Here is a 144,179-nt window from a genome sequence, read left to right on the forward strand (position 1 = left end):
TAATGTACTAAGTGAACATTAAACAAATATCACCCTTATAACCTTGACATAATGCCAAGATACAATAAAAATTGGTTGATAATTTTACATTAAATATTTTGACCGTTTCGTAATTCCTTTGGCCTTGTTGCTACTAAGAATTAGTTTTATATTAGCGACTAGGTTGCTACTCGCGAGTCACAGATTTCCGCGTATTTTTCAAATACTTTAGAAGTAGTTCAAATTAATGTTTGTTTTTCTCATTTGTATCTTAACTTATAAACTATAACCAATTATTATATGTACCTATAGCTGCATTTTATTAGTTTTTTTTTGAAGTTAAGAAAAAGGGAGAAAATTCAGTGTCAGTGTAAATACATTTTGAAAAGGTATGAGATTTTTTTTTATTTATTGTTCAAAATATGCAAGAAACAAACTATATGTATTGTATCGCCTGGGGGTATCAATTACCATCAGCTGAACGTCTTGGTCGTCTCGTCTCTTATCTTCATAAAAAAATATTCTTAGTAACATAACTTAACACACCCGTAGGCCTATTTTTCCTCGTCTTCTACAAAATAATATTGTTTTTTATACCGAATCCAACCATTACCTACAGGTAGGGTAGGACTATAAAACTTAGTACATGAAGATGAACTAAGTTTTATAGGCCAACTTTATAAAACACTAATCGTATATTAAACAAGGGCATGTTTTGGTTCCTTAAGATAAAAACTATTACCATTATTATATTAATGGCTCATTTGAAATATGATAATAACGTTTTATTATATATATTATTCTGTAATAATAACGTGTCCTTCCATAACCCTATCTATAGAATTTGTCGTCAAAACAATAACGTCACTACTACTCGAAATCAGTGAAGTACCTGACAACCACTGTTAATCTGTTTGTAAATGGAAATCTAGTTTAAATAAATACCTTAATTCGTTAAAATTATTTAAAAATTCTTAATATTATTACCATAATTATTCACTTTTATTTGTCCAAATATATATTTTCTCTGTCTTTTTCTTTTATAATTTTACATTACCTAAAGCTAGTTTTAAAATCGCTTTTATTGTTGTATTTTAATAGTTTTTAATTTATGCTAAACATGCTGAGTACACACCCTCGTGGAGTTGCAGCCTGTCTTGTATTTAGCTGATAGGGTTTTTGTTTATTATGTATTTGTTGTAATTCTGTTGTGTGTACCTATTAAATAAATAAATAAATAAAATCCTTGTCTATGCCAAAGTTAATGATTTCGTCCTTTTAAACAAAATTGTTAATAGCTATGTTGACGTCCCCTCACTATTAACAGCCGTTTTCAATAACCTAACTATCCTTAGTTTAACTTACGGATACATTCCTGTCATTGTTTAATAACAAGATCTTATCTATCCAATATAGTTAGTCCAATATAGTTATAGTCCAATGCTGTAATATCTGTCAATAGGTTATTGAAATGTAAGTCAGCATAAAAGAATAGATTTGTCTACCTCTAGTAAGTTAAACTAAGGATAGATAGTTTATTAAAAACGGCCGTAAATAGGATACATTTTAGAGTGCCTCGCAGGCAACGACGCACTACATTTTTTTTTATATAACGCGTAGTGGAACTCTTTATGGTGCAAATTCTTTTATTAAGCGTACTTGTAAACTCTTTAATGATAACGAAAAACTAACTGACGCATATGTATTTTTTGATAAATTGTCAACCTTAAAAAAATGTTTCAAATAGATTTTTTCTTGATTTGTTAATTTAATACTTTAATCTATTTGCATCAATATAATATTCTCTATCTCTTTATGTATTACATTTAAGTATATTTTATTTTTAAGTCAAATACCTCATTTTGTTTTAAAGTTACCATGTAGCGCAAATATAGTTTATTATGTTTAAAAATAAAGGTTTTTAAGTAATGTTAAGTATGAATTGTTAAAAGTTTTGTAGAACCGTCTGTTTCTGAAAGAAAGAAATAAGTTAGATAGAGTAAAGGGCTCCTTCATAGGTCTTCAATTTTACAATAAAATACAATATCAGATACTAGGACTCTCTGAGCACAAATTCAAGAAATACATTAAAGCTTCTTTGACAAAGAAGGCTTACTATAGTATAGTAGATTATATAGTGGATAATGATGCATGGTTTTTGTTTGGTTCAGCGCAGGCCATCCAAAATTTTATAATATTCTCTTAGATTAAGGATGCGCTCCAACTAGATACCGCACTACCTAAGAACAATAGCTTTTTATTACGGCAACTATTCGACGCTTGTGTGCGTGGCATCTGGACACTCAATGACATTTTTCAAATTTTGTAACATACGCTTCGTGTTATTTTATATATTGAAATTAATGAAATACAAAATACTTGTGTATTGTATATTGTGATCCCAGTGTCTTTCATATTTCTTGTAGTATTATTTTTACAAAGTTTTACAACGCATTTTAGTTTCAATTATTAGCAAAGTTTAACAGAACATATGCCACGTCAACGTCACACATTGTTCGAGTCTAGCTCGAGTACGCCCCCTTGGGCGTAGTATTAGTTGCCGCACTTTGCGACTTCGCCTGCGGTATCTAATCTAAGATGATTATTGAAATGATTTAATAGATGGGCTGTCAAAGTTGTGGTTAATCATCATCATCATCATCAGCCGGAAGACGTCCACTGCTGGAGAAAGGTCTCCAGAAAGATTTCCACGACGATCGGTCCTGCGCTGCCCTCATCCAACGTATTCCGGCGATCTTGACCAGATCGTCGGTCCATCTTGTGGCCTACCAACACTGCCTCTTCCGGTACGTGGTCGCCATTCGAGTAGTTTACTGCCCCATCGGCCATCTAACCGTCGAACTATGTGCCCTGCCCACTTTCACTTCAGTTTCGCAATCGTTTGGACTATGTCGGTTAGTTTGGTTCTCCTACGGATCTCCTCAATTCTGATTCGATCTCGCAGGGAAACTCCGAGGCTTATAAGTACCTAGTAATAAATAAAACAGAAAACTTTGATGTTAATTTTTCCAGTGTTTTCTATGTTTCCCGGTTTCGTCAACAATTGAGTAAACACCTTTTATTTTCCATATTAGTTCCAGATATTTTTATGTTATACGAATAGAAGTGTGAAATCCGGTAATCGGAATTCTATAGGCCTGGTGATGTCAGCCACGCTATTTAGTTAACATTCTAAAATATTGAATATTTTATATTGTGTACTAATGATACGGTATTAAAACCATAACTCATTCATTTATTTTATTATATACTCTAGGTAACCTACGCATCAGTATAAAATGTATAAAATAGATTAGCTTATTTCGTTATATGTAAAATTCTCGTGTTTGTAACCAAACTCCTGCGAAACGGCTAAACAAATTTGTTTGAAATATTGTGTGCAAATATCGGGTAGGTCTGAAAATAAACCTAAAAAGGTTCACCCATGACCAAAAACTTTAAATTTCTATTTTTTTTGACAATTTTTTAATTTTTATTTTGTTATGATTCAGCATTAAAAAATACATACAACTACCAATTTTCACCCGTCTACGATCAACCCCAATTTTTGTATAGCGATTTTAATATTATTCTATTCCATCCACAGATACGCAATAGAATTACAAGAATCGAAAATCGTAATCGAATATATATATATATATATATATATATATATATATATATATATATATATATAAATATTGTAGTAGGTACGATAAATTTTATGTAGGTTGGTAGGTCTGAGAATCGGTCGTCATCTGTTTTTTATACCCCAAAAATTCACTATAAATTTTTATAAAAAGTCTTTTTTATATTTTGTTATCAACTATACTGCTATATAAATCTGTAGCCTTCTCTGGAAGTTACATTTTTTGTAAATTATTATGATGAAGAAACGTTTTCATGATTGACAACAATTCTATGAGTTCTGACATCGTTATGTATGCGCCAGTCTATCTTTCTGACTGTATATCATTTTGATCATGTTAGGGTTAGGTAATTCATGATAACTATATTCTAACCATGATCGCACATAGTCGGGAAATCCTAAAAAATCCGGGATAAATCGTAGTCTATGTCCTTTCCTACCGAAGTTTTGGATTATGATTGGCTGCGTAGCTAGGGCGTGAGAACATAACATACAAACAAATTCATGTAATATTAATTATGTTAAGTTCTGTTTTGCTCAGATATTATTTCTACGCGTAAAACAAATGGCCCAGGTTTAAAAAAAGATAGCAATGCCCACTACATATTTCAATCATAAGTAATAGTTTCCTTTCCAACATATTGCCAAATCAGAAAATTAGAATAAGCTGATATTAAAAATATTTTATGTTTAAAATAAATATATTGATTTGGCCATCGCTCTAAACAATCTTATTTAATATAATACATAAGTATTACTTGAGAGATACATTATATTTTACTTGAAAAATAAAACGATACATTGTGTCATGCGAGAGCCAGGTTAATCTATTTATCAAAAACGTAAAATATTTTTAATATTGATATGGTCATTGTAACATATTGCTAAGTTAGCTAATTACGTAATAACTTAAGAGGGCCCTTAAGTTGGGACTAAATACACTGACAGATTTGGTATTACACGGATCTCTCAACTTTTTAAGGTAGAAGAACTGAGTGAGACTTGTTTTTTTTTTCAAATTATGCTTTTGATGTCATTTTATCTTACAAGATATAACACTGTATTAAGACACGTTGGGCCAGTCTTTCCCAACGTGGGGCCCACGCCCCACAGGGGGGTAATTTGATAGCTCATAATAATAATAAGCATATTTATTCAAGTGATATAAGGATTAAATATTTTAATATGTAAGTAAATTAAAATATACCTGAAACTAATATTATTACTTAAATTATAATCTTGGTTCCATCCGGGGGCCTCTTCCATCTTCTTCCACAACTCTCTATTTTTTGCTTTCTCCAGCCAGTTTTTACCTGCCATTGTACGAAGGTCATCACTCCACCTCATTTTGGGTCAACCTCGGTATCTGTTACCTGAGGGACCACTCCATCTTGTCGTTTTTAAAGTCCATTTTTGGTCTGGGATCCTAGCCACATGTCCTGCCCATTGCCATTTCATTTTTAATGCATGTTCAAGGACATCTGCAAGGTTTGTTTTTTCCTGATGGTTATGTTTCGGATTTTATGTATCTTACTGAGCCTGAAAATACTTCTCTCCATGATATGTTGTGTTGTTAGTAATCAATGTTTAATTTACTTTGTGTGCACCCATGTTTGGCTTCCGTATGTGAGGCATGGTAAGATACATGTATCCATTACCACCTTTTTAACTCTAAGCCTCCATCACATAGATCAACCATAAAAAACCAAAGTTTATTAAAAATTTGATAGCTAAGCTAATTTAAAAATGGACTCGACACGACTTTAACCCTGTCACTTTGGGTTATTTAAATTTAACAAAAAATGCAAATTCCAAGAATGTGCAAGAAAGCTTTTACTACCGTTTCCATCTTCATATTTAGCTGAATGTGGATTTTAGTGCTGTAAATGATTTACTGATAAAAAAAAATACTTAATATAACGCGGAGACTTAAGATTAAAGCTAAGTAAATTGGAACCTATAAATTATCTGTGCAGCAAGCATCAAGTGCAAGGATCGCACTAAATGAATATAGAAAAATCAATATTTAAATTATTTTGATATTCTGTTTTTCGTTATATTTTTTGAAATATTACTTACGATGTTTTGACAACTATTTTATAGTGATTTCTTCCTAAAACTTCTTCATAAAACAATTTTTAAAGGTTTAAAATTATGTATGGGGGGCATAACAATTTTAGAAATGTTAAGGTGGGACGTGGCCTAAAAAAGGTTGGGAACTACGTTGGGCACTTTTGCGATGGAGAAAAATCACTGAAATTGGGTTACCGTCACGCCGAAGTATAGGATTAATTAATATGACATTGAGCATATATCACTGACCTCTAAAATATACTACTGGTCTGGCGTCTGTCAAAGTGCTTTTGTGCCTGTTTGATTTTCGCCATTTTGGCGCTGTTGGCCATGTAGCGAGAGTCTGCAGTACTAAAACTAGTAAAGACAACCTCAGCAAACATCGATAGATGGTGGGAAACTATTTACAAAAAAAAATGTTTACTTTATTACGTTGATTATTTAAGTGCAAACAACACGGAAAACGAACGAAATTAATTAAAATTGCAAAAATACTGCAGAGTATTTTACGTTCCTTCGCAGCCATTTGTATTATACGTCAAAAATGTAAATTCGCGAGTGGCGCTTCAAATAGGCACAAAAAATTTGCTGTCAAACATATAGAACAGCCTGTCCAGTGGTTTTATACAGGTCAGTGGCATATATATACTAGCATACATATAGCATAGAGTGGACAACAAGGAAAAAGAGACGGATACCCTTTCATACATTATTGAGCCAAGATGTAAAAGGATGAAATTGGTGTCAATAAATAACTTATAAATTTAAAAAGCATCACTGAGAATTTGAAGATTTTTGGCAATCTGAAAGCAATATGAATAGGAGTGATTTTTGAAATGCGATTGTTTTTTTGTTGTACGATAATGATGGTACAAGTTTAGCAATATCAGAAGTCAAATAAAAAGAAGGAAAATATCAATAAAACAACGGTAAACGCTCAAATGACAAATCGCGTACAAACGATACAACAAACGAGTGATTGACAATTGACATTCTAGACAATTCTGTAGCTGTCACTGTCAGCACAGATGAAAAATACATTACGAGACTAAATCTCGTAATGTATTTTTCATCGATTTTCGATTTTCGAATCGACTTTTTCTTCGATCGATTTCTTTGTATGTAATATTATGTTGATTTATTTTTTAACTAAAGACATTATGTTATAATTATAATTTATTTTTTAGGCACTTTTATTGAATCAATCATCTAGTGGTTTTGGGTTGAATAATGAATTGTATTAACTCATTCACATTAATCGATTAAAGTAATCGATATCCCATTTTAATCGTGAATTTTAAGATATTGAAATCTTAATTTTAAGTTTTCTCGTTTTCTAGATTGTGAATCAGGGTGATTTTCTATATTTTGAAATAGAAAAATATGACAATTTTTTTAAACCATATCTCAACTTATTACATTTTGGCCCAGGAATCCCCGTCTCCTTTAAGTTTGACAAATTTTCCAATGACTGCTCTATGTACTCTGTTGACGTCACTTAATTGACATTGGATACAAATTTAAGTTCAATTAAAATTGTTCGTTCTTCTTATTTAAAAAATCATATTGAATCAATTGATTATTTTTTGAATTTATTTTAACAATTGATGGTTTATTGTTTTGATAACGGCATACTATACACACTGGCAAAATTCCGCTGTGTTACTATTGCGGCCTATGAGATACAATACAGACAGCGCAGTTTTAATAATAGGGTTCTCCTTGATTATCCTTCATCGTCTGGTAACCAAAACTTGTAAAAAAAATTTTAACAAATAACCAACCGACTTAAAAAAAAACTAACACAACAATAGACATAAAATGCACTAAGATTTTTATACAATCTAATAATTGTAGTTACTTATTCTCATTCCACTTAGTTACAATTATCGTTATTGTTGGAATACCAATGCAATGGGGCCACGGGATGCACCAACTTTCAAATAAAAAAGAATTATCAAAATTGGTTCACCCAGTCGAAAGTTCTGAGGTAACAAACATAAAAATACCGACCAAACGACAACCTCCCCCTTTTTTGATGTCGGTTAAGAATATAGTAAATTAAAAGAAGATATATTAAATATTTTATAAGCATGTCTAGTATTTTATCTCCGTGTCAAGTACGGTCTACATAAGCAGTATAATGTGTATAGGTGCGGCTCTCAGCAGACAGCCTGGCTACACTTTATGGAGCAGTAACTTGTTATTATGGCAACCTGCTCTACGCTAGAATATCACACCAATTACTCTAATTACACGACAACTTCGAACGACTTCTTGTAGTTTCAAATTTCACCGTTATGATAATGTTTCCTGATCAATTTTTAAATGATTCACTTTTTTTATACAATTTATCAGCATATGAATAATTAATTTTTTTGCTCTAGTACCAATAATTTACATATAGGCTACTCTTCGATATTTTAAAACATATTCTAAAATGATCGTAAAGATTCGATAGTCAACTGGTATTTTTAATTCCTTAAAATAATTCCACTTTAAGCAAAAAAAATTATTTTAAATTAGATAGTGACGTCATAATAACATAAATTAAGAAACGTCAAAATATTATGTGCTGTGCAAACCTTATTGATTTTATAAATATAAAAATGATCTTTCATAGTTCGTATCGATGTTATGTTGCTAACATGGACGAGTAATAAAATAAGGACTCCGTGTCCCTTACATAACAGTGAGGCACCATAACAAGCCGCTAAACGTGTAAATACATAGCCTCACACATACACTTACACTAATACAAGCCGATCGGCTTCCATTATGAGATTTGCCATTGTCTGTGACAGATCAGTTTGCGTCGCAATAAAATATTTTAAAAATGCCGTTGTGCGTTGTGAAAAAGTGTAAAAACAATAAAATAAAAGTATTTGTGGATATATGATTATCTAAGAGAGAAAAATTGTGTAACTGGTATACCCCGTAACCTCACATGCACTAGCATAAAGGTGCTTCACTTGCTAATATCACGTTGCGAAGTCCTTCTTTTTTTACTAGTCCGTGGTTGCTAAAAACAAACTGTTTCTGCTATAGTGACGTCACAAAATGGTGGTCGGCGTTTTTGGTCACGTGACATACAGATACTAAAACTATGATTTTAATTTTGAGAATACAAATATATCTGATGTTTTTATAACAAATTAGTATTGAATTCGATTTTACTATGGTAAAAACTCCGTAAATAACAATCTATATTTCATAGATGAAACTAACCTATTCGTAATGTTAGCCTTGTGATAAACCCATTTTAAAGAAATGTTTGAAATATATTTTTTTTGCTCTAGTTCGTAATATTAGTTATGTGCTAAACCCGTGGAGAGGTATCTACTGTTAAAAATATTAAGATTTCTTTGTAGAGAACGCGTTTTATTACATTTTTATTTATAAGTGGTTGTCCAAGGACAATAAGTATTTTTACGACATCAAAATATATGTACTGATTATATACTAAGATAAGAATAGGAAGCAACCTTCATTCATCCGTTTAATGGATGAAACGTTTTTTATATCTAATGTAATATGTTAAACATGTTAGCATATGAGTTGTCTTAAAAATTTCAGTCAAGGTTACTGATAGCTAAAACACATACACACATAACAAAAGCGATACAATAGATAGTTTTTGTTATAAACAATATGTTATGTTTTTAAAGTGATAACCCTCACTTCTAGGATTAATAATTAATTAAATAATCCTGGAAGTGAGGGTTATCACTTTAAAAACATAACATATTGCTTAGATTTACAAGAGCGATATCTCAAGTCAATTTCCTAATATGCAAATATTGAGGTTGAGCTGGTTATCAACTGTAAAGTAGATCCTGTAGATGAAGCCACAACCTGAGAGTTGAGCAAAGCAAACAGAATTTTATAACGAGGCGGAAATCGAACGGTTAGCTCAGTTGGTTAGAGCACCGGCACGGAACGCCGGATGTCGTGGGTTCGAATCCCGCATCGTTCAAAAAATTTTGTTTTTCAAATTTTGTTTGTGAGTTATTGTTATTACAATTAGTAATGATGGACGTACATGTAATTCAAAGCCAATAATACTAATGAAATATCGATAATTTTGTAGTGTAGTTCACACTGATCTATTAAATAACGGAACTATGAATTTTAAATAACAAACCAAGAAACATTTTTATTACGATGACCTGTAGGAAGCCAGTGGTTAAAAAAATCTTTTAATTTAAAAGTATAACAATAATTATTTGTTATAAGCTTCGGTGTGAAGGTGACGACCAATCTAGCTTAACTCTCTAAGAAATAAGTGATTCACTCGATTCTATGAAACGTGCAGTCCATGATAGATTGACAGATGTCGACTATAAAATCTTGTAAAAAAAAAGGAGAAAGACGAAATCCATTACGTTATTTTGCAAATGTTCGCTTTCACACTTTCCGGATTATACTTTTTATCCAATGGCAATACTGTAATTAATACTATTTCAAACTTAAACAAATCGCCTTTCGCCACAAGTTAGGATATCATCCCCACCATCTGGATGTGTGGCGGTCCTCCACAGTGCGGTTTTCAAGGAGCTTTCTTCCTCGTACCACTAAGCTGTGGAATGAGCTTCCTTGTGCGGTGTTTCCGGGACGATACGACATGGGTACCTTCAAAAAAAGCGCGTACACCTTCCTTAAAGGCCGGCAACGCCTTGTGATTCCTCTGGTGTTGCAAGAGAATGTAGGCGGCGGTGATCACTTAACACCAGGTGACACGTACGCTCGTTTGTCCTCCTATTCCATAAAAATAAAAATAAAAACTTATGTAAAACGACTGCACGTTTCATACTAAACTAAATTTAAATTTTTACTTAGGCAGTCCCAGCTCTTATTACTTAGTATCCTCTTTGGTTACAACTCCTATTAATCTCAGCGGTGAAAACAATAGTCTAGAATCTAGAAAGACAAAGAGTACATCGGGATATATAATTTTGTTATTTTTGTTCCAAAATTTTAATGTGAAAACAGTTCTCACGCGTTTAAGTACTTAAAAAAGCGTTTTCATATAAATGCGTGATTCTTGTATATTTAGACAAATAAAATTATATCCAAAAGAAATTTCATAAATAAAAATCCATTAACGGAATCGTTTTATAATTGGTAAGTAAATTATTGAATAATAACTTGTAACCTTTAATATTAATCACTTAAATCAATTATAGTTTGTTGAACTAAGATACCGCTGTTAGTCCGCCCGTCTGTCTGTTAGCGGGTCGTATCACATAAACTTAAGGAGATCTATACTATACTACTATAGTAATAAAAGAGCGGCTAAGTGCGAGTCGGACTCGCACATGAAGGGTTCCGTAGCAGCAAGTAACATAATATAAAAGTTCTTGGAGTTCGTTGTAACTTTGATCGATGTTTTAATATTAGAAAATTAAAATTAAAAAAACTATTTACTAGATCTCGTTTTCAACCATTTTCGGTGGAACTTTGCATGGTAATGTATATCATATCTTTTTCTAGTTTTGTCATTCTCTTATTTTAGAAGTTAAGGGGGGGGGGGGGGGGGGAGGGCACATATTTTACCACTTTGGAAGTGTCGCTCGCTCAAATTATTCAACTTTAGAAAAAAATAAATGATATTAGAAACCTCAATCTCATTTTTGAAGACCTATCCGCAGATACGTATGGGTAAACAAAACTCAAAATTTTGAGTTTCTGTTCTAAGCATGGGGAACCCCAAAATTTATCGTTTTTTTTATTTTTGCAGAAATACAGTTCCCAGAATACATCTACTTACCAAGTTTCAACAGTACAGTACTTATAGTTTCGGAAAAAAGTGGGTGTGACATACGGACGGACAGGCAGACAGACATGACGAATCTTTAAGGGTTCCATTTTTTGCCATTTAGCTATGGAACCCGAAAAACAAAAACGAACTTTAAAATGCTGGCAAGCTAATCAAATATTGACACACTTTTTCTCAAATTATCTTATCACAAACTAGACTAGACTAAAATAGCCTGCAGTATAAGAGCAAGGCAACGCGATAGTACATATAAACGTCCAAGAGTCGGAAACAAACTTTCATATTTCTCATATAAATGGCATAATATAGCTCAGTGGGCAAGTTGACTAACCACTGGGCTATACAGGTCATCATAATAAAAAATGTTTCTTAGTTTGTTATTTAAAATTACATAGTTCCGTACATTATAGTGCCCTTAAACATTCTCCATTATCAAGGATGTGCTCGAGTCTATCAAGTCCGACGACCTTGACCTTATACCGGACGTCATCGACTCGGTCGACACGGCTCACAGTGCTATCTCTCATGTGACGTCACATATACAGAATAGGATCAAGGCCTGCTCCAGGCAGGTTCCGACGATGCAACCGCATCGCCTAAACCTGCCTCCAGAGGTCAGGAACCTACTCACACAGAAGCACAGAGCCACTAGACTTTACGATAGGTATCCGTCGGTCGAGAATAGGCGCCACCTCCGCTACCTACAGCGGGTGGTACGGGAACGTATCGCGGAACTCCGCGGCGAACGTTGGGACCGCTTGCTCGGTAACCTTAAGCCATCACATGTGGCTTTCTGGGAGCTGCCTCACGCGTTCAAACAGGAGCCGCCCGCTGTCATGCCTCCTTTGGACAGACCGGGACTGCAGCCGGCGCTCGATGACGATGAGAAGGCTGAATGCCTCGCCGATAGCCTCGAGAGTCAGTGCTCTCCAAATGCAGCAGCCGACGCGACACACGTTGACGAAGTTGATCGTGAAGTTGAACGTCGCTCCGCTCTGAGCCCTTCAGGCGATGTAATAAAACCCACCTCTTACGAAGAGGTGAAGCTAATCATTAAGGAGCTTCACTCCATGAAGGCCCCGGGGCCCGACACTATAAACAATAGGGTTCTTAAAATCCTACCCTCGACTCTTATTACTTTATTGGTTACCATTTTTAATTTTCTATTGTCTAATAGCGCGTTCCCCGAACAATGGAAGGATTCCATTGTTATCGGTATCCCAAAACCCAATAAACCTAAAGCTAATCCGAGTAGCTATATGGCCTATTAGCTTAATTAACTCGATCGGGAAACTTTACGAAAGATTAATCCTCGCGCGTCTTAATCATTACATCGCGGAGCTCAACCTGATACCCGACATACAGTTCGGATTCAGAACCGCTCAGTCGTGTCCCCAGCAGGCTCACCGACTCACCGAGTACATTCTCGTACGGCGTCAACTTCACGCTACCACGGCAGCCGTGTTTTTCGATGTCGCGAAGGCATTCGACAAGGTATGGCACAACGGCTTAGTATTCAAGCTGTATAACTGGGAGTGCCAGACAGGCTCGTGCGCATCATACGAGCCTACCTTACTGATCGCTCCTTCCGATATCGAGTAGAGGGCGCCCTATCCTCACCCAGACCCATCAGGTCTGGCGTGCCACAGGGTTCAGTCCTCTCTCCCACTCTTTTCTCGCTCTTCACGAGCGACATTCCCAAGTTTCCGAGTGTCCAGCTCGCTCAGTACGCTGACGATACGGCACTCTACTTTGGCTCCGCTCTATTGAACCGCTCAACCTTGAGCAGGAACATTAAAGTGCTTCAAGCCGCCGTCGATGAACTAGGCAACTGGTTCAGAAAATGGCGGATTGAAGTGAACCCCACCAAGAGTGCAGCGGTACTCTTCGGTAACGCGAATAGCATCCGCGCTAAAAAACGACCGACCGACGTCATTAAATGACAAATACTTAGGAGTCACGTTCAACAGCAATATGAACTTCAAGAAACATATTGATACGGTATGCAATAGAGCCCGATTTGTCCTCAGTCGCCTTTATCCACTTGTGTGTGAGCAAAGCAAACGTCCGCTCAAACACAAAGTGACGCTGTACAAAACCATCGTACGGCCCATACTGTCATACGCAAGCGTCGTTTTCGCGCACAACCGACCGAGCTACTTACGTCGTTTGCAAGTAGTTCAAAATAAATTCACGCGCATGGCAACCGGAGCCCCGTGGTTCATCCGAAACGTTGACCTTCACCGCGACCTAGAGCTTCCGACGATAGCTCAACACTTTAAAGAGATCTCGCGACGCTTCTTTGACAAGGCGCCTAACCATCCCAACATCATGGTTAGGAAGGCATGCGGGTACAACCCCCTTCACCATACCCGGTTGACGACATCACCATCGCGAACGCGACACCCACACAAACACCGACACAGACACGCACACACCGCCTTCGCAGGCGTAGGCGCGGTCAACCACCGCAAACCACTGGCACTCGTCGCTCTGACGATGGCCAGCGGCCCGCACCCTAGATACACCACACATTGTTTTGATACCCGACGAGACGTTAGTCCTCGTCCTGTAATCGCTTCACTACACTCGCTCACACACGGACTGACTGACGGACTGACATACACCACTTACACAATCACAAACACACTCCACAAACAGACACAAACACAAACATACATGCACACAAACATTTACACTACGTACATACATACAAACACACATACATACAATCATAAACACATTCATACACACTTACATACATTACACAAAACATCACCACACTCGCCGGCGAGTGTGTTCATATCACCTTTTCATCTTTCATCTTCATTTTCATTCTCTCTCCTTCCCACAAGCACACAGCCGGTCTGAGGTTCGAGTCTCCTTAGGAGACACCCCGCGACTGTTGTTGCGTAGTCTTTGCGGCCTCCACGGCCTACCTCCTACTTCGCTGTGAAAGCCAGGGCTGCTAACAGCACAGAGGAGGTTTTAGTCGGTATGGGGTGTCCGCTTACGCGGACACTCGAGTTCGACATATTACGTAACCGTATTTCCTCCTCTCAAAAAAAAAAATCAAGGATGTGTTCTGAGTACAATCGATTTTCCGCGTCCATAAAAGATTTTGATATTTTTCATGACACAGTGACAAGTCTGAAAAAAAAAACTAACCGCATATTTCTGTTTGTAAATAATAATAATATGTTAGTTGATATTCATACAAACTATTTCTTCGTTATATTATATCTAATTATTGTTAGTAATCTGCTTAAAATCCTTGTTAAATTTGTAGGTCGAACTGTATTTTGTATTTAAATTAATGTCTTGCAATGAGAGTGGTGGATGCACCAGTAACTGGCATTCATACCAGATTATAAACCTATAAGACCATAATTATTTTTAATGTTTTGTATGTAATGCTGTTGGTGTGTCAATAAATAAATAAATAAATACATTAGTATTGTCGCGTAGCAACGCTTCGACGTATATGACAAGAGTTGCAAAAACTTCATATCGTGCAGCAACGTACATGACGAGAGTTGTCAAAATTCAAGACATTGATAATTTCAACAGCTCCTGACTCGAAAGTATAAAGAAAGAAGAAGAAGAAAAAAGAAGAAGTAGTGAAAAGAGGAAAGTGCAATAGGAAGGAGAAGAAAGAAGAGACTTAGTGTTCGGTGCGGTGTGACGCATTAAAGGTACCGCCGCCGACAAGACGAACAGCGGCAGACTCTCGAATTGCATGTTCAGTAAAGTGAAGGCAAATAAAGACTCGTTCCTATACGCGGAGTATTATTTCCAATCCCTGACCCACTCTCGTGTCAGTACTTTTCCGTACGAACGCTTCGTAAGGATTCAGTTGCCTGTGTATTCTCTTGATTGAACTCGATCGACCACAGCAAATAAAGATACAACGTGTAACTTGATACCCGTTAAATCGTATCTGATATTTAATAGATCAGTGGTGCATAAAATGCTTTAGTAACCAAGTGTGTATACAAATATATTTATCTATTCGTACAAATGGAAGTTTTTCGTAACCTACTTACACAGTTGTCGATATTATCATTCATGTTATCGTTTAATAGTTATTCAACATTGTAAACAAACATGAATATAGCGGTAATCAAAGCCAAGATGTAGATAAGTAAATATGTTACTTTGTTAGCTCATTAGCAACAATTGGACAAAGACCACAACTACTTATAAGGGGCGGGACTGCCTAAGTAAAAATGGAAATTTAGTTTCGTATGAAACGTTCAGTCATTTGACATAAGTTTGAAGTAGTAGTAATTACAGTATGGCGATTGGCCACGAAGTATAATCCGGCTAAGTTTGAAAGCGAACAGTTGCTTAAGACGTAGTGGATTTCGGCTATCTCCGTTTTTTATAAGATTATAGCCGTCATCTGTCAATCTATCAATGACTCCACATTTCATACAATAGAGTGAATCGCTTGTTTCTTAGAGAGTTTCGCTAGGCTGCAATTAGCATTTATTTAGCTAAGAGGGGAACAGTAGAGCGTTGCCAGCCCTCTTAATGGTGCTCTAGCTGCTGTAAATAATTATATTCCCATAAAAATCTAGATTGTTGAACTAACAAGTCAGCTGTTGATTCAGCTTTTTAGGGTTCCGTAGCCAAATGGCAAAAAACGGAACCCTTATGGATTCGCCATGTATGTTTGTCTGTCTGTCCGTCCACTTTTTCCGAAACTATAAGAACTTTAGTGTTGAAACTTGGTACGTAGACGTATTCTGTGAACCGTATAAGGATTTTAACACAAAACTAAAAAAAAACAGTAAATTTTGGGGTTACCCCTTACTTAGGACTGAAACTTAAAAAATTTTTTTCATCAAACCCATACGTGTTTATCTGAGGATAGGTCTGCAAAAATGATATTGAGGTTTTTATTAAACTGAATAGTTTGCGCGAGAGACACTTCCAAAGTGGTAAAATGTGTAACCCCCCCTGTAACTTCTCAAATAAGAGAATGATGAAACAATTAAAAATATATGATGTACAATATACTCTGCAATCTTCGACCGAAAATTGGTTTGAACGAGAAGCCGCAATTTACCTTTCATTCAATCAACTCAAATATAAAATAATTATAATGTTTACTTATTTTAAAAAATACACCATTATTAAAACATGGATCAAAGTTACAACGAACTACAAGAACTTTTATATTCTGTTACATTCTGCTACGGAACCCTTCATTCTATCTTTAGAGTGTCTTCTTTTGTTTGTTTGGAAGGTTATTTTCCTCAGATAGACGTACAGGTAGTAATAGAAATTATTATGTGTAGATACCTATAAGTACCGTAATTTATAAAAATACGATATAATAAAAACTGCGATACATTGGAGCTAACAAAAAAATCAACCTTTTCCTACCAATTAAAATAATCATAATTTTGTGATAATATTTTACAAGTATTTCGAAGTTTATAGGTTACATAAATGTTTATGAGGTCAAAGACCTAGTCTTAAAATCTATCATCTGAATTTTAAGGAAAATAAGCGAAATTATTTGTTTTCTGTAAATATTTCTGTTCTATGTTAACAGCATGGTATTAAATAATATTGGACACAAACTCTCTGCTACGTAATATTCCCGCGACATGCATCTTCGCTGTCACTGTCAGGATGTCCAGTATATATGTCGCAGATATATTATCAAAGCCGTGATATTACAATTTCACTAGTGATATTATTATAAAACGGTCTTACAATTTAACGGCCTGATTTTAGTGAAATTGTTACGTCAGGGGTACACTATAGTGATATTGTAAGACAATTTTACTTTATGAGGTCTAATTGTCTGTTTCTTGTATTTATTGTATGGTCATTATTTTTTAGTGTATTGAACTAATTGTTATCTAAGCGAATAGGCCCTTGTTCACTTGTAGGTTTTTTACTACTGTTAGTTGTAAATTTGTTTTTGGAACTGGTTTTGGTGAAATTTGTTAATCACAACAAGGCCAGAACCGAATTGGCCTTTTTTCACTACTATTTCAAAAATAATTTCAAATGGAAAATTACATACTTGCTCCAATGGTAACTATTGTTGTTTTACAAATCGCGTATGAAAAAAAATTACCAATCAGAACACTAGAGATCTCACACTGCTAACTTCATTTGTAATATACCTAGATTTATTATAATATAACTTTAGTGTACTATTTCTGTGTATCATTTCATTCTTCGTGTTCCGTTGCATTTATTCATTATATGCAAGTTATTCACAAACATCTATCGAGTTCGCTGGTGCTTCTTACATAATATATAAGTAATCATATATTTACATAATAGTGAATAATTAAACGTCATTATAATAATAAGACTGTAAATAAAGTCTTATCTCAACTATTACCGACTTCTCGCAACTGGTAAAGATGTGTGATTAAAGAATATATTTTTTTACATTTAAATAGATAGAAAATGGAGTGACACACAACGAATCAAATAAGAATTTTAAATAACTTATTGAACGTCTAAAACTAGGTACTACCCCACTAGAAAACTGACCTCACAACTGAAAACAACGGCCGCCAGAAAATTAGTCCTTTTTTATAGACAGAAATGAGAACCTCACGAAGGCGAAATAAACAACAAAATTAAATTGTTTTCAAATAATTGTTTACAAAAAATTGTTTTCAGTTTTATTTGTGTAATAATTAATCCAAGAAGTAAGAGTTTTATCACTTGAAAAACATAACTAAATGAATAAAATTAAATACAAACACAAAATTAATAAATACATGATTGCTCTCCAAGTGAGTCTCTCTTGTTGTTAGATGAAATAGAAGGACTATCAAAGAAATTTCATTTACAAATTTTTGGTGTCGAGACACTCGACACTCGACACACGACACAGATGAAAAACAAGAAAACCATTTTGTTTATATTTTCGTCTGTTTATTTCGTGTACACTTATGAACTGCACCAGTTTGGCACATTAACTAGTAACTCAGTACTTTTCAATATAAATTAGAATTTCGTATACAATATGAAAATATTGTGACCAAATTCAAAATAAAGGTCAGATTTCCTCGAACCCGAAAATAACACGGATATAAACGCGCCATAAAGGAATATAAGAATTACTTACAAATTATTTCGTGCAGAAAAAAAGAATATTAAAAAAACTTACATGAATTAGTTTTCCCGCTTTTTTTCAACAATGGCGTCCATTCATTTACCCGGGATCGTTTACTGTAAGCACTATTGTAAGAACCACTACAACTAGCCAATACGATTTTTTCGATATAATTCATCATATTAAATATTACACTACGAATATAATACGCGTGAGTGTTAGGCACTAAAAACCAGTAATCGTTTGCCCCCGTCGAAGTTACACTATTTACTAGAGAGCATCGGGAATCAATAATTACTTAACTGATAACAAAAAGGACAATGCTATTGAGATATTGTGGTCGTGTCGTAATCGTTATCGGACGTGGAAAAGTTCCTTTTCTATTCATCATATTGTGTTTGCGATTCTATTTGACTAATGATTTTGTTAATTTGTTTATGGTATTTATGATAAACAATGGAATTTCCCGTCGAATAGTGAAAGTAGTGTAGTTCAAGCAACGGAATATTCTATTTGAATTGAATTTACCTAATTATAAAAACCTACTAGATAGCCGTTCGTACAAGATTCCAATACCAGCAATAAATACAACATTTGCAAGTAGATTTAGCCCATTGTTACATACATATATATACAACAAGGTAAAATTATAATGTTCTATTAAAAATTGCTCGGTCCTTCAGGTCATATTTAAAATACAGACATGGTTACACACACCCACTTATGTAGACTTAAATTGAGAGGTTAGCATTCATAATATAATACTTTGTAATTTGATTAAGGCGACACTAAATGCCAGTGACCTTGAGCGATATGAATTCATGGCTGCCGGCCCACCATCTATGTAACAAAGCCAATATATTCAAAATTATTGGGTGGAAAACAGTTTATATGCTTACAATCCTCGTTATTCACTACTAATCTGAATAAATGAACCTACACAAGAAAGTACAAGCTATAAGAATAACTTTTCTGAGAGAAATACCAAAAAAATGCATCACGCCATGCCAAAAAACTTGTTTAACTTTAAAGAAAAGTGGTAGTTCAAAAAGGCTCGGCAGTGTTAACTATAACCAAGAGCAAGCATTAGCAACCTACAAATAATACTTAAGGATATGTGTAACAGGATTAAGTAGTGTTCATAGCCCGAAATGCTATACTTTCACCACAAAACTTGTCAAAAACATCATGTTTGCGTGTTTTCTGCTTACTCATCGCCTTAATCCGACACACACACAAACACAGTGTGAACTTTTTGACCTTTCGACACACACACATACACAGAGTGAACTTTTTGACCTTTCGGTTCATATTGGTAACTATAGAATCTAAATTGGTTGGTTACAGCACAGAGTATGCTTCGTGTAGGGACCAAATACTATGTAATATTATGCGATAAAGTGTCTGTGTATATGTAATTAATTAATAAATTAATAATATATAAATATTTTATGGTTCGTACTCCTCCGGGAACATGCAAAATTTTTTCACGTGTAAATGTGTATGTGTATGAATAATATGTTACGAAGTGTGTAAGTTCGGCTAAAATTTGTTAGTTAAGTTAACCAAGAGTTGTTTGAAGCAAAGTTTTTCGTTGCTGATTAACCCGGTCGTTCGGTCGGGGTTCAGCGTAGGCCGATTCTTCGGTGTAGAATGCGTATAATCCCTACTCTAAGCCATGCGGGGGGGTAAATGTTAGCGTTTATTTACACTTAAGATAGCTCATTAGATTTAGAAAATTTTGACTTGTCAACGAACTGGTTGAGAAGTGTTGTGTGTCGTTTTAGCCTTAGTTTTAATTTTAGTGACTCTCTTGCAGCACCGGAGGAAATACATGAGCGTTACCAGACTTTTTAGTTGTTATACGCGCTTTTTGCCGAAATCCATGTCGTATCGTCGTGGAAATAAGGCGCAAGGAAGTACATTCCAAAGTTTGGTATGTGGACGAAAGTTTCTTGTAAACCGCACTGTAATCGATCGCCAGGAATAGAGAAGACGAGTTTTATGATCATCCGATAAAAGGTATCTCCACTTGCCGGATGAAGTTGGTGACGTGTACTGCGTAGGTTAAATGCGTCGGCAAGAATCAGGTCTGAGTGCTCTTTGGAACATACTCTGTATTAAAAGCTGTAGAAGACACACAATGAAGCGACGTCTCTACGCAACGAGTCTGGTCAAGCTCTGATTCTGGTGAGTCTAGCTCTTCGTTGCACGCGGTCAAATGGTTCGAGCTGATACAGTGGTCACCTGACCAGAGAAGATAGTAACACTCCATATGTGGCCGGGCCGGCGCTTTGTAGGGCGCTGAAATGTGTCCCGGTTTATAGTAGTGCATTGCTCTATCTATAATTCCCAGATTCTTGCCAATTGAGCTCAGCCATCCGCAGTCAGACCGCAGAATTGCATACCTAGTTTTCCAAACAAAAGCGATGAATGTCCTCGAACAGCAGTGACGCGATAAATGGGCTTTTCTATTATAAAATACAAATGCATAAATTTATACTTTTCACCAGTGTGTATTCTATTTTGTATCTTTAATTCACCATATTGATTGAAGTTCTTTCTAAATTCTTTACAAGATTAAGGCTTTTCTCCAGTATATATTCTAATGTCTTCAAAACCTCAGATCGATTGAAGCTCTTACCACATTCCTTACAAATAATATAATAACAATTTATTTTATACATATTATATGTATATTATACATTGCACCAATATCTTTACCTTTTTCATTATTATTCAGTAAACTGAATGTTATAAAAATTCGTTCATAGCAATGACTATAAATTGGTCAGTAAACAATATTATATGGAGTTCGGCCATGATAGGTTTGGCCTTAAAAATTGGCCAATTTATTTGAAAAGTCGAGTCCTCATTTTGCAATATACCATTCAGTGTGACCAAACGTGGGATTAAACCAGAATGTTTTACATTGAGACAGTTTTTAAGTTAGCTTTTCTTATATTATCACTTTTTAAGGTTGTAAGTTGCTTTCAAGATGAAGTTGTCGTAAATATGCTACCAGATCTATTAGATATAATGAAATCGACCAATGTCATTCATTTGACGTGTGAGAAAAACTGTAAGGAAATCATATTTTATTCTTTTGAGTGTTCACATACAATAGACAACGCTCAGCCTAAGTTGAACTGTATTTAATGTGGTTGACTATACCCGTATTTATTAGATGTCAATTTAACAAAACATACCTGATTTCTCTTCACTTTAAATATCAGTGAAGTATCTTCCGCAAACAAAACTACCTTATGTTTTTTTTCTATAAGATTAGAAATATCATTTATGTAGATAAGGAAGAGAAACGGTCCAAGAATAGACCCCCATACTGAGAGGAGTCCCAGGAGATCTCCTGCCATTCACTTTAACCGTCTGTATTCTAATGCTTAAAAAGGAAATCAGAAGATCGATAAATAGCGCAGTTCCTTTTATGCCATAGTGACGCCGCTTCCTGAAGCATTTGGCTTAAGAATATTTTTTCAAAAATTTTACTAAGGGTCGGAAAAACCGACACAGGGCGGAATATTTCAGAAAGTTAGAAAACAAGCCATGTTTAATACAATTATTCAAAACTATTGCAAGATACGAGGGCGGCCATGTAAATTTCGGGAAACAAGGACGTGACACAACATTACTATTTAAAAATGTATTTATTGTTTTTCGAAGTATTCTTCGCGAAATTTGACACATTTTCCATACGATGGAACCAATCATTGAAGCAACCATTCCATTCGGAAGTTGGGGTCTTCAAAATGGCCGTTTTGTAGGTGTCCACAGTTTCTTCAGGTGATAAAAATCTCTGACCACTAGGGCTTAGGTCGGGGCTGTACGGCAGATCGTCTAATAATTCTATGTTTTCTTGCTCTAAAAACTCTTTCGTTCTGTGCGCGGTGGGAGAACTCGCATTGTCGTGATGGAGGATGGTGCGGTGGTTGCAGTTCTCTTTACGGAGTTCAGAAACGACCTGTGGCAAACAAATGCTAGCATACCATTCTGCATTAACCGTTCTTTGTCCCTCAAGAGGAATAGTCACAACATGGCCGGTTTTCGAGACAAACGTGGCCACCATTTTTTTCGCAACACTCCGTGAACGAACAATTTTTATTGGCTTTAACCCATTTTCGAACACCCAAACTCGTGACTGGTTTTTTGTTTCGGGTTCGTACGCGTATATCCAGGATTCGTCACCTGATACGATGTTGTATACAGCATTTGAGGATCCTGCGTGGAATCTTTCGAGAGTTCTGACACACCGAGTAACGCGAGCCGCTTTTTGCTCTTCACAGAGCAAATGCGGTATCCATCGAAAACAACTTTTTTACACCTAATTGTTCATGCAAGATTATTTGTATTTGACTAATGCCAATGTCTAAAGTTGCCTGAATTTCGCGGTATATCACATGTCGATCTTCCTCAATCAGCTTACGCACAGCATCAACGTTTTCTTTGGTGACTGCAGTTTCTGGACGACCTTGACGGGGATCATCACTGAGCTTGACACGTCCACGTTGAAATTCAGCAATCCAACGATAAATTGTGGTTTTGGATGGGGCTTCATCACCAAATGCAGAAATCATACGGTTAACACACTGGTTTTGTATTAAACCACTTCGAAAGTCATAATAAATCATCGCTCTAGAATTTTCTCGAGTCAATTCCATTTTCTTAACGACTAAACAAGTTTGACAAGACCTTGTGACAAGACCGCAAATCTTTTTTTAAATAAATAAATGGTATTCGATTTTTAAAACCAAGGAGTTTTCAATAAAAAAGATTGTAATATGACAGGAACAGTGGAAATATTCCTTTCCCGATACTTTTAGTGCAGCCTATGTATGGTGCTTTGACTTTACCAATTATATTACGTATAATTTTAACAGAAATACCCCATATATCAGCAGTACCTTTAATGTCAAGAGATAAAATGGTTTTAATTATTTCTGCAGGGCTTACAAAACTGATATTAATTTGTCTTAGCAACGCTGGTGAAGAAAACAAGAGTCTTTGTGATAGAAACTTGAATGTCAGAAAAAAATCTCGAAATCAGAAGCAACTTCCTGCTCTGATTCAATTATTGTATTGTTTATTGATAGCTTGTATTCAATGTTGCGATCTTTCACTCTTCCAGATACCAAGTTAATAACATTCGAAGTCGTCTTTATTTTATTTGGTGCATTTTTAATTATTTGTCTGATATGCCTATGCATATGGTATGCTATACTTTGCAATAGAACAAACATTTTTTGATAAGTTACTTAGAGTTTTTTTAACATACTCATATATTTCTTCTATCTTTCAATAAAGGCATAAAGGCATTTATTTTCTCAAAATTGATTCCTTTAGAATTCTTTTTGATGTCATTTCTTATACTACTAGATACTACTACCGCTTCGGAAACAAATGGCGCTCTGAGAGAGAAGAAGCGGCGCAAGAAACTCTCCCAGCATTCTTTTTTTTGCGCTCTTTTCAATAAAAATATACAATATTGTACAGTCATTTCTATCGCTATAAAATAATCACAATCTAGTCCCAGGCTGTCCGATCATTTAGATATTCAGCAGTGGAGTAATAGGATTTACGACAGAGCCATTTTTTCATAAAACATTTAAATTTATTTATAGATAATGCCTGAACAGTGGCTGGGACTTTATTGTAGAAGTGTATACATTTACCCTTAACGCTATTATGTATCATATGAAGCCTACTAGAATTAGTCACAAGCAATCCCTTATTTCTAGTGTTATAATAATATATAGTTCATATAGCCGTTGTCGGTTTCTATGAATGCCAGCTGTTGCCCAATCATTAAATGACAAGAGACCACCTGTGTTGACTATCTTAGAAGGAAATATAGAAGCAAACTCTGTTTTAAATATTTTAAATAACATATCAAACATCTCATTGGGATAACTATTATATTTGACTAAATTCTAATTTGAGAGTTCAACTGAAACATTACCTCTATATTTCATTTTCATCATTGGAGGTATCCATTCGCCTATTATTCACAGGAACACACGTAAACTTTTCAATTGTAATACATATTTTTTTAATTTTATATATAAAAGAGGTTAAATGACCAAAGCAGTCTGAAATCTCAGCTTGATGAAGGACCTGCGATAAATCTATAAGTAGTGGGTTAAATTGTGAAGAAAAATTTTATAAACTTGTTTGCTTTGCATGTTTCATAACATATAATTTAATTTTAGACACTACAATACAGTTCTCATCGAAGTTTTTGGACAGTAATAAAATGATTCAATTCGCGAGTCACTGCGAAATTTCACGTGACAATAACCGACACAATATACTTTTTTTGGCAGATCTAAGTTGTCCTAATGTGAGGACATCTCTTAAAATGGTAAGGATATTTAAATAAAATACTTTTTAAGACGCGTGTATTTATAACTGTGACGACGACGACGACGTTTAAGGCAGGTTTAGTCCCCTTGAAAACGTGATACTGCACAGGTAACGAAACGTCAAGTTAAATAAATATTAATACTAAAAAATGCAGTTACAATAACACGCGTTAATTAATCAAAGAAAATAATATTGTAAGGAAAATAAATTAATGTTGAGTGGTAAGTGGTATTGAATAAATATACCTCCTGTAATTCCTCTGTACTTGCAAAAGAATGAGGCCGAAGTTAAAATCATAACCGATAATATAGAGACGCTGGAAATAGAAACCATTCACATATTGGTATGGTCGATCAAGCTAAGGTGGTAAACCTAAAGGATTGCTCTTATAAATCTTCATAGCTGACGTATGACACCTCATCCACTCACAGAGATATAATAGAAAGTACCTTCGGCCATTGTAATTATTATGACGGGTACTCACGATATATATTTTATTAATTTGGTGCCGATATTTCATCCAATTGCATGAATCGTGGTCGAGGCGGCGAGAAACTCTTGACACATTGACACTAATAGTACATCAATCTGTCCACGTGGTGCACGTTTTGGTCTTTGATTCCCTAATTCACGACGCATTACTGACGACGTCCAAACTTTCGGGTTTTTTTGTTGCATTTGAACTGTTTAATAAAATATATATTGTGTATACTCATCATAAGAATTACAATATGAAAGTTCCGCGATGATAAAAATTAAAAAAAATATACTTTCGGCCATGTTTCAATGTAGATACGCTATGGGTATCTTCGAAAAGCATGTGAGATTATTTTAGGACCTAGATTCCTCTGGATCCTTCTCCTTACGAGAGAGCGTGGTCGGCGGTCATTACCATCAGACTAAAGTACACTTTTATCCTCGAAGTCCATCAAAAAAGGGACTTTGTAACAGGAAATTAAATACCTTACACTAGCGGAAACTCTTTGATGCTTAGGAAAACTCCCAACTTAAAGGCATGGCCTCTGATGTTGCTCTGGACCATAGGCAGTTGCTTCATCATTTACTCAAATTCAAATATTTTTATTCAAGTGGGAGGCATCTTTGCACAGGATGCCGGCTAGGTTATGGGTACCTTTATTCTGCCGTGAAGCAGTAATGTATAAGCAATACTGTGTTTCGGCCAGAAGGGCGCCGTAGCTAGTGAAATTACTGGGCGAATGAGACTTAACATCCTATGTCTCTAGGTGACGAGCGCAGTTGTGATTCCGCTTAGAATTTTTGGGTTTTTCAAGAATTCGGATTGGCACTGTATTGTAATGGGCAAGACATTTCAATTACCATCAGCTGAACGTCCTGCTCGTCTCGCCCCTTATTCACATAAAAAAAAATCAAAATAGGTATAAAATTACTTATTGAACTCACGTTAACCTCTAGCCAACTTGCACCCTCATGTATATTTAAAAAAAAAAATGTTATACAAAGCTTAGCATTTAGTATTATATTATTATTTAATACATCAGCGAAAACCACATTGAAATCTGTGTTTCCGTTCCTCAAATAATCGTGCACACACAAGCAGACAAACCGTTGAACAGGCTAAAATAAAATAGCAATATTGACAATCGCGGGTGGCAATTTTCTACTTATCTCACATGCGTAAACGATTTTTTTTCCCACCTCGATGAAAAGCTCACTTTTAGTACGACTAAAAGAGAGCTTGCGAGCGAAACAAAAAAATTTTTCGTCTTTGGTTTCTAGTAGGTAAAATATTTCATTTAGGGACCTTCTTTAAACATTAAACATATTTTTATTATTACAACAGTTTGAAGAGAGAAAATTGTTTCAACCGCCGTTTAAATGGATTTTACTTGATGATCTCGTACACAGAAGTAATTCAAGTATTCCAAGTTGCATTGAAGATCTTGAGATTCTATTAAATTCTGAAGTTATGTATTTGGAGCCTTTAGAGAATGGATATGACATCACATTTGGTAAGTCGTAAATCGACCAAGATTCTTTAAAATATTGTCAATATGTAAAATTAAGTCTTATATTCGTTAAAAGCAGAAAAAATAAACACTTTTTACACAGATTTATCTGTCTTTAATCAGATCTTATGTCTCTTATCAGAAGAAAAGACAAACAAGACTTTGACATGTTAAAAAATACAGTAAATTTTAAAAAATAAATTTAAATAAAATTATTTTTAAAGGATTTCAACGCGTGTCATTGTAGCTGTATTTTTATATAAGGTATTTGTCTCATTTGCCCAGTAATTTCACAAGCTACGGCGTCCTTCAGACCGAAACACAATAATGCTTACACATTACTGCTTCACGGCAGAAAATAGGCGCCGTTATGGTACCCATAATCTAACAGGTATCCTGTGCAAAGAAGCCACTGGTAAAAAATCGTAAAATGATGTTAAGTATACAATCACTTTGACAAAACTCGCACTGCGCCATTCTCCGTAAAACTCTTTAAAAGAGATCTAAAAGTTTTGCAAGTCCAATTTCGATTTCAGGTATTCCTGTAAAGTAGCAGTAACTATTGTTACTGCTACTTTAATAATAGGATACTTACCGATTTTTTTTATTTTCATACCCTGGTCTAATACCAGAACCTTTTCGTTACGGACACTTGTATTTATCAACGTCTATAATATGGTTGTATCAGAAGGAATTGATGACCTATTTAATGTTAAGCTACATCATTGTCGGGGACCCTTGCTCTGTGAAAGGCTGGTTCACTTGGCGTTGCGTAGAGACACGTCGCTTCATTGTGTGTCTTCTACCGCATTTATCACGGGGAGTGTTCCGAAGAGCTGTTTAACCTGATTCCACATTCGCACGACACGCCACAAGTTAGGATATCATCCCCACCATCTGGATGTGTGGCGGCCCTCCATGGTGCGGTTTTCAAGGAGCTTTCGTCCACGTACTACAAAGCTGTGGAATGAGCTTCCTTGTGCGGTGTTTCCAGGACGATACGACATCTGCCTTAAAGGCCGGCAAGGCTCCTGTGATGTTGTCCTCTGGTGTTGCAAGAGATTGTGGGCGGAGGTGATCACTTAACACCAGGTGACCCATACGCTCGTTTGTCCTCCTATTCCATAAAAAAAACATCTCTCTTAACAGTGACAATATCACCTGAGCCGTAACGCGTCAGAAGTTCACTTAAGGCGTAAAGTATTGTGAAATGTGCTGAATTTGCCAATAATGTGAACTTTGCAAAAGCAATGTGGAAGCAAATTTGCTAACATGAAGTCCTATTTGTTTTTTATATCATTTACTATTTAGTTTGAACATTACATTTTAGACAACACTATAGTTCAAGAATAAACTAAACTAAGAAGAATCAATTGATTAACTAAATTTTTGCTGGCCAGTAGAAAGTAGTTCATTTATATTCATACTTACACTTTTAGTGTACAAAATTAGTTCCGGATCGTCATGGCGAAAAGAATTCTTTGGAACATGGACGAAGATTGACGGCTTGAAAAAGTCTAAAGAATGGATTGAAGTCACTGCCTTACGGAGACAGAATATAGAGGGTTATCAAATTAGCATATGTTATGTACTCACTGACCCGGGTTCCATCAATCATTTAGAAGACGGAGTGTAAGCAACTTTCTTATATTTTTTTATGTTCAAATTCAAATTCAAATATTTTTATTCAAAATAGGATGTGACATCACTAATTCAAAGTCAAAAACTACCACCCATTCCAAAATGAATGCCTCAGACCTGAGAAGAATGGGCGCAACAAACTCAGCGGGCTTTTTTTTTCATCGAATAAATAATTTTACAATTGTACAATTAAACCTATTATTTAATAGCCTGAGGGCGGTCACTCCATTCCGAATCTGTGGTATCATTAAGAAAGTCATTTATGTTATAGTAACCTTTACCACACAAACGTTTTTTAACAATTCTTTTGAATAACGTTATACTTTTGTTTTGAACATTTTCTGGGATCTTGTTGTAAAAGCATATACATCGCCCCACAAAAGACTTACTAACTCGACTTAGCCGAGTAGTAGGCATCATAAGTTTATGTCTGTTCCTGGTGTTAACATTATGGTTATGACAGTTTCTGGCAAATTCACTTATGTGCCTATGAACATACATTACATTATCAAGAATATATTGAGAAGCAACAGTCAAGATGTTAATTTCTTTAAATTTTGCTCTCAATGATTCTTTAGGACCTAGGTTATAAATAGCGCGAATAGCCCTCTTCTATTATGATAATAAGGGAAGAAACGAGCAAAAAGTTCAGCTGATGGTAATTGATACGCCCTGCCTGCATTACAATGCAGTGCCGGCGCCCTTCAGACCGAAACACAATAATGCTTACACATTACTGCTTCAAGGCAGAAATAGGCTCCGTTGTGGTACCCATGTGTTCTGTGCAAAGGAGCCTCCCACTGGTTATATTTATTGTATTATAGTAAAATATAATATTATTATATTATAGTAAAATGTAAAAAACTTACTAAAACGCTTCATGTGTGGAGGAGGAGGAGTGTTCTGAAGAGCTGTTTGACTTGATTCCTGCCACCGAATTCCACCTTCGCACGACACGTCACTAATTAGGATATCTGCAGTGCGGTTATTAAGGTATTTTCTACCACGATACGACATGGGTACCTTCAAAAAAAGTGAGTACACCTTCCTTTAAGGCCGGAAATGCTTCTGTAATTCCTCTGGTATTTCAAGATAATGTGAGTCAAAAACAAACAAGCGTACGGATCACTGAACATCAGGTGATCCGTACGCTTGTTTGTTTTCTTCTATTAAAAAATGAAACGGTTATAACTTGCGTAGTAATTATAAGTAGTTAAATTGTTGTATGTTTAGAAATATCTATTGACTATAATATTCAAATACAATTTGAAAAACAAAATTTTATGAGCGATGCGGGACTCGAACCCACGACCTCCGGCGTTCCGTGCCGGTGCTCTAACCAACCGAGCAAACCGTTCAAGTGACGTATCGTTATAAAATCTTGTTTACTTTGTTCCACTCTCAGGTTGTGGCTCTCCCTCGGAGGTCGTGGGTTCGAGTCCCACATCGTTCATAAAATTTTGTTATTCAAATTTTATTTGTGTATTAATCCTAGAAGTGAGGGTATTACTTATAAAAACATAGCATATTGAATATAATATTATCGGAAAAAGCTAAAGGATAAATTTCAGAAACGACCATATCGACACAATAACGAAAGTAAATTATCCTACGACGAACCAACTATTGGATTTTATGAATGCAAGTAAGAGTTATTTGTACGCCAACACTTGGGGATATAATCAGAATGGATCCTGGAATGGTATGACGGGGTATCTCGCTAGAGGTGAAGTTGAGATTGGAGGTGAGTTATATTGTTCTTTATACAAGTTCTTCTCGAAGAGTGCTTACGTAATGGTGTGGTGAATAGTTTGTTATTTTTGAGTGATATACCTCACTTCTGGGATTAATATATGGACGATGCGGGACTCGAAGTCTCGCCTCTCGGGTTCATACGTGTATTGTCACGTAGAAACACTTCGACGTACATGAGAGTTGTTAAACTTCAAGGCATTGATAATTTGACAGCTCCATCAACAATTCTAGTAGCTCAGCGGAAAAGTGTTTACTTCAGACGCTGGAGACCCGGATTCGATACCTACAAGTGAAAAGAATTTTATGGTTTTGTATAATTGAAGGAAATTTCTAGTGAGTTCAGGATCAAATCGAACTGAAAAAAGGATAGAAAATGTGTAAGCAGGATATAAATAGTTCAAAGAATTATCTAGTACAATTTAAACTCGTCCCACTCTCGTGACAATATGATAGATAATGTAGGTAAGCAATGGACGCGCCGCAAGGATTTAGCAAATTCAAATAATATTACATAACATTTCAATTACCCTCTAATAAAAGTTCTAAATAAGCTAATCTTTGAATACTGAAAGAGGTTGACGAAATGCAGCTTCTTCAACAACAATAGATATCATATTTAAATTCAAATATTTTCATTCAAATTAGGATTTAAAAAGACTTGTTGAACGTCAAAAACTACCATCCATTCGAAAATATATTCTAAAGATCGGAGCAAACTGGCGACAGAAACTTCGAGGGCAATTATTTTTATAAATTTAAAATTTCGGGAAGCCATATTTTATTGCATGATATTATATCATGCAATAAAATCTGTTATTAAATAGCCAGAGGCTGATAGCTGTCCCAATCTGGTAAAACACAAAGGGTTTTTAATAAGTCTTTTGAATTTCGTATCATATTTGTTTTGTACATTTTCTATGATCTTGCTGTAAAATCGATATTATATATGCTTCATACAATATCATCATCATGATCAGCCGGAAGACGTCAACTGCTGGACAAAGGTCTACCCCAAAGAATTCCACGTCGATCGGTCCTGCGCTGCCCTCATCCAACGTATTCCGGCGATCTTGACTAGATCGTCGGTCCATCTTGCGGGCCTACCAACACTGCGTCTTCCGGTACGTGGTCGCCATTCGAGGACTTTACTGCCCCAACAGCCATCTGTCCGTCAAAATTTGTGCCCTGACCACTGCCACTTCAGTGTCGCAATCACTTGGACTATGTCGGTGGCTTTGAGCATAGCCCTCTCAATTGCCGTCTGAGCGACCATGAGCTTTCTCATAAGGCATGTAATTTCTTTTTTTAATTAATTTAGTTAAATTAAATTTCTCTTACTCATACAATTTATTATGATTGAATTATTAAATTTAATTCTACTTACTTCTAGGATCTCCTATGTTTTTTACCTCGCAACGTTCATCAGTTGTGGAGTACATCTCCAGTCCAACTCCAACAAGATCCAAGTTCGTGTTTCTTCAACCGAAGCTATCGTATGAAAACAATTTGTTCCTATTGTCGTTTCAAAAGTATCTGTGGTACGGCGCTATGCTTTTGGTAATTCTGCTGTTTTTATTCTTATTCCTGATTACTCATTGGGAATGGAAGAAGATGGGGTCGTGTGATGAGCAGGTTCGTAATTTAAAGTCTTAAGCATTAACTATCTTATGTTTATACGTTTCTGGTACTCACGATATCGAAGCGAATGAGTAAACTGAGCAATGTACCATTATAACTGGCAGGCAAGACTTGAAATCGGAAAGAATTTCTGACCGTATCAATACCAATACAGAGATATTTTGGTTTTTAAGTAACATCGCTGTATCCGGTGGAACCACTGAGAGAAGCATTTTGCCCACTCGTCCTTCGGCGAATTTTGGAAACGCAATCATAAAACGCTTCGGCGTCCATAAAATGTTTTCTTTTATTTTCGGGGATAAATAAAAATCTTATGGTGTGATGTCGGGGTTATAGAGCAGGCGACCCAGTAATTGCTACGTTAAATCTTTCAACCATTTCACGGCATCAATCAACAATCCACCGGGCACAAAGCTGACCCCTAAAGGTCGATTCACACATTTTAATGACGCTACAGTTCCGTCAACGTGTTCGCTCAGTTCATTTCTTCCACGTACAACCAAGCTGTCGAAAGAGGTTCCTTGTGCGGTGTTTCCGGGACGATACGACATGGGTATCTTCAAAAACAGCGCGTACACATTCTTTAGAGGCTGGCAACGCTCCTCTGATCCCTCTGCAAGATAAAGTGGGTGGCGGTGATTACTACGTGAGCCGGTGACCCGTACGCTCGATTGCACTTCTTTTTCATAAAAAAAAAGGTATTTTATGGCAAAGATCGGTGGAAATATCTGCGAGTCACAGCTAGTTCACATTATTTTCGTAATCGAAATGAGCAATTGACACCAAAAGTTAAAACAATGTTATTTTTAGAGAAACAGAGATCCTACAGTCCTGAGGGCTAGCATACTGGATGTTGCTATATTAATATTTGCTGCGACTTGCCAGCAAGGCAGTAATGTGGAATTGAAAGGTATTACTTTATAATATCTATACATCTAATTATATAGGCTGTTAAAAAACTACCTGTTAAGCCGAAAAGAGGTTAAATGACGCCTTATAATGAGTCCATTCACATTACAATGGCTTACCCGTGTAAAGTGTTGAGTATTTGACGTTTGAGTATGTTTGTTGCATCTTCACCAAGTGATATACTGCAATTAATAATTCAATTCAATCCGATTTAATTGTGAAAAACCACGAAAATTATTAATTATTAAATTGAGATTTGAAATCATATTCATTTTCAATACAAAACTTACAGTTATAGATACAAAAACAATTTTAACAGATCGACCAGAAATAAAAATTACGTATTTTGTTACTACGGTATCTACGTTTAGTTACGGCTAATATAGTGTTTGTGTGTGTCAAAGTTTGGGATAAGCTTCCTTGCGCGGTGTTACAAGAACGATACGAAATAAGTTTCTTCAAAAAAAGGTCGGCAACACTCATGTAATACCTCCTACAAAGATTTATAATAAAACACGTTTGTATTCGGTCGTTAAAATAAGTTGATGATATTAATTCTTAAAAAGTTAATTTGACCACAAAAACTGTAAACTTCGATAAAACGAAACCAAATGACTCGTAATAAAAATAAAGCCATATTCTAAATTTTATCTTTATTCAGTTGATTTGACAGTGCGTTGATATTCAATAAGTTAAACTTTAAGGAGGCAATGATTTTATAAGTAGCACAATAGGTTCCTTAGCTATATGTAATTGAAATGGAATTCATTTGTTGTTGTCATTCTAATGTAAATAACACTATGAATTATAACTTAATTACATATGTTGATCAACACAATTTTAATGGATTACAATAATTTAATATTGTATAACAGGAAACGCGTCCAATGACCACTATATTACAGTTCCACAACTGGTTTCTACGCCTTGTCAAGTTGTCACCTCTAGATAAATCTGATTGCGAGCAATTTGTTTAATACAATGTTGGGAACTTTCCTCACAAAACTTTATAACATATTTTGATTTATATTCATCGCGCATATATTTACCAGTGGGAGGCCTTTGCACAGGAAGCCGGCTAGATTATGAGTACCACAACGGCGCATATTTCTACCGTGAAACAGTAATGTGTATACATTACTGTGTTTCGGTCTGAAGGGCGACGTAGCCAGTGAAATTACTGGGCAAATGAGACTTAACATCTTGTGTCTCAAGGTGACAAGCGCAATTGTAGAATTTTTGGGTTTTTCAAGAACCCTGAGTGGCACTACAGTGTAATCGCTAGGGTGTATCAATTACCATCAGCTGAATGTACTGCTCGTCTCCTCCCTTATTTTCATAAAAAAAAGAGGAATACCTTCACTTATGCGTTTTCATAATGTGTTGAGCTCAACTGTATATTATGGATTACGAGGGGCACACTGAAATGATCGGCAATAAGAAAAACCACATGTACAGTATGGCTAAATTGTATTTTATTGTTTTTCGAAGTATTCTCCCTTCAACTTAATGCACTTTTCCATTCATGCAAACCAATCATTAAAACATTAATTTCAGTCTGAAGTTGATGTTGACAAAATGGCTGATTTGTACGCTTCCACAGCTGCATCTGTGTCTTCAAACCGTTGACCGCGTAATAAATCTTTCATTCTGGGGAATGTAAAGAAATCGTTTGGGCTCAGGTCAGGACTGTACGGAAGATGGTGCATCAGCTCAACGTTTTCCTGCCTGCTTGAAAAAATCATTTGTCTTCTGAGCCGTATGGGAGCTCGCATTATCGTGATGTAAGATGATGCGACGTTTCGGGTTATTTTTTCGGAGTTCGGCTATCATTTCTGGTAAACAAACCGTGATATACACTCAGCGATAACCGTTCTGCGTCTGTAAAGGAATATTAGCAACATGCCCCTTTTTCGAGACAAACGTAGAGACCATTTTCTTTTAAACGCTGCGGAATCGTCTTCGCAGACCCAAACTGCTGACTGATGTTTTCTTTCAGGTTCGTATGAAGAAATCCATGATTGTCACCTGAGACGATATTATAAACGGCATTTGGCTTCCCTCCGTTGAAGCGTTGCGGAGTATTCCAGCACCAATCTACACGAGCCGCCTTTTGTTCTTCGGATGAATTGTGGGGAACCGAGCGGGAAACTAGCTTTCTTACATACAGGTCATTATGTAATATTGACTGAATTGCACTCATTCCGATACTGATAACACCCTGAATCTGCTCGTATGTTCGCACAGCTGTGATGTTTTCAGGCGTGACCGCTGTTCTTGGTCGACCTGCAGAAGAAACAGTGCTGAGCGACACACGACCGCGTTGAAACTCGGCATACCAGCTGTATCTTGTCGTTTGACTCGGTGCTTCAACATCATAAATCGAAACAAGTTCGTTGAGAAATGTATCTTGAGATAAGCCGGGACGAAAATTGTGATAAATTATGACACAGAAATGTTCACGTGTGTTCCGTTCCGCGTTCCGTTTCTGTTAACGACGTGTCAACTTAAAAACAACATATTTTTTGTTTTTAGCCGACTTCAAAAAAGGAGGAGGTTCTCAATTCGTCGGTATTTTTTTTGTTTTTTATGTTTGTTACCTTAAAACTTTCGACTGGGTCAAAATCGGTTCGATTTTGATAATTCTTTATTTATTTGAAAGCTGGTGCTTACCGAGTGGTCCCATTGTAATTTGGTCCAGATCAGACAGTGGAATCCATGAGAAAACCATAAAAGTCTTAAATTTTGCTATAATCGGAACTAGAATAAGATTAATTAATTAGATTGTATAAAAATACGCAATTATTTTTATACTTCTTAGGGCACATTATATCTATTATTTTGGAATAGTGTTTTTGAAGACGTTTTTTTGTTTCGTTAATTTTTTTTAAATTAATCTAATTCTATTATATTTGGATGTCATTGTCAGATCTGGACCAAACTACAATGGGACCACACGGGAAGCTTTCAAATAAAAAAAGAATTATCAAAATCGGTTCAACCAGACGAAAGTTTTGAGGTAACAAACATAAAAAAAAACATACCGACGAATTGAGAACCTCCTCCTTTTTTGAAGTCGGCTAAAAAGGAGGAGGCTTTGTGGATATGGATTTCTTCATACGAACCTGAAAGAAAACATCAGTCAGCAGTTTGGGTCTGCGAAGACGAGGTCAAATCAACGAATGTGGTTCGCTCCCGCAGCGTTTAAAAGAAAATGGTCTCTACGTTTGTCTCGAAAAAGGGGCATGTTGCTAATATTCCCTTACAGACGCAGAACGGTTATCGCTGAGTGTATATCACGGTTTGTTTACCGGAAATGATAGCCGAACTCCGAAAAAATAACCCGAAACGTCGCATCATCTTACATCACGATAATGCGAGCTCCCATACGGCTCAGAAGACAAATGATTTTTTCAAGCAGGCAGGAAAACGTTGAGCTGATGCACCATCTTCCTTACAGTCCTGACCTGAGCCCAAACGATTTCTTTACATTCCCCAGAATGAAAGATTTATTACGCGGTCAACGGTTTGAAGACACAGAAGCAGCTGTGGAAGCGTACAAATCAGCCATTTTGTCAACATCAACTTCAGACTGAAATTACTAAAAATAACCCGAAACGTCGCATCATCTTACATCACGATAATGCGAGCTACCATACGGCTCGGAAGACCGTTTTTAACCGACTTCAAAAAAGGAGGAGGTTCTCAATTCGTCGGTATGCTTTTTTTTCGGTTGATAAAGTGATAACAATAATGTTGTTTCAGGTTCTCTGGGTCGCGTTGTACTTCTCATATTGTTTATGGCCCTCACATTTCTATACACGTCGTATTCCGCGAATATCGTCGCCCTGCTTCAATCTAGCTCTTCACAAATACGAACTTTAGATGATTTGTTACATTCTAGACTGAAATTTGCAGTCCATGATACTGTTTATAATAGATATTATTTTTCGGTAAGTATCTATAACCATTATTATTTTTTATTTTATTTTATTTATTTATTGGAAAACAAACAGCTTAAGTTATATACTCATTGTTACATATAATTTATATTACTCAAGCCAACGAACGAAAGGACTCGAACGGTTAGCTCAGTTGGTAAGAGCACTGGCACGGAACGCCAGAGGTCGTGGGTTCGAGTTCTGCATCATTCTTAAAGTTTGTTTTTCAAATTTTATTTGTGTATTTATCCTAGAAGTGAGGGCTATCACTTTAAAAAACATAACAAATTGCTTAGATTTACAAGAGCGACATCTCAAGTTAATTTCCTAATATGCAAATATTGGGGTTGAGCAGGTTATCAAATGTAAAGTAGATCCTGTAGATGAAGCCACAACCTGAGAGCTACAAAGCAAACAATATTTTTTTTGTTTGTATGTGATCACTTAGCATCAGGTGACTCGTTTGTCCTACTCTTTAATAAAATATAGTATATATTTTTCGGTAAGTATCTATAACTGTCAAATCTTGTTCACCAATTTCACCAATACATACAATCACTGAAACATGCACCTAAATACATACACACACCCACATACACACACAGCACGTTGTGCTTAGATACATATAAATCAAAAAGGAGACCCCAACACCGATATTGATATTTTGTTTTTTTTTTGTAATAAAAATATTATTATTATTATTTAGCGTAAAGCATGAGCATATAATATAAAGCTATACACCATTTAACATACAACAACATTTACAATATTTGACATAGTAACCATAAAATAACCATAACTATACTACGTAGGTCACACTAAAAGTTTTGCGTAACTTAAAAAAACGACATGTTATAACAAAAATATTATGTTTACTGCTTTTCAAAATACTCTCCTTTACATTTTAAACATTTTTTCATGCGATCGAACCATTTTTTAAAACAGGAGGACCACAGATCTGAAGGCAAGTTTTCTACGTGCTGATTGAACTCTATTACTGCCTCTTCAGAATTGGTAACAGTGAAACCTCTCATAAAATTTTTGATTTTGGAGAAAGTACAGAAATCACAGTGTGCTAGGTCGGGGCTATGTACAGGATGGGTGACGAAGTGTACTTTTTCGGAAGCTAAAAATGACTTAGTTTTGTTGGCCGTGTGTGAAGAAGCGCTGTCATGATGTAGGAGAACGCGGCGTTTTGGTCGTCCTTCGCGAACTTTTTTTAATATCCTGGGTAAAGAAATGGTAGAATACTCGGCATTAATACTCTTTTGATCTTCAAGTGGAATTATGTAGATAGGACCCGTAGCTGAGAAAGAAAATGCGATTATTTTTTTTACCAATATTTCGCCTGTCTCACTTTTGTTGGCTTGTTGCTTTTTGTTTTGTTTTTCTTCAGGTTCAAAGCGCATTTCGTCTCCTGTTACAATGTCATAAACAGCATAAGAATGTCCATGGTCGCATTCCATTAGCATCTGTGAGCACCATTCCACGCGAGCCCACTTCTGCTCCGCTGTCAGTTCACGAGATATCGATAGAATTTTCTGAATTTGGCTCATACCAATCCACAACAGTCTTCGAATTGTCTCATAGGTAATCCGCGGGTTAACAGTAGCCACATTATTTTCGTTGACGGTAGTTGAAGGCCGCCCTCATTTCATGTAAAGAAACCCACCCTCATCGCCTCACGGTGTGCACTCATAGGTGCTTGCCTCCCAAAAGCATTTTGAAGGCGGGGGGCACAGTTTTGCGGAGAGAGAGAACTTTTAAAATCATAAAAAATCATCGTTCTAAAATCTTTTCGATTTAATTCCATTTTCGTTGCGTACGTAAAACTTTGATGTGTAATAAGAAACAATTGACAAATGATTTCCCGCAAATTGTTTTTTTATTACTGAGAAGGTTGCAACGTTTCAAAAAAAATAACATTCGAAATTCAAATAGTTCCGATTAGCTAGAAGTGCAAAACTTTTAGGGTGCCCCATGTATGAAAAAGAAAATATTATGGGGATAGACAATCGATTTAGTTAGATTATTTAGAGAAAAACTATATATTAGCATTAATTTTGAAGATTAACCCAAAAACAAACATTTATGTTCTCAATGCCTGAAAGTCGGGGAGTCTTATATATATTAGTATTGTGAATATGCTTAGAAAAAAACTTTACTTATTCGAACAAACACAAAAAGTAGGTTCAAGTGCCAGTTTAATTTTCACATGAAGGGGTCCGTACCATCGTACAAGATATAACACTGTTTACAGTTAGGGTTTCATAACTAAAGAGAAAGCAACGGCAAACCCTTAGCAATCTAAGATTCCACTTTGTCAATTCCTACCCGTGGAAGGCTTATTTGCACAAATTACCAGCTAGAACATTGGTACCACAACGGCGCCTATTTTTGCCGTGAAGCAGTAATGTGTAGACATTACTGTGTTTCGGTCTGAAGGGCGCCGTACCTAGTGAAATTACTGGGCAAATGAGACTTAACATCTTATGTCTCAAGGTGAAGAGCGCTATTGAAGTGCCGCTCAGAATTTTTGGGATTTTCAAGTATCCTGAGCGGCACTGCATTGCAATGGGCAGGCCGTATCAATTACCATCAGTTGAACGTCCTGCTCGTCTCGTCAATTATTATCATAAAAAAATCAATATTAATTATAATAATATTTTCTTGTTAATAGATTGAAACAGAAACTGTAAGAAAAGCTATATATGAGACAAAAATTGCACCTCCCGGTGTTGAACCTCGGTTTATGGCCATGGAGGAAGGTGTGAAAAAAATCCAGAAGGTAACCGTAAGATATTGTTTGTGACAATTAATTATTAATTAGTTACAACAGACTCTTAAAAAATGACAGAGCTGTCATTTGTCAGTTCCTAGTCAGTACTGTGACATCTGTGTGTACAGCACTTAAGACGAAAACAAAATGGAGCGTAACCGAAAATCGTGGCGATTTACTATAAAATTCCTCTCAAACGTCGATAAAAGAAGTTTCACTTCAAATATTGAAAATGAATAATAGAAAAATCATCATACATACATACATACATAAAATCATGCCTGTTTCCTGCAGGGGTAGGCAGAGACCACTTCTTTCCACTTGCTACGATCCTTACATACTTGTTTCGCTTCGTCCACTTTCATTATTCCTTTCATACATGCTCTCCGGTTTAAGGTACTCTTGACCTGGCTTTTTTTCATACAATTAAAATTAAAATCATCATAATTAAAATATTCACGATTCAGATAAATCAATTGATGGACAAGAATCATCTGAATCGGCCCACGCATTTGGTCTCTATAACATCGCAAATGATATTTAACAATAGCAATTATTTAATATACAGCTAAGCAAAATACAGCAACTTAGAAGTAAAATACAACAAAAAGTCTATAATACTAGCTAAATCTATACATATGTACTTAATTAAATAGGATTTCTTACTCTAAATTACTAAAGAACATAAATTAAGGGCATGAACATAAAATAATAATATTAATAGTCAGAATATTGGGTCGGAATTATAGTTAATTCAAACTTACAAAAAAAAAATACGGACGTCGTCGGATAAAATAATAACAAATTAACTAACTACTTTATTGAGAAATATTCAGTACTCCGTGACCGTAAACAGCTCTCCTCTTATCTCTCATCTCTCCTTTATTTCTTTCAGTTGAACTCGAGCAAACTCAGGGAAGTATTATTATTTACAGTGCGAATTCAAATGAAAGAAAGAAAGAAAAAATGTTTATTGACGTCATTATACATTCTGATAATAGTTCTTAAAGTTATACTAATCTAATTATGATCTAATGACGCCAATGGGCCCCCAATTTAGCATAGTTGTGGTTTCGAAAGAATCCACGACGCTGGTCTTCCGTGGAAACCCAGAGAGCGCTACTAACGCACAGTCCTGTCACACGAAGGTGTACAAACTATTAATTCAAATAGCGTCCATTCAAATTTAACACGGACTTTGAAGCGTCATTTCCTTCGTCTGTTATTTAATATTTATTTATTGACCGGTTTGAAGCTCGGTAGAGGGATCGGCTCGTAAAGGGTTAATGAAACAATATAATTCTTTTGACTTTCTATTTAGGGTTTGTTCGCTTTCCACATGGAAACTGGAGTAGGCTATAAATTCGTGGGAAAATATTTTGAAGAAGGCGAAAAATGTGGTCTCAAGGAAATACAATATTTGCAAGTTATTGATCCATGGCTAGCGGTGAGAAAAGGGAGTGTCTTTATTGAAATATTTAAAATTGGGTAAGTTTTTGCTTTGTGCAAGTTCTGACAATGTATCATATATTGTACTACTATTAATTCAACATATTTTAAAGGAAAAATAACTTTGTAAAATCCAGTCTTTGTCCGGTACTTACCATAGGGGTGCCCCGGTTCAAAGGGAATAATGTTATTACAGATGCAACATTTTGTACGTAACTTGCTGATTTTAATTAGGAATCATGAGGGTAGTTGTACGTGTTCCGCTAGCCGATGACACATGATTTAATTGTATGTTTTTTAAAATACTGAATCTGTTAAGGCTGAATTAAAAGATAAAAAAGTTCATTAGGGAAAAACAATAAGAAAAAAAATTATGATAGTAAGGGATGAGATGAGCAGGACGTTCAGCTGGTGGTAATTGATACGCCCTGCCCATAACAATGCAATAATAATAATAATGCCGTTCAGAATTCTTGAAAACCCCAAAAATTCTGAGCGGCACTAGAATTGCGCTCGACATCTGGAGACAAAAGATGTTGAGTCTCATTTGATCTCTCAATGAAATAAGAGAAGAAATAGAAATGTACAACTTATAATAATCACTTTTTGGCTAAATTTAAAAATTGTTGGTAAAGTTTTGTACCTGGAGGGTTATCGAACAGGACATTACTTACAGCCGGTTAGCGCGCTAAAAGCTAGACTCAAAGAGGATGTAAATGCTTCGTAATAAGAGGCAGGACTACTCAAGTAAAAATTGAAATTTCGTTAAGTATGAAACGTGCTGGATTTGACACAAGTTTGACGTATCAGTGATTACAGTATGGCGATTGGCGACGAAGTATAATCCGGCTAAGGTTAAAAGCGAACAGTTGTTTAAAACGTAGTGGATTTCGGCTATCTCCGTTTTTTTACAAGATTATTGCCTGACGGCAAGACAGACAGATGACTCTGTCAATCTATCAATGTCCGAAAGTTTCATACAATCGAGTGAATCGCTTTTTTCTTAGAGAGTTTCGCTAGGCCGGCTAGTCTAGACATAATAAGGTTGGCGAATCTATACAAACCGTTATGTAAATCTAAGAACTGAATTTCCATAATGGCCGACAAATAAATAACCATAATGGCTGTCCTGTAAACAAAAAATTGTTATATCTCTTATATTGTGGTACAGAAATTTGAATTCGCAGTTTATTTTTATTTTGATAATACCGCTCAGCATCGGAGGGGTCACCTGACCTTTCCTACACTTATTCCCATAAAAGAGAGGGAGGCTCCTTTGCACAGGATGCCGGCTAGATTATGGGCACCACAATGGCGCCTATTTCTGCCGTGAAGCAGTAATATGTAAACTTCACTGTGTTTCAGTCTGAAGGGCGCCGTAGCTAGTGAAATTACTGGGCAAATAAGACTTAACATCTTATGTCTCAAGGTTACGAGCGCAATTATAGTGCCGCGCAGAATTTGTTTTAGGGTTTTCAAGAATCCTGAGCGGCACTGAATTGTAAAGGACAGAGACATATAACTAATTAAAAATGTGATCATAAATATTTTCTCTTTGTCTTTTATAAAGCACAAAACGGCTTCAGGAGCATGGACTGCAGCAGAGGCAGAACCGTTTGCTATATATGAAGCGTCCGAAGTGTTCGGGCAAGCAGTCTAACTTCGTGTCAGTGAGCATGGTTGACTGTTACTTTGCGTTCCTTGTTCTGTTGTACGGAGCCATCGTGTCTACTGCAATCATGGCAATTGAAGTGTTGTATAAAAAAAGAAATGACTTACTCTTTAAGTGTACATAATAATATTAAGTGAAAACATATTGTGGATGACAATTCATTTGAAATTTCAATTTTGAGTTTTTAAACACTTACCCCCTTATTCATAATAGTCTGCTAACTTAAAGAATTGCTAATTCTCACTCTGTCTTCTTCAATTGACCTAAGTCAGTATGAGAAAAAACACTCCTTAGCGGCTGTTTTAAGTTAGCGGACCATTATGAATAAGGGGGTTAGTATAATAATTAACAAATATTCGATTTGTGTAGAAGGGGTTGTTAATTTAAACGCACATAATAAAATTGTTACATTTGTAACACTTAGAAGTACAATATATACTTATAATTAAAGATTAAATAACAATTAATAATTGATGCATACTCGGACTTATCACTCCGCCTTGTATAGGGCATGACCGTCTACCGTGATGATGCCACCAACTGTTAGTTGGCACTGCTGTAGTGCTAACTAACTTTACACGAATCAAGTTAACTAAAGATTAGAAATATTATATGCTATTATAGTTATTCATAATCAGTGATTATTATATAAAATAACATTACTAACACAGTAATGAGTTAGTTAAATAAATGTAATTATTATTGGGATTTCTTATGGCAGTTCATGACGTTGGTAGCGCTTGTTAACAAATCAAGCTGACATTTGTTTGATTTCAAAGTCACATATTTTTAGCTTTTGCAGCGAATAGTATGCACTACTTAGTGGAATTAAGGAAAATTGTTACACATTTGCTTTGAACGACATCAACAGAACAAAGACTCGTTCTACATGATGTTAAATTACTAAATATGATAAAAGTTGTGTATGTAATTATGTTTGTGTTTATAATAAGTTACCGAGTAGCATTAGAAATTTAAATTCTAGATTATTTATCAATAAGCTATATAGTTGGCTAAATTCTTATAATTTTTATTGTGTTAAGGAATTCATGGATAAGAAATTCTGATATTAATTGTATTAAGTTAAATATTTGCATGCTAAAAAATAATACTAGCAAAACATATAAGCTCATTATTAAAATATTTTAACACCATTGTATACTGTGTTTTTTTCGAATATATATATTATTATTATAACAAAATGACATAACTACTTAGAAAAGTTTTAAGATCTCCGCCACATCTCGCAGACAACTTCCTCTACAAGTTCCTCTAAATCTGAATTTATATACAAAGGTTGTAATTATAAAACACTAGCTCACCCCACAGACGCTGTTCTGTCAATAGATAAAAAAATTATGTAAATCTTCGGGAATAATGTAGTCTAAAGCGACCAAAAATGTACAAGTTATTGAGTAGAAAATGAAACAAAACAAGTATCTGTGTCAGCTCCGACGCACGACTGGAGTTAACTCCTCTAGAACGATTGTGTTTGTACAGGTATTACACAAAATCAAGTCCAATGGAGTCGGTTACAAACAGACATACAGCAGAAGCTAATAAAAGCGTATTAGTAAAAAAAGATCGACATCATATGAAAGGGTAAATAAACGCATTAATGAAAATTCTTACAGAATATAAGTATATATTTTTATTTTATTTACATTTTTTACGACAATTCGGCGAAATATTATCTATATATCAAATATTTTACATTTAAGTAGATCTTACATGATTACATCATTGTAATTATAGTATCGAATCATTATTTATCATAACTGAAACTACAAAAATAGTAAATAGAAAATAAATCATAATAACTTTAAAAAATAGATATTAAAAAAATAAAATAATAGGTTAGGTTAAAAATTGTCTATTTGGCGTGAAATGCGCTATATATACTCTCCGGGCGCCTCATATGAAAATCGATTCTTAAGGAGTAAACTCCAAAACCTATTTCTGAATGATTTTTTAATATGTAGGAATAAAATGATAAGGATTAATATTGTATTTGTGTGAGCAGCGTTTACAATACCGCTTTATAATTGCCAATTTGTTTAAGTATTAAAATGGATATAGTATTGTATTGCATATGCCATCGCGGACTTTTCTGCAGATCTATATAAGATACTCAATTCAACTATACATTATTTTGTTGTATCTCAAAGGCTTTAGACATCGTTTCCGGTAAAAGCTCCCAGTCGGCTTATTTTCTTCCGACACCTCCAACTAATATTGTTTATGCGTACAAATATGTATTCAAAAACTTTATAAATTATATACTTAAACATAAGCCAAGAACCACGTTATCTATTGGTGAAATCAGCATCATCGCAAAATCGGTGTAGTAGCTTATGTGTTAGTTGCGAACAGACAGACAGACAGACGCGGCAGAGAACTTTGTTTTATAATATGTAGCGATAATGAGAATCGTTGAATCAACCCCGTGATTATAAACCGTTATTGATTATGACACAGTCATTGTCATAGACTTAAAATATACTAGAGTTAATAGACAACTTGACAGCCGTAATACGTGACCTATTTTTATTTGTCAATGAGTGTATTAGCAAGTATGGCTCAGTCACTCCTTCATAGCTAAAACCCACAGAACAGAAAAAACTAGTAGAAGTGGCATCATGTCATTTTACTATGGAAACCGATGTCGCCAAACTCACACATTTATCTATTAAATATTTAATACACACACTTAATTCCTGCTTTATGATAGGCCTTAATTCACAATCTCGAAAAGACATAACTACACATTTATTTATTTTGAAAATTATTATTACCGATGACCCTATTCTTTTTAAAATTATCAGTTAAGAAATAACCAGTACGTCTCTAATAGGCTGCAATTGTAATTCGTCTTTTAAAATACGCGACATGGTTCTAGGTGCTATCTCCATCTCCCGAGATAAACTCTTTTGCACTCGGACAGGATTTCTTTGAATTATTTCCCTTACTGCTTTGACCACCTTTTGCGTACGAACACTACGTGAACGGCCACATCCTTTTCTGTCACAAATAGAGGAGGTCACATTAGCTCTCATAGCCCTCTACACAAAAATTTTATATATACACAAAGCGTATAGAGTTTTGAAAATTGCATTTGGCTCCATACCTAATTTGTGTAATGCAATCACAGCGAATCGGTCTCTATCACCCTACTCCAGTTTAATATTGCAAAATATTGTACAATGTATTGGCGCCAAAATGAGAAAACTCAATGAACAATCATATAAAAATGACAGATTCCAAATTCAAATTTAATATTTTTTTATTTTTAATTGTAACACTATTTGAGGCTAGACCAAGTATTCCGTTGGAGGTGTCTTATCTCTCGTACGCTGTATTTGTCTATACGTTAATATATTGTAAGTCTATGCTGAGAACAGTTAGATCAACCCATGTCGTTATCAACCGTTGTTGATTATTAGTTATTACACTGCAACGAAGTACAAACGTCATATTTATAATTAGTCAGCGGAGTCAGGGTTGAAACACTACAAAATTATAGTAAATAAATATATTACAAGTTCAATTCCCTACTAATATTTTAAATGTAAATGTAAGTTTGTTTGTTTCGCTTTCACGCCTATACCATTGAACCGATTTTGATGAAATTTAGTACAGAGATAGACTAGAGCTTGGAAAAGGACATAGGCGAAAAAATAAATGGAGGAAGAGATGGGGTATGGAAGTTTGTATGGAAGTTTGTCACTATCGAAGATGACACCATAAAACTTTGTATTTAGACACTTGATAAGAAATAATTTATAATTATTCGATCGAGCATTTTTGAAACTTTGCCCTATATGTGGATGAAATAGGAGATTGAAGTTCGCAGGGAAATATTATTAAAGAAACTGTCCACATTGACAAGGGATATCCGCTATATCCCAGAAGACCGCCGCCAGCAGCGGAAGGATCACTTTGTATGTGTTGCAAAGTACCCAAAAAAATCTACCCAAAGTAACTATTCCACGCCGACTAAGTCAAGTGCTAAGCCTGCACGATACAACGCAGGTAGGGAAGATGTTCTACGTTTTTGCGGCCGCGCGCTGAACCCGTGTACGATTTAACTCTAGTAAGGAAGATGTACTTACTCGTGGTGCCATGTGCTTTATGCTACGTTCGCCCTTTCTCACTCTATCTCAATCGGTCTCAATCTCGCTCTCCCTCTTCTTGGATAAAAACACTTTATTGGCACATTAAGACAATGGATTTAAAAAATGATCCCAAATTCGTTCTCTGCATCCTCGAGAACCTCGGATTCGATATCCATATCGTTGAAATCATTAATTTGCACGGCACCCATCTTGGATTTCAAAAATTATCCGAAATTCGATCTCTGCACCCTCGAGAACCTCAGATTCGATAAACATATTGTTGAAAGCATAAAATTGGGCAGCGGCCATCTGGGATTTTATATGCCATAATTCGTTCTCTGCACCCTCGAAAACCTCGGATTAGGTATCCATATTATTGAAATCATAAATTTAAAAAAAAAATATTCCAAATTTGTTCTCTGCACCATCTGCGGCCATCTTGGATTTAAATCAGACGGCGCGTAACCTAAAATCGTGACGTGCTATAAAATTACTCTCATACGTCGATAAAGAAGTTTCAATTCAAAAATTCGAGTCACTTTGTTTTTCTGTGATGAACTCCTGAACCACTGAACCGATTTTATTCAAATCTTGAGAGATAGGATGGTTTGTATTCCGATTCGTGATCCTTAACATTTTTTAATTTCATATCAATTTATTTCTGTAATCTCTGTCTGTTTAACTTATAACTCCACTTAATAATATGATTATCACAGTTTCTACAAAAAATCGCTAATATTTATATGTTCAACATGAATCAATTGATAATTGTCTAGAAATTAAGGTAAGCACGTTTATTTCTTTAAATTTTTCTCAATTATTTTTTAGGACCAGGGGCCTAAGTTATAAATAGTTCGAATAGTCCTGTAATCTGCAGCAAAAAGATGGCGTTAATATCAGCTTCATCTCACTCACACAACTTACACCAATCGCTGGACTAGTCTGAAGATTTTATCATAATCAGTGAAACAATTTTAGAGTCCTTAAGGAACAAAATCGATTATTTATATAATATATACTTAAAAATTATTTAATTACTAACGAGTGAAACCCCTATTGACTACTAAGGTAACACAAATGTTATGAAGTGGAGCATTCTTACGTCAATGTGATACGTCTCCACACTTAAGAAAGTCATCTTTTCCTAACAATGAGATTCATATTTACGATAATAGTTTTAATTCAGTCGGAGATTGAAGTTTCTATGAGTTTTAATAATGATCTTGGAATGTTATCGGATGTGATAAGTTCTTATCGCAAACCAACCGGTATTGTGGCCTATATCAACTGTTGGACTGATGGTGGGTACCTTCACTTATTTTATGAGAAATGGTGACGAGACGATATTCCCAGCTTCTCATCCGACATTATTGCTAGCTACTCATAGAAGACTCCATGTAAACCCAATTGCATTTAAGCCGCACTGGTAGGGGAGCACTTTATGTCCATTAGATAACAATATTGTCATTTATATTATAATTTCAACCGATGGTAAGTGATATGCCTTAACCATTACAGTGAAATGCCACTCAAAATGCTTGACTGAATCCAAAATTCTGATCCCAGTAATTTTACCAATTACAACGCACATCAAACTGAACAAAAACTGGAACACAATAAGACTTGGATGGAATATATTCAAATTTAAATACTTTTATTATATTTAGTAATTTTGGGAACATCATGTAGAACGAGTCTTTGTGGATCACGTCAGTTCCGCGGATTTAGATCATTAGGTGATTTAAACAATTCTAATAAATACTTGTATTCAAATAAAAATATTGGCAACCGAGCGCAGACCCTCGTTTATATTACGTCTGGTTTAAGATAATAAAAAATTATGACAATAAGGGACGAGACGAGCAGGATGTTCCGCTGACGGTAATTGTTACGCCCTGCTCATTACAATGTGGTGCTGTTCAGGATTCTTGAAAAACCAAAAAAATCTGAGCGGCATTACAATTGCGCTCGTCACCTTGAGACTAAGTCGTAATATGTGCCCAGTAATTTCACTAGCTACGGCGCCCTTCAGACCGAAACACAATAATGCTTTCACATTGCTGCTTCACGGCAGAAATAGGCGCCGTTGTGCTACCCATAATCTAGCCGGCTTCCTTTGCAAAGAAGCCTTCTCACTGGTAAATTTTTAAACTATATGTAATTTTTTTTTTAATTATTTTAAAATTAAAAGTTGTTATATATTTTTTTATAAAGGGCTCGCATAAAGCCTCTATTTATGTATGGTATTTGCGGATTGATGTATCCACTGTACTCAATAACTCTTGTGTTTTTAATTATTAATTTACTTTTTTTTACTTACTCGTTTAAGCCATTTAGTATTTGACGTATGAGTATGTTTGTTGTGATGCAACATACATACTCATTTGCATTTGCATATGTAGTAATTTATATTATTTTTAAATTGCATTAAAAATAAGAACTTGTAATACCTAATCTGTTTTGATAAGAGCAACCTTAGAGTTTCTTGCTCGTTCTTCTCTAAGGAATTCTGCCTTCCGGATGATCTGTATGAAAAAAAATACATTGTTCAAGTGTAATATAATTTATCTACACCCATGCTTTAAATCCTCTATTAAAGATTCTAAAACATTTAGCTAATTGCCAACATTAAAACACCCATTGTCCTAATTGGTGACATCATCCAAACGAGTGTTATAATGAAATTCAGTACAACATTATATCATCCGTTTTCATAATAACACTCCTTTGGGTGATATTTAGTTATTGGCTACTAGGACTGGCTTTTTTAATGTTAGCAGTAAGCTAACTGTTTCAGAATCGTTTATAGAGGATTCATATAATGGGCTACACCCATAAAGTCTTGTATGCAACTGTTGATCACACTCATGTGATACTATAATCAATTCAATCGATAAACCCACATTCGTGTTTTAATACCCCTTATTACACAACAGTTACATAAATTACTTTTACCTATGAAATAAAAAAAATGGTTTTAATGACAACTAACATGGACCACTTTTATTTTTATTAAAGCCAATAAGCTGAAGCTGGCAAATAATTTTCTGAGTATCAAGAATCCAAAGACAATAAAATATATTAGTTCAACGATCACAGAATCAACAAGGTTGCACCACTTGCTCGTCGTGTTCGACGCTAGATGCTCCAATATAGAATTATTTTTACATCAGGTAAGAGATTTGGATTTACTAATAAAGTAACACTTAAAACGCTAACCGAGCCACCAAAAAAAATTAAGGCGACTCCGTAGACGTAAATTTTTTGATAAAATTAGAAGCTAGCTCGACGTAAGAAATTAAAATTGAAACATTTCCGATGAAAACATACTGTAAATTGGACGTAGTTAAAGCAGAAAGGACACAAACCCCACAGAGGCACTTTTGAGATATCGGAATTTGAAGGTTTAGCTCTAAATTCCATTTTAAAATTAGGAATTTCACTACATGACAGATTCGATCGTCAGGAGTACAATGGCATACACTATTTTGACCAAAGTGTGGTTGGAATCCTTTCTGCTTAACTACGACCAATTTAATTAGATTAAAGTACACATTATCTAGCATCAAAAATATTTTTTGGAACGAAGTTCCTTATCGCGCTTTAAGAGAGGGGGCTAGACGGAAAAAATTAAGACCAAAGATTGTAATGACACTTTTATTTGTATAAAAATAATGGACAAGTAACAATTATTGACGTTTGATACATTTCTAAATTACATTGATTGTTTATTTTATTTATTTAGAGCATTGGAAACAAGGACAAAACAACATTGCAATAAACGAATATTTAAATCATATTTAAATAGGTTTATAACTGCAAAATTACATTGACATAAAAGCAAAACATTGTGACGTTTACAGTACCTTTTTGATGTTATTGAAGATAAACTTCTTTGACCATTACGTTGCGCGCACAAGGACATCTAGAAATAAAAGTTTCTAGAAATTTTCTGACGGTTGCGACATTAATTATTTTTTTGGTTTCTTCGTCCATTACTAGGACAGGCAAAGGTTTCAAGCCAATACAGACGTATTCGTTAATATTCAATAATTTATTTCACGATTTTTAAAATATTGTTCTTTCTACAAACGTAGAATAGCACGACGAATAAATAATTTTAAGGATTTGTTTTCTTACGCCAAAGAAGTATAACTTCTTGCGTGCATACATAAGTATACAAACACTTTTTTTTATTTCAGTCAGTGGAAACTGCCCATTTTTTTAAAGTAAATCAGTTTAATTAATATTTTTATAGTAAGGGACTACGTTCCTATCCGGTGTCCCACGACACCACACGGTTTTTTTTCATATTATGTACTTCATAGAATAAAATGTTTGTTTGAATTTTTAAAGATATCTTATAAAAAAAAGAGATCACCAATATGTACCACAATTATCTTATTGAAAACTAAAAAAATAATATATCACAGGAATAAATTAAAACTATATCAATTAAATAATCTTAACAAGTGATATGATTGAAGAAGTATAATGGAAAGTTGTTACATTGAAGTAGGCTTTATACCTTAAATACATAAATATTGTAAAAGCAAAAAGGAATACCCAAAACTTCGCCCAATGAAGCCCATGCGCTACGCCATATTATCGTTTGACGTTGGTCAAATTGACGACCCATATAGCCGAATTGGGGCAAGATAATTTGCGTAAATATGTGTCAATATTATTAAAAAAAATGGATCTATTTCTTCTGAGTAAATATTATAATATTGTAATATGTAATTACAGGCAAATGCTACTAATAAGTTCCGCAGTCCTATTCGTTGGTTTTTTATCGGAACAATGAGAATAATAACAGAAATGTTATTACCCTATAATATTTTAATTGATTCAGAAGTTCTTGTCGCCGACGAAAATGCAACTTCGTTTAATATATTTATCCGTGAGTATTATATCGAAAACGTATTATTTTAAGCCGACTTCAACAACGATGGTCCCAAAATTGATTGTATTTTTCTTAGTTTATTAATATTAATTATATTGTCTAGATTGACTATAAAGTATGTGAAAACGTCGAAGGAAATTGAGTTTAAATTTAACCTTAATTTTGAGCATTGTATGCACACGTGCAAAGTGTCATACAAATCGCGAGTGTAAGACGTAGCTTATCACGCACACTAAAGTATTAAACCGGGTCTGTTTATCGATTGTCTAACAGCTAGAGACTATAAGTGACGTATAAATGATCTAAGGTATTTTAATATGTTTTGTTATCTCAGAGGCTGGTCATTATAAATAGTTTTGGAAATTATTTTTTTATAAGAACATGTTGACACGAGAGTGGGTCAGGGATTGGAAATAATATTCCGCTTATAGGAACGAGTCTTTATTTGCGTTCACTTTTCTGAACGTGCACTTCGACGGTCTGCCGCTGTTCCTCTTGTCGGCGGCGGTACATTTAACGCGTCACACCGCACCGTACACTAAGTCTCTTCTATCTTCTTCCTCCTGGAACACTTCCACTTTTCACAACTTCTTCTTTTCTTCTTCCTTACACTTTCGAGTCAAAACTAGTACTGCCGTAGGCCACGCTTAATACGGCTTATATACCCCCGGATCTGTTCTATTTTCAAAATGATTCTCCCATAACCCATTCCATCTTTAAATTTAAATTGTACTAGAAATTTATTTTAACTATTGTTATCCTGCTTACACATTCTCCATCCTTTTTATTCTGTTCGATTTGATCTAGAACTCACTAGAAATTTCCATTAACTTTACAAAATCCAAAAAATTCCATACACTGGTAGGTGTATCGAACCCGGGTCTACAGCGCGGCGTCTAAAGTAAACGCTTTTCCGCTGAGCTACGAGTACTAACAATGTCTTGAACTTTGACAACTCTCGTCATATACGTCGAAGCGTTGCTACGCAACACTGCCCCTCCCAAGACATGATGGTCCCGATCATCGTTGCTTCCGTAGTACTTGGACACCCGATCGACAGGTACGATTTTCGGGGGACTTCGAGGGGTACGCTGGATCCTGAGAGTCACATCATTTATCCTTGTGATTACTTTGTATAGTCCCTCCCAACTTGGTTGGAGCTTCGGAGACTTACCCTTTCGCCTTACGGGATCGTGTAACCAAATCAGGGTGCCCTCTTCAAAACTAGGAATTCGATCGTAGCGGGTCATCATCCGTTCACTTGCCTTAAGCCTAGTTGTTCTAATTTCCTCGTAGATGTGAACCATCTTGTTCCGTAGCTCATCCACATATTCTGTAATACTTTATTTACTACTTTTTTTTTTTCGGAGTATCCGGTGGACAGCCTGAGAGTAAATCATCTGGCAATTTCAATTCCCTTCCAAAATTGGCGTACGCAGGAGTCACCGTAGTCGTCTCGTGTATTGCGGCTCTATACGACATGAGAAATAGTGGAATGTACTCATCCCAGTTATCCTCATGACTGTCCACTACTTTTGCCAGATACCGCTCCAATGTTTAGTTAAACCTCTCCACCATCTGACTGTGGATGATATGGCATAGTTCTGGTCTTATGGATTCCCAAGATCTTGCAAACTTCTTGAAATACTTGTGACTCGAAGTTCCGCCCTTGATCACTGTGCATCTCCAAAGGCACACCGAATCTGCAGAAAACTTCATTCACCAGCATCGTCGCAAAGGTGACTGCTTCTTGAATCGGTAGAGCCACTTCGTGAAATAATCCATCACCACCGTTATGTAACTGTTTCCAGCTTTGATGACTGGAAACGGCCCGGCTATATCCAGAACTACTCTCCCACGGAGCCCCAACATCATACAACTTCATAGCTCCTCCGCTCCGGGTCTGAGGTCCTGTGACAATGCCACCAGTAAAATCGTTCTTTAAGTTTTGTGAGAGTTCTTCTTATTCCCAAATGTCCACCTGAAGAACCATCGTGATAAGCTCTCACGATCTCGTTCACCTTCTCTTTGGGAACGACCAGTTGTAGATGGCAATCCTTTCCTTGTGGGGTTTCCCATTTTCGGCAGAGCAACCCGTCATGCATCACCGAACTGTTCCACTGTGCCCAGAGACTCTTGGTAGCCGTACTGTGTCTAGCCACTTCTAACCATTTTGGTTTAAGTGATCCACTTGCTAGCCAATGTAAAATTGGTTGAAGATCTTTATCATTTTTCTGAGCTCTCCTCATTGCATCGTTGCTTCAGTTCTCGTCGATCGAATCTGTTCTGATCAGCCGGATAAAAAAATTTCTTTCTCCTCCTGACGCATGCAATGTTTCCATTGCGTCGGACAAAGTCTTCTAGATAAAGCATTTGCGTTTCCATGACTTTTTCCTCCTCGATGCTCGATTTCAAAGTCATACTCTTGAAGTTGCTCAATCCATTTGGCCACTTGTCCTTCCGGATTCTTTAATTCTAGTAACCACTTCAAGGCAGCATGATCAGTCCTTACGAGGAATTTGCGACCCAACAAGTACTTTTTGAAATGTTACGACGACCCTACGAGTTACACAGTAGTTTCTCTCCGGCTTCGATAAAGATTTGCTAAAGTATGCAATTACAACTTCTTGATCGATAGCACTCCACCAATTCCAGTGTTGCTAGCATCAGCATCCGCTATGAATCTTCCCTCCGTGTCAGGATATCCGAGGATAGGTGATTCACATAGTCGTTTCATACATTTCAACTCTAAGAAAGCTTGTTCGCATTCTTCATCCCAGGAAAAGGTTCTTTTCTCCTCCGTCAGTCGATGTAAGGGCTTAGCAACATCGGAAAATCCTTTCACAAAGCGTCGATAATAAGAGCATAGTCCCAAAATTTAAGACACATCCAGTCAGACGCTACAACAAAATGTGTAAAAAAAATATACAACGTTTGACGTCAAGGCGAGCGATGCGTGCTGCTAGCGCCTAGCGCTGGCGTTCTGTTTGTCGATACATGTACCGCGTAGTACAACACGTCTCCGCCTCATAGCGCGGCGTCAGGTTAGCGCACTGACGTGTGCTAAGTACGCGTCCTGTTTGACAAAGGCTGAATATTTTTAGTTTACAAAATCCAAGCTGAGAATAATCACTGGAATGTGGAGACATTTGGACACTGGACATCTTCGTATGGGTTATTTATTAATAAGGAAATGTATACGCCTACATCGATGCGACGGAAAAATTTAATGGGAGCTCCTATCAAGTCATCGGTGGTTGCCACCGAAGACCGAACCAGAAATGAGATTATGAGTCTACGGTATAATATTTCCTAAAAATTACTTAGCAGCTTTTATTAAGAAGTTGGATTATAATTAGATAGTTTTGCATGGAGTAGAACGGTTATCATCTAAATAATTTTTGACGCGTTTCTTTTGTTTGAAATCTAACGTGATTTAGATCTGCGGTCTTTCTTTTAGTTAACAGCCATTTTCAATAACCTATCTCTAGTTACGGATAAATTAATGTCCAAAATCCATAGCTATGTCCAATATAGGTTAGATGTTAGACGATAGGTTATTGAAATGTAAGTAAGCGTATAAGGATAGATTTGTCTGCCTCTAGTAAGTTAAACTAAGGATAGGTAGGTTATTGAAAACGGCCATAAGTCAAAAGACTAACCGCTAGTTGCAGAAAGCATCCTTAAAGTTAATGTTTCATGAAATATAATGCCGTCACTTTATTTTTCATTTTAACAGTCAAAGATAGCATTTGATAATGAAACATGAACTGTATGGATGCTTTCTGCTACTAGCGGTGAAAGTTTACTTTTAAATTTTTGGCTTCACTTGGCGCATTACAAAAATTATCTGAGTTCTTCGACTTCGACACCCTGTATAATGATATTTAAATGAATGTTACTTAACAAAATTATACGGAGAGCATCAAAATCATTAGTTGTATTTAATACCTACAATATAATTTACAGGAATATCTTCCAAGATCCTGTATCCAGAGTAAACTATCGCCAGCTTAGTCCAATTCATGACTTCATGAATGCTACAAGGGTTACACTGTTCACAAAAACATGGGGTTATATTTTGAATGGTTCATACAACGGTATGGTCGGGGATTTGACGACTGGAAATGCTGATCTTGCCGGTGATAACATTTAAATATTTAACTATGTACCACATCCGTAACACAAAAGGACTCTGTTGCACTTAGCAGTTACTGGTGCATTTTAATTGAATGAGCCTTATTTTTACTCGAATGTCGAGCGAGACATATAAAGCTTAACATTGCAGTCAAGCCTGTAATTACTATGTTTTTATTAAGATTTGGTGATTAAAATACAATTAAATCCTAGAATATTTTGTGCGCTCTACTTGTGCTAGCACGCCTACCCACAGTTCCCATTTAAAAAATGTATGTAAGGTTGGAAACGTGTGCCCATACTGTGCCTAAGTTTAAATTATATATTCAAGACCTAATACTTTTAAGAGGCGTAGGATCTTCAGAAGGCTTAGCAGAGGATGTGCCTCTTCCTGATTCTGGCAATGGCGTCGCATTCCAGTATTTGATATGGTCTTCAGTGGGCTTCACAGCAGAATCTGTACGTGTTTGATTCACTAAGACACATTCTGTGCCAATTCAGCTTGCAAAGGCCAGAGAAGAACCCCGTGAGCGCTCTCAGTTGTTTCCTGTCCAAATTTATGCATTGTTTGGCACGCTTATGTTGATAGTTGCCTAGGAGCAGCTTAGCTTCCCGATGGTCTGGTCATATAATGACTATAGTCAACAATGTGACGTATTTTGCAGACGGTGCGCGACAAAAGACAGTGGTCCCTTTGTTATCGAATATCAATACGGTTTTACGTATTTGCAGCAATGTGCAGAATGGTATAAATCCCCCCACGAACAATCAGTAAACTATGGTTCGTAGGGTCTACTGTTACTCGACTCCTTTTAGCACAGCAATTTTTTGACGTTTTGCAACCGATTGCGTCCTGATAAGAAATGAGGTTTGAGGATACACTTACAATATGTCAGTGTAAAGCGTGCAAGAGAGAAGAACCTCTATAACAAAAATAAAGCAAGTTAGAAAAGGAAAGCTATTGTTACTGTATCTTATTTTTAATGACAAGTTGTAAGCCACGGTTGGCATTGGCTTCTTAGTATTTTGAATAGCCCCTAGCTCGTGCATACATTGACAAATCCGTAGACAAATCAAAAATGGCAATATATTATAGGGCTGAGACTGAGACTATGGAAGACTTAAGCCATATGCTCGATGGCCTCAATACAGCTTCCCAAGGAGTAGGTCTCAAAAGATAGTTCGACGGACAGATGGCCGTTAGGGCAGTAAAGTTCTCGAACGGCGACCAAGTACCGGAAGACGCAGTGTTGGTTGGCCTCCCACAAGATGGACCGACGATCTGGTCAAGATCGCCGGAATACGTTGGACGAGGGCAGTGCAGGTGCGATCGTCGTGGAAGTCTTTGGGGGGGCGTCTTTGTCCACCAGTGAGCGTCTTCCGGCTGATGAAGAAGAAGAGATGGGTCTGAGACATAAGTTTCCGAATAGGTGGTAGTTTTTCACGTTCAATAAGTGGTTCAAAATCTTATTCTAAATAAAATATGGAAATTTGAATTTATCACACTGCTATTGCGTTGCGGTTACTTGTTACTTTAGGCAAAGAATATAATATAAGGTAATTCTTAATATAAGGTAATAATTAATTACTTTAGGACAGGTAATATATTGGCACGTTGAATTTGTTACCCTCCATAAATCTCAATCCCTTACTTCCTTATGACGATTGCATAACTTTTTTTTGTAATTTTTCAGGTACCATGATATACATGAACAAGCCAAGATTAGACGTTCTCGATTTTCTGTCATATCCATCACCACCTTTAACAAAGTTTGTATTTCGCCAACCCTCCCTTTCATATCAGAATAATCTTTTCATTCTGCCCTTCAAGCCCGTAGTTTGGCTGTGCATTGCTGCTCTTACCGTATTATTATCAGTTTTAATTTACATAAATACATATTGGGAATGTGTCAAACAAGATAAGAAAAGAAAGGTTTGTATATTATTTTATTGATAAAGCATGCATTTTAAATAATTATGTAGGTATAATCATAGACATTCAATAAACTACATCATCATCATCAGCCGGAAGACGTCCACTGCTGGACAAAGGCCTTCTCCAAAGATTTCCACGACGATTGGTCCTGCGCTGCCCTCATCCAACGTGTTCCGGCGATCTCAAGATCGGCCATTGGCGAGCTCGTCGGTCCATCTTGTGGACCTACCGACACTGCGTCTTCCGCTACGTGGTCGCCATTCGTGGTCTTTACTGCCCCAACTGTCCGTCGAGCTATGTGCCCTGCCAACTGCCACTTCAGTTTCGCAATCATTTGGACTATGCTGGTAGCTTTGGTTCTCCTACTAATAAACTATATAGCTACAAACAAAGTATGCGAGAGAGAAGAATATCTCTAACGAAGATACAGTAAGATAGAAAAGAAAAGCGAATCTATTGTAACTGTAACCGATTTCGGCCGAGAGGTCGTCAAACGATCAGACAGGCTTGGATTTAGTTCCTTAGTATTTTGAATATTAAAATAGCCTTACGCAGAAATTTTGTAAATGAAAATTGTTTAGCATTATCAGGTCCAGTGGGAGGCTCCTTTGCACAGAATGCCGGCCTTGAAGCAGTAATGTGTAAATATTACTGTGTTTCGGTCTGAAAGGCGCCGTAGCTAGTGAAATTACTGAGCAAATGAGACTTAACATCTTATGTCTCAAGCGCTAGGGCCGCTCACAGTATTTTGAGTTTTTCAAGAATCCTGAGCGGCACTGCATTATAATGGGCAGGGCGTATCAATTACCATCAGTTTAACGTCGCGCACGTCTCGTCCTGTATTAGCATAAAAAGAAGAATGGTCGTCTGTATGCCTTACAACGAAACATACCATAAAGTTACACCTGAGAACAATCCAAAAATATGCAAAATGTTGACTATATCGCTGACAACACTGTTAATACAAAGGTAATACTGAAGTTTTCCGAATGTCAAGCAGCCTTGTAAATAAACGCGGGAAACGTCCGAATAAACCGATCGTAAGCAAAATGTCTATTTGTAAGCATATTGCTTTCTTGGTTTATTCTCAGGTATAAGTTATAACAGCTTTACGTCAATTTTATTTGTAAGGCCGTATGAGTATAATGATATGCTATGACATAATGAAATAGGTAATGTAAAAAAAATTATATTACACTAATCTGTAGCCAATAGTTTAAGCGGCTCGTCCCTTTCTCAATTTGCGACTATTATTCTTCTTCTTCGTCGGATTACTCTTGACAGAGCAGTCGTGTTCACGTCGAACGACGAACGATTCTACGCCAGTTATCCCTGGCTGTTGCTTCTCTGGCGCATGTGTTGAGGGGAGTATTGGTTAGGGCTTTGATCTGGTCTGTCCAGCGCATAGGGGAGCGTCCTCTTGACCTACTGCCGTTGACCATTCTCTGAACAACAAGTCTCTCTATGGCATGCTCTCCACGTCGCGTGATATGTCCGAAGTATCTGAGGATACGGGCTCTGACTATAGATGAAAGCCGTTCTTTCATCTTGAGCTCTTCAAGTATCGAGACGTTTGTGCGGCGTTGTGTCCAAGATACTCGTAGCATTCGTCTCCAACACCACATTTCTAGTGCGTCAATCCTTTGTCTCTCTCGTTCTTTGACTTCGTGCTACTATTATACTAAAACGCATAAATATAATTTCCAGTTTGATCAAACAGCTTTAAATCCTGACATTAGTGAGATCATAATTATGGTGATAAGTGCTATATCTCAACAAGGGACCATTACAGAACTGAAAGGTTAGATGACGTAGGATTTATTCATAATTTTGCTGTACTTATGTATTTGTATAATTAATTGGATTTTCAGTAAAATAATATAATTATAAATAATATAATCAACAGATATATTATAAATACTTATAATGTGCAGCTTGCTTGAAAAATAGTTCTAAGCCATTTAGTTAAAATTTAGGGTTAAGGTATATATTATGGTCGGGAGAATATTGTATTTACTCCGAGAATCGACGAATGACGTGTCATTGACCTTATTTACCAGTGGTAGGCTGCTTTGCACCGGATGCCAGCTAGATTATGGGTACCACAACGGCATCTATTTCTGCCGAGTAGCAGTAATGTGTAAGCATTACTGTGTTTCGGTCTGAAGGGCGCCGTAGCTAGTAAAATTACTGGACAAATGAGACTTGATATCTTATGTCTCAAGGTGGCGAGCGCAGTAGTAGTGCCACTTAGAATTTTTGTGTTTTTCAATAATCTTGAGCGGCGTTGCATTGTAATGGGCAGGGCGTATCAATTACCATCAGCTGAACGTCCTGCTCGTCTCGTCCCTTATTTTCAGAAAAACCTATAGTATATTCGCCAAGAGTTGATGAATATTATGAAAGGTATCGGAATAGCGACTGTTAACTATCGACTCTTAATAATAATATGTATCGCGGACTTCACTTATCGTCGGGTGAACATTGTCTTATGGTACGAGGTTGGCAGCTGTTGTCAAGCGCAAGTTCGCCGACCTCGGGTATAAACACTTAAAAATGTTTTTATTTATAGGGTCTCTGGGAAGATCCGTAATGTTCATTCTGTTCTTCTGTTTTGTGTTAATATACACCTCGTATTCTGCGAACATTGTGGCTCTATTGCAATCCAAATCTAACCAGATTAGGACATTGTCGGACTTGTTAAATTCTAGACTAGAACTGGGTGCGGAGGAAAATGTGTATAATCGTTATTTTTTCTCGGTGAGTATATAATGCTTATTATATTTTTATTTATTTTTTGATGACTCAAATAGCCCAGTGATCAGTGACTCTGCCCACTGAGCTAGACGTCCCGGGTTCGAATCCTTGTAGGAGCAATGATTTCTATTATGAGTATCGATGGTTGTTTCCGAGTCATGGACGTTTTATATGTATTTATGTATGTTTCAGTAAGTATATATTAAATATATCATTGTCTTGCACGCATAGTTATGCCTAGTCAAAACTGGGAATCCAATTTTTCGCCAAGGAAACATAATTTGTGTATTAAAAAGATTGTCAAGTGACGAAGAAACGAAGAAATGAAGAAGTGATAAGAAATAGTGAGATAAGGAAACGTTGTGGTCTGAGAGAAGTATGCTGAGATGGTTTGGCCATGTCGAGAGAATGAATGAAGAATGATTGACGAAGAAAATGTATAAGGCCAGTGTGAATGAAAGTGTTGGAAGGGGTAGAACTAGGCGGACGTTTCCAGATCAAATCAGCCCCTATAAGTGTATGCTAGGAGTATAGCAGGGCATTTATAATAGTTGTGTAGCATTGATCATTATTATTATTGTGGGAAGATATTGGTAGTAGGAGAATAGTCATTAACAGAGAGAGTTGTCACACTAAAACAGCAGAGCTTGCAGAGCAAGCGTGTCAGCCATTAAATTGGCATAGCGACATCCCATTCTGCACGGACGCATGCCAAGAATGGGAAGATATTAGTAGAATTGTTTACAAATAGACAGGCTTATGATTGGTTTATTCGTTTCATATCACGTTTACCGTGTTAATTTGCAAGGCTTCCTGACTTTCTGAAAACGTCAGAATCATTATATTGACAGTGTTGTGAGCGGTATAGTCAACCTCATGCATATTTTTCGTTTATTCTCAAGTATAACTTTATACCAAGTTTATTTGTAAGGCCGTAAGACTTTATTAAGATACCTTACCTTTGTCACGTAGATAATTACATGAAGTAATTTTAAATTGGAGTAACTTTACGTTGTGTATCTATGTTAGACTGATTGTCTCAGTAACCAGTGTTTTAGTCTTTCAATATATTTTCAGACGGCAGCAGATCCTGTTAGAAAGGCAATATACGAAAGGAAAGTAAAATCTAATTTCCTTACATTAGAAGAAGGAGTTATAAGAATGCAAACGGTTATTAATTTTCCTAATTCGTTATAACAAATATATATATGTAAATATAATTTTATTGGTGTGTCACCTGGTGTAAAGTTATCAATATCGCCCAAATTCTCCTGCACCAGAGGAATATCAGAAGTTTTGCCAGTCTTTAAGAAAATTGTACGCGCTTATTTTGATGGTACCCCTGTCATATCGTCCTTGAAACATCGCACAAGAAAACTCATTTCATAGCTAAGTCAGTTTTACCAGTGGGAGGCTCCTATGCACAGGATGCCGGCTAGATTATGGGTACCACAACGGCGTTTATATCTGCCGTGAAGTAGTAATGTGTAGACATTACAGTGTTTTGTTCTGAAGGGCGCCGTAGCTAGTGAAATTACTGGGCAATTGAGACTGAACATCTTATTTCTCAAGGTGACGAGCGCAATTGTAGTGCCGCTCAGAAGTTTTGGGTTTTTCAAGAATCCTGAGCGGCACTAGATTGTAATGGGTAGGGCGAATCAATTACCATCAACTGAACTTACTGTTCGTCTCGTTCCTTATTTTCATTAATAAACAAATAAGGGCAAGCTCTTTGAAAAGTGAACGCGCTTTTCTTGATGGTACCCATGTCGTTTCGTCCTTGAAACATCACACAAGGAAACTCATTTCATGGCTTAGTCATGTAGTACATATTTATACCTATCTACAAACATATTATGTAAGACAGTACTGTAGGTATACAGTATGGTTGGTATGATCCAAACACAACCAACATATTTTGTCGTTTGGATAATTTTAAAAGAAACAATAAACTCGTCACCAATCGACAAGTGCGCCACTGCGGTATTCAAATTTTACGAGCTTTCGTCTGTAGCAAACAGGCAGTATTAAAGTTGACTCAGGGGCGTCCATACCAAACAGGCAATTAGGCAGTGCCTAACTCGTTAAGAACCTAAATAATTATAGCACTAGTGTTAAAATTGTTTTGCTAGAAAGCCAATGCACGCCCCTGGGTTGAGTGTTATGACATTGCATATTTTTATTTCTTTATGGCTCGAACCGTTAATTTAAAATAATTTATATTTTTCAGACCCCTTTTGCATTTCATATTAATGTTGGCGTAGGATACAGAATGGTTGAAAAGCATTTTCAGGAACATGAAAAATGTGGTCTTCAAGAAATCCAATTTATTCCACAAAATAAAGCATGGCAAACGTGTCGTGTCAACACTCCGTATAAAGAAATTTTTAAGATCGGGTAAAAAGTCTTCATTTATTTTACTATGCTGTTTTAAATTTATTAGTAAAAGTCCATCACGTGACTTATAAGCAAATTAAAAACGCCGCCCACATTTCCTGGAACACCGGAGGAATCACAAAAGCTTTGCTAGCTTTTAAGGAAATATCCGGATGACCGAGCCTCGCTTGGATTTTTAAAAATGTACAAAACTTGAACAAAAAAAACTAATAGGCCATATTTTGGCATTGTTTTTAGGCGACATGATTTGCTTCTATGTACAGAATGTCATTGGTCACTACGCTTATCTTTATATTAAGCCTGACAGTAAGCCTGGATATAGCGAACGCCTTTGATCGTGTATGGCACAATCATGTATCGGTTCTCTGAAAAATTCCATCATTTGGGCTTCCCGAGAGCTTATGCAAGTGGACCTCCAGCTTCCTCACTAGGCGCAGCATATTGGTCATTATCAACGGTTATTGCTCGAATCCCAAGCCCGTAAACGCTGGAGTGCCCCAAGGCTGTGTGCTATCTCCCACACTGTTTCTTCTGCATATCAATGATATGTTGGACACCTCCTGATTCTGTCGATAATGACCTGTATGCTGCGCCTAGTAAGAAAGCTGGAGGTCCACTTGCATAAGCTCTCGGGAAGCCCAGACGACAACACGGGCGATGCCGTATCACGGGCCATGCATCTCTCTAGAGAAATCGTCGATCAATGCCGTAAGAAACTTGTATCTTCTATCGAGTCCTCTTTTGAGAAGCTCTCGGAATGGGGTTAATTAAACCTTGTCCAATTCAACTCCCAGAATACTCAAGTTTGCGCATTTACCACTAAAAACACCCTATTTGTCGTATCACCGCTCTTCGACAACACTTTTCTAACCGCCTCGCCTAGTATCGGAATTCTGGGTTTCGAAATCTCGATCGATTGCCAATTCCACGGCCATCTGTAGAGCAAAGCCAAATTGGCTTCGACGAAACTGGGCGTCATGAATAGAGCACGGCAATACTTCAAGCCAGCCCACATTATAGCGCTGTACAAAGCGCAGGTCCGGCCACATATGGAGCATTGATGTCATATCTGGTCTGGCGCACCCCAGTATCAGCTCGATTCATTAGACAGCGTGCAACGCAGAGCAGCTCGAATTGTCGGGGACCCAGTGCTCTGTGAACGGCTGGATCACTTGGCGTTGCGTAGAGACATCGCTTCATTGTGTGTCTTTTACCGCATTTATCACGGGGAGTGTTCCGAAGAGCTGTTTCACTTGATTCCTGCCGCCGAATTCCATCTTCGCACAACACGCCACAAGTTAGGAATCGAACGAAATCCATTACGTTATTCGGATTACTTTTTATCCAATGGCAATACTAATTGAAATAGTATTAATTATAATACTATTTCAAACTTAGACAAATCGCCTTTCGCCACAAATTAGGATATCATCCTCACCGTCTGGATGTGTGGCGGTCCTCCACAGTGCGGTTTTCAAGGAGCTTTCTTCCACGTACTACAAAGCTGTGGAATGAACTTCCTTGTGTGGTATTTCCGGGACGATACGACGTGGGTACCTTAAAAACGGCGCGTAAACCTTCCTTTAAGAGGCCGGCCTTTTATTCCTCTATCAATCCTCTGGTGTTGCAAGAGAATGTGGGTGGTGGTGATCACTTAACATCAGATGACCCGTGCGCTCGTATGATTCTTTTCCATAAAAAAAGAGTTTTATGTTATAAATGACAACATAATATAAATTTTCAGACTATATAGAAACCAAGAACATGGGTTCAATGACCGCGAGAATCGACTCATCTACGGCAAGAAACCTTCGTGTGCCTTCACCGGGAGTAGCTTCGACTCAGTTAACATGATTGACTTTTATCCCGTACTTCTACTCTTCACATACGGATTCATAATAGCTATCATGATATTATTTCTTGAGTTGTTATATAAGTATCGTATGACAGAAAAGGAGTTAAACTAAATGAATTACAGTGCTTCACTAGATTTATCTGTCTACTTATTTATATGTCGCATGTGTTTAAAAAATAATGCACATGAGACTTAAAAATTACATCATTTAAGATTAATGCACATGTTTTGTTGGCTGTTCTGTGGATAAACTTCAAGGAACCACTAAGTGGTAAAATTATACATTTTGTGATATTAAATTGTATTATAATTCAATTAATTCAATAAGAAGCGACCTCCTCCGATGTTTAGCGGTGCTTAGAAATGTTGATGCATCCCTCTGCGTAACTCGAGACGTATTCCAAGGAAGGCTAAGTTGGTAAAGGCGCGCGGACGGAACCCGAGAGGCACATGTTCGAGTCTCATCTCATGAGCCGGAAGACGTCCACTGCTGGACAAAGATCTCCATGATGATTGCCCATGCGCTGCCTCTATTCAATGTATTCCGTGTATATGACATCGCCATGTCTGGTTCTCCGCTGCAGTTGGATAGGCTTCGAGATATGATCTTGGAGACTGTGATGATCTATGTTGCTAAAGCCTTTTTGGAATCCGGCTTGTTTGGGAAGCTAGAAGTCGGTTAACCTGAGCACTAGACGATTCGTAATAACCATAGAAAACAGCTTACAAGCTGTATACATACATGGCTCAGAAGTTTTATGGATCTAAACTTCTTTATAAGTTTTATCGCCCTTTTTGAAGAACAGCACTACTGTACTTCTGTGCCATGCTTGCAACTTTTGCCCTCGAGGATGACGGAATTGAATAGCTTCTGGAGGATCTTAACCCGTTTTTATTTTACTAATCTGGTAAAGGTGTCAACCGTCTAGGATATCTTCGGTACCCCAGGTATCCCCAGCCCAGGTTCGGATCGAGTCTCACAGCGTCCATAAATATTAGTACAAATTCAAGTGTATTTGAAGAAAGTTTTTAGGTTTAAAAAACCAGTAGCTGAAATTTAGAAGCAGGCGTAAAATCTAAGCCTGAAATACTAACTGCAACTTTGATGTCTGGCAATGCAAGAAACTTGTTGCCTCGCACAGCCATTTTGTGAATTCAAATTCCAGCTGCAATATTCTCGAACTTACATGACTTAGAAAACTTAAAATGCCACTTGAGATCTGGTATTTCTGATGTCCACAGACATCCTCCTGATCTCTTCAGTCTCGAAGGCTTTCACGTCCCGCCAGGAGTCTCTCGTGCTCGTCTCGTCTCGTGAGGGCTCGTGCATTAATTTTGAACAATCGTCCCCAAGAACACACATTGGGTTTCGCGCGCCATTTCACAGTATGTGTAACACTGACTACTGAGCTAGGGGTCCCGGGTTTGGATCCCGATTGGTACAAACGTTTGTATTGATTAATGTCTGTTTCTGAGCCATGGCTGTTTATGTATTCATGTAAGTTTATTGCTTTCAATATATCGTTTCCTGGCACCGATCGTATAGGCTATGCATAAATTAGGCAATTTGGGGCTAGTATGTGTGAACTTTTCCTATTTCTATATAAGTAAATTATTATTATTATTAAAAAGCGGCCAAGTGCGAGTCGGACTCGCGCATGAAGGGTTCCGTAGCAGCAAGTAACAGATTATAAAAGTTCTTGTAGAGGCCGTTGTAACTTGCACGGTTAAGGTGAGTTACCGTCGATAAGTTTATTGGGACAGAAAAGTCAACGATAGTTACGATTTTAATCTTAAGTAAGAGATAGACTGAATATTGGGAACGGTCGTTAGAGATTAAGGTGGACAAAGAAAGTTTCAGAGAGGATACAACTTAACGAAAAAATAAGAAGAGGAAGACAGTTTAAAAGATGGGAGGATGATGTGTGTAGTATAGCTGGCCCCTTGTGGCTATGTATGGCTTGAGATAGAAAGGAGGGGAGGATGCTAGAGGCGGCCTATGTCCAAGGACAGGCTGTATAGTAAGCAAACTGGTTGGCAAATTATATTGTAATAATTTAAAACATTGTAATACAGCAATAAAGGCTATTATTATATTACACGGTAGAGAGGCCGGAGTATGAAACCGTATTATATATTATGGATTATAATATTTATTTAATTTCGACATTAATAATAAAAAAAAACTTTAATCGATGTTTTAATAATAGTGTATTTTTTTCAATTAAGTTTTTGATAATATGATTTATGACATATTAAAAAAACTACTTACTCTAGTAAGCTCTAGCTCGTTCAAACCAATTTTCGGTGAAAGTTTGCATCGAAATGTACATCGTATATTATTTTTAGTTTTATCATTCTTTTATTTTAGAAGTTACAGGGGGGACACCTTTTACCACTTTGGAAGTGTCTCTCGCGCAAACTATTCAGTATAAAAAAAATATTAGAAACCTCAATATCATTTTTAAAGTCCTATCCATTAATAGGGCTTTAAAATGATATTTCAACAGTATAGTTCTTATAGTTTCAGAAAAAAGTGGCTGTGAACCCTAAAAAGCTCCTCTCAAAGTATGATATGTTCGATTAAAACCAAATTAACATTAAACGTAAGTATTTATTATTATAAATTAAATAGTAAATATCCGGACAACCGAGCCTTGCTCGGATTTTTAAGAATGTACAAACTTGAATTTAAAAAAAAACTAATAGGACATCTGGATTCGAACCGGGTCTTCTGCTTTCCGGATCACCCAATGTCCGATCTGAGCTATTATAGTCTTGTATATAGTGGCCAAATTTACCTTTGTATTCTAATGTTATTGTAGCTGTTTTTCATTAAAACACGGATAAAACTACATTTTTTTTAAATTGAAACCTAGCTAGATCGCTTTATCGCCCCGAAAATCCCCTATATACTAAATTTTATGAAAATCGTTGGAGCCGATTCCGAGATTCCAATTATATGTACAAGAATTGCTCATTTAAAGATATAAGATATGAAAATCGTAGTCGTAAACAAGTACAAGCTCAGGTTGGTACGAGAGGAGTCTGACCCAGGCACCAACAAATTTTCAGTTCTGTTGTTAGGCCTTGGAGATAAGTTGCTGCCGGTAACAGATTCTATGCCATTTCCTGAAATAACGAGAACATAATAAAATAACGAGAACATAAATCTGATGTACGCCAAAAAGAGGTCTTTACATAATTGTTGTAACAAGAAATCCTCTAATAAGGCCTCAAATATGTGAGAAAGTCCACTGAACGGGTGCTGCTTGTTGTGTCAGGTCGACCTGTTATAGTTAATAAATCATTGTATTTGTAGGATGCAATTACTAATTGTGACAATAATGACGACTATCATGTTCACGAAGCATCCTTACTCAAACAACGAGTTCAAGCTCTATAGGTTGATGCATCCAATATACGATAATTTATATTTATACAGTTAATTCTTTATTAGTTTTTATGAAATAATTCATATTATTTAAACATAACTCATATGCAGCACCTTACAAAATAATTTGTTATGTATATTACAGCCATTGTAAAATACTCTATTTGAATGAAAAGAGTGGCCGTTGAGTATCTTATATGTTCTTCTCACGAGCTCAACTTTTTACGAACATATGGTAAATTCAGTCATTTAAAACAAGTATTTGTAGTGGTGATTCAAAAGCGCTTAATTTACGCCTAAATGAATAAAGTATATTTTAATTTGACGGATGTAATCGTTAAATGTGACCAGGCGATTATTCAATATCTATTACAGATATCAAAAAACTTTGAACTGATGTCGAAAGTCCGTTACTTAATCATTCAAATGACATTAATAACTTATTCAATAAATTTTCGACGATATCATCTCCGCCATCTGGATTCTATAATTATTCCTCTGGTGTTCCAAAATAATGTGGGCGGCGGTGATCACTTAACATCTGGTGACCTGTACGATCGTTTGTCTTTCTCTTCCATAAAAAAAGACTGCAAGGTCGCTGTTGCCTCCTCGATCGCTTTTCCGACCGCCATTGCTCGTACGTTGTCTATCAGACGGTAGCCCGTACGACGTCGGTCAACGCCGTCGGCTATTCGTACGAACCAGCAATGCGTTCAGTTCATGTAGACAATTGGGGTGGGCGAGGATCTTTTATCAGTGGGAGGCTCCTTTGCACAGGATACCGGCTAGATTATGGGTACCACAACGGCGCCTATTTCTGCCGTGGAGCAGTAATGTGTAAACATTATTGTGTTTCGGTCTAAAGGGCGCCGTAGCTAGTGAAATTACTGGGAAATGAAACTTAACTTCTTTTGTCTCAAGGTGACGAGCGCAATTGTAGTGCCGCTCAGAATTTATGGATTTTTCAAGAATCCTGAGCGATACTGCATTATAATGGGCAGGGCGTATCAATTACCATTAGCTGAATGTCCTGCTCGTCCCTTATTGTCATAAAAAATCTTAAAGCCGTTCTCCCCCTTACACCCATACGGCCTTACAAATAAACTTGGCATAAAGTTATACCTGAGAATAAACCAAGAATATGCAAAACGTAACAAATAGACATTTTGCTTACGATCGGTTTATTCGGACTTATAACGTTTCTTGCGTTTATTTGAAAGGCTGCTTGACATTCGGAAAACTTCAGAATTATCATTCTATTGACATTTTGCATATTCTTAGTTTATTCTCAGGTAGTAATACCAAATATATAGCCGGTAATGTATATATTTATTATAGTCAATAAGCAATACAATAATCTCACCAATATTACAAAGACTGGTGGTACACGCTCGGTAGTAAGTCCTGAACGTAGAGTCCTCGACCTCATGGTTTAGGAAGTCAGGTGAGTCCAGACAACCACGGGTAAAACTCGCTATTACTCCCCTGGGGTCCTGAGAAATATTTTCGTACATATTATCAATTAAGTCAACGAAAAATCAATGTCTACAATAAATAAAACTGAAAACAATATGAAGGATGCGCGTTCCTTGCGAGCGCTCTTTCGATGTGAGCCGTTCACCGAAATAGCTGCCAGCGATTTTATATAATAGTTGCAAACAGTCCTATTGAAGCGAGAAGATGAAGAAGTACTTCGTACATTCTCCGCGCCTCTGGGCCCTACGGGCCAAGTGTCTCGACACCAAATGGCACAAAGATGTAAGACTCTAGTAGGCCGACCTATTTGCGACGCTTGCTGTCTTCGGCAGTCAAACTGACGTAACATGGACATGAGAAGGATCCAGAGTGTCAACGCAAGTCGCGTCCCAGACCAGCTTCTTTTCCCGTGCCCAACCCACCAGAGACATTCCGTCAGGACGCTTGCCCTCGCGGTGGTTATTATTGGCTCTAAAACATCTGGTATAACTATTTATATGCTAAACATGATTAACAATATTGACAATAGCTAAGGAGGCTTTTTAGCTTCTTTTGAAACCTAGACTAACTCATAATATAAACCAACCAGAAACTCTTGGCGCATAATGGTACAGTACTGGAAGCGACAGTTGACCACTTGGGTGTTGTTTGTGATTTCTAGACACGACCGGTCTGAGTCAGACGCTGAAAACCCGCAGGCGTAACATCGTAGTTCCCCTGAAATTGAATGTAAATTAAACACCAATCACACTCACCAATACATACACTCACACACACGCAGCACATTAAGCTAAGATACTAACATATAAATAGATTTTTATTATGTTATTATTGTTAGTAGTTTTCTTTTTCTTAGTTTATAATATTTATGTTAACTTCAACTTGTTTATTATTACATCATATTACCGAAGAGCGGGAACCTCCTACTACAGGCAACTCATGCTTAAAAGGAGACCCCAATACTGATATTGTATATTTTGTATTTTGTTGTAATAAAAATATTATTATTATTATTAATGAGAAACGAAAAACGTGTGGAGTCGGGGAACACCCAATTCAAATAGAACCTGAAATTAATACTCTGATTGGTTGTATTATTTTATAATTGTATTGTGACTTTGGTAACATGTGTAATGTCTATTTTTTTGAATAATAGAAAGTAAGTAATAATTGATAAAAATAATTAGCTACTTAACATAAATACTAGGGGTATTTAAGCCAGTACCAATATGACAAAGTATATTATTATTTAAATTTAAATGTTTGCTTAAAAAACTTTATTAAATAACGTTGTTTAGAATTTTCTCGAGAATTGCTATAAAAAGTAATTGTTTCCTATAGGATTTCGTTGAATTCTGGCTTTAGCAAGCGGCCGACCATAATTTTTTGTTTTCTAGAGAGGATTTGTTAGTATATATTTAGCTTTGTCTATATATAATATTATATTTGAAAATGGCTGACGGCTTACACGCTTAATGCAAGGCAATCACTGCAGTTCTGTTTTATTTAACACCCCATACCAATCTTAATAGATATTATTCATTGTCAAATATAATGTATTCAAAATTTATTCTAAGGTTTTTTTTTGTATTATGGCCGTTGGGGCTATAAAGTTCTCGAATAGCGACCACGTACCGGAAGACGTCGTGTTAGTAGGCCTCCCACAAGATGGACCGACGTTCTGGTCAAGATCGCCGGAATACGTTGGATGAGATCAGCGCAGGACAATCGTCGTGGAGATCTTTAGGGGAGGCGGATCAAATCAGTCTTCCGCCTGATGATGATTTTAATATAAACCTCAAGAAAACATGTGAAATGGCAGGAAATGATCGAAGTTACTAGCATTATTATGCTATTGCGTTTCAAATTGAAAAGAATAGAAACAAAATTAGCTTCATTACTTGAAGATTAATAACAGCATGACATAAAAACACAAAGCAATAAATTGGCTCACCATTTGTGTACGACAAGCAGCAAACAATAAAAAATAATATCACTTTGAAATACATTATGTGCCTTGTTCCGCGTTGTAAAAATAACATTGTGACTGTTTTATCGCTTCGTTTTACTTCGTCAAAACAATATAATGTACAATCTTATCATCTACGATTAAATACTAACAATCTAGAAATCACAACTGTGATCGAATCACACCGATAATTTACGTTTCTTTGTATTTATAATTCATCGTTGTTTAGTTAATCGACTTTTGCATTCGGCCTTTTTCAACACCGAATAAGCTATTTACGGTTTAACTATTTACGGTTAAGCTATTTTGCGGTTGGGTCGAGTTAGTAAGTCTTTTCTTGGGCGATGTATATGCTTCTACAATGAGATCCCAGAGAATGTGCAATACAAATGTATTACGAAATTTAAAAGAATTGTTAAAGAACGTTTGTGTGGGACAGGTTACTATAGCGATAAACGACATTCTTAATGACACAACGGACTGGGAATAAAGCGAACACCCTCAGGCTCTTTAATTATAAATGTTTATTGTACGATATCACATTGTAATTCATATTTTTATATTAAAAAAAAGCCCGCTGAGATTTTTGCACCCATTCTTCTCAGGACTGAGGCAGTCTCTTTTGAATGGGCTATTTTGAATAAAAATATTTTAATTTGAATTTGAATTTACCTAAAATAGTTTTCTCTTCGATTCGCTTATTTCCTGCATTTTCAGACATTGATTCAGACGAACCACTGCAGTGATAGTTGTAATTAATTACTGTAACTATACTTTAGAACGGCGATAGAAATGTTCGTGGAAATTAAATGGTGAAAATCGTTTAGTATTATTTGAATAAAACATAAAAATTTCTGTTGTTTGTGAGCCGCGAAGTAAGGATTGTACGTTGCAGCTTCAAAACACTGCTATCTCGTTTCCCTTATTATTTATATTAAATATAGGTATCTAATATGTAAGTAAATCATAGAAAATGACCTCAAGACTTATTAAGAACTATTGTACTATTGATACATCAATTACACACAATGTAAAAATTAAATGTTCAACGATAGTAAAGTATTGAACAATTTAAGCATTTGACGAATTAAATGATGAAAATATAGCTTTGAAAACAAAAGCAGGATTCGTGATGACAGGATCATCCGTACAAGTAGCGCCGGTTCACGATCATATATCAATGGCCAGCCACCGCTTCCTTTAACGATATCTTAGAGCATGCCACGTGAACTGATGAGTAATTTAAAGAGTAGGTATATATTCCGGTACTTTATGGTATCAGATCTGACCACCATTGTTTTTGTGCAAGGCATGCTATTCACCTAATTAAGAAAAAAAAACTAGCAAATGACTTTTTTTTTATTAATATCTCTATGACTGTATTCTTGGTACACTTCCTCGTATTGATACTTTATACTTAATGTAATTATAATATCAAGCATTGTAAATATATTATCAGCTGGAAGACGTCCACTGCTGGACAAAGGCCTCCCCCAAAGATCTCCACGATGATCGGTCCTGCGCTGCCTTCATCCAACGTACTCCGGCGGTCTGACCAGATCGTCGGTCCATCTTGTGGGGGGCCTACCAACACTGCGTCTTCCGGTATGTGGTCGCCATTCGAGGAATTTATTGCTCAACGTGTGTAAATATATATGGACACCTAAATGGCTGGACGAATTTTGATTATATTTTTAGACAGCTTCACATTAGCCTAGCGATTGATTTGGGAGCAATCGGTTGGTACTTTTTTTTTTGGCAAGATCTCTAGAACTTTTATCTATTACTAGTAACCCGACAGACGTTATTCTGCCATGGCAACAGTTACAATAGCGATAGTTACCATGTAAGCGGTTGCTTAGCATAAGCGGATGTAGGTGGCTTACGGCAGTTCCCAATATACTATCTACAGATAGAGATAAATTACTACCTACTACTGTCAGTAATTAGTTGTCATTAATCTGAAGCTGTCGCAATATACCCGATAGGTCATTCTTATCGCCTTATATTGGGACGCGTGAATTGAAATTTCCATACAAACTTTATATCGCTGGTAAGCTATACGTCGTCCCACTGACAGACAGCGTGCACGTATAAGGTGAGTTACCGTCGATAAGTTTATTGTGACAGAAAAGTCAACGATAGTTACTCAATCTCAAGTAAGAGATAGACAGAATATTAGGAACGTGTGTAGGAAGATTGTAGTATATTATTTGTTAAGATTTTGTAAACATATTAGCATTCATTAACGAAATTTGTTGGAGATGTTGGAAAAAAATAAGCCGTCTGGGAGCTTTAAGCGAAAACGTCTTTGAGATATAACAAAATAATATTGTATGGTGGAATTGTGTATCATAGAAAACTCCGAGTTGGCATATGTCTATCTCGTACCAATATCACTTTAAAACCTTAAAAAAAGTTAGAATGCATAAAGCGGTAATGTGCCAAGTGCATTTCGGATAATATTTCAAAAATGCAACGTGGAAAATCTCGTGGGTATGACAGTCTCTGCATCTATAACTTTAAATATGCTGGTGTTTATCTTCCGCGTGTTCTCTCTCTGTTTTGCACCTTGTGTATAGGTCACTCACATTTACCGTAAGCATAGATGCGAGCTATAGTCATCCATGTTGTGAAGAATTTATTCTTGTACTTGTTTTAACAGGTGATTCTTCTGACATGAGCAACAACCGTCCCATATCCCTTGCCACAACCGCGGCTAAGATACTTGACAGCATGCTCAATAAGCAAATTATATTTAAATCCATGATGCGCAATTTGGTTTGCAAAGTGCTATATTAACGCTAAAGCAAGCTGTTGGGTACTATACCAATAGGAAAACCTCAGTGTTCTTGACTTGTCCTGGGTATTTGACCTGGTATCATATCCAGTAACTACTATGGGACAAGACGAGAAGAGCAGGAGTGCCAGAACAGTTCACTGCAATACTTCAATACCAATACTTCACAAGTATTGGTATACAAATAAAAAAATCAGCTGAGATGGATGGATGCACTGTCAGACGAATATCAGTTAGAATGTGGTGTTAGACAGGGAGGCTTAGCGTCTCCGTTACTCTTAAATCTTTTTGTGAATCATTTCATTGAGGAACTGAGTAGCACACACGTTGGATGCCAAATAGATGAAATCTGTTGTAATACTATAAGTATCGCAGATGATATGGTGCTGCTCAGTCCCTCAATCGGAGGACTTAGGAAGCTTATTTCCATTTGCGAGACATATGCAGCGGCTCACGGCTTCATCAAAGAGTGAAGTTATGATATTTAGAACCTCAACAGAAGTGACGAAATTATTCTTTCTTATTTCTCGCAAATAAAAAGCTTTTGATAAGTTATATGCATAAATAAAATTTTTGATAAGTTCAAATATTTAGGTCACAATTTCATTTCAATTACTAATTATATGTGCATGACATAGAGTGGGAGTATAGAGCGCTGTCAGTGAGGAGCAATATGTTACCAGAGGGAGGCTCCTTTGCACAGGATGCCGGCTAGATTATGGGTACCACAACGGCGCCTATTTCTGCCGTGAAGCAGTAATGTGTGAGCATTGTTGTGTTTCGGTCTGAAGGGCGCCGTAGCTAGTGAAATTACTGGGAAAATGAGACTTAACATCTTATGTCTCAAGGTGACGAGTACAATTGTATTGCCACTCAGAATTGTCTTTTTGAAGAATCCTGAGCGGAACTGCATTATAATGGGCAGGGCGTATCAATTACCATCAACTGAACGTCCTGCTCGTCTCGTCCCTTATATTCCTAAAAAAAAGGTTTGCATGAAGCACAAATAATTTTAAAGTGCTATTATTCAAAGCATCCTGCCAGTCATTTTAATGGAGCGGCTTGTGGGTGTCGTATTCACGCGGGGCTTAAAGAGTGTTACGTGTCACATATAAGAATGCGTTTAGGAGGATATTGGAGCTACCGTGGCATTGTAGTGCTTCTGGAATGTTTGCTGATGCATCTGTGGATGGTTTCAACACTGGATACAGTTAGTTCTAGGTTTATAAATATATTTGACTAATAATATTATGATATTAATAGTTAATAATAAATATTGTTTCTAATACATTTACTAATATATATGTAGATTTTTCTGAATTAAACTAAAACTAAAAATAAATAATTATTTATTAATTAAACATAAAATAAATAAATGAATTAAAAATAAATATAATGTTAAAGCTGTTTACACAAATACGATATTAATCCTTATAATTTTATTACTACATAATCTAATATATAAAATTCTCGTGTCATGGTGTTAAACTTTGAACTCTTCCGAAACGGCTTGACCGATTCTCATGAAATTTTGAGTGCATATTGGGTAGGTCTGAGAATCGGACATCTATTTTTCATCCCCCTAAACGTTAAAAAAAAATTCGTGTGGACCAACCACACAAATTATTTTTTTAATTTTTTTAAATTTTTTTTAATGTTTTTATTTTTATTTTTTTAATTTTGATTATGAGTCAGCATTAAAAACTTTCACCCAACTACGATCAACAGTTACTTTTGTATCGCGATTTTAATATCGGAAATACAACGTTTACTGGGTCAGCTAGTTAATATTATAAATTATTCAGAAACACGTTGTTTTCACGATGTTTCACTTTTAACTCAATAATTTCGATTAAACACTTAGATTGCTTTACGGCCGTTCCTAATATTCAGTCTATCTCTTACGATTTTTATCTCAAGTAAGAGAAAGTTTGAATATTGGGAACGGCCGTTAGATTATTGACAGCTAATTACTGACAGTAGAAGGTAATAATTTATCTCTATCTGTGGATAGGATATGGGGAAAGGCCGTTAGAGTACATCATTTTTCTTCTATTGACATAACAGCGTCAGTCGGGTCAGCTAGTAATGTAATGAAGATAATTTGGAAACACTACATTCGTTGCATCCTTAATGCAGGCGTTGACAGATTGCTAAATTGTTCAGCAATCTGCAACGTATTTAATTCTTGTTAAAAAAAGAACAATTTATACTTTTTGCTGAAGTACACATACATAATCAATTATATTCACGGCCCATGGCATAGCTATTTTCGTAAACGTAACGTAATATGGATGAGAGAAATCAAACAAATTAAACTAATAAATAACAATATTATGTTTTATATTCTTTATTAACCTTGATAATGATTCCGAATGTTACATAGTGTTAAGTATGTAACGTGTGCATATCATTAAAAATAACTTCTCATAAAGAAATAGATTTTCTTAATACTTACTAGTAAGAAAGTTTTTACTATTATCTTTTTATCTAAGTATTTAACTAAGTATAGTATACGTAGTTTGCTTATATTTCAAAAATTGAATCTTTATTATTGTTATGTTACAAAAGAAGCCGCTCTTAGCTTCAAAATCCCCGTGTAGACAAAAAGTTTAAAATCCATAATTGAGAGATCCTTTCCACACGTCTCGAGGTTGACGAATTCTGTGTCTCTGGATTTCAACGTAATGGCAGGTCCGATGAGAACTTTTTAGGCAAAACATGATTTATGACCTAAATTACACAACAATACCTAACTCTGCTCACAAGAATGGATCAACATAGTAAGTATCATAATCTTAAGCGACGTGTGCACTTATTGGTTTAGCTTTGATATTTGCTGTCACTCCGAAAATACCACGAGTTATATGACGGAATGGTATCTCACTGTGACGAAATGGTATCTGCCTGTGACGAATATTTATCTGTCATTAACAAAACTGTGTCTGCTTACGATGGAACAGTATATTTATGTGACGGAAATTCATATGCCAAAACGAAACTGTATCTGCCTAAACGGAACGGTATCTGCATGAACGGAACAGTATCTGTCTGTGACGAAACGTTTTGTCTGCCACCATTTTGTTCCAGTAGATTATCTACAAAATAGTTCGTTGTCCTAGAATCAAATATTAATTCTTATTACGGTTACGTTTATATAACAGTTCAAGAAACAATATAATAATGGCTAAAAATATTCCGTAGGCAAGGAGTAGAAGTACTGGATAAAAGTCGATCATGTTAACGGAGTCAAAGCTGCTTCCAGTGAAAGCACACGTAGGTTTCTTTCTATAAATCAGTCGATTTGCATGATCATTGAAGCCAAACTCTTGGTTTCTGTAAAGCCTAGAAAATAATTATGAGTATTATTTCTTACACAAAATAAATATATCTATCATGTTATCGCTATATCGCACTACCCAATCTTGAAAATTTCTTTATATGCAGAGTTCTTTCGGCAGGTTTGCCATGCGACGGCTTGCAGCAGAAATTGAATTTCCTGTAGTCCACATTTTTCGTCCTCGCGAAAATATGCCTCAACCATTCTATAGCCAATACCTAGGTTCATGTTAAAGGCAAAAGGTTTCTGAAAAAAAAAATATTTGAAGGTGGTTTCAATGATGATAGATTAAAATAATTTGTTTGCAAAAATCGTGCTACTTGTACATTCCATGATCAAAACGTAAACGTGGTACTGAATATACTGGTATTTTTAATTTTCTAGTTAGTTTTTTTAGATTGAATGAAGGGATTTTAATATTTGCGAATAAAAATATTTTAGTTATATGTTATATTGAAAGATCACTTAATTCAGCTAGCACGAGATCCCCGAACTAGCTCTTATAATAATTAGCTCAGTTAAATCAAGCATTCATAATTTATAATGGAAATATAAATTCACCGCCATCTATTCGCTTCTAAACGAATTAGATACTTTAATTTTGTGAAACTGTCTTGTCATATCGCACGTTTCTTTTGTAGTTTACAATAAATTACAAGATGGCGCGTATTTATTTAAAAATGATATAAATTAACAAAAATCATATTTTGCAAATTTAAAAATTAAATAATTTTATCAAATTAGTGTAATGTAATCGGTTCTCGATAAATCTACGAAGTTTGAACGAAATCTAGCCGTTTAAAGTGGGTCAAAATCGCGCCCAAAGAAGTCGGTTACAAACATACAAATATACAGGTGAAGCTAATAAAAAGCGTGTAAAAAGGGCTTAAAAGGGTGGACGCGAGTGAGAGAAGTTAGGGAAAGAGGAAGGAAGAAAGGGTAAAGAAGATAAGGTGAATAAACGAATTATAACATTTAAATATACAAATTAATTTGTTTCAACTGGACAATTGGCTCAGTTAGTACGAGCGCTATATTCATATATTTTATCCGAGAAGTGAGGGATGTCACTTAAAAATAACAAATTGTTAGGAAAAGTTAACGTGAGAAAGACCTTAAATCCTTACGTAATTTATACGTCTAGACAGAGTCTTTTGCTGTTTGACAAACGATAAAAACAGGCCAGGAATATAAGTTTAGTGTGCGTGACAAGCTAAGTCTTACACTCGCGATTTGTATATGACACTTTGTGTTAGTGTGCGTGAATTGCTCAAAATATAGGTTAGTTCTAAAGTCAATTTCTTTGACGTTTTCACAGCTGTCATAGACTATCTAGACGTATAAACGATATAAGTTTAAAAGAAATACCTGAACGTAGTGCTTAAATTCTCCTTTCTAATATAATTTATTCAGTTAAGTTAACATTGACACACACGAATGTTATAAATTATACATAATTTTACCTCTTAATTTACCATTTACTTCGGAGAAGTTGAGCTATGAAATGTATAGGCAAGAAACTTCTTGCTACGCTTTAAAATCATCATTTACCGTTTCAGGATCAGTTTTAGTGAGTTAAAAAAAACTAAATAAACCATTAAACATTCAATGGAGTAAAGAGTACATTGTGCGTGCATCAAAGTACACATAGCGTAGTAAACAGTGAACATTATAACATTATGTGAAATATTTTTTTAGAATAATTCTCTTGTAGTAACACAACAATGGCGACAATATGATGCAAGCTAAATCATACATACTTTCTGTGTCATCATTGCAATCACATTTGAGATAAAATATTAGTTAAATATTACCGATTGCATTTTCTTTACTCCCTCTTCTAAACTGAAGAAGTTCGGCTTTTTTCCAGGTGGTGCCACTTTTGTCTCATACATTGCTTTTCTCACAGGTTCTGTTTCTATCTGAAATTTGATATCGACGGCAGTTTAATTTGAACTTAATGCATTGTTTATACTTCTGGTATATGTTGATTCACTAAATTGTTTCATTTTATTTATTAATTATTAGATATGATTACAAACGTTGCTTCCTAATGCCTAATATTATTTCTACGATTTTTTTCTTAATTATATGAAGATTACTTTTACTATAACGGACACGTTATAAAATTATCTAATGGCAATTAAACATTTAAAAAAAAAATATCATAAAATAATGTTCCCGTTGTTTGCTAAATATAAATGGCCGCACAAAAATTTTTGTGCGTGTTTGTGGGTCTAGATGTTTATTGTAGGTACGCTATGCTGTTAAGAGATAAATAATTAAAAATTGTTTTGTAAGCTGACCCAGAAAACGTTGTATTGCCGATATTGAAATCGCGATACAAAAGTAACTGTTGATCGTAGACGGGTGAAAATCAACAAATTTAAAAAAAAAAAATAAGCGTGGACCACCCTTAACATTTAGGGGGATGAAAAATAGATATTATCCGATTCTCAGACCTACCCAATATGCACTCAAAATTTCATGAGAATCCCTCAAGCCGTTTCGAAGGAGTTTAAGTATAAACACCGCGACATAAGAATTTTATATATTAAATATACATGTATCAGTTAGACAAACGTTGTTAGTTCTATTCCTAAATGTATTCGCGGTGAACAAAAGAAAGATTGATATCTTCTTACAGATGTATATCGTCGTCTGTCTTTGTGTTGTTCAGGTGTCGTGTGCAAATAGTTGAAGTAGAATAGAGTGAATGAAAGAAGGTTGTATTTGATTTGTAGATGAAGAATGACATATGATTGACAGAATAGGTAGACGAAGTAATGTTTGAGTTATTTAATGGGTTTAGGTGTACCTATGGCTCGATATAATAATAAAATTACATTTAATACAGTCAGCGTTTGGAAATCTGGAGTCGACAGTTTATACTTACTGACAAGAAATATCGATTATATGAAGTATCCTCCACGCCCACTTCAAGTTTAGAGTTTAACAAGTCCGACAATGTTTTTATCTGGTTTGATTTGGATTGCAATAGAGCCACAATGTTCGCAGAATACGAGGTGTATATTAACACAAAAGCGAAGAACAGAATGAACATTACGGTTCTTCCCAGAGACCCTATAAATAAAAACATTTTTAAGTGTTTATACCCAGATGGCCGTTGGGGCAGTAAAGTCCTCGAATGGCGACCACGTACCGGATTTTTTTTATGAAAATAATGGACGAGACGAGCAGGACTTTCAGCTGATGGTAATTGATGCGCCCTGCCTATTACAATGCAGTGCCGCACAGGATTCTTGAAAAACCCCAAAAATTCTGAGAGGCACAACAACTGCGCTCGTCACCTTGAGACAGGAGATGTTAAGTCTCATTTGCCTAGTAATTTCACTAGCTTTGGCCCCCCTCAGACCGAAACACAGTAATGCTTACACATTACTGCTTCACGCCAGAAATAGGCGCCGTTATGGTACCCATAATCTAGCCGGCATCCTGTGCAAAGGAGCTTCCCACTGGTGCAAAGGAGCCTCCCACTGGTGCAAGGGAGCCTCCCACTGGTAAACCGGATGACGCAGTGTTGGTAGGCCCCCCACAAGATGGACCGACGATCTGGTCATTATCGCCGGAATTCGTTGGAGGAGGGCAGCGCAGGGCCGATCGTCGTGGAAATCTTTGGGGGAGGCCATTGTCCAGCAGTGGACGTCTTCCGGCTGATAATAATGATGATGATAACCAGAGTTCGGCGAACTTGCGCTTGGCAAGAGCTGTCAACCTCGTACCATAAAACTTAAATATTTAGAATACGAGAGAGAGTTCGAAATGTTAGATAAAAGAAGAAGGAATAAGTCGAGAAGTATATCAAGTATATTCCAAATAAACTTAATCTTTTCCTTCTCTCACTGAAAGAAGGGCTTCAATAATAATTCATATTTGTACTAAATTACCTTAGATCATACTCTAGATAGACTTTGACAGCTGTGAAAACGTCGAATAAAATTGAGTTATACAGTTAACCTCTATTTTGAGAAATGTGACAATGTAACATACAAATCGCGAGTGTAAGACGTTGTCGGTCACACACACGAAAGCAATAAACCTGGTCTGTTTTCATCGGCTGTCTAGCAGGAAGAGACTATACATAGAAATTATGTAAAACAATATTCCAGGTGCAATTAATTTTGAACGCTATAAAATAGTTTAAAAGGCAAGATAATTATTAAGAATGAGGTTTATTTTCTCTATAAACAATACTCCACCATACTTCTATTAACATTTTCCTTAAATTAGAGCATAGTTAAAAGTTAAATGAATAGTTATATTGTCTTTAGTAAACTATGATGATGAGGAAAAGGTAATTATAATACTTCTCGTTTATCTAACCCTTCATCTCTGTAGTGGTTCCTTGTTGAGAAATGGCACTTAAAACCATAATTATGATTTCGCTCATGTCTGGCCGCAGTACAGTTTGATCCAGCTGTAAATCAAAGTTAATTGCAATTTTGTGATTCGTGAATAATATTAAGTACACTTTCTCAGGAATTGCGATATATTTCACAAATAGGATTCTAGTGTTTAGTGTTCCTTATCCGGACCAACGGGGCTTTATTATTAAGATTAAGATGTCGGTCTGCCTGTCTGTGAGCCGGCTGTATCTCGTTAACAGCTGTCTAGTTAGACAGTTGAAATTTTGACGGATTATTTATTACTATTGCCACTATAATAAAAAAACGTAAAAATGTTATTGCAAATTCTAAAAAGGGCAGTTGTCCGAATAGCTATTTCACCTGATTCCTGCCGTCGAATTCCACCTTCGCAAGACACGCCACAAGTTAGGAAATTATCCTCACCATCTGGATGTGTGGCGGTCCTCCACAGTGCGGTTTTCAAGGAGCTTTCTTCCACGTTCTACAAAGCTGTGGAATGAGCTTCGATAAAACGCGACATGGGTGCCTTAAAAAAAAGCGCGTTCCCTTAAAGGCCGGCACCTCTCCTGTGATTCCACTGATGTTGCAAGAAAATGTGGGCGGCGGTCATCACTTAACATCAGGTGACCCGTACGCTTGTTTGTCCTCCTTTTTCATAAAAAAGAGACCAAAAGAAAATATTTTACAAAAAGTTTTAATATAGTAAAGAGCTAACTGCAAGTGTGGCTGACTGTTGACGACTTGTCAATCAAAATCGACAGTAATATTAGTTTTGATTACTGTTTCAATCTTGATATATCTCCGTGAGAGATGTTCTTCTGAGAAAGAGAAGAATTTTTCTCTTTACGCTAGTATATTGTAACTCCATTTTTGTGCCCCTATTTCTCTGGCCTAGTTAAGCGTCGATTTAGTCCATATTTGATCAAAGATCAAGTGTAAGAAGCCGAAAAGTAGAATAGGATTGTTGTGTTGTGTCACTTTTTATTACGATGAATAATAATATGAAACAATTCTCTTAAAAAATTAAGCTTGCCGGTATGCTGACGACACCATTTTTGTGGTAACATCCATGGAAGATATGACTGAGATGTTCCCACGCCTTGAGACTGAAAGGGGCATTATATCGGACAATATCGGTCTAGCATTGAACAGAACAAAAGCTAAATTGATGATAGTTGATCGAGCCGGAAAGTTAGCAAATGACATCAGTGACATTCCGGGCATTAAAAACGTTGACCACTACATATACTTGGGCTCCCAAGTCCCAAATCAACAATAACAGCAGCTGTGTCCCTGAGATAAAAAGGAGAATCGTGATGACTATGATTCAACTAAACAACATCTAGAAGAAAAGGTGAATTGGTATCAAACCTAAGACTAGACTGATATGAGCACTGGTTTTCCCTATCTTCCAATATGGAGTAGAAACGTGGACAATCTTGAGCCGGGAAAGGCAAAGGATTGATGGATTCGAGATGTGGTGTTGAAGGTGCATATTAAGAATACCTTGGACGGCGAAATGCACCAATGCATCTATCCTGAACCAGCTCCTAATAAAAACTCGCTTCTCCACCATATGCAGACAACTCTGCGCATTGTGTGGCCAAAATATAAGGAATAGACCACAACGCGGTTGCAAGATACGCGCTGGATAGAATCTGGTGGACGCATATCATCAGCTCCAGATAATACAGACCACGATCCACAGACACGAGGGACGAGACAAAGCTAGTTTGCGAACATTTGTCAAGCTTAGTAATAATTGTTAGGCTCATCCTTAAGAAGGTTTTGCTCCTATTTTGGACACAAAAATTTCAGTCCTACCGTGCCCCCGGATACTCGAAATCAGATGTTTTTCCTTTGTGTCACATTTTTATTTTTGTGATTTTAAAGAAGGACGTTTAATAATTATAATCAACTGCAAGATTTCAAAAACTTAGAACTTAGGAACTAGAACTAGAACGAGCTGATGCTGGGGTGTCTGGTGCACCCCAGTATTAACTCGAACCAATTGACAGCGTACAACGCAGAGGTAGTTGAATTCTCTGGGACCCAGTGCTCTTTGAATGGCTAGATCACTTGACGTTGCGTATAGACGTCTTTTACCACATTTATCACGAGGAGTGTTCCAAAGAGCTATTTCATCTTCGCACAACACGCCACAAATTAGGATATCATCCGCATCATCTGGATGTGAGGCGTTCCTCCACAGTACGGTTATCAAGAAACTTTCTTTCACGTACAACCAAGCTGTGTAATGAGCTTCCTTGTAGGTGTTATCGGGACCATACGACATGGGTACCTTCAAAAAAAAAGTGCGTAATCCTTCCTTAAGGGCGGGCAACGCTCCTGTGATTCCTTTGGTCGAGAGAATGTGAGAGTTGACCTCCAATAAAAAAAACTTGATAATAGTAAGATTTAAATATTTGTTTTTTTTAATACTTACACTATTTTCCAAGTCCAACTTTACACTTTCCCAATACGAATTGACAAATAGCAATATTGACAGCAATATAGTAAGAGCGGCAATACAAATCCAGACCATTGGCTTGAAGGGCAATATAAAGAGATTGTTCTGGTACGATAAAGATGGCTGCCGAAAGACAAACTTTGAAGACGGGGGTGATGGACTAGTTAAAAACTCAAGGACATCTAGTCTTGACTTAGTCATAAATATAATGGAACCTGGAAATTATAAGTAAAAGATTAACGAGGATAAAACTGAAAACAAAATTTTATGAACGATGCGGGACTTGAACCCGCGACCTCTCGCGTTCAGTGCGAGCGCGGTTTCCAACTAAGCCATCCGTTCGAGTGACGTATCATTGATAAAATCTTGTATGCTTTGTTCAACTCGACTCTTGACGACAACGGAAAAACACCGCCGACCATCCCGCGGTGTCAGAGCTCCATGCCTGAAGTACAGTTCCGAGAGAAAACTGTTAGGCGAGCTCTGTTTTCGTTGGCATTTCTCCAATCGTGCTTAGAACTTGTGCCCCTGAGTTGACGCCGGTGCTAACGCGTTTATTCCGGCACTCTTATTCAAAAGGCGTAGTCTCTGATTCATGGAAGTCAGCCCTTGTCCATTCAATCCCAAAAAAAGGAGACAGTTCAATGATATGTTAGACACCGCCAACATGCATTGCTATGCAGACGACAGCACTGGTGATGCCGTATACACGGGCCATGCAGGTCTCTCTCGGGAAAACGTCGACCAGTGCCGGGAGAAACTTGTGTCTTCTATCGAGTCCTCTCTCGAGAAGGTCGCGGAATGGGGTAAGTTGAACCTCGTCCAATTTAACCCCCAGAAGACTCAAGTTTGCGCGTTTACCACCAAAAAAAACCCATTTGCCGTATCACCGCTCTTCGAGAACACTTCTCTTAAAGCCTCGCCTAGTATCGGAATACTGGGTCTCGAAATCTCGAGCGATTGCCAATTCCGTGGCCATCTGGAGGGCAAAGCCAAATTGGCTTCGAAGAAACTGGGCGTCATAAATAGAGCACGGCAATACTTCAAGCCGGCGCACATTCTAGCGCTCTACAAAGCGCAGGTCCGGCCTCACATGGAGTATTGCTGTCATCTCTGGTCTGGCGCACCCCAGTATCAGCTCGATCCATTTGACCGCGTGCAACGCATAGCAGCTCGAATTGTCGGGGACCAAGCGCTCTGTGAACGGCTGGATCACTTGGCGTTGCGTAGAGACGTCGCTTAATTGTGTGTCTTCTACCGCATTTATCAAGGGGAGTGTTCCGAAGAGCTATTCAACCTGATTCCTGCCGCCGAATTTCACCTTCGCACGACACGCCACAATATCATCCCCACCATCTGGATGTGTGGCGGTCCTCCACAGTGCGGTTTTCAAGGAGTTTTCTTCCTCGTACTACGAAGCTGTGGAAGGAGCTTCCTTGTCCGGGACGATACGACATGGGTACCTTCAAGAAAAGCGCGTACACCTTCCTTAAAGGCAAGCAACGCTCTTGTGATTCCTCTGGTGTTGCAAGAGAGTGTGGGCGGCGGTGATCACTTAACACCAGGTGACCCGTACGCTCGTTTGTCCTCCTATTCCATAAAAAAAAACTCTCACGTTGTAGCTTTATCACCCGCATCGTTCATAAAATTTTGTTTACAGTTTTATTTGTGTAATGAATTGAGGTGAGGGAAGTGAGGGTTATTACTTTAAAAACATAACAAATTGTTTACATTAACATGTCAAATATGAACTAGCCACTAACTAATAGATCTATATCAAACTTATTTCTCCAGCAGTTGTTTTGTGACATCACTTATTGAAAGTCAAAAACTACCACCCATTCCAAAACGAATGCCTCAGACCTGAGAAGAATGGGCGCAAAATTTATATTATATATAAATTAAATAAAAATTTTATTATATAAATTAAAAAATCCTTAATACTATTAAAATTTGTATACATCGTTGACTTCTTAATATATTTGTGCAATTAAATATTCACCAGCAAGTTCAGCTTCTCCATTAATTAAATGTCCAACCATGCCATTGTACGAACCGTTCTTATAATAACCCCATGTGTCTGTAAACAGTGAAACTCTGGTCGCGTTCATAAACTCAAATACTGCACCAAGCTCCCGATAGTTTGTTTTGGATACACTGTCTACGTATGGCATTCTGAAATAATAGTTAACATGTTAAAGAAGTCTGTCCACCATGCCATACCATACCATGACCGTGCTTTCTTTTAATGAAAATAAGGGACGAGACGATTAAGACGTTCAGAAGATGATAATTTATACAACCACTATATATACCACTGGTAAAAGGAATGAAGGGCCTATGAAGGAATCGACCATGGACAGAAATGATCCTCAAAAGACTCCTTTTTTTATTGAGATAAACCTGATATGATTTCAGCCAAATTATATTAGGCAAAAATTACGAACGAATAATGATTCTCATTGATTAGAATCAATAGCCAGTCTTGTATTAAGCTTATCATTAACTACGTACTTGTTTTGGATGCTATCTATGCATGCAGAGTCGAATATATTTAAATTGATCTTTATTACTTTACCAGTAGGAGGCATGCATAGGCTGCCGGCTAGATTATGGGTTCCACAACGGCGCCTATTTCTGTCGCGAAGCAGTAATGTGTAAGCATTATAATTGTGTTTCAGTCTGAAGTGCATCGTAGCTAGTGAAATTACTGGGCAATTGAGACTTAACATCTTATGTCTCAAGGTGATGAGCGCAAATGTATTGCCATTCAGAAATTGTGTTTTTCAAGAATCCTGAGCGGCAGTGCTTTGTAATGGGCAGGGCGTATCACTTACCATCAGCTGAACGTCCTGTTCATCTCGTCTCTTATTTTCATAAAAAAATAAAAAAATGTCATAAAATTTAATATTTGGAAAGCCACAGAGTCAAAAGTATGATAAAAATGTCAAATTTCCACCAAGGTAACCGCTTTGCGAAGGCTCAAGGCGAGTTTGTTATTTTTATTGATCATTTCGTGATACCAGTCATACGTAGCAACCGCAAGTACGTAAAATGACAGCCTTTTTTTTGTGCCCGCGTCATGTGATATGTGTGATATTTTTTACCTATTCGATCGCGTAAAAGTTAACTACGATTTGTATGGCGTCGAAAGAGCGCCATCAAGTGAAAGTAGAGGAAAACATCATAGACGGAGTGTTGAGTGCCTGCTTTTTAAAAAACTTTGTGTTTCTTTTATAAAGTTGAACTATCAATTAATAAAAATATCTAAAAACATTCATAATTCTAATGGGAAGGAAGTATTAGGTAAGGACGACCTAAGCATGTGCTCAATTAGATGGGGAATATATTGGAAAAGGGTTATGCCAGGCCAGAGACAGGAATAGAAGGAGAGCGTTCATACGAGAGAAAGTGATACAGAAGGGTGGTCACAACCCTCAGTACTGAGGAATACGACGCAGGGAGGAATACTGGAAAAGGGCTATTTCACGCTGAAAGTCACAAGAGCTTTACACATGTACTGATTTATGTATATAAGAGAAAACTTACCTCAAACTCATCATTTCTTCGTGCGTAAGATTTGTACTTGTAACAATTGGAGCTGCTATAGGTATTCCATTAACATTTCTTCGACGCATCGAAATGGTTGTATGCATTTCCTTTTTTATTAATAGACCTTTCGCAGGGCTCCATTTACCGTATATCTCCATATTCCATTGCTTATTATGTACATGGCTTTTATATGCTGAAATTACTCGTGCAATAATATGTATAATCTCAACGCGAATATAAATGGATTCGACCTTTCGGAACCGTTGCGCCATAGCATCGGAAAAACAAGCTCCCATTGACGCGCGACTAATAGACTTATTGTTAATATCGAGTTTTGTTCCTTTTTGGTTACTTGGAACTTCTTTTTGCTAACCCTACCTCGCTTTAGAACCTTAAATAACCTACTTTGGCAATGTTGCATGTTATTGTGATTACACGCGAATTAAACACGTGCAAACACGAGTGGGAGGCTCCTTTGTACAGATTTCGGATACCACGCCGGCGCCTATTTCACCCGTGAAGCAGTGATGTGTAAGAATTATTGTGTTTCGGTCTGAAGGGCGCCATGGCTAGTGAAATTGCTGGGCGAATCAGACTTAACATCTTATGTCTCAAGGTGACGAGCGCAACTGTAGTGCCTTCAAAAAAAGGGCGTACACCTTAAAAGCCGGCAACGCTCCTGTGATTCCTCTGGTGTTGCACGAGAATGCGCATGTTTTCGCCTCCTTTTTCCATAAAAAAAATAGTTGCGGGCCACAAGCTTCCCAGAACACTTTAGGGGTTCGACGTAGTATTTACTTATAGAAGTTTTAACATATATTTGACGAAAAAGATGAAAAATACACGGCATAGATAAATTATACGTTCGGTTAGAGCCTCTTGGTGCTAGACAACCGATGAAAACAAGCCAGGTTTACTACTTTAGTGTGCGTGACAAGCTACGTTTTATACTCGCGATCTGTATGTCACTCGGTGCTAGTTAGATAGCATTGCTCAAAATAGAGGTCAACAGGTAACTTCAATTTTTTTGGACCTTTTCAGAGCTCTATCTGCGTTGCATAATCTACGTTAGTAATATGTCAATAATACTTACGCATAAATAACTGATAATTATTCTCTATTTCCACAGCGACAATAACTTCGGAATCAATCAAAACATTGTAATTGACTAATGCTTCCATCATAAATTGCTTTGATCCAATAATAAGCCAACGAAAAGGACTACGGAACGCATTTGTAGCATTGGCCTTTAAAAAAACATTAATACAATCAGCAAAAAATTATGATTGAATCATACAAATATAGTGGGAGGTTTTTCACAAGATTCCGGTTAGTTTTCTACCCCAGCGTCGCCATTTTCTGCCGCGAAGCAGAAGCAGGCTTAGATAATTTATACGTCTAGATAGATTATCTTGCTGTTAGACAAACAATAGAAACAGCCTGGAATATTAGTCTAGTGTGTGTGACAAGCTACGTCTTCCACTCGCGATTTGTATGACACTTTGTGTCAGTGCGTGAATTGCTCAAAATTTGAAGCGCGCGAGCGTCCAGAGTACTAATTTTGACGTATAATACAAATGGCTGCAAGAGTAACGGACAATACTCTGAGGTATGTTTGCATTTCGAATTAATTTCGGTCGATTTCCGTGTTATTTATACATCAGGAATCAACGTAATAAGGTACACAATTATTTTTTGTAAATAGTTTACCTATTGATGATTGTTTAGCTGCGGTTGTCATCACTAGTTTTAGTTCCGCAGACTCTCGCTATATGGCTAACAGCGCCAAAATGGCGAATATCCAACAGGCACAAAAGCACTTTGACAGCCGCCAGTCCAGTGGTAAATAGTAGAGCTCAGTGATAGGCCTATACTCGTAACCCTCGTAAGAAAACCAGAATAGGATCGAAGCGACCGTATGTCAAAAAGTCAAATTCGAAGTCATTCGTAGATGAAGTTACGTTCCGATTTAGCGAAATTGCACAATGCGTATTCTCGTAACAACATAAAACCTTAATTGTTGGGAGATGCTTATTTTCCAAAATTTTGTCGTTTGGTTGAGTTAACAGATCAAAACATTATTTAATATAGTATAGATATTCCTTTTAATAGTAGTAGAAATATTTTAGTTTTCATAGAACTGATTGATTGATGAACTGATGATACATAGAAATGATAGGAGAATACCAATTCAGAGCAAATTTGGATAGAATAGAAATTTAACTTCAACAATTTTGAAATTACGAGAATAAGCATCGCAGTAATGCGGAACCAGCTTGTGTTTCTTGACTTAACAATTGCTTAGAGTACCACTTACCATTTTGAACGACGTACTTATTTCGACACTTTTTCTTAAGAAAAAATCTTATATCTAATTGTCATAGGTCAAACCGCGTCAAATCTAATAAGGCACTTTAATGGTGGCACTTGTGGCGTATCGTCTGTCTTTGTTTATCTTATATCTTTAAATGAGAAATTCTTGTAGATATAGGCATATATACATGCCTTTTTAATGAAATTTAGTATTCAAGTTGTTTCGGTGGAGAGAAATCGATTTTAAAAAATGCAGTTTTATCCGTCTTTTAATGAGAAACAGCTACAATAAACTAAGAATACAATGGTGAATTTCGCTACTATTTATATACAAGACTATAATAGCTCCGATGGGACATTGGGTGTTCCGCAAAGCAGTAGACCCGGGTTCGAATCCAGATGTCCTATTCAGATCTCATTTAAATAGAATTTTTCAAATTAAAATTTTTCTTTATCTCTTACTAATTTTTATAACAGATTAATTCTTTCATCCGATGATGAGAGATCACTTAAAAATATCAAATTTCTTAGAACTAATATCATTATAATATAACAATCTTCAAACAAATGTCATAGATAAATCAATAGAAACAACTTGTTACTTACATTTTTTAAAACATACTCAAAATCAGGGCATTTTGCGTCAAAAAGCGTAAGTTCTAAATTTGGAAAACCTCTTTCGCGCGTGTTCCTAGAATCTCTGAATTGTATGAACACTGAATTCATATTCTCCTGCAAGTAATTAGCAAGCTTCAACCTTTTCACTGAAATACACAAATTGATATGTTTAATTTACTTTTTAATGTGCTTATGTCGCCATCAAACAAAATTAAATATATTAATTATATTGTACAATTAAATTACTTGGCCCATGGGGCCCAGAGGCGCGGAGAATGTACAAAGTACCTACTATCTACTCGCCTCAATAGGGCTCCTAGAAACCCATGCGCTGTTATCATTTTCAGTCAACGGATCAGCCTAGCTATATAAATGATATGTATAGATATTTTCATCTACAGCTAGTCAGCAAATATATTCGCTAAGCCATTAAAAATAAGTTTATTCTTTAGAAGATCTAAGTCTACTAGTAATATTAGTTGCATTTGCTGAAATTAAGTACATGACAACACATTACGCTTCAAGCCTAGCAGGGTTATTTTACAAATTATATAGATAAACTAGCTGAGCCGACATACGCTGTTCTTTCTATAGATAAAAATAATGTAGGTACCCACTGACTCGTAAAAAAATAAGTACTCCATGTCACCTTACTTAGCAGTGTAGCACCAAACAAGCCGATTAACGTGTAAATACATAGCCCCATGCACACACACTACTACAGGCCGATACGCGGCCATTATGAGAATTGTCATCGTCTGTGATAGATGAGTTTGCGTCTCAATAAAATATTTTAAAAATGCCGTCGTGCGTTGTGATAAAGTGTAAAAAACGATACTATATAAGTATTTGTGGCCATATATGATTATTTAAGGGAGAAAAAATCGTGTAACTAGTATCCCCCGCAACGCAAAGCATAACGGTGCTTCACTTGCTAATATCACAGCGCAAAGTCCTTCTTTATTTACTCGTCCGTAGTAGGTACCTAAGAATTCGGGAATAATGTAGTCTAAAGCCATCGGAAATTACCACTTTATAATTTCCAATCCTTAAGAGATACACATATGCCATCGCAGACTTTTCTGTAGAACTAAGTATATAAGACACAATTCCACCATACATTATTTTGTTATATATCTCAGTGTTAAAGACAGCGTTTTCGTTGAAAGCTCCCAGAAGGTTTATTTTTTTCCGACAGATGTGTCGGATTATTGGATGCAATAAATATCGCTAATGTATACAAAATGTACAACAAAAACTAAACAAATTATATACTAAAACCTTCCTCGAGATGACATGACAATCAGTGGAGTAGTTATTGAGTTTATCGCGAATAGACAGACAGACACGCGGTGTAGGACTTTGTTTTATTATATGTAGTGATATGCACGTAGGTGTCTTTTTTGTCTATGAGTTAAAAAAAAACAATCTTACGGCTGCTCCAGCACCTGGTATGAGCCACTATACCAGTTGGCCTATGATTGGAATTTACGATATCAGATATCATACGGACTTCATCGTGTATGTCCAAAGAAGATATCAAATTGTACAACAGAAAAACTGTTGTAAATTGTATTATAAATCTCATTTCTCGTGAAGCTTAATTTCGTTTCTGTACTACTTGATTGCATGGATTTAACACCAGCATATTCTTTTATACGTAGAATTTATAGGAGCCCTGTTCATAAACAGGGCTGCCACGTCACATAAATTACTTTATTAAGCTTATTGTGTAAAAAATATGTAAAATCTACGATGTAATATGATTAAATATGAATATTTACATTTAACCACAACAAAATCGATACAAAAAATGTGATTGTGATAAAGAAAACCGTAAAAAAACTGAAAAAAATTCTGACATACCTAAACAAATATTAATTCGCAAAATCAAAACTACGATCTCAGGAATCATCAACATATTTATTAATACGAGTATTATTTCAACTGATTTAAACCTACCCAGAAAATATTCGACGGAGACGAAGGTTAACAACCAAACTATGGAAAGTTTTCTTAAACGGTGTTTCCAGTACGATACGAAATGGGTACCTACCTCCAAAACAAGCTACTGTGATTCCTCTGGTATTGCAGGAGAATGTGGGTGGCAGTGATCACTAACAGGTGACCCGACGCTTGTTTGTCCTCCCCTTCCATATAAAAATTACTTCTTGGTAGATATGTATAAGGTTAATAAATATAATACTAGGATGAAGTAAGTATAAACTGGATTTGCCAGGCGCGTACACCCAAAGGGACAAGCAAATCTATAACCCCGGATAATTAAAAAGCAGTAAACTTTGGTAGTCAAGCTTACCTTTGTACCGAGGATGATAATTTGAACTTACTTTTTACTGATTTGGTTGATAAAACACTGATGATGGGATTAATATTTCACGTTAATACAGATTACTTCTATTTGACATGTCCCTTTTTCAGTACATTTTCGAAATTATAATCTTGATAGAAATGTCCACATATTAACATTTTCTTCATCTTAGATGATTTGCCGCGAGCTGCTTCACAACCCTGTTATTTAATTATCTATTGGCTTAATTATACCATAGACTAAATGTATGTTTCCACGGTAATTACAGTAAGTACTTAAGTGATGGTTTATGCTTCTTGATAACCATAGGGGTAGGACCTTCTATTTACTCAATGTGCGTTGAATAGGGTGAGAATATTTAAGTTCCTGGTTATTAATAAATAAGTATTGTGCGAATGCTTTTGTAATACGTCATTATTTAGTATGATACGCAAGTAGGTATAAATGTAAATATACAATCTTTCTTCCAAAATCAGTTTTCATGCCATGCACAAAGAAGTATTTTGGGGGCTATACATAGTAACTATCAGTGAGCGGCTCCTTTGCATAGGGTGCCGGCTAAATAATGGATACCACAAGGGCGCCTATTTCAGCCGTGAAGCAGTAATGTGTAAACATTATTGTTTCGGTCTGATGGGCGCCGTAGCTAGTGAAATTACTGAGCAAATGAGACTTAATATCTTATGTCACAAGGAGACGAGCGTAATTATAGCACCGCTCAGAACTTTTTGGTTTTTCAAGAATCCTGAGTGGCACTGCATTGTAATGGGCAGGGCGTATCAGTTACCATCTGTTGAACGTCCTGTTCGTCTCGCCCCTTATTGTCATAAAAAAAATAAATAAACAAAAGGATATTCTATAATAAGTCTGGCTATTAATATTATTATAATTAAAAAAAACAACAATACATATCTATTGCTTTTGAATTTGGAACCTGTCATTCATATTATGACTATTGACTATTGATTGTGTTGACTCATTCTCTCAGCAATCTGTTTAAATAAATATTCTTGTGATATTAAAGACAGAGTTTTGATTTGAATTTTATATTTACCTTAGATTTGCTAAATGATCTCATGAGATTATTACGAAAAACAACTGTAGTTACAATTATTGTTATTATTGGAATTGGTGTCCTCCCGCCGCAGCTCCGCTCGCCCGTCACCTCGTGCATGATTTTTTTTTCGAGAGGAGGAAAATACATTTACGTATTGAAGACCCCGAAACGGGGCCCATATGTCGGACTCGTGTGTAAACACCTAAACACCCCCTACCGACTAAAAACCTCCTCTGTGCTGATAGCCCTAAAGGCTTTTACAGCGAAGCCGGGCGGGGGCCTTGGAGGCCGAAAATGTAGCTCACAGGCGCGGGGCGTCTCGGAAGGAGACTTGAACCTCGGACCACCTGCTCACTAGGCTGGATGGAGAGAAGATCACTAACGATCTAATATATTTGTTAGCCCAGGGGACTCTAGGTTTGAAGAGACTTCGAACTCGCCGGCGAGTGTGGTGATATATGTATGTGTGTTTGTAAATATGTGTGAGTGTATGTAAGTATGTCGCTATTTGTGTGTAGTGTTATTGTAGGTGTGTGATTTGTGATGTGAGCGTGAGTGGTGTTAAACTATTACAGGACGAGGACTATCTCGTCGGGCTTCTAACAAAGTGTGTGAATCGTATTATATTAGGTTGCGGCCGCTGAAAATCGCCGAAGTGACGAGTGGTTTGATGTACATGGCCGCGCCTACGTCTACAAGGGCGGTGTGGTTGGTTTGTTGTCGGTGTCGGTGATGGTGTTGATGTCGCGTTCGCGATCGTAATATAGTCGTCCGGGTCGACTAGTACGCGTCGAGGTCGCTTCTGTTTGTGGTCTAGTGGAGTGTAAGCACATGCCTCCCTCACCAAGATGTTCGGGTGCTCGGCCGCGTGGGCAAACACGATGCTTGCGTAAGACATAATAGGATATTACTTACTTATTGAAATTTATTTAATGCTCGTGAATTGGTAGTGGTTCAATAGACATATAAGTCACAAGAGACTTATAGGGGCTGGAGTGTGATACAAATGGTCTAGTATAAAAGATTCCTCGGCTCTGCAAAAGGGTTCTGGGCCTATGAAGGAAAATGAGGCTCCATCCTTAGCTAGCTGGTCAGCTATCTCATTATCTACAATGCCCTTGTGCCCCGGGATCCAGGCCAGGGTAACCTTTTTGCTCTGGCAGAGGATATCCAGTTTTGTTCTGCATTCCCACACTAACTGTGAAGTTAGTGTGTAGGATGTCAATACTTGAAAGCTGCTTGGCTATCTGACAATATAGCAATGATCCTTGACTGGTAATTCCAGTCAAGGTTCATTTGTCAGGCACCTATCCAGTGCATATACTTCCACCTGGTATATAGTTGCTGCTTTACCTAAGGCTTCATGGTAATTGATTGCTGGGCCGAAAGTTCCAGCATCGGTACCGACTTCATTCCTGGACCCATTCGTATACCACTTAATAGTATGACTATGTAAGTTTACCGTGGTATCGCAGCAGTCCTCCTTGTTGCTAATAATGAGCCTGAATTTCCACTCAATGCAAAATTTAGGGGGAATTCTATCAAGTGGCATAAATCACAGGTGTGAGCACTTTGCTAGTAGCTTTAGATCACACTGGCTTGCATTTATCATTCTTTATTCTGATTATGGTCATTTTGGCGACCGTTGGCACTGTTATATACAGAGGTGGAACATCTAATATCACCTCCATGGCTGCAGTTGCGCAGGATTTCATAGCGCCTGTGACGCAGACGCATGCCTTTGCAGTTTTGTAAGGCATAGTTTCACCGCTACGTTAGATGCCTTATTTGACCACATCACACAACCGTATGTGATAATGGCCTAGCCACCAATAAGTACATTTGGATAAGGATTTTGGGAGAAAGCCCGCTAGTTCCTTCCAGTTAAACGTTTGCAGATCAAGAGTGCTCGGGTGGTTTTAGATTTACCGTGAAGTAAGGGGCCTATGCACGTTTTAGAAATATCCATCTTCGGGTCTAGGATCTACCGATTTACACCATCTGATTACTAGGGACAGAGCGTTTTGTAAAAGATCGCATAGAGTACTGGCAATCCTGACTTACCCTCTGACCACTATGACGACGTCGTCAACATAGCTTATGCAAGCTGTGCCTTGTGCAGTGAGGGAATGCAACAGCCCACCAACGTCAACTGTCCAGAACAGTGGGGATGTGACTCCACCTTGAGGGGACCCTCTGGTGGTTTCCTGGTTGTTTTCTGGCTGACCACCAACCTGTTATTGAGCATGTCCCTATCTTACGATGGTGGGTTTTACCTCCTTGTCATTGATGACTTGTTTGGCTTGTATGATGGCTCGGTGAGAGGTGTTGTCCCGACTGGTTCAGCCACACACCATATCACAAAAATTGAATTGAGAGGTGTTGTCAAAACATCCTTCAATGTCTATCGAAAGACAGAGTGCTGTCTCCTAGGTGTCTATAGCATCTCTGAAGAGGATGGTTAATTCATAAAGAGCCGTGTGCTTCAACCTGCTAGCGCGGTATGCATGCTGATTGGGATGTAGAGGGCTCATTCTCAAAGCAGTATTCCATATTTAGTTGTCCACTGCCTTATCCAATGTTTTAAGTACAAAGGAGATAGGACATATGGGTCTATATCATTAGGGAGACCAAGTGTCCTTCTTTCCGGCTTTGGGAAAAAAAATGACTTTATTTGGTAAACGTCAGTACGGGGTTCTACTTAGTTAAAATAAATTTAAAATATATATTCCGTTGTTTACATTTACAAAGTTTTTTTTTTAATTTAGTGATGGCTTATTTATTTACGCAACTTTTCAATATTTATTCCAAAATACCTAGCTCTGACTGAACATATTGGAGAGTTTAAAACCGGAAGAGCAGTCAGAAAGAAACAATGACGACATATTGGTTGGTAGAAGTTCAAGTGACTGCAAGTGAATATTTCGATATTTATAAATATAAATAAAAATAGCTATAGTAATGAGTTCAATGTAGAAAACCAACACTCTACCCCCAAAGAAGACAAAGACGCAGTAAGAAAAACAAAGTCCTATCAAAATTCTGGCAAAGCTTTCGAAGTGTGCAGTTCAAAAATAAAATCCTGAAAAAAACTATAAGCTCCCACATGTGGGTATAAAAAGGGTCGAAGCCGAAAATTTTATCAATTGAGACAAGCTACATTTAACAAATTTTATAGTCTGGCTGATCGTGAACGTTAATTGCTATTCCTTGAAGTTACCATTGTACTTTATCAATCTTTGTCCATTTCTGAAGCTGGGAACGAAAGTATTGCAGAAGAAGAATAAAATTAAAGTTATGTAATTCAAAGTCGATTTATGATTTTATTTATTGAATCATTATTATTAATAAATCTTCGCCTTAATTGACACAATTTTCAAATTTCATTCTATGATCTAGTTAATATTACTTAAATAATCGAATCATAATTATATTTATTCAAACAAAACAAATTTTATAACTATATTTACAATAGGTACTATGATTACAATTAAAACTATAATTACGGGGAAGCGTACCCACAGAACACTTTTACTCTAACGAGAGCGTACCAAGAATACTGGCAGCATTTCCACGTTTGATAGCTAGGCTGATCCATTGACCGAAATAGCTGCCAGTGCTTGGGTTGCCAGTAGCCCTATTGAAGCGCGAATATAGTACTTTGTACATTCTCCGTGCCTCTGGGCCCCATGGGAAAAGTGTCTCGACACCAAACGGCACAAAGATGTAAGACTCATTGAAACCGACATATTAAATTTATTAAAATCGAATTATTGTATTGTTCATTCGTTTATACCTTCAAATATTTTATTTTGAAACAAAAAGAAATCAGTACTGAGAGGTAACAATAACACAATTATTCTAAATTTCCTTGTAATGTGAATGTTATTTATCAATACCTTATTTAATATTATTTGATATAAACACAATAACTCGGTAAAAACAAGTCAAGTATCGTCCCTGCGATAGAAAATAACGCTATAGCCGATAGAAGCCCTTAATATAATGTTATGAAATGTTTTATTCGATAAATTTAAATTTAATCCCGTAAGTACATTTACTGTGATATTTTATGTATATAATTCACAAAAAATAGCTTTCATTTGATACATCAATGACTTCTTAAGCCCCACTCGCTGAAAAGATATTCGATAAAATCAGTAAATATTTTCTCCAGTTAGTTTTATATTTTCCTATTACCGGGTTTTGCTTGGGAGCGTCGGTATTTCTTATATAATAGTGAGTAAGTAATAGAGAGGTAACAAATATTATGCTAAGTAAAACCATATGTCCTTTAGGATCTATAGCTGTATGTACACATTATTTGCTATCTCTGTTCTAATCCGTTGCTATAGCGACAATTGTTGTGCAAACATTGTTCGGTTTACAGTAGTGGTAGTAGGTAGGTATGAAGGTACGTACTAAGTACTTAAAAATTACTTACAAGTGATAAGGCTGTTTTTTGGGTTCCCAGTCAGTAAGTAAGTGTTATTTAAAGTAGATATGTAGGTTCCAGAAAATCATAATAATCTGGGATATACCTAGTGTTTTTCTTATATATAAACTTTTAATGAAATAGTTATGTTTTTGTCGAAATACAGTAGGTAGGTATGCATAAATTACAATAACAGTTTTCGTCCATCGTATGTAGAACATTTTCCCGTACCGCATCTGTGGATAAGGGTGGCTTAAGCAAAACTTACGGACTATGAAGTGGACAAAGCTTACATGACGGATCAAAATTCATAACACCGCAACTCTATCAGTCAACTGTCAACAGTGTCAGAACTCAGTCCTGAGAAGTCAGAAGTCAGACGGAAAACTAAGAAAATGTCAGACTTAAGGGAAGAGGTTATGTTTTCTGATTTTAGTTAAAATGTTATTAATAACACAAGTTACTTAATTTAATGGTTTTAAACCAAACATGACGACTTCTCCTACCAAAACAAAGCAGAAACTTTCATTACGAAAAAGGTTATTTGTTAAAAAGTCTCCGAAAGTTGGATGCTATGTCGACACTGATTCAAATGAAGAACTTAATCAATCTACTTCTCGTCCAATGTCTCCTGCCGATCCATTCATGGCACAAAGTGCTTGTTATGCTGAATCAAGTATAAATAGTACACAAAACAATAATAGTCCGGCAGAACAACCACTTCGAACAAACATACAATCAAACTCACATAATCATACTTATCATGAAGAAAAAAATTCCAAATGCTGCAAAACATTCTTCAGGCGATCACGTCCAAGGAGTTTTGGTGAAGGACATACCTCTAAAGAGGAGTCGCACTCGAGACCAGAAAGTCCACAGAATAATTCCAATAATAGCTTAAGTGATCACACCTCTTTAACTAAAAGTGAGGAAATTCCAAAAGCAACTGTTGTATTTCCTGGCAATGGTGATTCCAAGAAAAATTTTGATTATTACGTTTCATTAGAGGGTATCAAACCAAAGACTAAATTATTTGTTAAAAGGCTATCAGCAGATCATTTGATATCTACCGACACAAGGCCACTGTACCATTCCTCATCACCTGAAAGTGATAGAAGCAGTTCATTGGATCGCAAGAGAAGGTAGGCAAGCATGTACAATGTTTCATAATAAATGTTAAATATTCATGTTTCTGAAATATAAATAATAGGCTTTTAAACTTCACAATAAATATCAAACAATCTAACTTGAGTGTAGTTTCTAGCTTAAACAATGAAGTTCATATTTTTTGCTCAGAGCCAAGTCAACAATCACCAGATCATCACACACCGGCAGTACTGATAGCTTGGTTCGCAATTCACTGCTCGCTGCACAAGTTCTCCGCCTTATTCCCACCCAGGAAGCTAGAAAAAGGTTGGGTATAATATCACCATTTATTTGCCTTAGCAGTTGAAATATAAAATTTGCAATAAAACTTATTTTTAGCACAGTCAAGACAATCTTTTGTTTAATATATTTATAATAATGAATTTCAATAAAAAGAAATCCAATATTTTACAGAAATTACCTTTGTGGTAGATTGGCTGCTAACTCCTTATTGGGTGCTGCAGAGTTAGAACATGTGTTTCCTGATAGAGAGGTTAAAGTTTTTGTTGGCTCTTGGAATATGAATGGACAAGCTCCCCCTAAGTAAGTGTTTTCAATATATTTCTAAATGTATAATAACAAGAACCTACTTATAAGACCTTGGTATTTAATAAATATTCAAAATGTATGAATATATAAGAGATTTCCACTGATAATTGACTCATCACGATATCTCTGGAACCATAAGGTGTAGAGACTTGAAATTTGGTAGTTATATTCCTTGCACCAAGTAGAGGCAGAAATATTGTTGGATATACACATACACATGATATGATAGATCAGCATCTTTCAGATGGCCAAGCACAGCTCTGAACCCGAGTCCTTGCACCATTTAATCTCTAAATGTAATTAAATAAAATAGGAGTACTTAATTGATGAATTACTTATTTATTATATATTTAAATATTTCAGAGAACTTGCAGATTTTATAATCCCAGAAGAAGTGAAACATGTTCCGGACATATTTGCTATAGGTACACAAGAGTCATATTCGGAACGGACAGAATGGGAGATAACAATACAGGAAGTGTTGGGACCATCTCATTTATTGTTACATTCATATTATTTAGGTGAGAAAAAAAGGGATTGTTTAGTATATTAGTGTGTGTGACAAGCTACGTCTTAAACTCGCGATTAATATGACACTCTGAGTTAGTGTGTGTGCATTGCTCATAATTACATACCACATGTGAGTTACCTAATTATGACAGCGAATGTGAGCCAGCTGGAATAGTAGCCTGAAAGTAATTTCCGGTAAAAGTGACTAATTAATTAAAGTGAAAAGTTTTATTATTTTGATTTACTTTCTTTTATACTTTTTTATGGCTTATAATTGTCTGACTTTAAATTTTCTGCATTTCAAATGAAATAAACTGATTATTATTATAAATATTACAGTTTTGTATCAGTCTTAATATAAACTCAATTAACACTGTCTTTGATACACATTGCATGGTTACATTGTGCATGGGCAATGTTCAATTCATAATAACAATTAGGTAAATACCTTTCCATTCCATAATAAATCCTTCCGTTTAGCGTTTGTTCAAACAAAATCTTATAATTCCAGGTACAATCCATTTATCAGTATTTATAAGAAGAGACCTTATATGGTTCTGTTCATTACCAGAAGATGCCAGTCTGTCTGTCCGTCCTGGCACTGCTTTTCGTACAAAGGGAGCTGTAGCGATATCCTTTGCTTTGTTTGGATCAACATTTCTATTTGTTACGGCTCATTTGACTGCACATCAAGAGAAAGTGAAGGAGAGATTGTCGGATATTAAAAGAATTATAAGATCAATAGATTTGCCAAAGAATTTGCCATGCCGGCATAGGAGTAAAGGTAAGAGTAAGTCTCTAGAGATGTAACCTAGAAACCATTACTCAAAAGCCAATGAATCTGTTGGTTTGATAATAAGATTAGCTATATTTATGTGGTAAAGACACTTCCAAAATGGTAAAATATGTCTCTGTAAATAAGAGAATAATAAAACTGAAAAAAAAGATGTACATTACTGTGCAAACTTCCAATAAAAATTGGTTTTAACGAGATCTAGTAAGTAGTTTTTTTTAATATGTCATAAATCGTATTATCAATGGCCTAATTGAAAAAAAAAACACTGTAATTAAATCATCTATCAAAGTTACAACAAACTACAAGAACTTTTTTAATCTGTTACTTGCTGCTACGGAACTCTTCATGGACGAGTCCGACTCGCACTTGGCCGCTTTTTTATTTGATGAAACCTAACGTGTTCTCTAATCTAGCTAATATATAGGTATATTTCAAAAATATATTTCTTTTATAATGACTGATCCCCTCATACATAACGCATACATCGTCCATGTATCTGACAAAAATTGTTGATGTGTCAAGCGCGCGAACCAATTACCGTAATCATGTCATGGCCAGAACCAATCAGGTTCATAACGTTGGAATAGCGCGAACGATCGGACGCTGGGGGAATAACTGGGCTGATTTACCGAATTATTATCAAAACCGCGTAACTGAAAAAGCATATCCTAATATCAACCTAGATTCAATGCTAATAACACTCATTTCTTTTTGCACTAATAATCAACGGTAGATGTATGACAAGACTGCTTCCATGTTTGCGTTGACTTGGGTAAAGGTATACTATAACGTAAATGACTCTCTTAATGATACTATAGATTGGGAATGGAGCGACTACCCTCAGGCTATTTGATAATAAATTTTATTGTTATGAAATGCCTGCTGAGTTTCTTGTGCTCTTATGTTATACTCAGGTTTGAGGCATACATTTTTGAATGGATAGTAGTTTTCTATGTTCAATAAGTGATGTCACATCCTATTTTAGATAAAAAAAAATTTGAATCCTATTTTGAATAAAAATATTTGAATTTTTTATTATATATATATATATTTTAATTTTATGCAGTAAATATATATCTAATACCAAAATTTTATAGTAAATAGAGTTCTATTTCAATCAGATTATCATGATAATTAAGAGTTGAATCAGTTGATTGTGATGTGTTTCAGATGTTACAAATAACTTTGACTATGTATTTTGGTGTGGTGACCTCAACTTCAGGCTTGGAGAACCAAGAGCTGCAGTTCTGAGATGGATTGAACAAACACAGGTTACATTGCTTATAAATTTTTTAACAAGTGTCAGTGGCTCTTGACTCACACATTGCGGCCCGGTTCTATCCTTCCCCGGCATGTAGACATGGACATAAGGTCGGCAACATTGATTCCTCTCCACAAGAGAATATGGGCGGCGATGCTTAACATACTATCAGCCAAACCGTTACCCAGATATGTGTTCATTATTCCTCTTCAATAAAAAAAGTTTTATTGGAATATGTGACATAATGACCACCAATCCATTACTTTTTGTATTTCACATAACTTAAATGATATACAATTTTCTATGCCTTCAGATCAATGTATCCTTGTATCACAATGGTCTTCTCTATTGCTTTACATTTGTCACTTAAATTGAATCTTCATTTTTTTTGTTATCTACCCTCCTTTCCCTCGATGTTGTGCTATGGGCACATTTGGTTAAATATTTTGTTCTTCTCCACTTTATTTTTCTTATTTCGTAGTAAAAATCTTCCTGTATGAATCATTTGCATATTGACAGTGTAATTAGTACAATCTATGTAAATCACATCACAATAGCATGGCATACATATACCATTAACTCATGTTACTTAGCCAAGTAGTAGGGATAATATATATTATATCAGATATGTAAAAATAAGTAAAGTTCATTTATTTCTTATAGAGCTTGAAAGCGTCTGACAAAAGTTTTATTCCATGGAAAGTATCTGATACTGTCTTAGAATAATATTCTACAAAACATATATATATACATATCAGCCATGTGAATTAGAATTTAGTTACTATTATTTTTAGTTACCTTTAGAGAATCTTAGCTTTCATCTTTGTGAAAATAAGTTATGTTAGATCACTCTATTATGATTATCACTGTTTTTAAAAAAATCGCTGATTTGCTTTACATCATCACAAATGTAGTGAGAGGCAACAGTTAAAATTTTCATTGGCAGTGCAAAGCGTTCACAGTGACTTTGCCGTATCCAAGTTTTTATCATCTATACAATCGCCATAACCATTGAGGCAAACTATGCCTACTGTTTAATTGTTATCTTAATCTAATCAAAAATTGAATGTTAATAGTTTCCCCTCCCCCCGCATCTACCTCACGGCCTGCTTCATGCGGACCAGCTGACAGTTGTTCTAGAAGACGGCGCTGCTCTAAGAGACTTTAGGGAGGCGCCTATTCGATTCCCGCCCACATACAAAGTAAGTAGCAAAATTCGCATTTTTAAAGTTATACTTCTTTAATTGAAAAATTATCAGAGTGAATTTTACACCGTCACGCAATAATTTTGTTCTACAAACGTAAAATAGGACGAGGAATAATTTTGATAACGATTTTTGCTTTATTATGCCAAAGATGAATAACTTCTTGCGTGCGTAGGGGAGCGGGGGGCACGTTGTTACAGGGGTAAGAAGTTACATGCGTTTTTTACCGGGATTTTAAACTCTTTTATGGACATAATTGGACTCATTCGTTTACTTATGACATCTTACATTAGATAAAAACAATCAGTGAAATAATTACATAAATTTTAATAATTCTTCAGTCATATTTTAATAGCTAAATAGACAAACTAACATTAGAAGTAATCAAATGTATAATTTATTTGAAATCTTTTGTCATATTAACAACTATCTAAAAATTGTAACAACGTGCCCCCCGCTCCCCTACCTACATAAGTAGACACACACTTTTTTTGTAGTACAGTAGCAGACCTCCAGTCTGTCAGTCTGTCTACGAACAAACAAGTTTTTTTTAAGTTTAATAAGGGATGAGACGAGCAGGACATTCAGCTGATGGTAATTAATACGCCCTGCCCATTACAATGCAGCGCCGCTCAAGATTCTTGTAAAACCCTAAAATTCTGCATGATGGACATTGCGACTCTGGACCCTAAGAGCCTTTAGATTTGATTATTGTTATCTGAGTATACTAACATAAATTTTAAGTTATTTTACTCAAATATCTTGTATGGATCTATGTGTCCAAACATGGTACAAGGAACTTTGTTCCACGTACTACAAAAGTATGGAAAGAGATGCCTTGTGTGGTATTTCCAAGACGATATCGAAAGTGGTCCACATAAATCCATACGGATATGGATTTATGTCACACCGGGCAGCGAGTGTTTCACATTAATTTCGTATGCTTGATGTTTCCAGTACGATCCAGGGAGTCAAAAATTTGATACATCAAGTAAGCAACGCGCCCCAGCTTACACAGACCGGATATTGTTCAAAGCGAGAAATATGGGGACCAATTCGGCTTCGAGTTTCGGAGGTATGTATAGAATAGAATCAATTAATATTCAAAAAAATGGTTTGAAAACGTTTATATAATTTCTCTATGTACTCACTCAATACACTAATTGACATCTAGTCTGAACTGAGTATGTGTTAACGATCATAAACATAAACCTTATACTTACTCGGCCAGGTTAAGTTACATTATTCAAAATAATGTTGTGTTTACTATCAGGCTAAAGATAAGATTATTACGTAAAATTAATATTTTAATTCAATCCAAGTTTATCTCAAATAAAAGTCCAGCGGAATTTTCTGCACCATTTCTTCTCAAGGCTGATATATTTTTGAACAGGTGCTAGATTCTGACATTCAATAACTGATATGATTCCATGGTGAGGATGATATCTATATACGTGTTGGGGAGTAATTTCCAGCAGAATAAAACATATGATTTAATATTTTCGTTTTATTTTCTTCCTTTTACATGTTTTCTCCTTATTTTCTATTTTTCACAAAAACCAATTTTCAATTTCGTAGATCGAGCCTTTTTCTACATTATGTCAACTGTCATCTGTGACACTTAACTTTTTAATTCCATAGACTACGCTTACTAATTTTCATTCTCTATGTTTTGGAGATAAACATTGGTACCTCAACATTCTCCCTCAATGTGTGATCTCCAAAACAGTACTACAAAACAAAATTATTTACTTACTACACTTTCTAATTTAACCTCTCATACTAATTTGACACTTACATTTTACATACAACACTTAAAACTGAAATACTCTAAGTTCAATAAACTTATAACACTTACTTATTACACATTAACACTTTCACTTAAAAATTTGACTTACACTGCAATACTAACTTTAGATAACCATATTTTTTTTTTATTTATTTATTCTAAGCACTTTATGATAGACCCATACATTTTACAAAATAGTTTTGTTGAATTTTAGGCAAAGGTTTTGTTAATATATCAGCAAGTTGATTTTTAGTTGACACATATCTTACTATAATAACACCTGACTCTACTTTCTCTTTAATAAAGTTATACTTTACATCAATATGTTTTAACCTCTTTTGATCTGGATTCTTAACAGTTTTAATACAGCTTTGAATATCCTCAAAAATAGTAACATTTTCTATCATAGTATTCAAATCTTTTAACAACTTAATAAGCCAACATGCTTCCATTGATGCTTCACAAAGTGATATTAATTCTGACTCAGTAGTGCTTAAGGCAACAGTACTTTGTTTTCTTGACTTCCAGATAACAGTATTATTAAACAATTTAAATAAATATCCAGATGTGGACTTCTTATCAACAGTGTCTCTACCAAAATCTGCATCTGCATATCCTACCAATATACCATTTGAAACATTATTATCTTTCTTAAAATATAATGAATAATTAACAGTCTGCTTAATGTATCTTAAAACTCTCTTAATAGATTTATGCAACTTTTCACTAGGTTTTGATTGAAAGCGACTCAAGGAACAAACTGAAGTTGCAATATCAGGCCTTCAACCAATCATAGCATACATTAAAGAACCAATAAGTGATCTACATTTATGTTCCAAACTAAGTCGATCTCAGAGTTATCAAATTTCTAAAATAAAATTTTGATCCATTGGTGTGTCACAACCTTTACAATCGGTCATTTCCTTTTAATTCTCCCTGTTTTTAAGCTTTCTGTCTGTTCTCCCTTTTTCTGAGATTTCTTCTCTTTTTTCCATTTTTCTTCATTTACCTCTTCAACCTCTTGTCTTACTTCTTGACTCTGTTCAGCTTCCTCATTGTCTTCATATAATTCTTCACTCCTTGAATAATCTTCATCACACTCTTCATTAGGCTGATCTTTATATGATCTATATTTTACTATATTGTTTGTATTTTCTTTATTCTCCTTATTCATTGGTTTCTCATCAAATACTACATTTCTTGCTACAATAACTTTACCTGTCTTTTCATCATACAATTTGTATCCAGCAGTTCCATATCCGATAAAAACCATTTTCTTACTTGTATTATCCAGTTTCTTCCTTAGTTCTTTAGGTACATGGTTATAAGCCGTGCAGCCAAATATCCGCATGTTAGATACATTAGGTTTTCTTCCTTCCCAAAGCTCTGATGGAGTTACGTCTTTTCCAATAGTAGGACTTCTGTTAGTAACGTATGCTGCAAACAAAACTGCGTAATCCCAAAATTCTTTACCTAATTGCGAGTCTATCAAAACAGTTTTAGCCTTTTCTATTAGTGTTCGATTCATTCGTTCTGCGACTGCATTCATTTGTGGATTATACGGTACTGTATATTGTATTTGAATACCTTTACTATTACAAAAGCTCTGAAGTTCCCTTGAAATATACTCCTTACCATTATTCGATCGGAATTTTAAAATATTTCTCTCAAAATAGTTAGATACAAAGTGATAATATGATTTAAATTTTTCAAATACCTGATCTTTTCTATGCAGCATATAAACCATTACAAAATGAGTATAATCGTCAATGAATGTCACAAAATATCTATGTCCTTCCATACTAACAGGTGTTATAGGTCCACATACATAAGTATGAACTAATTCTAATGGTTTAGTAGCTCTTCGTCCTGGTTTTTTAAAAGGTAAGTTAGTCATTTTCCCTAAAACACACGGTTCACATATTCTGTCATTATTGTCATAATACAAGTCGTCCATTCCAATCACGAGTCCCTTTTTAAAAAGTAGTGCCAAGTTTTTCATTCCTAAATGTGCAAAACGTCTATGCCATAATTGTAATACCTGTTTATTTCTGTCATCTACTAAATTGCAATCATTTTTAAAAATATTCATCTTAATGTTATACAAAGATCCTTCATTGTTACCAATCATTATAAGATATTTATAATTATAGATTCTTACTTTCCTGTTACAAAATTCAACTCTAAATCCACTATTTTCAATTTTAGAAACTGACAATAAACTCTTTCTCAAATCTGGTACAATATAATAAACATTTTTTATAGTAACTTCCTGACAATTATTACCAACATAAGTTACAGCTCGAATATTGCCTACACCAATCGCTTTTAGAGTAATGCCGTTCTTGGCCGCTGATATAATTTTAGCTACTTTTCATTTAATATAATCACTAAACACATCTTGTCTATTTGTTAAATGATCTGACGATCCAGAGTCCAAACACCAAATAATTTGTCTATTATCATTACTTTGTATTTTTCTTTCTTCATCCTCATTAGTCTCTGCCGAGAAACTTACCCCTGATCTGCTGGCGACACCACGTCCATATCCCAGCTGCTGTCCTCGTCCTTGACCATACTGCTGTCCTTGACCTCGTCCACTGCTAACTCCATGTCCTTTATATGTTCCTTGTCCTTGTCCGGTATAATTCATATTACTTCCCGTCCTGCATTGAAACTTTTTGTGTCCTCTCTTTCCACACTGATAGCACTTGATAGTAAAAAATGCGTTCTTGCTTTCTGATTAGCTATTCATGTTTGCTCTCTTCTCTTCCTCTCCGCGTAGTCTATCCTTTACAGTACTTAACGTTAGGTTTGGTAGCGACTCCAGTGCAGCTACAATCATGTCATATCCTTCTGGCATATATAACAACAGCGTGTTGATTTTTTCTTCTTCTGACAACGTACTCCCTGCATCTCGCAGTTGGTTGAATACCTTATTTAGTTTTACAAAATGTTCACTCATAGTACAAGCTCCTTCTATAAACTTTATTTCCGAAAGTTGTCTTCGTAGAAATATTTTACTTCGTATACCTTTCTTCATGAATGAGTCCTCTAGTTTCTTCATCATGTTATATAGCCGTGTTTTCATCTTGTATATAATCTAGGTGACTATCCGCCACTGCACTCACGATGATGTTCTGTGCTTTCGCCTCCGTCTTTGTATTTTCCGGTATGCTAGCAAAACTCGATTTTTCGATGGCATCCAAACATTCATGTTCTTTGAGTAGTTTGCATATTCCGAACCGCCATATAGCAAAGTCTTCGCCGGCAAACTGTTTTATTGTCGTCGTATTGTTAGAAGCCATTTCTATCATGTTTTTTTCCTCACTTTAATCTTCGATAATCACAGCGAACCACGCTCTGCTACCACTGTTGGGGAGTAAGTTTCCAGCAGAATAAAACATATGATTTAATATTTTCGTTTTATTTTCTTCCTTTTACATGTTTTCTCCTTATTTTCTATTTTTCACAAAAACCAATTTTTAATTTCGTAGATCGAGCCTTTTTCTACATTATGTCAACTGTCATCTGTGACACTTAACTTTTTAATTCCATAGACTACGCTTACTAATTTTCATTCTCTATGTTTTGGAGATAAACATTGGTACCTCAACAGTATGTGGTGGTGTAGATGAGGAAAAACTTCTTCGGAACACACCGTATTATAAAAGTGGTAGAAGACATACGATGAAGCGACGCGGACGTCTGCGTCAAGTGATTCAACAATTCACAAAAATTCGAATATACCAGAGATGATTGTGGCTGAATGGAGATGCTTGATGGAGCGCTAATACTGTATTTATTTATGACAATAAGGGACGAGACGAGCGGGACGTTCAGCTGATGGTAATTGTTACCCTGCCCATTACAATTCAGTGCCGCTCAGGATTCTTGAAAAACCCAAAAATTCTGAGCGGCACTACAATTGCGCTCGTCACCTTGAGACATAAGATGTTAAGTCTCATTTGCCCAGTAATTTCACTAGCTACAGCGTCCTTCAGATCAAAACACAATAATGTTTTCACATTAGTACTTCATGAATAAAAATGCGCCGTTGTGATTCCCATAATCTAGCCAGCATCTCGTGCAAAGGAGCCTCCCACTGGTGGTATTTAACATGAAGTCAGTTTTTTAAGTATAACAATACAGTGTAGAGGTACAATGGTGACATTAAATGAACGGGTAAAGCTGCTTAACCGCAAACATAAAAAAAATCACCTAAAAACAATTCTCCATAGTATATATAAAAATACCGTTTTGCTCTACGAAAAAAGCAACTTGCTGGGGAGAAATTGAACCACTTCCACTGGAAATTCCTTTCTCTAAAAATTTTTTTCTCTGTACGGACATTAACACACGCTCACACTCACGCACACACGCAAACGCACACACGCAAACACACACACACTTACATACATTTGCAAGGGTAATCAGAACACTTTTTTTTAATATTAAATTTTATAAAAAAAAAAAGATAGCTTAAGTAGGTAATCGGGGAGCCACAATATATCCACTCCCACTCAACTAGAGAGGAGAGGATGGCTGAAAAACAGCGCTGCATGGAAACATGAATCCATGATTCCATGTCAGGTGAAGCTGAGCCTTTTCCTTTTGCCTATTATTTCATCGCGTAGCCTAATTATTCATTTTATATTTGTAATGTTTTGTATGGCAATAAAGAATTGATTGATACAGTTTAATAGTTCTACCCGCATGTTCATTTAATGTCGCCATTGTTGTGACATGCTGTATATAATTATTATTATTCTATAACCAGCGGGAGGCTCCTTTGCACAGGATGCTGGCTAGTTCATGGGTACCAACAACGACGCCTATTTCTGCCGTGAAGCAGTAATTTGTAAGCATTATAGTGTTTCGGTCTGAAAGGCGCCGTAGCTAGTGAGATTACTGGGCAATTGAGACTAAACATATTATATCTCAAGGTGACGAGCGCAGGTATTGCATTGCCGCTCAGAATTTTTGTGTTTTTCAACAATCCTGAGCGGCACTGCATTGTAATAGGCAGGGCGTATTAGTTACCATCAACTGAACTCCTTCTCGTCTTGTCCCTTATATTCATAAAAAAAACACGAAGAAGTAAATACCTGTAAAAACTTTTAATTAGTTTTACTATTATAATTTAAAAATATTATGTTTGTCGTGTATAGGCCTCCGTCGTGTGAGCACTATGCCGACTCCGTCCGGACTGAAGTGCGTCGCGTACAACTCCGTGCAGTCCATCTGTACGAGCGACCACAAACCTGTGTGGGCACTGTTCTCGGCCGCGCTGCGACCTGGCACCGATGTGTGAGTATGGCTTTATATAAGTTTAATTCTTAGTCTAATGTAAAAATTAACTGTAATCTTTCGAATAGTATAAAATATTGTTATTTATTTTTAAAAATTAGTAGTTTATATAAATATTTGTAAAACACCGTGGTCGCTGAACGACCTTGTTGTTAAAAAGTGTCCCTATATAAACGAAATAAAAAAAAGAATTTTTATGTCCTATAACAATATATTATTTAAAATAGCAGATTTGGACATTTTCTGGAACTCTGCATCGATTTTTAAGCGCAATATTAAAAATCATTTAATTTAATAATATCATTCGTTTTTTTCGTTTTTGATAATAAGTTGATGTATTTTAAATTAAGTTTATATAAAATTTAGTTTTTTGTTTATAGTTATAAGTTTTTTATATTTTTGTATAAGTACTTTATAAAGCAAGGAAATTGTCTAATTTTAATAATGTTATCAAGTACTTGTAATTTAATTAATTCATTGCACGTCAAGTTAGCCCGTAAATGGGGTATACGATGTTAAATAATAAAAGTAATTAATGTGTAAATATACCATAAGGTAATACATTTTATGCAACGTGGGTTTCCTGCTAAATAAATAAAAAAAAATATGTTATGCTTGTAATCGAAATTAAACTTTACATATTACGTCATATACTAACGTATAGACGACTGGACTGCCCGATAATGCGTGAATTATATTTGATGATATGTGATCCCAGTGTCTTTCTTATTTCTTGTATTTTCACAAAATTTTACAACGCAGCCCGGCATTTTAGATTCAATTATTAGCAACGTTAACCGAACATGTGGCACGTCTACCAGTGGTAGGCTCCTTTGCACAGGAATCCGACTAGATTATGGACAACGGCGCCCATTTCTGCCGTGAAGTAGTCATGTGTAAAAATTTCTGTGTTTCGGTCTGAAGGGCGGCGTAGCTAGTGAAATCAGCGAACTAAGCGGCACTGCACATTGTAATGGGTAGGGCGTATCAATTACCATCAGCTGAACGTCCTGCTCGTCTCGTCCCTTATTTTCATAAAAAAAGTCAACGTCACACATTGTTCGAGACTGGTTCGAGTACCTACGTTCTTTCGGGCGTAGTATTAGTTGCCGCACTTTGCAACTACGCCTGCGGTTGTAGTTGGAGCGCAGCGGAGACCAATCCTTATTCTAAGTTTGATAATTTCAGTGTTCCGTTAGCAGCTGGACTGTTTAACCGGGAGGTGTACCTCGAGGGCATAAAGCGCAGACGAGCTCTACTAGACCACGCTCCCGGCACCTCGGCAGTATGCACCATACAATAACTAACAATATTCGTGTGGGAGGCCTACCTCCCCCGTTCCCTGTGTATCCATTAACGGCCGTTCCCAATATTCAGTCTATCTCCGGTTGTGGCCTACTTGAGATAAAAATCGTAACTATCGTTGACTTTTCTGTCCCAATAAACATATCGACGGTAACTCACCTTATCCGTACACGCTGTCTGTCAATAGGAGGACGTATAGCTTACCAGCGATAGGAGTTTGTATGGAAATTGCAATTCACGCGTCCCAATATAAGGCGATAAGAATGACTTATCGGTTTAATTGGGACAGCTTCAGATTATTGACTCAGCTAATTACTGACAGTAGAAGGTAGTAATTTATCTCTATCTGTAGATAGTATATTGGGATCGGTCGTAAGCCGTGTCCGTTGCGCCGTGATTGTTAACACAAAAACATGTTTTAACACAAAAACATGTTTTATAAACAGATTATGGGCGTGGCTTAACAGTTTTGTCAAATTCAAATAGTTTATTTCTCAAAATAGGATAACTGCATCACTTTTTGAAGTCAAGAAAATATACAAATAATAGAATAATACAGTCGTACTGCTTATAAATTAAAATATTATGCAGACCTTAAAATTATTTACATTGCTTTAATCCCATGCACTTTTATCTCTTTTATAATCTTTAATTGTATAATAAGCTTTTTTTAAAAGTTTCTATTTGACAAATATTTTAAACATTTTTAATTGTAGTTTGAAAATTCCTTCAGGGATTTTATTATAAAAACTGTACAAATGATTTAAGTTTTCTTTAGTGCTAATTCCGCCAATATTTGTTTTTACAACAATTCGACACGTGTTTCGCCTCTACACGAGGCATCCTCAGGACGTGTTGTCTCGCCAAAATCGCTCGGTTTTGGCAACAAATATTGGCGGAATTAACACTAAAGAAAACTTAAATCATTTGTATAATTATGGATTTCCGCAAAGTAACGCCTAATTCCATAATTTTTTTTTTATAAAAATTGTTACATCTTTACATGTTAAGCGCGAGAAATAGATAACATCACCCGTGTTCACCTGCGGGGAGGGTAATCAACGCATAGTTGGTTAGTGTGATTCGTAGCCAGCAGATAATTCTATTTGATTTGTTTGTGATGGAGTGGAATAAAGAAAACTTTTTTTTTTTAATGTTACATTGGTATTAGTGTTGTAGGTGGTACAAAAAGCTGGATGTACATCGTCGGAACTCATTTTTGAATTGAATCAACTCTTTTGCAAACATGTTTTGTTATGTTTTGTTTGGTGCAGCAGGCCCGGCTTCAAATGTATTAAAATTTGTATTAGTACTGTCGTAACAAAATGTGAATATCGTTAAATCATATTTTGTGATTACATGCTGGGGTTTGCTGATAATGTTATTTATAATACATATACCGTGTGCGGTATATCAAATTATTTTTTGTTGAAAATTAAGTAAAAAAAATGCATTAAGTCTAGCATTATTTTATTAATTGGTTAAATAAACTTTTGTAATAATTTCAGTCGACTCTTGCCCCAGAAATAATTCTATTATTCATGTGACGATTATGTTTTTATTTTATATAATATTATATATTTTGACTGAACTGTGTTATCGTCTGGATCTTTTATGTAACACCTAATATGTAAGATACTATTAATTTAACTTCACTATGAAAAGTCAAGGCAAATGAGTTCCTTAGTTTATTATATTATAATACGTAATTTTATCTCGAGTAAGCGTATAAATGTAAAACAATTTCATGGAATACCTGATAAAACTTCTAATCTCACTGTGGACTGTATAAAATGCTAAGTGACATGTAAAATTAAAACGAGCATAAAATACGTAAATTTTTTAATAATTTTTCGGTGGGAGTTGATAATTGGGAGTTTTATCTTTATATATATAGGTATAATTAAAAAAAAGTGTTTGTGTACTTTATGTACATTATATGCACGCAAGTAGTTATACTTCTTGGGCCTAAAGAAGGAAAAAGAAGAAGAAAGAACAATATTGTAAAATTCTTGTTACGATGCGCGCAAATCTTAAAATTTCACTCTCATCATTTTCCATAACGCGCCTAAAGAAATATAACTTCAAGAATAACGAATGTCGCAAACGTCATTAAATTTTAGGAACCAACTTCACCCTGTTACAGTGATGCGCGCGAATCTTAAAATTTCACTCTCATCATTTTCCATAACGCCCCTAAAGAAGTATAACTTCAAAAATGCCAAAATGCTTGCTTTGCGTTTGACTACAGCTGCGTCCCTTGTACCATAAAACTTGTTGCGCGCGATAAGTGACAGGATTCCGAGACTAATAAGAAGAATTTAGTGAATAATATTTATCAACACTACGGCGAACAGAACGTATGCAGAATATTGTATAGGAAATGATCTATTTTGTATATATTAGTACTAACTGTTGTGGGTTCTATAATCACCAAGAAGGGATTTGTTGTTAGGAATTGTATAGAATATAACGCAGTTTGCCAAAAAAATATTTTTGGAAGAAATATGCAAAGCAACGCTGCGAGAAATTAATCTTAAAAGTGCAAAAAAAATCGAATTCTTTTTAATTTTATTTTATTTCCTTTTTTCGTTCAAGTATTTATATTTTGGAAAATTCGTTCTTGACATGCCATTGACGGTGCAAAATGAAGTATACAAGTATGTGATATGCTTCTCATACGGCGCACCAATGACGTTTCTATTATGGTCCGACAACTTGGTGCGCGACCGTCCCATGGTGCGGGGATGGGGTACTTAAGATGTCTGCGGGTAGCGGGTGGTGTTACGGGGAAGGGAATCGCGCGAACGACTTTTTAGTACCCCCTCCCCACTACCGCCACCTTCTGTCATCCCGTGGGACGGTCGCGCACTAAGTTGTCGGGCTATAGTGGGAGGATCTATGATTGTCTTGTGCCCCTACGGCTTGATCCCCTTTGGGTAACTTTTTAGCAAACTAAAAACTTTAATTAGAATAGTAATTTTATTTGTTACGGAATTATTCAAATGTTTTAAGCTTAAGCCTTTGTTAAGCCCCTTAAACCCCTGAATCTACTACTGACGTGAATGACGTCCACGCACTGACCTCTACTATATACCACTGGACTGCGGCTGTCAAAGTGCTTTTGTGCCTGTTTGATATTCGCCATTTTGGCGCTGTTGGTCATGTAGCGAGAGTCTGCAGTACTAAACTGGGAACTATTCACAAAAAAAAATTGTGAATTTGAAGTATAAATAACACGGAAAACGAACGAAATCCATTCAAAATGTAAAAATACTTCAGAGTATTGTACGTTCCTTCGCAGCCATTTGTATTTATACGTCAAAATTAGTTCTCTGGACGCTCTCGAGTGGCGCTTCAAACAGGCACAAAAAATTTGCTTGGTAAATTAGACAGGTCAGTGCGTCCGCACGAATTTGCCAAGGTTGACTTTGCATAATATTATATTATTTAGATTGTAATATATTTATAATTTGTTGTGTTTATAAAACCAAAGAGTAATATTATAGTTATAACTATATTCGAAGAGAATAGACAAAGGTATCTCTAGTCACTTTACCAGTTTTTTATGTGCAGTATTATTTTGTCATTACATAATATAGAGTATTATTTTTAATATTTTTAACATGATATTGATTGCTTATATATTGCGTACTTAAAGTACACATAGTTGTATTCGTGAATTATTTCGTTTTAACTGTATTTAATGTATAACAAAATTAGGTGAGAAAACCATTACCTACATATCTCTAGATAGTTAACATCTTGCGTTTTTAAGTGGTGAGCGCGCGGAGAATATTGGGTTCAATCAAAACATATGACTTAGATGACAAGACTGGCAAGACTTTCACTAACGGCCGTTCTCAATATTTAGTCTATATCTTATCTGAGATAAAAATCGTAACTATCGTTGACTTTTCTATCCCAATAAACTTATCGACGGTAACTCACCTTATCCGTACACGCTGTCTGTCAATGGGATGACGTATGGCTTACCAGCGATAGATGTTTGTATTTAAATTGCAATTCACGCAATTCCAATATAAAGCGATAAAATGACTTATCGAGTATATTGGGACAGCTTCAGATTATTGACAGTTAATTACTGACAGTAGAAGGTAGTAATTTATCTATATCTGTAGATAGTATATTGGGAACGGCCGTTAATGTCTTGCCTTATTGTATTGCTTCGGTACTTAATTTATTACATTTTACCAAAATTTAACGTTAAAAGTGATATAAAACTATTATTTTATAGAATATTTTCTTATCGTGTATAATTATTTTATTTTATTAAGTTTGATGATTTCATTTGGTTGTGATTTAGTTTTTCGTGTCTCTGAATGATTAAGATTGAAAAAAGACAAATAATGAGAAAGATATATTATGTGGTGGTATGTTTGTTTAATAAGATTATGATGTGGTCTGTACTTACAGTATTTAATTAAATACCATTAATAGTCTCAAACGTTTTACTACCGAAACCGATTAAAATGAATGACAGTTGGTTCACTTGGAGATTTTAATAGGAATACATCTAGTATAACTACATCATACTAGTAGTGCTCCGCTCAGAATTTTTGAGTTTTTTAATAATCTTTAGCGGCACTGCATTGTAATGGCCAGGGCGTATCAACTACCATCAACTGGATGTCCTACTTATCTCGTTCCTTATTTTCATTATAAAAAACCACCGTTGTATTATAATAACATAACCATGCGTGTTTAATTGACCAAGTTCACAAACAAATTGATTTCCTATCAATATCACGAAATGCGAGCACTTTAAGAAATTCTCGAGCATTTTGTAATGAGGGCTGTAAAGTAGATCCTAGAGAGTTGAACAAAGCATACAAGATTTTATGACGATGCGTCACTCGAACGGTTAGCTCAGTTGGAAGAGCACTCGCATGGAACGCGAGAGGTCGTGGGTTCGAGTCCCGCATCGTTCATAAAATTTTGTTTTCAAATTTTATTTGTGTATTAATTTCAGAAGTGAGGGTTATCACTTTAAAAACATAACAAATTGTTTAGTGTGACCCATTATTAAAATACAATTTATCTGACTGCTATATGTTAACGTATCAATAAGAAATATTAATAAATTATATCAACAGACAGATATTTTATTGAATGTAGTAAATCTATTTTATTGTAGATGTTTATGTATGGAGATGTTTATGAGGGAATATATACCTCAAAAGGTTATTGAATGAAACTATAACTAATGTGCTTGTACGGAGTTAATTTGGATTCGGTTCTATTTTGTGATAGGAACCGGATTACATAGACCATTCTTTTCAATTTTGGTACACTGTATGTGTAGGTTGGAAACATTGACTTGTATAAAGCTGCTAACGCTTGCAAAATTGTTTTTTAAATTTAAATTTATTCAATGCCGTTTGTTCCTCTTGCGGTGCCTTCAGCAGACCACACACCGCACCGAGGACTCGTTCTCTTCTATCTTCTTCTCACTGAATCATTTTCCAATACTTTTCAACAACTTCTTCTTCTCTTGCTTTTTTTCCTTTTTACTTTCGAAGCTGAATAGAACTACCGTAGAACCACGCCTAGTACCGGCTTATATACCCCCGGGTCTGTTCTATTTTCAAAATGATTCTCTTCCAGCTTTAAATTGTACTAGAAATTTCTTTCAACTATTTTTATCCTGCTTTTTTTCTGTTCGATTTTATCCTGAACTCAATAGAAATTTCCTTTAATTTTACAAAACCTAATATTTCTTACACTGTTAGGTACCGAACCCGAGTCTCCAGGGTCTGAAGTAAACCCTTTTCCGCTGAGCTACGAGTATTGCTGACGGAGCTGTCGAAATTTCCAATGCCTTGAAGTTTGACACCTCTCGTCATGTACGTCGAAGCGTTGCTACGCGACATGAAGTTTGACAGCTCTCGTCATGTATGTCGAAGCATTGCTATGCGACAATATTATTATTTTGTGCCTCCTAAACTCATGAACTGGTAAACCGATTTGAATGAGGTTTTCACTGATTTGTTGTGGCTAGCTTCCCGTAATAATTAATGTTTATTTCATTCCACGTTAAGTTACTTCAAATAATCTACGCGAGCAAATAGAAAAAAAAGCCTAATTGATTTTTCGATTTTTAGCAATATAAAACGTGATCTAGTGATGCGCCGTGTTATAGTCGATATTTCTACCATTTCGTTGGAACAAACTTGATTTTTATACATAGACTAATAAAAATCTGTCAAAGTAGCGTTAGCGGCTTTTCAAATTTATTTTATAATATAATTTGTATTAAACATTCTAGTCTTTCATTCCATGTATTTTAAATATTAACCTTTATATGATTACTTAGTATGTATTATGTATGAGTATACTTTAATGGAAATTTATCTAGTTTTTAGAAACTTTTATTAAGTAATATTTTAACTAAATTGTCTGCCTTATATATTAATTATGTGAAGATGTAGAGGTTTTAGTAGCAAAAATATTCACCAACAAGGGATTTCCTGCAGATATAAAGTTATCGATGACTTTATTTTGCTTTAATAATCTAAATAAATGATCACAAATATTAACTCTACTTTATAATAAGAAACAATATTTTGGTTTTGATAAGGGTACTAAATGTATTGCAAATGAACAGATGTGAATTTATCACATTTTATTATATATTCATTTTGAAATATTAAACTTTAAAATTTTATCGATAAATCATTTGGAAGTCCCTACCTAACTTTGATTAATACTAGTGAAACTTTTATGTCTTTTAATTAGCTAATAATAACTACGCCGACAGTCATTTGCATATGACTAGTCCAGATATATTTACTTATTCAATAATAAATCCTAAATACATAGTTCTATTTGAATTGAAAGTACATAATTTAAATACAAAAGTACACATAATACATTTTAAATGGTGGTTATTTAAACAATTGATATTATTTTAAGAAACTATTAATAGTATTTTTTTTTTCATATTGAAATATTCAGTGTAATGTATGTAGCAGCTGCCAAACAGTCCAGAAATGACTTTTGTTAGTTTTGATGCAATTTTGTATCTCATCTTCAAAAAATAATGTGTTTTTGTTAATGTAACGTAATTTATACGTATATTGAAGCCATAATATTATGTGTGTTTACGTATACAAACTATTCGTGTTAATAAATTGAAATTTAATTAATAAAAATGGTGAAATGTATCTGAAAATTATAAATACCTTCTAAGCACGGACTAGTAAAATTATAAGGACTCCGTGTCACCTTACATAACAGTGTAGCACCAAAACAAGCTGATTAACGTGTGAATATATAGCCCCACGCACACACTCATACTACTACAGGCCGATAGGCGGCCATTATGAGAATTGTCATCGTTTGTGATAGATCAGTTTGCGTCGCAATAAAATATTTAAAAATGCCGTCGTGCGTTGTGAAAATGTGTAAAAACAATAACATAAAAGTATTTGTGGATATATGATTATTTAAGGGAGAAAAAATGGTGTAACTAGTATCCCCCGTAACCGCACACACTAGCATAAAGGTGCTTCACTTGCTAATATCACGGGGCGGAGTCCTTTCTGTTTTTTTAGTCCGTGCTTCTAAATTGATATTTTATTATCTGATTTGAACAGCGTTTGTCAATGAGAAATAATCTTAGTAAATGTTAAGCAGCGCTTGGTTACTGCAATGTCCATATAGCGATGTGGGCGAAACTAGTCGTGCTATTCTTAACGTGTTTTTTTTAACGGGAATTGTTATGCTGAAATATACCTCCTTTTAATGAATATAAAGTTGTTTTTATTAGAGTACCTATCTCTTTCAAAGAATTAACATCAAATACTTAGGCGCTACGTCCATGAGCGAGTGATGTTATCGTGTGTGTCACATAATATATTACTAAAGATTTGCTGAATACGAGCAACGCATCACCATATCGTCGCGTGCCTTTTAGCCAATCCTGTGTTTCCGAAGTGCCTAAACCATTAGTAATTTAAGGCAATGATCGTCATCGAAGCACGATCTCGTCGCAATACACTCGATCGTGGAGGTGGCACCTAAGTATTTTTATCCTGCCTACACAAAAGGATGGACCTTTTTCTATTTGATCCTGAACTTCTAGAAATTTTGATTAACTTTACAAAACCCAAAAAATTCCATACACTGATAAGTGTATCGAACCCGGGTCTACTGAGTCTGAAGTAAACAGTTTTTCCGCTGAGCTACGAGTATTGCTGACGGAGCTGTCGAAATTATCAATTCCTTATTTGACAACTCTCGTCATGTATTTCAGGACCTGGCATATTTTTCAGGATGAGTGATAGATTTTAGACTTTATATGTGATATACGGATCCTACATAAAATAATAAATTTTTGACCTGTTGATTAGTAAACACGTTTACCGCCTACGTTCATGGCAAGTTGTACAACTTTGACAAATTTCACAGATTAAATAGATAATTTCTTAGGTAATTTATTGTTTAATTTTTTAGCGACAAGTTCTTTGGGGCGCTTTTAAGCATTTGATACGTTTATATAAAATTCATACCAATTCTTAAAGTATATTTCAAAAACAATATTATCATTATTGGCATAAAAATAAAACAGCTATCTATTCCAACTCATTAAAAATAATGAACACAGCGTTTAATGAATAATAAAATGCAATTATTTATATTTTATTTATTTATTTAGGTACCACATTGTTGTAATGCCACTCGACACAAGCGCGTCCTTTAATGTCGTTTACTTCAATATTCGACCATCTCTCGTAAAACTTCGCCTCCCTCTCCTTACCTATGAAAAATGATACTTCGTCGTATGCCTGAACTTTCACAGCATAAGATTGGTGACCTGTGCACAAACATTAAGAATTATGATCAAACTAAGTAGGACAGTATCGGACTTTACGATGTTTGTGAAACAGTACTTTTTGTGTGTTTTAACCGTAGACTTACAATATATGCGTTAGGTCTAGGAAAAACAAACAAACGAGATACAGCAAGACCAGTGGGAGGGTCCTTTGCAAAGGCTATATTAGGTATACCACAACGGCGCCTATTTCTGCGTGAAGCAGTAATGCTGCGTAGCTAGTGAAATTACTGGGCAAATGAGACTTAACCTCTTATGTCTCATGGTGACGAGCGCAGTTGTAGTGCCGCTCACAATTTTTGCGTTTTTCAAGAATCCTGAGCGGCACTGCATTGTAATGGGCAGGGCGTATCAATTACCATCAGCTGAACGTCCTGTTCGTCGCGTCCCTATTGTCATAAAAAAAGATAAAAATTTTAAGCGAATCTATTGTTGCTGAAACCCAGCCTAGCAAAACTCAAAGAAAAAAGCGATTCACTTGATTGCATGAAACGTGCAGTCATTGATAGATTGACAGATGGCGGCTATAATCTTGTAAAAATCGGACATAGCCGAAATCTACTACGTTTTAAGCAACTGTTCGCTTTCAAACTTAGCCGGATTATACTTCGTCGCCATACTGTAAATACGACTATTTCAAACATTTCATATTAAACTAAATATTTACATCCTCTTTGCTTGACAAGTCGTAATTACAGTCAGACAAATCAAACTTGGTTACACGTATTCGAGGTGTCATGTCGTCTATACACCATAATCTAAGTCTATGGTTTTAAGTTGAAAAACTGAACAAAATTAAGTCTACAAACTACATTCCTTCAAAGACAGATAGGGTAGACCGAGGCTAATCGGAACACAATAATTAAAATTAAAACAATTAAAAATCGTACGTATATGAAAGCAATCATAGATGCACATCGCTTTCTCTTTTCCCCCCTTTCACACTGCAGTTTACGCGCCAAAATCTAAAGTACTCATGTAATTACAATGTTGGATTGTTTGGTGCTAAATTTCCGTTATTTGTTTCGATTATTGAATCATTGCAAGGGGTATTAATCTTATATTGAAAAGTAATATTAATTGCTGTTGCTATGGGGCGAGTTTGAGGCTATTTTTATAAAGTCCTAGATGGTTAGCACTTACGTAAAGGCTGGCCCAGGGCAGTATGCAAGAAGTAGCTAATATAGTACTGTACAGTAGGAACTTCTTTCGCAAATGACCGAAAATGAATGCTCCAAAAGGCCAAGCGATAACGTGGATATTATACTAGTTAAAACTTTGTAGCAAAGGCAAATTTGACGCATTTATTATGTCCCTTTCATCTTGAAGCATTTAATTATTTTTTAGTATAACAAAAAATCAACGGCATATTACATCACTTTAAAAGAAAAGAAAACTTTTGACATTCATAATTGTCACATCCTATTTAATAATATTGACACAATCTTACACAAATTATCTTGCCCCAAACTAGGCATAGCCTGTATTATGGGAGCGAGACAACGATATATATAATACAATATACTTACTTAAAAATACATAAATACAAATAAACATCCATGACTCGGAAACAAACATTCACATTCATCCTATAAATGATTGTACCTACAGGGATTTGAACCCGGGACCTCTAGCTCGGTAGGCAGGGTTACTAACCAATGGCCTATAGCGGTCAAAATTGAGTTTTTGATTTGATTTGACTTATTAGATAGTTAATATAATACAAACCATTGGCCAACAATGATTTTATATGAGACAGAACAAAGAGAAGACGTTCTTAAATAACCTTCTTTAAGCTTACCTATACTAAATATAAAACCATAGTCCTTAGGTGGATTTCCATTTTCGCCATGTTGATACAATTGAAAGTCTGAGGAATCTATTGCTTTTACTGATTGATCAATCTTGCGACAATAGTATCCGATGGTTAGACTGAAATTATAAAATAAGTAGAAATCTAAGATCATTTAAACGTCAAGATAGACTAGGACAGCTGTGAAAGCGTTGAAAAAATATGAGTTTAGAGTTAACCTCTATTTTGAGCATTGAAACTGTCATACAAATCGCGAGTGTAGCCCTTCGTTTACACCAAGGTATAATACATGTATTTTACAAGTTTCATGCAATGTTCAAATATAAGTTTTATGTAATGTTTTTGAAATACAAAAATCTAATACTTGTTGTAGTTGTACGACCGGCAGTACGGCTTTCGCCATGGTCGGTCGGCAGGCAATCTTCTGGTATACCTAACACATAGATGGGCGGCGGCTATTGAAAGCAAGGGGAAAGGTCTGGCAGTTAGCCTGGATATAGCGAAGGCCTCTGATCGTGTACAGGCACAAGGCGCTCCTCGCAAAACTTCCATCATTTGGGCTTCCCAAGAGTTTATGCAAGTGGACCTCCAGCTTCCTCACTGGGCGCAGCATACAGGTCGTTTACGACGGTTTTTGTTCGAATCCCAAGCCCGTGAACGCTGGAGTGCCCCAAGGCTGTGTGCTATCTCCCACGATGTTTCTTCTGCATATCAATGATATTATGTTGGATACCTCCAACATACATTGCTATGCAGACGACAACACTGTTGATGCCGTATATACGGGCCATGCAGGTCTCTCTCGGGTTAACGTCGACCAGTGCCGGGAGAAACTTGTGTCTTCTATCGAGTCCTCTCTTGAGAAGGTCGCGGAATGGAGTAAATTGGACCTTGTCCAATTTAACCCCCAGAAGACTCAGGTTTCTGCGTTTACTACAAAAGAAGTTTTTTTGTCGTATCACCGCTCTTCGACAACACTTCCCTTAAAGCCTCGCCTAGTATCGGAATACAGGGTCTCGAAATCTCGAGCTTGCCAATTCGTGGCCATCTGGAGGGCAAAGCCAAATTGGCTTCGAAGAAGCTGGGCGTCACACATGGAGTATTGCTGTCATCTCTGGTCTGGTGCACCCCAGTATCAGCTCGATCCATTTGACCGCGTGCAACGCAGTGCAGCTTGAATTGTCGGGGACCCAGTGCTCTGTGAACGGCTGGATCACTTGGCGTTGCGTAGAGACGTCGCTTCATTGTGTGTCTTCTACCGCATTTATCTCGGGGAGTGTTCCGAAGAGCTATTTAATCTGATTCCAGCCGCAGAATTCCACCTTCGCACGACACGCCACAAGTTAGGATATCATCCCCACCATCTGGATGTGTCCTCCACAGGTTTTCAAGGAGCTTTCTTCCTCATACTACGAAGCTGTGGAATGAGCTTCCTTGTGTGGTGTTTCCGGGACGATATGACATGGGTACCTTCAAAAAAAAGCGCGTACATCTTCCTTAAAGGCCGGCAACGCTCTTGTGATTCCTCTGATGTTTCTCCTCCTATTCCATAAAAAAATTAAAATGATATTTTTTTTTACGATTTAAATTATTGTTACCAATAGTATTGACGACTAGCCTTTAGGCACAGGCGGAGTAAGTAGTTATTATTTTATTTTATAAGTTTTATGTGAACATACTGTGATAGGACACATGGCTGCGACACGGTTCCGACAGCAATGAAATCGTCATTATCGAGAAAGATGAAGTGATAGACATAGCGATGGAAATTACGCCACTCTCGTAATGGACCTGAAAAATTGTGAGAATTATTAAATTCCATCTATTTGTACACTTTTCACATGTTAAAGTCGCTATATTAGAAAATGTAATAAATAAACATCTTATAAGATATATTATTATTCGAACAACACGTCCCTTAGTTCCCTTAATCGTCACTGGAAGTGTGTTACTTTAGTAGTCACAAAAAAAATGAATGAAAACTATTTTCGTTTGTGATCAACCTTAACATTAATAATTTCTTTACTAATTGACTAAGCGACGTTCCCAACGGCTTCATGGCTCAAGTATCATTTCTAAAGTCTATAGTGGATTCAAGATCATTTTAAAATAAATTGGGTGATAAGATAAGATAGCTGGATCAGCAATAATTCCTCGCTGCTAATTCGTTAATTAATTAAAATAATTGGGAACACTTTTAGCAATTGGGACTTATAACCGCACGTTTAAATACACTTTGAAATACCAAGCGTGATTAGGTATTGAGACTCTGTGATATCCTAAAAATCTGATAAAAATTTAATTTTTAACACATAATCTTATGAGGTATTTTCTACGGGCTAGAACAACGGCAAACGAAAGTCAGCGAAAAGTATCCCTTCTCTTTCACTCCCCTCGCCACACACACTCCTTTTCTGTCACTCGGTTCGCCATACACACCCCTCTAACACTCTTCTCACCACACACACTCTTTCTCTTTCACTCCCCTTGCCACAAACACTCCTACTCCTTCACTCGCTTCGCCACACACACTCCTAGTCCTTCACTCGCTTCGCCACACACACTTTCTCTTTCACACACTCTGTCTCTTTAGCTTGCCTCGCCACACACATATTTCTATTTAACTCACCTCTCCACATACACTCCTATGTTTCACGCGCCTCGCCACACACACTCCTTCACTTTCACTCGCCGCGCTACACACTCTTTCTCTTTCGCTCGCCTCGCTACACACACTCATTCTCTTGCCTCGCGAAACACACTGTTTCTCGTCGCCCTCCTTCGCCGTCATTCGTATACACGTAAAAACGTGTACCCGGCTTTGATGATACAAAATATTACCAAAACTTCGATCCCTAATGCACGGCATATTTATTTCATACAACTTTTTCGTGTCCACGGAAACAGTTCCTTTTAAATACCCCATCTGTTCATAATGTGTTTGATGGAACCTGAAAAGATAATGTATAATAATTAATAGTACATATTCAAGTTTGTAAACATAAAAGTCATTATCATTAAACAATCACAATTTTTAGTTTTTTGGCCAATAACCGAACGTCGCACATCAATAAGCGATCTCTCCGTACGGCTTTCAGTCAGTATCAATCAGAGGAATAGGTCCAATGCTCGTTACGCACTAGTCGACACTAAACCTTAATACATAGCGATTAGGTTGACTTTAATTAAAATACTTTTAAGACATAGCGATAATTTTGCATTGTCGAGCCTATTCTCGTAAAAATAGCATGAGTCAGTTAATATGCTTTTCTATGTATTTATCCTTCTAATAGTAGCACTAGTATACTAGTTAAATAATATGGAACTCTGATCAAGTACATAATATTATATGATTTAAGCGTATGACAAACCATTACGAAAAATCTAACGCTTGATATATGGACAGATCATGGGCTCTCTTTTGTGGGATAGTACCTTTACTATTGTCATGTGGTCATAATTTAATACCTCTACTATAGAGCTACTGTTTCTGGCTGCATATATAAGATAAATAGGTACCTAATATACTCTAAAGAACAAATAAAAAACTGCATAACGAAACTCGTGAGAAACGGTCAGACAAATTAGGTTTTTTCGACAAGATTATGCCCGGGCTTACAGGTCGTTATAGCTACTGTGGCTGCAATTCAAGATGCTGGCTTCGAAATACTTGAGCATCCTTCATAAAGGCATAAAAGGCATTTATTTTCTCAAAATTGATTCCTTTAGAATTCTTTTTGATGTCATTTCTTATACTACTAGATACTACTACCGCTTCGGAAACAAATAGCGCTCTGAGAGAGAAGAAGCGGCGCAAGAAACTCTCCCAGCATTCTTTTTTTTGCGCTCTTTTCAATAAAAATATACAATATTGTACAGTCATTTCTATCGCTATAAAATAATCACAATCTAGTCCCAGGCTGTCCGATCATTTAGATATTCAGCAGTACGTAATAGGATTTACGACAGAGCCATTTTTTTATAAAACATTTAAATTTATTTATAGATAATGCCTGAACAGTGGCTGGGACTTTATTGTAGAAGTGTATACATTTACCCTTAAAGCTATTATGTATCTTATGAAGCCTACTAGAATTAGTTACAAGCAATCCCTTATTTCTAGTGTTATAATAATGAAAATCACTATTAAGAGCAAAAAGGTGACGATTTTTGTGAACATATAGAGGGTGTTTTTTTAACCTAGATAGAACTTTAAATTGTAAAAAGTAGCACAAAAAATGAAATTTTGATAAAACATTTTTTTTTATTTGTTTCAGTATACTCTGACAAATCATCATGAATAGACTCACGCTTGAACAACGCTACGAAATAATCCAAATTTACTTTGAAAATCAGTCGTCGATTCGCGCAACTTATAGACGACTTCGTCATTTTTATGGCGTACATAATCGTCCATCTGAACAAGCCATTCGTCGAACTGTGGATAGATTTCGTACCACATACTCTCTAGAGGATGCAATAACACCAACACGTCGAAGGTATGTGCGTAGTGAAGAGAATATCGCCGCTGTAAACGAAAGTGTGGAAGAAGATCCAAATTTATCGATTCGTCGTCGGTCGCAGCAATTGGGGCTCTGTCCGTCCACTACGTGGAAAATTTTGCGCAAAAATCTCGGCCTACACCCGTATAAGATCCAGCTGGTGCAGGAATTGAAGCCACGAGACCATTATATGCGTCGTTCTTTCGCCGATTGGGCTCTAGAGCAGTTGGCAACTGACCCGTTGTTTTATCGCAAAATTGTGTTCAGCGATGAGGCGCATTTTTGGCTTAACGGGTTTGTTAATAAGCAAAATTGCCGCATATGGAGTGAGACCAATCCACAAGAGACCATACAGACTCCATTACATCCAGAAAAATGCACCGTTTGGTGCGGTTTTCACGCTGGTGGCATCATCGGACCTTATTTCTTCAAAAATGAGGCCGGAGCTCGCGTTACGGTCAATGGAGATCGTTACCGCACCATGATCAATGATTTTTTGTTTGAAAATATGGATGACATTGCTTCGGAGGAGATGTGGTTTCAACAGGATGGCGTTACGTGCCATACGGCGAACGCAACCATCGACTTATTGAAATCAAAATTTGGCGATAACTTGATTTCGAGAAATGGACCTGTCAATTGGCCTCCAAGGTCGTGCGATTTGACACCTCTCGATTATTTCCTGTGGGGCTACGTGAAGTCACTGGTTTATGCTGATAAACCAGCAACAATTGACGCCTTGGAGGCCAGCATTGTTCGTGTTATTCGTGACATACGGCCAGCAGTGCTCGAAAAAGTGGCCCAAAATTGGACGTCCAGAATGCGCTTCGTCAAGAACAGCCGCGGTGCCCATATGCCCGAAATCATTTTCAAATGTTAATGTCACGTATTGATCTTTCGAATAAAAAAAAAAATTTTGATTACAATTTAATTTTTTGTGTTATTTTTTACAATTTCAAGCTATATCGGGCTTAAAAAACACCCTGTATTACTCGACTTAGCCCTGAGTAATTTCTATCAGTACCTACAGGATATTTATGGACTGCAGGCAGATTGATGAGTTTTTAGGTAAGGAATTTTAAGTTTATATAATAACAATCTAAAAAATCGAGCCGAACAAGCGGAGCGGACGGACGTGTTTAACGATATAGTCATAGATTTATTTTTTACTTATTTCCAACTTTAAACCTAACTACTATTCACAAACAGTGCATTTTTAATTACTCGAAGTGTTAACTCAGTTTTGTGTGTTGCGCACGCGTGACTCGAAGTCGAAACCTGTTTTCTTGGTGAAGTATAAGGGTGCGTACATACCGACGATACATATTATTACAATCTGTCTTTTAAGATTACATAACAAAAATGAACATCATCCGTTCTCCTGCTAAAAAGTCAACTAAGACAAAAAATATATCAGCTGGAAGGAGCAGTAATTCCCAACCAGATCTCTCGAACGCTAGCGAATTGGAATCAGACACGGACAGCGTCTCCTCACGAAAAAGGAAAACACCAGAAAGTGATTTTACATACCAACTTGATCAATTTAAAAACGATATCATGGAACTACTATTGGAATCCAGCAGAAACCAGGCTGAAACCATAAACACTATAAGTGAGAATATATCTTCCATGAAAGAAAAACTACAAGAAGTAAACACTACAATGGACTTACTAATGGCTGAGAATAAAAATATTAAGGAACAGATTGTAGCGTTATCAGACACTGTAACAATAAATAAAGGGAGCATTAAATCTCTCCAAAATGACCTCGCCCAGCTTAAAATGAATACTAACTTATCATCAACGTCTACATTTCCATCGCAAGCTACTTATGATAACTTAATGTACGAACTTAATGAACGCATTGAAAGGAAAAAAAATGTTGTTATAGTAGGCATTCCTGAGAAAAATTTTGAAAATGTTGAAGAAAGACGTGAAAATGATAGGCGGGAGATAGAAAAAATCACAAAAACCATATACCCAGGTTGCCCAAAAGCTGTCAGAGTACAGAGGCTTGGAAAATATAATGCCACTAAAGCACGCCCTTTAAAAATATGTTTTTCCACATCAGAAACAGCAATAGCTATATTGCGTAATAAAAATAATATTAAAATAGATGGTGTTCGAATTTACTCTGACCAGACTATACAACAACAGAAAGAAATGAAAAACCTTGTATTAGAATTGAAAAATAGACAAGAAAAAGGCGAAGAAAACCTGATTATAAAGTATATTAAAGGGTCCCCGAAAATAATAGAACAGAAGGCAAAAAACTAAATTATAGAGAAAATACATTAAACAGTACTACTAAAATAACACATGAACTAACAAATAACTATAAAGATATTACATCTACAACAAAATCAATATCGATTCTTTATGCTAATATTCGAAGTATTGCGAAACCCGGCAAACTTGATGAGTTAAGATGCATTATAGAAACATTTAAAACAAATGTACATATCATAGTGTTGACAGAAACATGGATTAAAGATGAGAATGAAGCAGTAAGATTAAGTCTACCAAATTACACCCATCATTATAATTACAGGACATCGTCAAGAGGTGGTGGAGTTTCAATATATGTCCACAAAAATCTTAAACATGAATTTTTGGATAGCCAGTGTGAAGATGGCAATCATTACCTTTGGATACATCTAGAAAAACTATCAATGGACATAGGAGCTATTTATAAGCAACCAGCATCAAACGTGCAAAAATTTCTAGAGACATACGCAAGCCATTTATCCAAAAAAAAACGTATCATTGTATTCGGAGATTTTAATTTAGACTTGCTCAGCAAAGAAAAAATGATCAAAGAGTATAAGCATGTCCTAAAAGAGAATGCCCTGAGGATACTTAACAAAACAGATAAAGAGCACAGTACCCGAATTACGAAAACTTCCAAGACTATACTAGATCACGTATGTACAAGTCTTAAAGAAAACACCTTCCATATGGCTCTCATAGAAAGCTCTATGTCAGATCATAAGCAGATATATTTAGAGGTAAAAAGAATCACACCTGAGCGGCCTTCACGGACAAAGTACGAAGCAATTGATTTTACTAACTTATACAAAACTGTTAAGACCAATATCACCACCAACTTAAGTAATGAATATTCTTTATTGGAAACCATCCTGTTGCAAGCTATTACTGAAAACAAACAAATAAAGACCAAAGTCATGAATCCCCTGAGCAAAGATTGGATCAACAGAAAACTGATCGAGTCAATAAACAAAAGGAATTTCCTGTGGCATTCTCTAAAGCAAGCACCACAAGATGAGAACCTTAAGAGAGAGTTTGTGCAGCAAAAGAGTCTAGTCCATAAAAATATTCAACAAACTAAAAGTCAATATTATTTAAAAGCTTTTAAGAAGTGTGAGAAAAACTCCATGAAAATGTGGCAACTGATAAATAGTTTGGCTAATAACAAGATTCAAAAATATATTCCTTTAAAATTAAACACATCTTCAGGTCAAATCAATGAATCAAAAGAAATATGTGAATGCTTTAATTTATTTTTCTCTAATATAGGCATTGAACTTGCCAATAAAATTCTAAACTCTAAACAATGTAAAGAACCTATGATTTTCTTAAACAATGCACAAGAATATAAAATTAGACTATCTTATCTGAATCCTGCCACTACAGAAGAAGTAGTCAAAATTATTGACAACCTTGATACAAACACTAGCACTGGCATAGATGGCATGAGTACAAAAGTGATTAAATGTGTCAAAGACGTTATAGCTGAAAAACTAACTCACTGCATCAATAGATGCTTAAATGAAGGGAAATTTCCAGATTCCCTTAAAATAGCAAAAGTGATTCCTATTTACAAGTCCGGTGATAAAATGGATCCCAGTAATTACCGTCCAATATCTGTGCTTCCTATCTTATCAAAAATATTTGAGAAAATATTACATAATCGACTCAATGGATTTCTTACATCTACAAATTTTCTTTTCAAAAAACAATATGGATTTCGTTGTAATTCTAATACTCTTGCAGCAACAATTGACTTAGTAACAAAAATTAAACTTGGGATTGATCAAAAGAAAATATCATTAGGAATATTCATTGACTTAAAAAAAGCATTTGACACAGTAAGCCACGAAATCATGCTAACAAAATTAAAAAACATTGGTGTTTCTGGTTCTGCATTTAAAATGTTCAAATCATATCTGACAAACCGATATCAAATAGTTAAAATTAATAGAGTTGAGAGTTTACCCCAACTCATCACATGTGGCGTTCCTCAGGGCTCTATTCTCGGCCCATTATTATTTCTAGTCTATATAAATGACATACATAAAATCGGCCTAAATGGAGATATCACGCTGTATGCTGATGATACAAGTCTATTTTACTTTGGAAATACTATAACAACAATAATAGAACAAGCACAACATGATTTGGATCTACTACACACCTGGCTACAATGTAATTTACTTACTTTAAATACATCTAAAACAAACTACATATTATTCACAGCAAAAAACAAAAAAATTGGCAGCCATAATAACTTAACCATCAATGGTGAAATAATAAACAAAATAAATAAAGAAAAATATCTCGGTCTGATACTTGATAGCAAACTCACATGGAAACCGCATATAGAATATATCCGTAAAAAGTTAACATCACTTACAGGTGCAGTACGTAGCATTGCACGATGCTTCCCAAGGCAAGTGCACTTCACTATTTATAATTCTATGGTCAAGTCTCACTTAGATTATTTAATTGAAGTTTGGGGAACTGCGTCAAAGACTAATTTACAACCGCTACAGATTGCACAAAATAAAATTATTAAATCACTGTTCCGATATAATTTCTTAACACCATCCGCAAAAATTTACCAAGATACCGAAATCATGAATATTTCTCAACTCTATAAGTATAAAACGTGCGTTCTTATTAGGAAAATTCTATCTAAAGAGATACATTCCCAAGTGACATTTACAAAAACATTCCAAATACAAAAAAGGATAACTCGACGAGCAAATAATATTTATATAAAAACACCTAGAACTAATTACGGAAAAAAGAATATCATGTTTGAAGGGGCGAAACTTTACAACAGCCTCCCCAAAGACATTAAAGAAATCAAAAGCTTAAATACTTTTAAAAAAATATTAAAAGAAAACATTTAAAAATATAATATTTAAAAATATAAATAAAAAATTGTTACAGTTTAAAAATAAGTAGATGAATAATTGTTGCTGCAGTGTAGTCAAAGCTTTATAATATTTACAAATTGCGAATGACGGTCTGCGCATGCGCATCGCGCCGCTCGATCGCGTAATTCACTAAAGTTCTTGTATTATTGTATTCAGAATTGTGTCTTTAGTTGATATTCATTAGTGTAGTGTAGGTAACTTATTTATGAATGTTCTTTAGATTATAATTTGTATAGTTATTTCTTTTTAAGTGTTTCATCTAGTGTGTGTTTACTGTTTTTTTTTTTCCACTTTACTTACTCTGTTAATGTTTATAGTTAAAGAAGAAAAAAATAATCGATATATTTTAGATATTGTTATATTCTCACGGCTCGCATATTATATTATATTATATAGTAATTAGAATATATTTTCTCTATAAGTGAATATTGTAATATTCTTCTGAGAAATAAAGTTCTTAAATCGTAAATCGTAAAAATGTAATAACATTTAATAAATGTTACCGGCAACATATTCTCGATTTTCATTGAGCACCTAAGGTATATACTATCGGAATAGTATTAGCAATGAAAGGCACAAAAGGCATTTATTTTCTCAAAAATGATTTCTTTAGAATTCTTTTTGATGACATTGCTATTATACTAGATACTACTACCGCTTCGGAAACAAATGGCGCTCTGAGAGAGAAGAAACGGCGCAAGAAACACTCCCATCATTTCGCATTCGCCCCTGTGATACCCGATATTTGTTACTTAACTTTGTGCAGCAATATCAGAGCGAACCAGAACTTTGGCGAGAGATTCACTTACTTTTTCAGGAGTTGAAAGTATTCAGCTGACCATGTCTCCCTGGCCATGTCATTAGCTACACTTCTCGCCGACATCTGCGTATCATATTCAAACGGAGCCCAAATTGCACTCCATGTTATATTTGCTTCCACCTTAAATATTAGATCTGGTTGGCTTTTAGAACTAGACGAAGAATAAAAGATTATTTTTTACATGCACTTGCATCTTAAAAAGTCATATGACAAATACCATGTGGTAAATGGTAACAGTTATCAAGCATGTAGTCTGTGTTTGTCAAGAGTAAGTTACAGTAAACAATATAGGAGGAGATATTGCAAAAAACATCGTTAATGATAAAAAAGATTTATTGCTATTTTTATTATCATTGCGAGATTGGGTCATAGAATCACTAAAGACGTTCTGAAGTATGTCGAAGTTCTTTTTTTTTATAAGTATTGTTTCAAGGAAGTGATCAAATACTAACACTTTTTTCTTAAATAAATAGAATAATAAATTTTCTTTGTTTTTAATTAATTTTCATGCATAAAAGTACAATAGGTAAAAACTTATAACTATTTGAAATAACAGAAAACTTCAATCAGCTCCCTTGAAAAAAATATCATTTTTGAGTTGAAACTGTATTCTTCCAAGGCAGCAATATACATAAAAACTAGATACATTACAATTTCATTTTTTAATTATTAATAAAATGTTAAAAGAGGTAATATAGTAGAAATAATTACTAATAATTATAATAATAATAATTAGATTGGTGCCATTACCTAGCGCCCTGTATAATATAAATAGTTGTGTTATGATTTGAAGTTTTGTATTAAGTAAATTACGAATCGGGAATAGAAAATAGTATGACTGGTAAAATTCGTAAACTAGATATAGGAAACTTACTTCATTTCTCCGTTATACAAAAGCTTCCAAGTTCTCATTGGCATAAAATTTGTTGCTGATAAACCTTGCACGCTGTGACCTTCATGGTCGTCACTGCATTTCTTAAGATACGTATCAGGTAGGCTTGGTGTTAAGAAAATGTCCTCCCCGGATATCTGCAAGATAGAAATAATGAAACAACAGTGGGAGGCTACTTTGCACAGAATGCCGGCTAGTTTATGGGTACCAGAACGGCGCCTATTTCTGCCGTGAAGCAGTAATGTGTAAGCATTGTTGTGTTTCGGTCTGAAGGGCGCCGTAGCTAGTGAAGTTACTGGGCAAATGACACTTAACATTTTATGTTTTAAGGTGACGAGTGCAATTATTGTATTGCCGCTCAGAATTTTTGTGTTTATCAAGAATCCTAAGCGTCACTTCATTGTAATGGGCAGGGCGTATCAATTACCATCAACTGAACGTCCTGCTCGTCTCGTCCCTTATTTTCATAAAAAAACCACATTAATAAATTATTCAAACATCATTTTGAAGCTTATTTATACAGTTTTTGACGTAAAATATATGTTTTTTTATACTTACAGACTTAAAAAAATACTGTGTAGGTAGTATTTTTGAACAGGTCGTTCAGCTGATGGTAATTGATATGCCTTGCCCATTACCATGCAGTGCAGATCAGGATTCTTGAAAAACCCAAAAATTATGAGCGGCACTACAATTGCGCTCGTCTCCTTGAGATATAAGATGTTGAGTCTCATTTGCTCAGTAACTTCACTGGCTAGGGCGCCCTTCAGACCAAAACACAGTAATGTTTACACATTACTGTTTCACGGCAGAAATAGGCGCCGTTGTGGTACCTATAATCTAGCCGACATCCCATACAAAGGAGCCTTCCACTGGTAGCAGCAGCAGTAATCTGCTGACAGTACATACAGTACAGTAATACGGGTGAATAATCAGTAAGTTATAACAAGCTTATACAATTACTAGCGTGTTATTGGTGATCAAAATTACCATGTATCTAACTGGTGGACTTAAAAGTAGGTAGGTCGTATATTACTAACTGAAATTATTTTCCGGAATTATACTTAGGTGTGTTTTTCGGTCCATTTAGTGCTAACACGTACCTAACAACCTAACTACCAGTGGGAGGCTCCTTTGCACATCAATCCAGCTAGATTATGGGAACGAGTAATTGTGACACGCCTTCTAATTCTTCTCATAAGTATTACCAATTTTATTTAAATAGATGAGACTTTAATTATTTATAAGTACACACATAGACAGACTGATGGAGCAAATGTATCACAGACTGGTACTCCAGAAAACTAAAAAGGAAACGGGGGGGACAATACAGAAGATGGTCAGACGAACTTAGGACGATAGGAGAGAAGACATGTTCTTGGTAAGCTGAAGATAGAAAAGAGTGGAAGAAGTTGGAAGAGGCCTTTGTCAATAGACAAACAGATAGTGATAGATAATTAATTAAGGATAGTATGTAAGTTCTACTATTTGTTTGGTTTCTGTAATTGGCTGAGTTGGTTAGAGCACCGGCACGGAACGCCGGAAGTCGTGGGTTCGAGTCCCGCATAGTTCATAATATTTTGTTTTTCAAATTTTATTTGTGTATTAATCCTAGAAAGCGGCAAATCGCCCGTGCGAAATCGAAGCACGTATTCAAAATTGGCGAGCAGCTTTCCGGTTACCCAACCGGAACACGCAAGTTCTGGTCGTTGTCGAAAGCTGCTCTTGGTAACTTCAACCAGCCGTCCATGCCGCCTTTGCACATGAGGAATGACACCCTGGCCCATACGGCAAAAGAGAAAGCCGATCTCCTGTGCACTCTTTTTGCCTCCAACTCGACTCTTGACGACAACGGAAAAACACCGCCGACCATCCCGCGGTGTCAGAGCTCCATGCCTGAAGTACAGTTCCGACAGAAAACTGTTAGGCGAGCTCTGTTTTCGTTGGACGTCAAGAAGTCGAGCGGGCCGGATGGCATTTCTCCAATCGTGCTTAGAACGTGTGCCCCTGAGTTGACGCCGGTGCTAACGCGTTTATTCCGGCACTCTTATTCAAAAGGCGTAGTCCCTGATTCATGGAAGTCAGCCCTTGTCCATCCGATCCCAAAAAAAGGAGACAGTTCCGGATCCGGCAAACTACAGGCCTATTGCTATTACCTCCCTACTCTCCAAAATCATGGAGAGCATAATTAACCGCCAGCTCTTGGTATACCTTGAGGGTCACCAGTTGATCAACGCCCGGCAGTACGACTTTCGCCATGGTCGGTCGACTGGCGATCTTCTGGTATACCTAACACATAGATGGGCGGCGGCTATTGAAAGCAAGGGGGAAAGCCTGGCAGTTGGTCTGGATATAGCGAAGGCCTTTGATCGTGTATGGCACAAGGCGCTCCTCGCAAAACTTCCATCATTTGGGCTTCCCGAGAGCTTATGCAAGTGGACCTCCAGCTTCCTCACTGGGCGAAGCATACAGGTCGTTGTCGACGGTTATTGCTCGAATCCCAAGCCCGTGAACGCTGGAGTGCCCCAAGGCTGTGTGCTATCTCCCACGCTGTTTCTTCTGCATATCAATGATATGTTGGACACCACCAACATGCATTGCTATTCAGACGACAGCACTGGTGATGCCGTATACACGGGCCATGCAGGTCTCTCTCGGGAAAAAGTCGACCAGTGCCGGGAGAAACTTGTGTCTTCTATCGAGTCCTCTCTCGAGAAGGTCGCGGAATGGGGTAAGTTGAACCTTGTCCAATTTAACCCCCAGAAGACTCAAGTTTGCGCGTTTACCACTAAAAAACCCCATTTACCGTATCACCGCTCTTCGAGAACACTCCCCTTAAAGCCTCGCCTAGTATGGGAATACTGGGTCTCGAAATCTCGAGCAATTTCCAATTCCGTGGCCATCTGGAGGGCAAAGCCAAACTGGCTTCAAAGAAACTGGGTGTCATAAATAGAGCACGGCAATACTTCAAGCCGGCCCACATACTAGCGCTCTACAAAGCGCAGGTCCGGCCTCACATGGAGTATTGCTGTCATCTCTGGTCTGGCGCACCCCAGTATCAGCTCGATCCATTTGACCGCGTGCAACGCAGAGCTGCTCGAATTGTCGGGTACTCTGTGAACGGCTGGATCACTTGGCGTTGCGTAGAGACGTCGCTTGAATGTGTGTCTTCTACCGCATTTATCACGGGGAGTGTTCCGAAGAGCTGTTCAACCTGATTCCTGCCGCCGAATTTCACCTTCGCACGACACGCCACAAGTTACGATATCATCCCCACCATCTGGATGTGTGGCGGTCCTCCACAGTGCGGTTTTCAAGGAGCTTTCTTCCTTGTACCACGAAGCTGTGGAATGAGCTTCCTTGTGCGGTGTTTCCGGGACGATACGACATGGGTACCTTCAAGAAAAGTGCGTACACCTTCCTTAAAGGCCGGCAACGCTCTTGTGATTCCTCTGGTGTTGCAGGAGAGTGTGGGCGGCGGTGATCACTTAACACCAGGTGACCCGTACGCTCGTTTGTCCTCCTTTTTCATAAAAAATAAAAATAATAATCCCAGAAGTGAGGGCTATCACTTTAATAACATAACAAATTGTTTAGATTTACAAGAGCGACATCTCAAGTCAATTTCCTAATGTGCAAATATTGGTGTTGAGCAGGTTATCAACTGTAAAGTAGATCCTGTAGCGGAAGCCACAACCTGAGAGTTGAACAAGGCATACAAGATTTTATAACGATACGTCACTCGAACGGTTGGCTCAGTTGGTTAGAACAGCACGGAACGCCGGAGGTCGTGGGTTCGAGTCCAGCATCGTTCATAAAATTTTGTTTTTCAAATTTTATTTGTGTAAGTCCTACTAACTGAATAAAGGCTATATTATTATAATTATTAAGTACACACATTGCTGATTAGACTATTTGATTACCTTCAGATATAAAAAAGCGTCACAATGCCGTTGGGGTCGCCTTGCTATCCCGCAGATAACTGCATCACCAGATTTAGACATTCCATTAAAGTAAACTCCATCTACAGCCTAAAATATAAAAGGTGTTGGTGACAATTGAGGGTTTCTTCGGTTGTTTAGAAGCCCAATAACTTCGGCTATATGTACCTTCTCATTTCCTCCAAGATCATATAATTTCTCCAAGCAGGCGTCATGCTCTTGTACATGAATAACGCCGTCCTTACCTGAATCAGATTCTGCAGCCAAAAGTCGTTTCAAATACACCTTCAACTAAAATAAATTATAATACAATAAGTGATGTTCATATTTTTCCCAATCAGAACAAAATTAGATTGTCGTAGATACTTATCATTTTATAATAATATAACAGAAAAAAATCTATAAAGAGCGGTCTCTAGATAGATAAGGCTATCAGAAATAACTTTTATCGTGGATATTTTTACACTGATAGATTTAATCAGATTATTAGATTATCAGATGATTTTTTGCATGAAAATGAAGTTTTTTTAGAAATTTTGATTGTTTGTGTGTGCGTTTTTTGGCGCTTATTTCAGAAACAACTTCTAACATATTTGGATATGGATGTCAAGTATAATAAGTAAATAAGAACCGATGAACATATAAAAAGTATTGTCAATAAATAATTATAAAGTCGACGTTGAAGAAATTGATGGCAAAGTACCTAAACCAAAAAAAATATTAAGGCTAGATATTAGAAGCGAAGGTAAAAAATAGGTAGAGTCTGGCCAGCGAGTCGTGACAGTCGAATTTTTATGAATCATGAATTTAACAACACTATATTTTTATTTGTAGGTTAAATTTCTAACCTTGTAAAAACCCCACATTTTTGGTTGTTATCATGTGACACAAATGAACAAACCTCCTATGATAGAAAGTTTCAAATCTGATGTTCAGAAATGGTTTGCTGAAAGTAATATAGATTCTATTCGAAGAATACTCTACTAAAGCTGAACTACTATGCCTTGTTAAAGAAAATAAACCTGCAACTTTGTATGAAGTAGAAGAACTGTTAAAGGAAGTTGAGTTTAGCTGACATTTTTTTTTAATATTTAAAATAAATTTGGCATGTTTCTTGAAATATTATTTTTATAAATATTTTTGTTTGAAATGTTTTTAAACCAAATTATATAATTGAATTATTTTTGATGAAATATTTTATTTTAATTTTTCTTTGAAACATTTGTTTTTTAATATTGGGGAAACTTTTAAATATTTGTTGCAAAACTTTGAAGTTACGATACCATAGTTTGGGAATGAAGCCACCGCCCTCAGGTTATTCAGATAATATTTATTTTTAAAACAGTATAGTCATACGTTCTTATCACTGTGACTTCAATGCTATTGAATTAATATGGAGCTTGGTAAAAAAAAATAGCTAGCAGAAATTAGGAGTTGGCAACGCAAAAATAGAGCAGTCAATAAAAGAGTTTTTTAGAGGTTATTGCAGAAGACTGGAAAAAGTGTACAGGACATGTAATAAATGTAGAAAATAATTATAGAGAGAGGGATAGGATATCAGATACTGCATTGGAACCGTTTCTTATCCAGGTTCGTGATGATGACAGCAGTTATGATGATACTTATGATACATTTTCTGGAATTGAAAATTTGGAATTTTATTTTGATTATTAAACATTTGGAATCTGAATTTTATTATGACACTGAATAAATGAATATTCATAAAATTTAATTTACTATTTATTTCTTAAAGTGTACGTATATTACTAGATAATAAAACTCAGAAAAGTTCAAAGTATCAAAATTATTTTGCACATAATTTCAGTGTTGCATGCCTCTTTCTTTTCTAAATTTCCCGCTCATTTCGATGAGCAGACTTTACGCGTTGTGTAGTTTTTGATCCACTAATTATAATTCAGCAAATCATTTTGTTAAAAAAATATAGGTCCTTTAACTACTTTTCACATACTAAGTCCCGTTCCTGCAAAGGATCACGACTTCCACAGTCGGTATTTACAAAAAACAACCTTTTATTAAATTTGACTAACTTTTGCTGTTCAGCTTTTATTCATTCTATACCTACAATGAAATAATCCTCTCCGAGTCAATCCGCATAAGTTTTTTTTATCAAAATGACTGATTTTTATGGAAAACTCGAGCATGACCAAAAATAGTTTTCACAAAAAAAGAACTGTTTTCACAAGAAAAGAATGTTTCTAAGACAGTTTTTCGGTATGTTTTCTGGAAAAGGAATTCCCCATACCGTCCCGTTCAAATATACACTGTATATTAATTGTTTTAGTAAATTTAATTGGTACTTTTAATTTAAAAAAAGGCTCATCGGAGCCGTAATAATCAAACTAACTACATTAATTAAAGTTTAATAAAACTTACCTTTCTTATTTTCAATATAACATACATAGTCACAAATTTAAAGAGAAATGTTGCATTTCTCTGTTGGTATATACCAAATATTAGTGGTTTCTTTCGCGAGAAACAATATTTAAATAATAGAACCGAACATAATATTATCATAATCATAGATACTAGATAGGGTAACATCACTATTAATATACAATATTTCTTAAACTTAAATAAATATAAATCACACAACACTAATGAAACAAGAACAGTATAATTATGAAATGCGCTTTAATCTTATCATAATATTAATAATATTATGTCTGTACTTTTAAATAATCACCTACCTATTTTATTACGAAATGGTTATCTGTTTGACCCCTTTATTGAACTCATAACAATTCCGAGTCAAAACTATAGATTTGTTGAGATACTGGTACGAAAATCAAACAAATTATGTAAAATGGGGCGACGCCATCTCTAATGACTTTATATAAGAGTGCGGCGCGCGTCAAGGAGGACCTCCCCGGACCTTTTGAGTATTTATGTCAACATAATCGAAAAATGTGCTGGGACACATATAAGAATCAACACGACACAAATTAGGATATCATCCCCACCGTCTGGATATGTCGCGGTCCTCCATAGTGCGGTTTTTAAGGAGATTTCTTCCACGTACTACAAATGGGAGGAATGTACTACCTTGTGCGGTGTTTCCGGGACGATACGACATGGGTATCATCAAAAAAAGCGCGTACACCTTCCTTAACGGCTGGCAACGCTCCTGTGATTCCTCTGGCGTTGCAAAAGAATGTGAGCGGCGGTGATCACTTAACACCAGGTGACCTCGTTTGTCCTCCTTTTCAATAAAAAAAAGCAGATTATTTTGGGTACTCCAACAAACGCACAATAATGATTGAACCAATGAGGAAATGATTAGGGCCATTCAAGAAGTATAATTTTTAACAAAGCAATAAGTTCAAGGTGGCAGTTATGTCTAGTAATTGTGAATAATGGTGCCCTTATATAAATGTCAAAATAAAACACTTATCAGTTGCTGTAAACATTTTTTAATTTTAGTTCTGTTTTTGTCATTAAGGTCTGTACGTTCCCTTAGGAAATGAAAATGTGAAGATCAAGTCGTAGCCCTAAAAGCTTGACTTGAAAACTGTTACATGAAGTCACCGACCGCGAGTGGCAAAATATAAGAATTCAAAGAATAGGCATCTTCTAGACATTGCATCAAATTGATCTCTTGTGTAGCGCTGCTAAGAAGCTTGACTTGCATCAAATGGTGTAATCTGATCAAAAAATAATAATAATGCAGTATTTTTAGTCACAAATAACCTGAAAAACATGTTTTAATTTGTGCCATTGTTTCAATTATCTTCCGATACCTATCGATGTATCAGCTGATCAGCAAATCCTAGTACGGCTTCCATGAAGGATCATCATTTTAAAAGCTGTTACATGAAGTCACCGACTAGCAGTGGCGAAATATTTTATACTAGCTGACCCGGCAAACGTTGTTTTGCCATATAAAGTATAATTCACGCGATAGTTTTATAAGTAATAAAATATTGCCTATATTATATGTAGCCTGTACATCATTTTCTTCTATTGTCAATAGTTTTTGCAGCGCACGCAAAAATAGGTTTTCGATTTTACACCTTATGTTACAAAATAGCAATTTTATTACGGATCCCTAATATTGAAAAAAAAAAAAACATAGCCTATAGCCTTCCTCGATAAATGGACTACCCAACACTGAAATAATCATTCAAATCGGACCAGTAGTACCAGAGATTAGCGCGTTCAAACAAACAAAGAAACACTGCAGCTTTATAATATTAGTATAGATAATAAATAGTAATCGAGACCATCATTAGGATCAGCATTAAACACGTGACTAGAGAGACAAAAAAAATTATGTAATATATAATTTGGTCCTATTTTAACCCTTTCTAATCATAGCCAAGTTTTCGTGGCATAGTATTAGTAGAACTTTTAGTTCTTAAAAGAATTTTTAATGGCGAAAATGGGCGTACGTATTTTATTTAAGGTATTATATTTTTGACAAAATATAATTATACTTTAAATAAAATACATATACTATACATAAAATACTATTTTAACTTGGATTTAAACGCATGTAATTGTAACTTTGTTTTTACATTAGATTTAGCTTTTATTATTATTTTATTTAACCCGCCGTTTCAAGACCATTCAAGGACCGTCAGTGTTTTATTTAAATGTGTAACACTCGCGTTAATCAAACAAAATAATTTTAATGTACGTGTAAAGTGTCTAAAGATAATATTACCGTTGTTACCAAAAACCATTATTTTTGATAAAGTATATTTTATTCTATCTTAATATTTAGGAGAGAATAAACAATTTTGCGTACTCGTACTTCATAATTTTCATAAATAAAAACAAATTCATAAATAAATTTAAAAGAATATAAAGCAAAGGTAAAAAAATACGGAAGGCAAATTAATCATAATAACTTTCCCAAGGTTTGTAATCTCTGCCTTGTAAAGATAAATTAATGTTATGTAAAAAGGAGCCGTATAATAGAATAGGTCTCCGACTTGTTTTAACGATATCTTGCCGAATAATGTGGTCGACGTTATCACTCGCGATTTTTTTGGTTCAATTTCTTAATGTATCGGGTAAAGAATCCTTATTATTACCCTCTAGTAGTGCCGATGAATCTGTTTCAGTTTCTGAATGTGTATTAAAACTGTCCTCGAAATATTTTGTCGAAAAGAAAGCTCTTAGTGGCAGCATTGTAATAATGGCAGTTAATTCGGATGCCTTCACAAAAAAATATCTCCTCCAGACCACTCACAATGCTATGAAATATTCAGTAATGGTTAAAACACCATACTACCGTCACGCGAACGCATCTCATTTTCCTGAGAAAGCAAAAAATTATATGATGATCTTAGAAAATAAACGTG

At 36.0% G+C, this 144,179-nt stretch overlaps 6 protein-coding genes across 8 annotated transcripts in view; 4 read left to right on the forward strand and 2 right to left on the reverse strand.

The window, feature by feature from the left end:
- The first annotated feature begins 336 nt into the window (after nt 1-336).
- LOC126970946 (ionotropic receptor 75a-like) lies at nt 337-43,511 on the forward strand. Of its 2 annotated transcripts, XM_050817089.1 has the most exons (11): nt 337-368; nt 24,804-24,955; nt 26,780-26,948; nt 28,385-28,577; nt 30,158-30,330; nt 31,732-31,973; nt 32,790-32,889; nt 36,654-36,841; nt 39,510-39,617; nt 40,930-41,096; nt 42,628-43,511. In XM_050817089.1, the coding sequence occupies exons 2-11, from the start codon at nt 24,848-24,850 to the stop codon at nt 42,851-42,853; spliced, it is 1,674 nt and encodes a 557-aa protein (XP_050673046.1). In that variant the 5' UTR covers nt 337-368; nt 24,804-24,847; the 3' UTR covers nt 42,854-43,511. The 2 variants fall into 2 exon arrangements, with proteins under 2 accessions (XP_050673046.1, XP_050673047.1); XM_050817090.1 differs by lacking the exon at nt 42,628-43,511 and having other exon boundaries at nt 40,930-41,100.
- Nucleotides 43,512-49,914: 6,403 nt separating this feature from the next.
- Nucleotides 49,915-64,944, forward strand: LOC126970769 (ionotropic receptor 75a-like). Its single transcript, XM_050816841.1, has 10 exons — nt 49,915-50,017; nt 51,594-51,747; nt 54,855-55,050; nt 55,720-55,892; nt 57,582-57,820; nt 59,531-59,624; nt 60,396-60,583; nt 61,658-61,750; nt 62,811-62,977; nt 64,722-64,944. Exons 2-10 carry the CDS (start codon nt 51,648-51,650, stop codon nt 64,942-64,944), a joined length of 1,473 nt encoding a protein of 490 aa, XP_050672798.1. The 5' UTR covers nt 49,915-50,017; nt 51,594-51,647.
- A 12,658-nt stretch (nt 64,945-77,602) lies between these two features.
- LOC126970770 (ionotropic receptor 75a-like) lies at nt 77,603-88,312 on the reverse strand. Its single transcript, XM_050816842.1, has 6 exons — nt 88,219-88,312; nt 86,672-86,844; nt 80,704-80,895; nt 79,626-79,729; nt 77,891-78,057; nt 77,603-77,816 (listed from the first exon to the last, which is right to left on the reverse strand). Exons 1-6 carry the CDS (start codon nt 88,305-88,307, stop codon nt 77,603-77,605), a joined length of 939 nt encoding a protein of 312 aa, XP_050672799.1. The 5' UTR covers nt 88,308-88,312.
- Nucleotides 88,313-99,324: 11,012 nt separating this feature from the next.
- LOC126970943 (inositol polyphosphate 5-phosphatase E) lies at nt 99,325-113,399 on the forward strand. Its single transcript, XM_050817087.1, has 10 exons — nt 99,325-100,115; nt 100,270-100,386; nt 100,534-100,662; nt 101,032-101,189; nt 101,690-101,962; nt 103,145-103,245; nt 104,312-104,437; nt 105,398-105,515; nt 111,401-111,539; nt 112,728-113,399. Exons 1-10 carry the CDS (start codon nt 99,463-99,465, stop codon nt 112,840-112,842), a joined length of 1,929 nt encoding a protein of 642 aa, XP_050673044.1. The 5' UTR covers nt 99,325-99,462; the 3' UTR covers nt 112,843-113,399.
- An 8,098-nt stretch (nt 113,400-121,497) lies between these two features.
- Nucleotides 121,498-141,462, reverse strand: LOC126970948 (uncharacterized). Of its 2 annotated transcripts, XM_050817092.1 has the most exons (9): nt 141,247-141,456; nt 139,021-139,143; nt 138,835-138,942; nt 134,894-135,048; nt 134,009-134,170; nt 126,356-126,465; nt 125,194-125,305; nt 123,503-123,633; nt 121,498-121,683 (listed from the first exon to the last, which is right to left on the reverse strand). In XM_050817092.1, the coding sequence occupies exons 1-9, from the start codon at nt 141,412-141,414 to the stop codon at nt 121,517-121,519; spliced, it is 1,236 nt and encodes a 411-aa protein (XP_050673049.1). In that variant the 5' UTR covers nt 141,415-141,456; the 3' UTR covers nt 121,498-121,516. The 2 variants fall into 2 exon arrangements, with proteins under 2 accessions (XP_050673049.1, XP_050673050.1); XM_050817093.1 differs by lacking the exon at nt 123,503-123,633 and having other exon boundaries at nt 141,247-141,462.
- A 1,042-nt stretch (nt 141,463-142,504) lies between these two features.
- Nucleotides 142,505-144,179, forward strand: part of LOC126970771 (uncharacterized) — a 3,255-nt gene continuing 1,580 nt past the window's right edge. The window contains exon 1 of the mRNA XM_050816843.1: nt 142,505-142,509. Within this exon, the coding sequence (XP_050672800.1) occupies nt 142,505-142,509 (5 nt within the window). The remainder of the gene's footprint in view (nt 142,510-144,179) is intronic.

Source organism: Leptidea sinapis, chromosome 22 (assembly GCF_905404315.1).
Source record: "Leptidea sinapis chromosome 22, ilLepSina1.1, whole genome shotgun sequence".
NCBI classification, from domain to species: Eukaryota; Metazoa; Arthropoda; class Insecta; order Lepidoptera; family Pieridae; genus Leptidea; species Leptidea sinapis.

What these genes read in the sequence shown, in the direction of transcription:
- LOC126970946 (XM_050817089.1), top strand. Translation starts at nt 24,848, where the DNA reads ATGATTCAATTCGCGAGTCACTGCGAAATTTCACGTGACAATAACCGA. An exon ending in AGGTGAAGTTGAGATTGGAG is followed by an intron (nt 30,331 to 31,731) that starts GTGAGTTATATT and finishes ACTTACTTCTAG; the next exon opens with GATCTCCTATGTTTTTTACC. An exon ending in CAGTAATGTGGAATTGAAAG is followed by an intron (nt 32,890 to 36,653) that starts GTATTACTTTAT and finishes ATGTTGTTTCAG; the next exon opens with GTTCTCTGGGTCGCGTTGTA.
- LOC126970769 (XM_050816841.1), top strand. Translation starts at nt 51,648, where the DNA reads ATGAGAATAATAACAGAAATGTTATTACCCTATAATATTTTAATTGAT. An exon ending in TGGAAATGCTGATCTTGCCG is followed by an intron (nt 55,893 to 57,581) that starts GTGATAACATTT and finishes GTAATTTTTCAG; the next exon opens with GTACCATGATATACATGAAC. An exon ending in GAGTTATAAGAATGCAAACG is followed by an intron (nt 61,751 to 62,810) that starts GTTATTAATTTT and finishes TATATTTTTCAG; the next exon opens with ACCCCTTTTGCATTTCATAT.
- LOC126970770 (XM_050816842.1), bottom strand. Translation starts at nt 88,307, where the DNA reads ATGCGTCGAAGAAATGTTAATGGAATACCTATAGCAGCTCCAATTGTT. An exon ending in GAAGAAATGATGAGTTTGAG is followed by an intron (nt 86,845 to 88,218) that starts GTAAGTTTTCTC and finishes CTATTATTTCAG; the next exon opens with AATGCCATACGTAGACAGTG. An exon ending in GAGTAAAGAAAATGCAATCG is followed by an intron (nt 78,058 to 79,625) that starts GTAATATTTAAC and finishes TTTTTTTTTCAG; the next exon opens with AAACCTTTTGCCTTTAACAT.
- LOC126970943 (XM_050817087.1), top strand. Translation starts at nt 99,463, where the DNA reads ATGACGACTTCTCCTACCAAAACAAAGCAGAAACTTTCATTACGAAAA. An exon ending in GATGGATTGAACAAACACAG is followed by an intron (nt 103,246 to 104,311) that starts GTTACATTGCTT and finishes GAATGTTAATAG; the next exon opens with TTTCCCCTCCCCCCGCATCT. An exon ending in TTCGGCTTCGAGTTTCGGAG is followed by an intron (nt 105,516 to 111,400) that starts GTATGTATAGAA and finishes TGTCGTGTATAG; the next exon opens with GCCTCCGTCGTGTGAGCACT.
- LOC126970948 (XM_050817092.1), bottom strand. Translation starts at nt 141,414, where the DNA reads ATGTTACCCTATCTAGTATCTATGATTATGATAATATTATGTTCGGTT. An exon ending in TTATATTGAAAATAAGAAAG is followed by an intron (nt 139,144 to 141,246) that starts GTAAGTTTTATT and finishes AATTTATTTTAG; the next exon opens with TTGAAGGTGTATTTGAAACG. An exon ending in CAGCCATGTGTCCTATCACA is followed by an intron (nt 123,634 to 125,193) that starts GTATGTTCACAT and finishes TTATAATTTCAG; the next exon opens with TCTAACCATCGGATACTATT.